This window comes from Myotis nattereri (genome assembly GCF_964212035.1).
Source record: "Myotis nattereri genome assembly, chromosome: 16".
Lineage (NCBI taxonomy): Eukaryota > Metazoa > Chordata > Mammalia > Chiroptera > Vespertilionidae > Myotis > Myotis nattereri.
This window is the reverse complement of record NC_138091.1, coordinates 17,423,810-17,567,988: the sequence shown is the minus strand read 5'-3', so window position 1 is coordinate 17,567,988 and position 144,179 is coordinate 17,423,810. Positions and strand designations below refer to the sequence as shown.

The window sequence follows — 144,179 nt, the reverse complement described above, 5'->3', positions numbered from 1 at the left end:
ATACTTGAACAAGTACCAAAGTGAGTAGTTAAGCCTGGACTCAAGCCCAGGTCATTCTAGCTCCACAGCCCCACTCACAGTACAGTCATGGAGAGCATGAGAGTTAGTGATCATAGCAGCAGGAGACCAGCCTACAAAGGCACTGGCAGGGAGGAAAGCATCAAGAGGAGAGAATGTCCCCAGACTGAGTGCCATTCCCTACAAGGAAGGACCCAAGCATGGACTCCAATAACTACCTTTCTCTAATCTTCTTCATCCAGCTCCTGATCCCACACACCCGCTACACCATGGAGGTTAACACCCGAGCACGGACACAACTCAACTCAGATAGTGGAATATTTAGTCAGGTAAAGAGGAAATGAGGGCATGGGGCTGCCTAATCTTTCATCTCTCTACAACCTCCTGCCATCTTCACAGTCTCACACCACCTGGTATGAATGTCCTGATCCTTAAACCCATGAGCCTGTTCGTTTTATACTTTCAATTTTGTAAACCCCACTGTGAACCCCTTATATACTATGTCAAGATTGTCAGCTCTTCTTTTATCACTCAAGACCTGTCAACTCTCAAATTCCAGGCAGTGAGCACAGGTGGAGGGCCCCATGTGCAGTTGCTCCATCAGGCCTTGGCTCAGCTGACCTACCGCTCCCTCTGTGCTCCTGAAGATCTGGCTGACCGGGGCCTGCTGGGAATCCCAAGTGCTCTCTATGCCCATGATGCTTTACGGCTCTGGGAGATCATTGCCAGGTGGGTAAGAGTGGGAGCTGAGAAATGGATGGCCATTGGGGAGAGGGAGGGTGGGTCTCTGTTTTGAGGTCAGTATGAGGCAAAAGAAACATGTCTGAAAAGTAGAATAAAGGAAGAGCCTAGCTTGGGGAATCTGGGAATGGGGAGATGGGGATCTGGAAGAACTTGGGTTTTATTAGAAAGAATGGTTATTAATCATGTATAGGGAACGCTTAAAACTAATGTCTCACATTTCCTTTCTAAACTAGTGTGTAGAAAAAGGTTGGGGATGTCCCAAAAGGAAAGTCTTGTAAGATGTGCCCCCAGATACAATGAAAGTCAGTTGGACAGAAGCCACAGAAAAGGATTAAATGTCATAGGCTACAGCCTTGTACTCTCAAGGAGCTCAGCTCCTTTCTCCTCTTGGCAGGTACGTGGAAGGGATCATCCACCTCTTCTACCACAGGGATGACGTCGTGAGAGGGGACCCTGAGCTGCAGGCCTGGTGTCGGGAGATCACTGAGGTGGGGCTGTGCCAGGCCCAGGACCGAGGTGAGAACTAGGCCGAGAGAAGGAAGTTGTTCAGACACTCTGCCCAGAGCCCCTTGTCAGCCTTGCAGACACTCTGCCCAGAGCCCCTTGTCAGCCTTGCCCTTCCGGGGACATGATCCCAATCTCTCATCACCCTCTCGCCCTCCACACATGAAGCATATGAATACCATTCCCACCTCCTAAGTACTAAGACAGTCCTACAAACCCAAGGATTGTCCTCCCCAGAGACCCTGATCATCAGCCTTTATGTCCATCTCCCATTCCTGCCACAGATGCCCTGAATCTTCCACAGCAGAGAGCCCAGTGGGTCCAGAACCATGACCAGCGGGGGATCTGCCCAGGCCCTGCTTGTGCTCTCTGAAGCTCTTCCTAAGAATATAAGTGGGGGAAATTTTCCCACCAAAATCCATGATGACCCTCTCTGGATTTCCCTCCCTTCTCCTCTTGCCTGCTACTGTCCACCACACACAGAGGGTCCAGACACATGCAACACTACCACAGTGGAAGGTCATTTCTAGGTGCAAATTAAATATCGGCTTTCTCTGCCCAGTTCATTCCTTCGCTAGGATCTACCTTTAGTTCTCCCATTTCACATTTTAATCTATGATGAAGAAATAGCTTTTATTGTGCTTTGCCTAGTTTCATCATCCTCTCTCTTGCACATATGGGCCAGCCCGGTCTGTTTTAAATTGTCCTTCAGGCCCTGCGCCCACATACTTCACACCAACACCTTGATTCCCATCCTCAGCCTGTGGGACAAGTATGAACATTTACTGGGAAGCTATTATGGCCTGGACATGAAAATACAAGGTTTAATATACCAATGCCAGACCCTTGGAGGATCTGGGCAACACCCCCACCGCCCTGACCCTTTCAGGACCAAATGTTCTCTCATACTTTTCAATTCTGTTCTTCAAGCATCCCATGTCCCAAAAGATGCTTCTTCCTCTCCCTGGCCATCCTCTCCCCATGACATATTTACCTTAAGCGTTTACAAAATACAGTCATTTACACTTTAATCTCTGATTCCTCCATCTCACTCCCTCAACTTTCAATGTCCTTTCTGCCCTATTGTTCCCATGTTATTCTCATTAAAGGCCACACACTACTATTTGTTTCTAAAGTACTGGTTTCTGCCTCTTTCCTTCTATGTGACCTGAGCCATCCACTAGGTCTCTTTCACTTTGACTTTTAGTTTCCTTAAAGGTAAAATGGGCAAAATATTCGGCAACCATTCTCACTTAGTACCTGACAGAATGTTTGAGCCCCAGTGATATAATGTGTGACAGTACTGAAGCCTGCATAGTACATAGTGTTAGATGAGTTTAATCATATGCTCCACCCCACACAAAAATACCTCCGCAATATGAGCAGCATGTGAAATAGGAGAGCCCAGACTCTGCCATGGGGTAGATGACCTTGGTCAGGCATCAAACTCCATGACCCCATCTCATTGCATTCATCATGTTTATTTATTCTGCAGTTTTGATACTTTGACATCTTGGAGTCTTGCTGACCCAGAAGGCACCACTCTTCCCAGGACCAGCTAATTCTCAGATATAGGAAACCACTCCCCTGGAAGTGTGCTTTTCATATGCCGGAAGTCCCAACCACCACCTGTATTGAGCTCTTACACTCTGGGCTCCTATTCCCCTGGCCTAATCACCTTGGGCCAGGTACCAGCCTAGGGACAGCTACCACACTCCAGAGCCCACTGGAATTATTGCAACTAGCCTGTCCTAAACCTGCTTATTCTGCCTTGCTTGTTCCTTCTCATGGAAACCATGACAAAGGCTCCTGCTACCTTTTCCCCTCACCCCTCTGCCTCTTGACCAACCCTGGTCCTCCCAGTGTGGTCCCCTGTGGTGTGGCAGGTATCTGTGAGTATAACACATATCTTTTCCATGGCAGTTATCTCCTGACCTGTTGGTCTCAGCACAGCTGAATAATAATAGAAACTATATTTTAAGACACTTGCCTGTATATTGAGTGGAATGGATAGCTGACTTTCACACCCTTCCTGTATTTTAACTGAAAGAATTACTTCTCTTTCTCTGCACCATTTCCCAGCTATCTATAAGCACTGAACTGCTTTTGGAGAGATAGCAATTGTTGAAATACAACAAACTTAGGGAAAGGTCCATACTCATAGGTGTATAACTTAGTGATGTATTACTACAGTGACACACCTGTATAATTAGCATGAAGATTAAGAATCAGAACTTTTCCAGCTCCCTCAGAAAGCCCCTTGTGTACTCTCTTCCAGTCTATCCACATGAAGATAAATATTATCTTGACTTGTATGTTGGCTAGTTTTACTTGTTTTGACCTTTCACAGATGGAAATACAAGCATGCACACTATGTTTGATATTTACCTACTTCATTGCATGTAGCATGTAGTTTGTTGATCATCATTGTGGGCACCTCCATTTTATGACTATGGCACCATTTATTTTTCCTTTTTGCTACTGATGGATATTAGTATTGTTTCCAGCTTGGGGCGATCAATATTAGTGCTGTTGTGAACAGTTGTGTGTGTGTTTTCCTGTGGACTTGATGGACTTAAATTATGCAAAAATTAGCTTCAGTAGTTATTGACCCTTTTCCCAAAGTGGTTGTACTGGTTTTCACTTCGTTCAGCAGAGTTTCAGTTATAGTTGCTCTATATAGTCTTAAATACATGAAAAAGATATTTCTATCTTTTTTACTTTGGCCGTTTTGGTGCGTACGTAGATCTGTCATATTGTGAGTTTAAGTTGCCTTTTCCTGAAGACTAGTTGCTCTGAATACTTTTTCCTTGGTTTAATAGTCATCCAGAATATCCTCCTTTATGAGGTGCCTGTTAAAATCTTTACCCTTATACCTCTAGGGTTGTAACCTTTATCTTGTGAGTTTTTAAAATTGATATATTTTATAATTGATATATTTTATAATTGATATATATTATTAATTTCAGATGTACAAAATAATGATTCAATATTTGTATGTATTGTGAAATGATCACCACAGTAAGTTTAGTTAATATCCAACACCACACATAGCTACACAATGTTTTCCTTTAATGAGAACTTTTATGATCTACCCTTTTAGGAACTTTCAAATATACAATACAGTATTAGTAACTATAGCCACCATGTTGTACATTACATAATAGCCATGCTGTACATTACATCCCATGACTTATCCTATATAATAAAACCCTAATATGCAAATTGGCCAAATGGCAGAATGATTGGTCATTATGACACATACTGACCACCAGGAGGAAGATGCTCAATGCAGGAGCTGCCCCCTGTGGTCAGTGTGCTCCCACAAGGGGAGCGCCACTCAACCAGAAGCCAGGCTCACCAGTGGGATCATGGCTGGCTAGCACAGTGGCAGTGGCAAGAGCCTCTCCCACCTCTGCAGCAGCGCTAAGGACCTCTCAGGGGATGTCCGACTGCCGGCTTAGGCCCACTCCCTGCGGGCAGTCAAACATCCCCCAAGGGGTCCCGGACTGCAAAAGGGCTCAGGCCAGGCTGAGGGACCTCCTCCCCTTCAGTGCACAAATGTTGTGCACTGGGCCTCTAGTTTATTTTATAACTGGAAGTTTGTAACTTTTGACCACATTCACCCATTTCACCCACTCTTACCTCCACCTCTGGAACTACCAATCTGTTCTCTGTATCTATGATCTCAGGGTCTTTTTCCTTTTTTTTTAATTCCACATATAAGTGGGACCATATAATATTTAACTTTCTCAGTCTACTTATTTCACTTAGCATCATGTCATCCCATGGTCCATCCCTGTTGTCACAAATGGCAAGAATTCCTTCTTTTTTATGGCTGAATAATATTTGAATATATATTTAACTTGTTTATTTATTCATCCATTGATGAACACTTAGGTTGCTTCCATGTCTTTTTTTAAAAAGATTTTTATTTATTTTTAGAGAGTAGCGAGAGGGAGAAACATTGATGTTAGATAGGAACACGTCTATTGAACGGTTGCCTCTTGTACACCCCCTACCGCGTATTGAGCCCACAATCCATAACCTGGGCATGTGCCCTGACAAGGAATTGAACTTGCAACCTTTCGTTGCACAGGATGATGCCCAACCAACTGAGCCACACGGGCCAGTTGCTGCCATGTCTTGGCTATGGTAAATAATGCTGCAATGAACATGGGGTCCAGCTATATTTTCAAGTCAATGCTTCATTTCCTTTGGATAAATACCCAGAAATGGATTTGCTGGATCATATGGTAATTCTATTTTTAATATTTTGAAGAATCTTCGTACTGGTTTCCATAGTGGCTTCACCACTTTCCACTAACAGTACACAAGGCTTCTATTCTCCACAGCCTCACCAATACTTGGTATTCCTTGTCTTTTGATAATAGCCATCCTAACAGATGTGAGGTAGCATCTCATTATATTTCCCTGTTAAAAGTGATGTTGAGCACTTTTTCATGTAACTGTTGGCCACCTGTGTATCTTTGGAAAAATGTTTATTCAGAGCTTCTGTCCACCTTTTAATAGGAATCTGGTTTATTTTGCTACTGAGTTGTATGAGTTCTTTATATATTTTGGCTATTAACCCCTTATTAGATATGTGATTTGCTAATATTTTCTCCCATTCAGCATGCTGCCTTTTTATTTTGTTGGTGGTGTCCTTTGCTGTGCAGAAGATCTTTAGCCTGATGTAGTTCCCTTTGTTTATTTTTGCTTTTGTTGCCTTGGCTTTTGCAAATCCAAAATATTATCACCAAGACTGATGTCAAGGAGTTTACACCTATGTTTTCTTCTAGGAGAATTATGGTTTCAGTACTTTAATCCATTTGTCCTTAATTTGTGTGTGTGGTATAAGATAGCAGTCCAGTTTCACTCTTTTGCATGTGGCTGCCAGTTTTCCCAGCAACATTTATTGAAGAGACTGTCCTTTCCCCATTGTATATTCTTGCCTCCTCTTTTGACTCTTTGTTCAGTTCCATTGATCTATGTGTCTGTTAAATGCCAATACCATGCTGTTTCGACTATTTTTTCTTCGTTATATAATTTGACATCAGAAAGCAGAATAAGGATGCCTTGAACTCTGTTCTTTCTAAGATTTCTGTGGCTATTTGGGGCCCTTACTGATTCCAACCTAATGATTTATTCTATTTCTTTAAAAAATGCAATTGGAGCCCTAACCGGTTTGGCTCAGTGGATAGAGCATCGGCCTGCGGACTCAAGGGTCCCAGGTTCGATTCCAGCAGGGGCATGTGCCTTGGTTGCCAGCACATACCCAGTAGGGAGTGTGCAGGAGGCAGCTGATCAATGTTTCTCTCTCATCGATGTTTCTAACTCTCTATCCCTCTCTCGTCCTCTCTGTAAAAAATCAATAAAATATATAAACAAATAAAAATTAAATAAAAATAAAAAATGCAATTGGAATTACACAGGGATTGCATTGAATATGCAGATTGCCTTGGGTAGTATAGACATTTTAACAATATTAATTCTTCCAATCCATGATAATAGAATATATATCCATTTATTTGTCTTCAATTTCTTTAATCAGTGTCTTATGGTTTGCAATGCACAGGTATTTCACCTTCTTGGTCCAATATAAGCTATTCTTTTGGATGCAGCATTATTTTACATGAATTAATGAATGAATGAATGCTCACTAATTCTAACATTTGGGTATCTCCAGACATTAGCACTTATTTCCTTATCTTTTTCAGGAATTGCATTTTCTAAACTTTGGTATTTCTTCTTCTAGGTTTTCCTGTCTCCTTCCAGTCTCGGGCTCAGCTCTGCCATTTCCTTACCATGTGCATTTTCAGATGCACTGCCCAGCATGCAGCAGTCAACTTCAGTCAGGTATGGACAACGGAAAGCCTGGGTGCCTGAGGGAAAGTGCCTGGTCTAGGGTATGCTCTAAGGAAAGAGTCGGGAGCCAGAGCCCTGCATATCAGAGTGCTTGGTTGACTCCAGATTCTTCCCCCCTCAGCATGACTGGTTGTTCTGGGTCCTTAATGCCCCATGCACAATGCGGATGCCCCCTCCTACCACCAAGGAAGATGTGACAATGGCCACACTGATGGGCTCACTCCCAGATGTCCGGCAGAGCTGTCTTCAGATGCTTTTCGTGAGGCAAGTGGGCCGGCAGCAGCCAGACATGGTGAGAGTGGATTTGGGGAACTCTGGGGCAGTGATAACAGAAAAGAAATTGCAGAGTGTGGGGCTGGGCTCTGGTCCCTGTGTCTTGAAACTAGAAGCTGATCAATCCTTCTTTTCTGCTTCAGGTACCCCTGGGGTATCACACAGAAGAACATTTCTCAGGCCCTGAGCCCAAGGCTATTTTAAGACAATTTCAAGCAGATCTGGACAACCTGGAAAGGGAGATAGTGGCCCGGAATGAGCAGCTAGACCTTCCCTATGAATACCTGAAGCCGAGCTGCATAGAGAGCAGTGTTGCTATCTGAGCCCCAGTAAATGGCCTTTCATAGGCCACAGGCCAATACTAGGGTTAACATTTTCCTTTTGAGTTTTACGTTTTCCTGGATCTGAGTTGCTATGGTTCTATTTTCTTTTCCATCTGAGTGTCCTCCCTGAATATATCACTAGCCTGAGGCACTGCACCATTTCTAAATCATCTACAGTAGTCGGCAAAGTGCGGCTCGCGAGTCACATGCGGCTCTTTGGCCCCTTGAGTGTGGCTCTTCAACAAAATACTGACTTCTGCGCATGGGCCAGGAAGTTTCAATTGCACTGTACGTGCGCGCCCACACGTGGTATTTTGTGGAAGAGCCACACTCAAGGGGCCAAAGAGCCGCATGTGGCTCGCGAGCCGCAGTTTGCCGACCACTGATAACAGAATGATCTTTAACTTAAAAACACATTCCTTATGTAGCTTTCTCCTATCTCTGGAAAATTTGTCCTTTTCTATTTATTATATAATCATTTGGAAATAGATTTATTAATATAGTGTGAGATTAATGTTCAATTCTATTTTCTTTTGTAGAAATCTATTATATCAGCACAGTTTATTTAAGAGCTCATCCTCTCTCACTGATCTATTATGCTAGTATAAATCACATTGCCATATCTGAATGGGAGTATTTTTGAGTTTCTTAGTCTATATATTCATTAATATGTTTGTCTTACACTGTACTACACTAACATAATTACAACTATAAAATTAAAATAACATACTATTTCATAATATATATTCATTAAATTTGTCTTAGAGGTGACAGTTTTTCTTTGACTTCTGATCTTTCATGTAAAATTAAAATCAGCTTGTTATTCTCCAATAAAGTCTACTGTGATCTCGGTGTGTTAATGCACTGCATCTAATGAAGTTTTTAATTTTAAACCAACTTTGCATTCTTGAGATATATCCAATTTGCCATTTTATATATTGTTAAATTCTGTTATATTTTCACAGGCTTGGGAAGAACCAGGCACCTTTTCTAACTATCCAATCAACTTCCCCATCCTTTCTGGGGTTCCACTGGTTTCCCCCTCTAACCAATCCATTTTCTAGATCCTCTGAGGTTCTGTGTCCCTTATCCAATCCAATCACTTTCCCAGTCTAGGTACCTCCCTTTATGGTCTCTATCATAGCTCCTACTAGCATGACTCACAGTAGAAGCACCACCCCGTGCCATCTTGGCTTCTACTGGACATGCACCCATCAAAGGAATTTCTCCTTTATTGTTTACTAGAGGCGCAGTGCACGAAATTTGGGGTCCTAGGCCTGGCTGGCAATCAAGGCTGATCAGGGCATTCTGGCTGCTGGCCAGGGCCTTCCTGCCAGCTGCCAGCTGCCAGCTGCTGGCTGGGGCCTCCTGGAGGTGGGGAGGGACCAGGGGAGGTTGGCCGGCTACGGGAGGTTGGCTGTGGGAGCTCACTGAGCACCAGGGGGCAGCTCCTGTGTTGAGCATCCCTCTCCTGGTGGTCAGTGTGAATTATAGGTACTGGTCAGATGGTTGAACGGTCGGATGGTCACTTAGGCTTTTATATATATAGATTATTGTAGCAATTCTAGTTGTGGCTACATTTCATTGCTAATATAGTTTATTTGTACACTTTTCATTTCTTTTTTTTTTCTTGATCAATCTTGCCAGGAGTTTGGAGTTTGGATATTAGAGTCTGGAGAATGAGAGATGAAATGGAGACTTAGTCTTCTTGAAATAGCTGATATGAACAGTGATAAAAGGCTTAGAGATATTAGTTCCAATGATCCCAAAGCTAATAAGGATGATGATGGTTCTAGGGTTTGGGGGGAAAAGGATGGAGTTTTACCAGTAGAACATAGACTATGAGGGCTTTTAATTGAAGCTTTTGGCTATTGGCAAAGGGGCATGCTTAGTCCAGCTCCTCAGGGCTCCAAGTTAACTGCTACCAAAGGAAACAGGGCAGAAGGGGAAACTTACTGCAAGCTCTACGAGGACATGGAGGCCTGCAGAGGCGCTCTATCAGGAACACTGCCACATTACTTATTACATTAATAAGACAAGACAAAATATATCCTTGTGGCACTTGCCACTTAAAATAGATTTTTAAAATAATACACTTATCACAAGTAAATCTTCTAGATAAAGTTGAAATAAAGTATTCCTTAATATGACAAAGAACATATATAAAAAATCATTGAAATGTTATATTAATCAAAATTATTACACTTAAAATCTGAACAGGCAAGAGATCACCACAGTAATCATCATTATTCCAGATTCTTTGAGAGAGCCCAGTTGCTGGAATGGGAAAGGAAAGATGTAATTGCATTTAGGGAAACAAATAACAAAATGATCATTATTGGAGACGATGTAATTATATTCCTAGGAAGACCAAAGAACTCAATTACAAATTATTAGACCTAATAAGAGAGAGGCTACAAAATAAATACCAGAATAAGATACCAAATGAATACAAAACAAAGGATAGTTTCCTTTATAGTAATAATAGCCAGTTAGAAATTTAAGAAAAGATTCCCTGCCTTTCATCGACACATTATGAAATAAGATAATTATTACAGAGAAATAAGTCATCTATGTAGAAACCGATCACATGTTTTCTGAGCAAGGATCCTCAAGATATTGATGAGGATAAAAACCTCAATATCATGATGGGATGACAATGCTGGGAGACACAGTCCCACAGAGAATAAAAGCATGGGCTCTGAAGTTAGGCTATTTAAGCTCAAATCTAATTATAGGGTGTTTCCATAAAAAAAAGGGGGGCAGGGGGAATATATTTACTCCCCTTATTTCACAGATTAGGTTGCCATCTATGCCTCAGTCTGGGTCCAAAGCACATGCGTGAGAACTTGTCCCTCACCTTGCTAAGTGGTGCCCCAAGAGCTTGAGAGTGTCCTGGAATGCTGCTGGGAGGCCTTCATATGTAGTGAAAGAATGACTGGTATCTGAGATGTCAAAGCACAGGCAGAACATTGAGCTTCATGGGATCTGGAGGGCATGGCCAGCCTGAAAATGGCCATCAGCCCCTCACCCAGGCTGGCCAGGCACCCCAGCAGGACCCCCACCCTGATCCGGGACACCCTACAGGGCAAACCAGCAGGCACCCACCCATGCAGCAGGCCTCTATCCTATATAATAAAAGAGTAATATGCAAATTGACCCTGGGAATGACTGGTCACTATGACACACACTGACCACCAGGGGGCAGATGCTCAATGCAGGAGCTGCCCCCTCGTGGTCAGTGCGCTCCCACAGGGGGAGCTTTGCTCAGCCACAAGCCAGGCTGATGGCTGCCAGCACAGTGGTGGTGGCAGGAGCCTCTCCCGCCTCCTCAGCAGCACTAAGGATGTCTGACTGCAGCTTAGGCCTGCTCCCCGCTGGCAAGTGGACATCCCCCGAGGACTCCTGGGCTTCCAGAAGGATGTCTGACTGCCAGCTTAGGCCCAATCCCCCGGGGAGCTGGCTTAAGCCAGCAGGTGGACATCCTCCAAGGGGTCCCAGACTGCGAGAGGGCACAGGCCAGGCTGAGGGACTCCCCCCCCGACCCGAGTGCACAAATTTTTGTGCACCAGGCCTCTAGTCCATCAATAAATGAATGGAAGATGTGGTGCATATATACAAAGGAATATTTCTCATCCATAAAAAATAAAATAAAAATGAAATCTTGCCATTTGTAACATGATTACAAATTCTAAATGAGTAGAATTTTCCATGGAACATATGAGAATGTTCAGATTTAGTAGATTCTGCCAGTTTCCTTAGGTGATTAAAGTAGTTTATATTCCCTCTACCAGTGTTCTAGAATGCTAGTTGTTCCATATTCAACCGCCCCCACCCCCCAAAAAATTCATTTCACTTATATGTGTAATCTAAAGAACAGAAACAAGCACATAGACACAGAGAACAAACTGACGATCACCAGATGGGATGGAAGTGAGGGGATGAGTGAAAAAGGTGAAAGGGATTAAGAATTACAAATTTTCAATTATAAAAATAGTCATGGGTGTATAAAGTATAGCATAGGAAATAAAGTTAACAATATTGTAATAACTGTATAGGTGTTAGTTGGGTACTAGATTTATCAGAATGATCCCTTATAAGGTCTAATCACTGTTGTACATCTGAAATTAATATAATATTGTATATCAACTGTAATTCATTATTTAACTTTTAAAAAGAGAAAAAAGAAGCAAAGTCCTACAAAAAAAAATGAATCAGACTGTAAACAGATATTTCAGCAATAAAAACTGCTAGAAAACAATGAATGGGTCTTAAAATGTTCCAAGGGAAAAGTGTTCTTGGAATACTCTGTTTGAGTGGCAGATGGATTGTGACAGTGGTGTCCTTTCTGAGCTGCTCACCTCCCGGCCTAAGTGCTGCACTCATTCTTCACAGAACACGTGAGAGAGCTGTATGGTAGATTGCCTTTCGTTAATAGAACATTAACAGCATCTCTGAAGACCCTCGCATGACCCCTTGCAGGCACTTCCCCACGTCTAAGGATATCCACTATATATTAGTTTTGTCCTTTTAATCTTTATATCAATAGTGGTATTAGCCATTTCTTGGTTACTTAAAATATTCAGAGATTATTAAAAATATAATTAAATTTAAAAAATAGTGGTATTGGCAGGTACATTTTTGTATCTAGCTTCTTTCACTCAATGTTGTTTATAAAATCCATCCTTGTTGTTTTATTTTTTTAAATTCTTTATTATTGAGCCGAAACCGGTTTGGCTCAGTGGATAGAGCGTCGGCCTGTGGACTGAAGGGTCCCAGGTTCGATTCCGGTCAAGGGCATGTACCTGGGTTGCGGGCACATCCCCAGTGGGAGGTGTGCAGGAGGCAGCTGATCGATGTTTCTCTCTCATCGATGTTTCTAACTCTCTCTCTCCCTTCTTCTCTGTAAAAAATCAATAAAAAATACATTTAAAAAATAAATAAATAAATTCTTTATTATTGAAAGTTTTACATATCTATCTTTTTTCCCCCTTGACCTCTCCCCAGCCACTCCCATGGACATTTGGGTTGTTTTCTGTATGAGGCTACTACAAATAGAGCTACTATTAACATTCTTGTACATCTTTTGGAGCATTTATGTATGGATTTCTGATGGGAAAAAATGAGTAGCATTTCCCATGGAAGATATGGAAATGTTCAGAGTTAGTAGATTCTGACAGTTTCCTTAGGTGATGAAATAGTTTATATCCCCTCTACCAGTGTTCTGGAATACTAGTTGCTCCATATACTAACCAAAAAAAGTCATTACAGGTATCTTGTTATTTTGTCTTTTAAAATAGGCTTTAACTTTTAGAGCATTGTTAGGCTCATAGCAAGAATAAGTGAAAGATACATAATTTTAAAATATCACCCTAATACCCATATCAACACAGCATCCCTCAGTTTCAAAGATCCCCACTAGACTGGGACATTTTGTTAAAATCAATGATTGTACCTTGACACATCATTATCACTCAAAGTCCACATTATACACTAGGTTTCACTCTTGGTGTAAATTATCTGGATTTTGACAAATGTATAATAACATGTAGCCATCATTAGAGTATCACACAGGGTACTTTCACTGCCCTAAAAATCTTTTGTACCACACATATTTATTCCTCCCTCCATGTTAGCCCCTGGAAAACACTGATCTATTTACCCCTTTAATAGTTCTGTCTTTTCCAGAATGTCATATAGTTGGAATTATAAGATATACAGCTTTTTCTAATTGACTCAGTCCTCTGATCAATCCCAGGCTCCAGCCAGGACCACTTTGGAGTCTGCCACCAGCGCACTGAACTGCTTCTCAAAGTAACCCCTCTTCAATATTGAACTTCACACATGTTTCACATCCTCCCAACTGGATCACAAAGCTTTTGCAAAGGCAATTTTACTGGCAGAAGTGACATGCCATAACAGGGGAGGGAGGAAGGAATGCTCAACAACTAAATCAGTAAATGATTATCCACATGGATGATGAGTAAACTGTATCCTTGCCTCATACCATATATAAGCCTAGATGGATTAAGTACTTAATGTAAGAAACTTTAAAACTCTTGAAGAAAAATATGGATAAATATTTTTACAACTTTATATAAATACATTTTCTTAAATAGAATGCAAGAAGCATTGATTATACAGTAAATATTACATTTCTTTATAAAAGATAGGAATTAACAATACATAGGAACAAACAATAATAAACACTAGCCAAAATCAAATAAAACTACTAGGAGACTTAAGGTTATCTTGAAATCACGTGTGTGTGTGTGTGAGATGGGTGTCTACAGCTGGTGATGGGACAGTAGTCTGAGTTTCATGACAGGAGAGAATGGATGAAACACTTTTAAATTGTGATGCCTATCCCCTGATTGGTGAACAAGTATTTAATATCGTCATTACATCAGAAATCTGAAACAAATGTCAAGATCACCACTGAAATGTTCACAGAGTAATATCAGTACTACACAAGCCTTTCATGGTAGATGATAAAGACAAGTATAGATATACTAGCTTTCTTCCAGTCTAATATTGAATCATTCATCCTTCCCAAATCCTGTTGAAGAGATAACTAAGGAAGTTGTATCCTTAGATAATGTTTCTTTCTATGTTTTTAATGGTGAAACCTTAATGATGAATTCTACATGATGAATTCTGAAGCGGTATCTGAGATTTTCTGCCTTGATATTAATTTCCTGTCTAATCCTTACATTTATGGAGACTAAAACAAATTAGCAAAGAATCCCCTGCTCAACAAACAAACACGTCTGAGAGGCCTATGCATTAGAACATCTGAACATGGGCATATTGGAGTGCATAAATCATACTCAAAGGGGAAAGCTAAAAACGTTTCCCTTAAGTTCAGGAACAAGACAGGATGTCCACTTTCACCACTCTTACTCCACATAGTACTAGTAGTCCTAGCCACAACAATCAGATAAGAAGAAGAAATAAAAGGCTTTCAAATTGGAAAGGAAGAAGTAAAATTAATTATTTGCAGATGACATGCTACTGTATATAGAGAATCCAAAAGATTCCACACACATAATAAAAACAACAACAGCACACACACACACCTACTGGAACAGATAAATTAATTCAGCAAAGTTGCAGAATTCAAAATAAATGTACAAAACTTAGTTGCATTTTATGCCCTAATAGTGAGCCATCAGAAAGGGAAACTAAGAAAACAATCTCATTTATAATTGCCTCCAATAAATACCTAGAAATAAATTTAATAAGGAGGGAAAAGACCCACTCAGAAAATTATAAAACATCAAAGAAGGAAATTGAAGAAGATACAATAAATAGAAGCATATATGATACTCATGGATAGGGAGAATTAACATCATTAAAATGTTTATACTACCAAAGCAATGTATAGATCCAATGCAATTCCTATCAAAATACCCATGATGTATTTCACAGAATTAGAACAAATAATCCAAACATTTATATGGAATTACAAAAGGTCCCGAATAGCCACAGCAAAAACAAAGTTGGATGTATCATGCTACCTAATATGAAACTATTCCACAAGGCTATGGTAATCAAAATAGCATGTTACTGGCATAAAAGCAGACAAATAGATCAATGGAACAAAATAGAGAGCCCAAAAATAAAACAACCCCTATATGGTCAATAAATATTTGACAAAAGAGGCAAGAACAAACAGTGGGTTAAGAATTATATTTAAAAACTAGTGTTGGAAAAATTGGACAGATACATGCAAAAAAATAAAACCAAACCACCTTCTTACACCATACACAACAATAAACTCAAAATGGATAAAAGACTTAAATGTAAGTCATGAAACCACAAAAAAATGCTTGAAGGAAACAGGCAGGAAAATCTCAGACATCTCTCAAAGCAATATTTTTACCAATATATTTCCTAGGGCAGGAAAACAAAGAAGAAAATAAACAAATGGGACTGCCTAAAACTACAAAGCTTCTGAACAGCAAAAGAAACCATTAACAAAATGCAATGGGAGCCCACTGTATGGGAGAACATATTTGCCAATGATACATCTGGAAAGGGTTAATTGATCTGGAAAGTATTATGCTAAGTGAAACAAGCCAGTCAGAGAAAGACAAGTGTCACTTGATTTCACACATATGTGAAATCTAATGAACAAAATAAACTGATGAACAAAATAGATCCAGAGACATAGAAGCATAAAACAGACTTTCGAATCTCAATGGAAAGGAGTGGATGGGTAGGTGGGAAGAAATCAACCAAAGAACTTGTATGCATATATGCATGACCCATAGGCACAGGCAATAGGGTGGTGAAGGCCTGGGTTAAGGGGCAGGGGCATGCTAGAAGAGGTCAATGGGAGGAAAGGGAGGACATATGTAATACTTTCAATAACAGAGATTAAATAAAAAGCAAAATATATAAAGAACTTATACAACTCAACACCAGGAAGACAAACAATCCAATTAACAAATGGGGAAGGGACCTGAACAAATACTTCTCCAAACAGGACATACAGATGGCCAAGAGACATATGAAAAAATGCTCAACATCACTAATGATCAGCGAGATACAAATTAAAACTACAATGAGATATCATCTCACACCTGCCAGAATGGCTGCCATCAATAAATCAACATAAGCAAGTGCTAGTGAGGATGTGGAAAAAAGGGAACCCTAGTGCAATGCTGGTGAAAATTCAGATTGTTGCAACCACTGTAGAAAACAGTATGCAGTTTTCTCAAAAAATTAAAAATGGAACTGCCTTTTGCCCAGTGATCCCACTTCTGGGAATATATCCTAAGAATCGCAAAATACCAATCAGAATGAATATATGCACCTCTATGTTTATAGCGGCATTATTGATCATAGGCAAGATCTAGAAACATTCCAAGTGCTCATCAATAGCTGAGTGTATAAAACACTGTGGTACATTTACAAAATGAAATACTATGTGGCCATAGAAAAAGAAGGAAACCATATCTTTTGTGACAGCATGTATGGATCTGGATGCTAAGTTAAATAAGCAAGTCAGAGATTAACAAATACCATAATGTCTCACTTATATGTGGAATCTAATGAACAAAATAAATAGATGAGCAAAATAGAAACAGAGGAATGGATACATGGAGGAGACCGACAGCTTTGGGGGTGGAGAGAGGGGAATCTGAATGAAAGAAGGTGAAGGGATAAGCCAATGAACATGTATGCATACCTCATAGACGAAGACAACAGTGTGGTGATGGCCAGAGAGAAGAGAGGACAGGGATTGAGTGGAGGTGGGTTTAGGGAGAGTAAATGGGGACATCTGTAATAGTGTCAACAATAAAAATAATATTTAAAAAAAGAAACAATGATGACACAGAGCTACTAAACAAACAAAACTCAGAAGATAGTAGTCTATAGCAGTGGTCAGCAAACTGCGGCTCGCGAGCCACATGCGGCTCTTTGGCCCCTTGAGTGTGGCTCTTCCACAAAATACCATGTGCGGGCACGCACATACAGTGCGATTGAAACTTCGTGGCCCATGCACATAAGTCGGTATTTTGTGGAAGAGCCACATTCAAGGGGCCAAAGAGCCGCATGTGGCTCACAAGCCGCAGTTTGCCGGCCACTGGTCTATAGTGAATCCTGATACATCAATAATCACCCTATATATAAGCGGACTGACATCACCAATAAAAAGGGACAGAGTAGCAGACTGGACAGAAAAATAAATAAATAAAAACCAACCATGTGCTGCCTTCTAGAGACACATCTCAGCTCCAGGAACAAATATAGACTCAAAGTGAATGGGTAGAAAATGATTCTCCAAGCAAATGGTATGCAGAGAAAAGTGAGTGTAGCCATACTTATATCTGATAAGAAAGATTTCAAGATGAAAAGGTAACAAGAGAAAAAGAAGGAAATTTTAAAATGATAAAGAGGACAATACATCAAGAATACAATATATATATATATTCACCTAACCAGGGAGCACCAACATATATAAAGCAACTACTAACAGATCTAAAGGGCAAAACACAATTATAGTAGGGGACCTAAATAGCTACTGATAGCTATAAGTAGATCATTCAAATATAAAATCAATAAGAAAATATTGGCCTTAAATGACACATTAGAACAAATGGACATAATCGATGTTTACAGAGCCTTTTCTACATTCTTCCCTAGTGAACGTGGAACATTCTAAAGCATAAACCATATGTTGGAACACAAAATGAGCCTCAACATATTTACGAAGATTGAAATCATACCAAGCTTATTCTCTGCTACAGTGCTTTTGAAATTAGAAATTAATTGCTAAAAGAAATCAGGGAAAACCACAAATATGTGGAGATTAAACAACATGCTACTAAACACAGACTGGGTCAAAGAAAAAACAAAGAAGAGATCAAAAGATACATAGGGTCAAATGAGAAGACAATACTGTATAATAAAACTTTAAGAATGCAGCAAAAGTGGTAATAAGAGGAACATTCATATCATTACTGAGCTATCTCAATAAATAAGAAAAATCCCAAATAAACAACCTAACATTACATCTTAAAGAGCTAGAAAAAAAAACACCAAGAACAAATGAAGCCCAATGTCAGCAGAAAGAAATAATGAAAATAAAAGCAGAATATATATATTAATTTCAGAAAGGAAGGGAGAAATAGAAACATCAATGATGAGAGAGAATCATTGATTGGCTGCCTCCTGCATGCCCCCCAGTGAGCCCGCAGCCCAATGTGTCCTTGACCAGAATCGAACCAGGGACCCTTCAGTCCACAGGCCGACACTCTATCCACTGGGCCAACCTGGCTAGGGCAAGAGCAGAATTAAATAAACTAGAGAACAAAGAAACAATAGAAGAAATTAATGCAAGAAAGAGCTGGGTCTTTGAGAAGATTGATAAAATTGACAAAACATTGGCTAGACCAGCCGTGGGCAAACTACGGCCCGCGGGCCGAATCCGGCCCGTTTGAAATGAATAAAACTAAAAAAATAAAAGACCGTTCCCTTTTATGTAATGATGTTTACTTTGAATTTATATTAGTTCACACAAACACTCCATCCATGCTTTTGTTCCAGCCCTCCGGTCCAGTTTAAGAACCCATTGTGGCCCTCGAGTCAAAAAGTTTGCCCACCCCTGGGCTAGACTCACTAAGGAATAGAGAAAAAATAACCAAATAAACAAGATCAGAAATGAAAGAAAAGTTATGACACCACAGAAAACAAAGGGTTATATGAGAATACTATGAAAGACTATATGCTACCAAATTCAATAACCTAGAAGAAATGGACAAGTTCTTAGAAATATATAACCTTCCTAAACTAAATCATGATGAACTTGAAAATCTAAATACACAAATCAACAGTAAGAAAATTGAAACAATTTTAAAAACCTCCTCAAAAGTAAATATCCAGGACCAGATTTCTTCACTAGTGAATTCTACCAAACACTCAAAGAAGATTTAATACCTATCCTTCTCAAACTATTCCAAAAAATTGAAGAAAAGACAATACTTCCTAATATATTTCATGAGACCAACATTACTTTGATACCAAAAACTGGCAAAGATAACACACAAAAAAGGAAACTACACACCAATATCTCTGATATTTAAATACAGAATGAAAAATCCTAAACAAAATACTAGCAAAAAAATACAACAATACATAAAGAAGATAAAACATCACAACCAAGTGAGGTTCCTTACTGGAACATATGGATAATTCAATGTGATATATTACATTAATACAATAAAGGATAGGCCTGGCCGGCATGGCTCAGAGGTTGAGCATCGACCCATGAACTAGGAGGGCACGGTTCAATTCCCCATCGGGCCACATGCCTGGGTTGCAGGCTTGATCCCAGTGTAGGACATACAGGAGGCAGACAATCAATGATTCTCTCTCATCATTAATGTTTCTATCACTCTTCCCCTCTCCCTTCCTTTCTGAATCATTAAAAATATATTTAAAATAAAATATAATATAATAATCATATCAATAGGTATAGATATAGCATTTGGCAAGATACAACATCTATTTATGATTAAAACATTCAATAAAATGGGTACAGAAGAAAAGTAACGCAACATAACAGAGGCCATATATGACAGACCCTTAGCTAATGTCATACTCAATGCTAAAAAACTGAAAACTTTCCCTTTAAGATCAGGGACAAGACAAGGATTTCCACTCTCACCAATGACTTGGGCAGTGAAAACTACAAATATTGCTGAAAGAATGTTTCTGAAAAACAAACACTCCTAAATGAAAAGACATGCCATGTTTGCAGATTGAAGGCCAGGCTATTACTAAGATGTCAACGCTACCTACCACAATCAATAGATTCAATTGACATTTTTTGCAGAAATAAAAAATCCATTCTAAAATGTATATGGAATCTCAAGAGACCCCCAAAGAGCCAAACAATTGTGTAAAGAAGAACAAGTTGGAGGGCCCACACTTTGTGATTACAAAAACTACTACAAAATTACAGTAATCTCAACAGTGTGGTATTGAAATGAAGATAAACATATAAACCAATTGGGCACAATACATAGCTCAGAAAGAAACCTTTCCCCATAGTGTCAAATGATTTTCAACAAAGGCACCAAGACCAACCAATGGGGAAAGGACAGTCTTTTCAACAAACATTATAGTGCTGTCTAGGAAAACTGGATACCCACATATAAAGGAATGAAGTTGGATTCTTACCTTATACCATATGCAACATTAAATCAAAAAAGGATCATTATCAAAATGCAAGAGACAAAACTGTAAAATAATTAGAATAAAACATAGGAGAATACTTCATGTCACTGGACTTGGAAATTATTTCTTGGATACGATACCAAAAACACAGGTAACAAAATTTAAAAAAAAAAACATATAAATTGGACTATATCAAAATTTAAAACTTTTGTTCTTCAAGAGACACTAGCAAGAAGGTTAAGAGGAAATCCATAAAATGGGAGAAAATATGCACAGGTCATACACCTCATAAGGTGTTAACATCCAATTTACAAGGAGAACTCCTAAAACGCAACAACAAATCAACTAAAATTTTTAAAACCCCACAACAAAAAAGCAAACAACCTCACTTAAGGAGGAACAAAGGATTTGAGTAGATATTTCTTCTATGAAGATATACAATTAACTTATGAAAAGATACTCAAACTTAATAACCTATAGGAAAATGCAAAACCACAATGAGGTATTATCTTATACCCATTAGAATGGCTGCTATCTATAAAACAGAATAACAAGTGTTGACAAACATGTGGAGAAACTGAAATCCCTGTGCATGCTGCTGGAAACAAAATAGTGCAGCCACTGTGGAAAACAGTGTGGTGGATCTTTAATAATTTTAAAAGAGAATTGCCATATGATCCTGTAATTCCACTTCTGATATATAACCAAAAGGACTGAAAGCAGGGACTCAAATGGTTATTTGCACAGTTATAACCACAGCAGCATTACACACAATAGCCAAAAGGTGAAAGCAATCCAGTGTCCTTCAGTAGCCGAAAGGATAAACACAGTATGACATGCATACAACGGAATATTATTCAGCCTTAAAATGGAAGGGCATTCAGACCCATGGTATAACACAGAAGAACCTTGAGGACATTTTGCCAAGTGAAATCAGGCAATCACAAAGGGACAGATACTGCATGTTTCCATTCATATGAGGTACCTAGAGTTGTCAAACTTATGGAGATGGGAAGTACAATAGTGGTTTCTAGGGTCAGGTGGGATTTGTTTAATAGACACAGAGTTTCAGTTATGAAAGATTAAAAAAAAGTTCTGGAGATGGATGGGTCCACCAATGTCAATATACTTAATACCAATGAATTGTAAACTAAAAAATGGTCAAAATAGTAAATTTCATGTTGTGTATATTTTATCACAAAGAAAAAAGCAAACCTTTCAGTACTTTATTTTAAAAAACTAAGTCAAATAACAAATTAGACTAACCCACAAAACGCAACACATTAAAAAATGATGTGGTAAAAAAAAAATCAAGGAGAAAAGAAAACATGGGAACTATCTCCATAATAAATTAGAAATAATAATTTGCATGTATGACTTGATATAATGACAAAGACTCAGTATCATACTGACTCCTATGTACAACACTCAGATTTTAGATTTATGAATCAGGATTACCTTTGCCAATTTTAAAAGCCCGTCATCTATTGTTATTAATTTTAAAAGCATATGTAACAGAGTAAAAGGGCAGACCTTGTGGAATATATCAGTATCAGAGCAATTTATTTCATGATTGTAGGTTGGGTGGTACAGGGATATATACTGTACGCTCTCATGTAACTCTGCTAGGATTGTCTAGGCAAGGAGAGGAAATGAAACAGGTCAGGATTTGGTGAGGCTGGAGGAGATGTGGTTTGTGGACATGCACGTCCTCTGCTCCCTGAACCCCAAATGAAACAGAGGAGTGGCCAGAGGTCAATGAACTACAACAGGAACCTCTGCTAGCAGCTCAGCTAAACGACAAAATGTCAAAGCCTCACAGGCTTTGACAACCATGACCACTGAGAAAAACCCTCAGGATTTAAGAATCAACAGGCCGTAAAGAAGCTTTAGGAGAAGGTTCAGTAGAAAACGAAGGCCAGAAGCCAGCACCCATAGACTCAAATAGAAATGGGTGGTTATGATATGAATCAGTGGGTGCTCATGACACTTTCTGGGATCATCCACCTGCATTGTGGGTGACTTTGGGAACTTTCTTCATCTCTTTGAACTTGAATGTCCTTATTTTTGAAGATGTGGTACAGCAATAGCTACCTCACTGATTTTTTCCCAAGGATTAAATGAAAGGCATTATATATTTTGTTCCACCAGAAAACAGTTTCCTTCAGAATGTCGGTGGTATTTAAATCACATAATTGAGGGAATCACTCTCTACTTCCTTCCACTTTTAACTGGAAAAAGATGATGGCGAAGAATTGAACCTGTTAACAGTCTCCCAAACTCTCTGCCTTTTCTTTATGCTGCTCAAACAGTAAATTATCAAATGACTTCGATTCTTCTATAAAATAACCTCACTTAAAGATGAACAAAGGTGTAAGATTAAAAATCGTACACCTCTGGATAAGGACAGTGGGGGGGGGGTAAAGACAGAGGGAGGGGTGGGAACTGGGTGGAGGGGAGCTATGGGGGGGGAGAGAAACAACTGTAATAATCTGAACAATAAAGATTTAATTTTAAAAAAGATGAACAAAGGATTTGGCTATTGTGTATAATGCTGCTGTGGTTATAAGTGGGGGAAGATTTTTTGCTTTCCAATAATATTTGAAGTAGAAATGGGGAGAAAGGGAGCATTGTGAGGGTGATCAATAAAGAAATTTTTAAAAAGTGACTAGAATTTTAAAAAAAGAGAGAGTGAGAGACCTAAGCAACCTGTCGTACGCATGCGTGCATGCGTGTGTGTGTGTGTGTGTGTGTGTGTGTCTGTGTGTGTGTGTGTTTGGTGTAGGGGGAGTACTGGGAATAAAGACAGCAGAGGGAAATCCTGTTGTCAGGAGTAGCCATAAAACATTTAACAATATAAATGTCTTAGAGTAAGTATCATTGCCCTGGCTATAGTAAGTGATGAAATAATACTTCACTCTATTATGTCAATTTTTAGAAAAACTTGTGTTGTGTGACTACATGGGCAATAACATTCTGGGAGGGATAGTGTTAAAGTCTTGGTCATCAGGGCAGAGCAGAGACCAGCACCACTAGGCAAGTAATAAGTTAAGTTGAGAAAATAATGAGGGTAAGATAGTAGAGCAAGAGCTAATGAATTGATGAAAGGAGTAAGGAAAAAAACCTCATGGACACGGACAGCAGTATGGTGATTACCAGAGGGAAGGGGGGATAGGGGCCGGTAGAAGAGGGTAAATGTAGGATAACAGTGATGGAAAGAGACTACACATTGGACAGTGAAGCACACAATGCAATGTGCAGATGATGTATTACAGAATTGTACACTTGAAACCTATATAACCTTATTGACCAATGTAACCCCAATAAATTCAATTAAAAAGAGCTGATGAAAATAATTGTAAGTAGAGCTTGGAACTATAAGCAGAGAACCCCAAGTCAGGTAGTCTTTGCCCTCTCTGCGGCCTCAGTGGGTTCCATTCTCATTTGGAATTTAACCTTGCCTGTCCAAGATGGAAAGAGAAACCTGAGAAGGTCTGGTGCTGCGATTCTGGCTCAGCTCTGGGACTGTGATACCTGGGTCCCTGAGAAGTAGAGGACATCTAACATCTACATATTTCCTTGTCATTACATCGAGAGCAGGTTTAACTGTGGCAACCACACCTTGATGAGGAACTTGGGTTTTATTATATATTCATTAGGAAGCTGTTAGAAGGGTTTAAGCAGCTGACATGCCTCATTCTATTGGGACTGGTGATCTGCCATGGCCCTGAGTGCCCCTCGGCCTTCCTGCTGGGTATGTCAGAAATGCAAAGACTCAGTGCTCTTTACTTGGGGCTGTTCATCAAGGTGGTTTCCGCAGTGAGCCACCCTGAGTGATGAGGTCATGTTTCTGTAGACAGAGAATGGACATGGATCTGCACATCACAAGAGTGGTGAGTCCCCCAAACTCATGGTCCTCTCCTATAATGCAGCCCACTACGTGTGCTGTCACTCACCTAGACCCACCTGCATCACACTCGTGGGACTTGGGAGAGTGTAAGGAACTATTATGAATGTGAACTGTGGCTATTGCTTTTGCTCTGAGTAATAATGTCACCTTTGGTACTGAACTTGAAGTTTTGTGTGTTCTGCCACCATCTGTCACACAGCAATTAGACAAACCTGATTAGTTTTTAAGTTGGATAAAATCCCACAACAGTCATTTTTTTCTTCAAAATTAGACCCATCCTATTGGTAAAAATTAAAAAATGATAACTTTCTATGCTAATGGAGAACCAGAGAAAAGAGCATCTGGTACCATGCTACAGCCTTTTGTGGAAGCAATTTGACAATAATATACATTGGTGTATACTTATTAGCAAACTCATTGAATTGTAGACATAAAATATGTACAGATTTTACATGTCAAGTGTACCTCAAAAAAAGTAGTTTTCAAATATCAGAACTTCTATTTACATATATAAAAGCCTAATATGCAAATTGTTCCACTGGGAGACCAGGAGCTCGATTGCTCGCTTGACATGCGCTGATCACCAGGAGGTGGCACAGATCAAAGGAAGGCCCCGTCAGAAGCTGGAAGGCCCTGATCAGCCCTGATTGCCAGCCAGGCCTAGGGACCCTACCCGTGCACGAATTTCGTGCACTGGGCCTCTGGTCTAATATAAAATAGATACATACATATTAGTTGAAATCTCATTTCTGGGAATCTATACTTTAAATATAAGGGTGCATAAGGGTATACATACAAAGGTGTTCATTAAAGCATTTATCATAGTCAATACTGAATACTGGGATCATATCACAGTGTAACCATTTTTAAAAATATATATATTTGTACTGGTTTCAGAGAGGAAGAGAGAGGGAGAGAGAGAGAGCGAAACATCTATGATGAGAGAGAATCATTGATCAGCTGCCTCCTGCATGTCCCACAATGGGGATCGAGCCCACAACCCAGGCATGTGCCCTGACTGGGAATCGAACAGTGACCTCCTGGTTCATAGGTCAATGATTAACCACTGAGCCACACCAGCCAACCTAACAGTGTAATATTAAAGCTAGCAAAGAGAGCAGTTAGGTCTCCATCTATTGATCTGAAGATCTTCTCATCATATATTGTTAACTATGGAAAGTAACCTCCAACAAAATAAAATGTATAGCGTGACCTCATTTTTGTGGAAGAAATGACATAAACCACATGAAACAATCCCATTAACGAAAGATTTGGAGAAGCAGAAACAGTAAATAGTGACATTGGTTGTCTGTCTTAGGATGGGGGTGTGGATAGAAAACAAAAGGGAGAAAAGGAATACATTAGCTGCTCTCTAGCTGAATTGGGCACCACAGGTTTATTACAGGAAATACTCTAACTCATCCCTGGCCTCTAGAGTGTCCTGCAAGAACTTTCTCTGGCCCATATTGGGAATCCCAGTGCCCCTTTGGCACACAGACCTGGTAGGTGAATAGAAAATGAGTACAGTTGCCCAGGGGCACCAGACACTGCAAGAAAGAAAAGGAATGGCACCCAGGACCCCTTCGGAAAATGTAGTACAACCAGGCAGTGGGTGTTGTTGGGGGAATGAGAGCCTAGAAAGAAAACTCTGGTGGAACCTCCCTGCCCCTCTCTATCTCTTTCCCCACCCAGGCTCAGCTCCTCATCTTCCTCTAAGCCCCATTCTCAGCACTTTGCTGAGAGGAGCAGCCGCCTTTCCCCCACCCTCTGGGCTAATCCCAGGTTCTGGTTTGTCTGGGGTGGGGCCCAATCCTGGAGTGGGCTGGCAAACGCAGTGCTGCTTTATTAAGCCGTGGACTTGTCCTGAGGCAGCAGGACGAAGCCTGGCCGCGGAATCTTTGGTACCAGTAACAGAACCTCTGCCACCCAGGCGAGCCCACCTGCTGCCATGGGCCGCTACCGCATCCAAGTGGCCACCGGGGCCTGGCTCTTCTCCGGGTCTTTCAACCGCGTGCAGCTGTGGCTGGTCGGGGAGCGCGGGGAGGCGGAGCTGGAGCTGCAGCTGCGGCCAGCGCGGGGCCAGGTGGGCACGGGAAGTGGGGGCTCAGAACCTGGTGGGGCTGCGCTTGCCTCATAGGGAGAGCAGGACACAGGAAGCTTGGAGCCAGTGAGGGAGCATCCATGCTGGCTGGGACTTCCAGTGAGAAGGGATAACTGCGCCTGGATAGGTGAGAGGGTCAGAACCAGGGCACAGGAGGGACTCAATCCCTTTCTCCCTTCCCCCCACCCCCCACTCAGACTCAACTCCTTTCCCAAGTGACCCCAGGCCAGTGTCATTACGGGATCTGTGTTCACAGGGGAGGGTCCTCTGAGAGCGCAGGCGTGGGCGCAGTGCGAGCTCATTTAGTGCATGGGTGTAGGTGACGATGTTCAGTGTTCAAGACACCACAGGCCGAGTCCTTCATCCTCCCGGTGCGATGGGGCATCAGAGACCCAGAGGCAGCACAGGTGTTGGGAGGAGCAATGCTGTCCCCGGAGGCCTTGTCCCCGGACTCCAGAGGGGACCCCGCATCCCAGTAAACGTCCTCTCCCGGGTCCCCGCTCCTAAGTCTCACCGGGTTCTGTCCCCACAGGCGGAGGAGTTCGAACAGGACGTTCCCCAGGACTTGGGGCCACTGCAGTTTGTGAAGTTGCGCAAACACCACTCCCTGGTGGACGACGCCTGGTTCTGTGACCGCATCACCGTGCAGGGCCCTGAACCATGCCAGGAGGCCGCCTTCCCCTGCTACCGCTGGGTGCAGGGCCAGGGCGAGCTGACCCTGCCCGAGGGCACTGGTGAGGGGCCGCCTCGGGGAAGAGGGAGCAGGTCCTAAGGATGACTGGAGGTGGGGAAGCAGGGGATAGCACTGAGGAAGTGCCTAGAGGGGTTGAAAAAGTACATCCTCAGCAGGTTAAAGATGGACAAGACAGGAATGGAGGGAGACAGTACACATAGAATGAAAAAGGACTGGAAATGGGACTGGACAAGGAAATGAGTGATGTGTAGATCCCACCTCTCAAAAAGGCGAGCACAGAGAATGGGAGGTGCAGCCATGCTGGGAAACAAAACAGCCAAAGTAAAGGGGCAAGGAGATCTCTCCCTGACTGTGAACATGGTAGGGCAGGGACAGGTGAGGCTAGCACATGTGATTCCCAAGAGGAGACAGGGAAGGGGAGCAACAAGCAATATGACATGAAGAGCTGGTTTGGCTGTGAAAACATGGAAGACAACTGTGAGGGCAGGAAGCACAATGATGGGGTGAGGATGAATGAGGACAGCAAACAGAGAATCGGTTACCTTAGGAAATAAGAACAAGCGACAATGGAGGGAAATGACAGGTAAGAATGGACACCTGAACTAAAATGTCTTTGAGGCACAAGTAAGTATAAGTACAGATGAGGGCAGGTTTAAGCCAGGTTACCAACTATAAACTATGTGACGTTGAGGACAGGTGAGATGAAGCCAGGTGAATGTAGCAACATGGATCCATTACTTGGTTTGGCGCACATAGAATACCTTATCCCAGGGGACAGGTGGCAGTGGAAGTAGGTTGAGGGAGGTCAGAGGATGTACTAGTAAGTGTACCTAACTTGAAAAATGTCATTTTTGAAGAACAGATTAAGGTGTGGATAGGGAAGGTCTGAAACAGGGGAAATTAACAAAGGAATGTTTGATAATATAGGATAGATGTTGACATTTCAGCTGATTAAGAATGAAATTCATAGATAATGAAGAAGATAGATAGATAGATAGATGATAGATAGATAGATAGGAATTAAGTGTTACATTAGGGTGTCAAAAATGGTATTTTCCTTTCAGGACAAATATAAGATTGGAGATTGGTGAAATGAAGAAAGGGGAGTGGGTGAAGATGGGTGACTAGTAAATTAAGTAGGGAGACAGAGCCAGAAAAAAATGGCAAAAGAGTATGATACCATGCAACTAAGAAATAGGAGATTGGAAGAAGCAAGGGCATAGCATGAAACTGGAGAAAGCATGGAGGAGAATTGCCTTAATGTCTCCCCAGCCCGCCTGGCAGGAAACAATACCTGGGATGTGTTCCAGAAGCATCGAGAACAGGAACTGGAGGAAAGACAGCAAATCTACTGGTGACCACCCTACTAGAAGCCTCCCAATTGTAACCCCTTCTCTGACAACTTCCTCCATCACTGATTTCTATCCCCTCCATCTACCTTTGTCCCCATCTGCTAGCTGGGCCACCTGGAAAGAAGGGCTACCCCTGACAATAGCTGCAGGCAGTAAGGACGATCTACCTGTAAATATGAGATTCCACGAGAAGAAGAAGCTGGACTATGATTGGACAGTGACTACAGGGTGAGGAAATAGTCAGAGTAAAGTAGGGCTGGTGGATTCAGGAACAGGAAGGATTTGGTAAATTGGTTTCATCCTTAATGTCTGTCCTAGGATTATGGAGATTGCCCTCAAATATGTTTATGCCCTCCTGAGGTCCTGGAACAGCCTAGAAGATTTTGATGAATTATTCTGGGGACAAAAGACTGCCCTGGCTGGTCAGTGGTTTCCCCAGGTCTCCATAACACCTTGATGGCCCTGATACTGAGCTGTCACACTCCATAGTCCCCAAAATTGCTTGCCAAAAAAGAACTTATACATGGGAATCTGACAGATGTCTCAGGTATGAAAATATATGGACTGGGTATGGAGGAGCCATGTTACTAAATCCCTGGGTGAGAGTCTGGGGAAGAGGGAAATTGGGTTGTGGTGAATATCCTCCTCCTAACCTCTACACCAACCCCACAGAGAAGGTTCAAAAGTGCTGGCAGGATGATGAGCTTTTTGGCTACCAGTTCCTCAATGGGGCCAACCCCATGCTATTGAGACGCTCCACCTCTCTGCCCTCCCGACTGGTAATGCCCTCAGGGATGGAGGACCTTCAGGCCCAGTTAGAGAAAGAACTCCAGGTACAGCCTCTAGCCCAGTGGTTCTCAACCTGTGGGTCGCGACCCCTTTGGGGGTCGAACGACCCTTTCACAAGGGTTGCCTAAATACATCCTGCATATCAGATATTTACATTATGATTCATAACAGTAGCAAAATTACAGTTATGAAGTAACAACAAAAATAATTGTATGGTTGGGGGTCACCACAACATGAGGAACTATATTAAAGGGTCGCGGCATTAGGAAGGTTGAGAACCACAGCCCTTTATTGTCTTCTTGTCTGTGTGGGGAATTGAAGTGGTGAAGGGGAGGGGCCAACGGTGAGTCAGGGAAGGGAGGCTGTGATGAGCCACTGTCCTTGGATACAGAGTCCTCTGCTAGAAATCCTATAGGAGATAAAGTACTAGTGTGTAGGGGAAAGCATCAAGGCTTGATACAGCCAATAAAGGAGACCATTAGGAGATATTAGGGAAAGGAACTTGGGCAACTTAACAAGGGAAGAGTTTGGCATACCTGTGGTACAGAATCAACAGGCATACAGTACCTAGTTCTGAAACTACCTCTGACATAGACAAGCCATATGTCTCTAGGGAAGATTCCTTTCATGGGGTCTTAGCCCTCCCTGTAAAATGAGAGAACTTGAACTTGATGCTCTAATGCTTCCTTCACATCTGCCACTGGGACTCTGGTAGTGATGTAAGATAATGGCAAGAAAAGAGAGTGAAAGTCTTTATGTTTCTTCTCATTTGCCTTGGCCCTGTGGAGGTATGCTTTCAACTAACCGTGGGTATGGTCCTCTGTTCCTCAGAACGGTTCCCTGTTTGAGGCTGACTTCATCCTACTGGATGGAATTCCAGCCAATGTGATCCAAGGAGAGAAGCAGTACCTGGCTGCCCCCCTTGTCATGCTGAAGATGGAACCCAGTGGGAAGCTGCTACCCATGGTCATCCAGGTAGGTGATATGGGTTTCCTCCTAAACCTGTGTTTATCCCCAACTTCTGCCAAGGGACAAAGACAGCTGGTTCTTGTCGCCTACCCCTGCCTCAGTCAGTGAGACCTGTCCTCATCTCCCGTCTCTCATTTCAACCTTGCAACCTTCTCAATACCCAAAATTGCCTTTCTAAGACTCATAATGGTCTCTGTTGGTTCTCACCCTAAGGCTACTCAATCTCTTTCTGACCTTTGCATCTGTGAAATAGTCCTTCTTTCTTAGATGTCTTTTACCCCTTGTTTTTATTATGTTTTCATTTTTATTATTCTCCTCAATCAATTGATGAGAACTGTCAGGTATCTCACATGTCCAGCTTCTCCTTCCTATTCTACCATCCTAACTCACACCCTCATCAGGTTTCTCTCAGTCATACTGGACACCTCTTTCCAATTCCTCTGGCTTTGAAACTGGCCAGTAAGGCACACACACTTCCCCACAGCTACTGTAAGGACGAGTGGAAGGGTCCTCATTCCTCCTACTAGATTATAACCCTCTGGGAGATAGCAATCTTAGTCACCAGTTTTCCCCAGAATACTAAGCATGGTGTCTAACCTGTGATAAGGTTAATGAATGCTTAATTTATCTTTATTGCAGATCGAGCCTCCCAATCCCGGCAACCCCACCCCATCACTGTTCCTGCCCTCAGACCCGCCACTTGCCTGGCTCCTGGCAAAGACCTGGGTCCGAAGTTCAGATTTCCATCTACACGAGCTCCACTATCACATTCTGAAGACTCACCTACTGGCTGAAGTCTTCGCTGTGGCCACCATGAGGTGCCTCCCAGGACTGCACCCAGTCTTCAAGGTACATCCTCTACCCTCCATGTCCCATCTCCCCCACATCCCAGAGAAAGGAAACACAAACCAATTCTCGCAGGTTTAAAAAGCCTAAGCCATCTGGTTGGGAACATGTTAACAATGTTTTTTCTAATTGAGCAAGTGTCCATTTTATTATAACAAAAATTCTTTATAGGAATGTGTAACTAGAGAAGAAGAGATGGATGCTTCAGGACCTTAAGCTTTGTGGCTTTGTTTCTAATATTTAAATTTTTATTTTGCAATTATCATAGATTTTCATGCAGTTTTAAAAATAATACAGAGAGATGCCATGCCATCTATTTTACTAAGTCAAATCACTTAGTATATATTCAGCATTTATTGTAAAGCAGCTCTGACATTCTCCAGCATAGTCCATTGAAGAGTAGGAATATAATTTTATTTTTTATTTTATTTTATTTTTTCCTTCTTTGGGGTTTATCTTTATTTCTTTTTTTTTTAATTAAATCTTTATTGTTCAGATTATTACATTTGTTCCTCTTTTTTCCCCCCATAACTCCCCTCCTCCCAGTTCCCGCCCCACCATCCGCCCTCACTCCCCACCCACTGTCCTCATCCATAGGTGCACGATTTTTGTCCAGTCTCTTCCCGCATCTCCCACACCCCTCTCCCCCCCAAGAATAGTCAGTCCATTCCCTTTCTATGTCCCTGATTGTATTATAATCACCAGTTCATTCTGTTCATCGGATTATTTATTCACTTGATTCTTAGATTCACTTGTTGATAGATGCATATTTGTTGTTCATAATTTGTATCTTTACCTTTTTCTTCCTCTTCCTCTTCTTAAAGGATACCTTTCAGCATTTCATATAATCCTGGTTTGGTGGTGATGAACTCCTTTAGCTTTTCCTTATCTGTGAAGCTCTTTATCTGACCTTCAATTCTGAATGATAGCTTTGCTGGATAAAGTAATCTTGGTTGTAGGTTCTTGGTATTCATCACTTTGAATATTTCTTGCCACTCCCTTCTGGCCTGCAAAGTTTCTGTTGAGAAATCAGCTGACAGTCGTATGGGTATTCCCTTGTAGGTAACTGAGTTTCTTTCTATTGCTGTTTTTAAGATTCTCTCTTTATCTTTTGCTCTTGGCATTTTAATTATGATGTGTCTTGGTGTGGTCCTCTTTGGATTCCTTTTGTTTGGGGTTCTCCGCGCTTCTTGGACCTGTAAGTCCATTTCTTTCACCAGGTGAGGGAAGTTTTCTGTCATTATTTCTTCAAATAGGTTTTCAATATCTTGCTCTCTCTCATCTTCTGGCACCCCTATAATTCTGATGTTGGTACGCCTGAAGCTGTCCCAGAGGCTCCTTACACTATCCTCGCATTTTTGGATTCTTTTTTCATTTTGCTTTTCCGGTTGGGTGTTTTTTGCTTCCTCGCATTTCAAATCATTGACTTGATTCTTGCGCTCCTCTGTTCTGCTGTCGGGAGTCTGTATAATATTCTTTATTTCAGTCAGTGTATGCTTAATTTCTAGTTGGTTCCCCAATATAACATCGAGGGTCTCATTAGTTTTCTTGTAGATCTCATTAAGTTTATCGGCGGCTTCTAAACAGTTCTTGAGAGACCTTAAAAGTGTGGTTCTGAACTCTAGATCTTCCATTGACAAATTTGTCCTGTTTCTTTGTCTCCGCATTTTGTTATGCTTCCTTGGTGCACCCCCTAGTGGTCTTTGTTTGTGGTTTTATAGTTAAATCTTGATTGTTGTAGCTAATTCCAGGGAGGGTTTGACCTCCAGGCCAAGTGGCTATGAGAATCAGCTGTGTCTGCAGTGAGAGAACTTCTGTCCTCTAGGGAGGTGCTAATCTGGCGTTTGCCTGAGGCTATCCGGCAAATGCCTGTGTGCAGGGCTTGGGCGGGGTGGGTCGCACAGGATCAACAGGGTGGGCCAGAGAGAGCAGTTATGGCGGCTCTCAGTCCTGTCCCCAGGGGCTCTGCCTCTCTGAGTCCCAGCACCCGCTGCAAAGCTCGGAGAGAAAGCTGCACTCGCTCTGACCGAAGCCAGACAGTCCCGCTTCTCCCGTTTGCGTCTGGGTCCCTAAAGACTCGCCCGGATCTGGAGCTCAGAGTCTGCGACTCCCTCCCGATTGAAAACGCCAACCGAGCCCTCCGCCACCAGCCCGCTCCGCGCGCGCACTCCGCACCTCAGAATTTGATTTCAGCACTGCGCCTCCTCTGAGTGTCCGTATGCGTTTCTCTTTCCTCCTAGTTGTAGGACTTCCACTCAGCCAGCGTTCCAGTGGTTTTGGGTGATGTCCGTTCCGTCTTTTAGTTTCACTTTTGAAGTAGTTGTTCAAAGCAGCAAAGTCCGGCGTTAACCTATGCCGCCATCTTGGTTCTCCCCTAATTTTATTTTTTAAAAAAACACAGTATCTAGGAATAGACTTTGAAATAAAGAGAGAACGCAATAAACACTATATTTTTATGGAGAATGTTCCACTACAACTTGGGAATAATTAAGCAGAAGACCAAATGAATAAAAGAGCAGCCCAATACATTATTTATACTGCCCAATGAGAGGTGCATGACATGGTAGTTAGATCAATAGAAAGGAAAATGCAAAGACTTCGTGATGAGAGGAAATAGTAGTGGCAGCATGCCTGGGTGCAAGATTGGAGAGAAAGCTTAGAGGTCTGAGCTACTGCAATAACTAGGAGCCCACCTGGTAGATAGAGTTGTACTGATCTAGAAATATTGTGATCTTATAAAAGAGTGAGCCTAGGATCTATTGCTAGCCAGAAGACAGCAAATATAGCCTTGTGCTTGCTTAAAACTGTTTTTAAAATCTTGATGACACTTCACATGTAGTAACAGGAGGAAAAATGATACAGGCTTATGAATTGTCAAAAACAATACAATCAAGAAAATCCAGTTTGAGCCCTAACCGGTTTGGCTCAGTGGATAGAGCATCAGCCTGGGGACTGAAGGGTCCCAGGTTTGATTCTGGTCAAGGGCATGTACCTTGGTTGCGGGCACATCCCCAGTAGGGGGCGTGCAGGAGGCAGCTGATTGATGTTTCTCTCTCATCGATGTTTCTAACTCTCTATCCTTCTCCTTCTCTGTAAAAAATCAATAAAATATATTTTTTTAAAAATCCAGTTTGAGGTGAAAGATGAGATATTCAGTTTTAGGTAAATGGAGTTTGAAGTGGTATCAAGATATGTGAGTACATGCTGGGTAGAATATCTGAATTGTGCTTCCTCCAGAGACCCCACCTTTATCCCCAAACTTGTCCATTAGAAGTGATGACCCCTTAGGGTTCTAGAGTAACATAGACATGGTAGACACTCACAGAAATCCTTTATCTTGGATTTGATTGACTTTATGATGCCTTTGCAGCACTACCTTCTGTGTATCTTAGTGGTTGAACCCACTTTTGCTCTTCTAAACCCCCTTTTCACAGCCCCCTCTACACGCGTCTCCTCTCACCATAACAACTTCTTCCCATGGCAGGCCACGCAGGAGGGCGGAGCCTGCCGTTTCATCTATTTACCTGTGCCGGCTCTGCGCGCAGGCTGCGGGGATCTGAACCCGGAATCCTGGCCTCAGTTCTTACCAGATGGGTTCTCAGTGTTCTAATCTCTCAGTGGGGGTAACAGGAGCTCCAGCATGGAGTTAATGAGGAATAACAGAACAGCAGCACGACACAGGCTAAACGCTACGAAAAATAGTAGTTCTTGCTATTGTGATTAGTTATTTGTTTTCTGGTATACTCTTGATGTAAACCTTGGGCTTTCTGTGAAACTCAGCATCTTTTTTAATGTTTCTGAAGTTTCAGACCCATGTGAGTTGCCTTGATATGTTGCTACCAATGATATCAGTTGGGTCCTTTCTTCTCTGTAGCATCACCAACTCACATAAATAATAATAATGTATGAATCGGCTCCTGGATGAAAACAAAATTGTGGAGTCATGGCCTGGCGGATCATGAGGATGATGCACATGAGGATCAGATGGCTTTTTGATAATGGCCAAGGGAAGGCAGGAGAAATTAACAGTGCCTAATTGGTGGTAGGAGGAGGTTTGACAACAGCCCCTTGGCTGATAAAGAAGGTAGATCAATATGGTTCCTTTAATTCTGACTGAAAATACCCTACCCACGCAATTCCTAATCCCAAAATTTTAAAAATGCGAGTAAAATAACTAGAGGTTGGAGGAACAGCTTTGAAAATTAATAGAAAGGCAAGTTTAAACTGTAAGGATGTGTATGATAGAAAAAAAAATTATTTAAAAAAATCAAAAGTTAAAGGACTGATTCTCAAAGAACATCTATACTCAAGGTGGAATAATAAAGGTAATGTTAACAGCTACTATTCAAGGACATCTATGTGCTAGGCAATGTGCTGAACACTCTCATACATTATATACATAAGCATCAGCACAACACCCGTAATGAGACCATACTGTCATCCCCTGTAAAGAGATGGGCGCTTAGAGGGTTTATTATCTTGTCCAAGTATGAAAGTTAGTGGTGACGTGTAAATTAAAATACCAGTCAGTTAGACTCCAAAGCTCAACTCACAGGGCAATGGGAGAACATGAGACCAAGAGATCAGAGAAGAATGAGACCAGCCTGCAAAGGCACCAGCAGGTAGTTAAGCATCACGGGGACAGAAAGTCTCCATGCTGACTGCCACTCCCTGATAAAGAAGGACCCAAGCATGTTATACATAAACCACCCCCTCCAACCTTCTCCATCCAGCTCCTGATCCCACACACACGCTACACAATGGAAATCAACACCCGGGCACGAACTCAACTCATCTCAGATGAAGGTTTATTTGATAAGGTAAGGAGGTAATGGCGTGGACACCTAATCATCCAAATCCGCATGACCTCCTGTCACTTTCAAGCGTCCAGTCCCCCTTGTATGAATGTCCTGACCCTTAAACCCAGGAGACTTGTCCCTTTATGCCAATGTCATTGAATCTCAAAAGTCCACATCTGACCACTTCATATACTATGCTATGTTCTCCAGCTCTGTTTCTCCCCTCAAGGCCTCTCATGTCTATTGGCACAGGCAGGAAGCACAGGTGGAGGGGGGCATGTGCAATTGATCCGCCGGGCCATGACTCAGCTGACCTACCGCTCCCTCTGTCCTCCTGATGATCTGGCTGATCGGGGCCTGCTAGGCATCCCAAGTGCCCTCTATGCCCATGATGCTTTACGACTCTGGGAGATCATTGCTCGGTGGGTGAGACTGGGAGCTGAGTAAAAAGGGGGCATTAGGAATAGTGAAAATGGGACTTGACCTGAGGTCAGCATGGGACAAAAGGAACATGAAATAAGAAGGTCCAGACAGGAGGTTCAGACAGGAGAAGCAGGGGACTCAATCCTGAGAATGATGAGAAAGAATAAGAAGACAATGGGTGGGGTCTGAAAATGGGGAGACTGAAATAGCCAGTGTAAGTAGGCAGAATTGTGTGGGTGGGTAAAACTAAGGAATTTGGTAGAATCAGGGATTTTGTTACAAAGAGTGACTATCAACCATGTATTCAGAATTCTTAAATGAATGATCCACATTTTCTTCCTTTCTAAACTAGTGTGTAGGAAGAACTAGGGAATGTCTCAAAGGCAAGTCTTGCAAGATCTGTCCCCAGACACAGTGAGAGTCAGATGGATAGACGCCACAGAAAAGGAGTAGAAGTCTGAGGCTACAGCCTTCTACTCTCAAGGAGCTCAGCTCCCTTCTCCTCTGGGCAGGTACGTGGAAGGGATCATCCACCTCTTCTACCACGGGGATGACGTCGTGAGAGGGGACCCTGAGCTGCAGGCCTGGTGTCGGGAGATCACTGAGGTGGGGCTGTGCCAGGCCCAGGACCGAAGTAAGATCCCTCCCCAGAGAAGAGAAATCCTTGGACACTCTCCCAAGAACCCCTTCTCAGTCTTGCCCATCTGGGGACAATTATAACCCCTCATCATGCCCATCCCTCCACACATGAAACATCTGAATCTGATTCCCATCTCCTAAGACTCAGGACAATTCTAGAATCCTAAGGATTGTCCTCCGCAGAGACCCTCATGCTTTTTCATAAATGCCCCTCACCTGCCAAGGGGACTAATAAGGCCAGAACTATAGCCAGTAAGGAATCTGCCCAGGCCCTGCCAGGCTCTCTCCTAATAACTGTCTATTTCCTTACTTAAGGATAGAAATGGGGAGATTATCCCCTCAAAAGCACATGACAGCCCATCCTAGCTCCCCCCCCCCCCACCTTTTCCTCCTTCCTTCTACTGTCCAGCACACAGAGAGGATCCAGACATCACGCACACCTGCCACAGTGCAAGGTCATTTCTAGATGTAGTCTCAATAAAAGTCAGTGTCATGATCTTTGGAACTCAAGTTTCTTAGATAAAAGTACTCTCCTCACTGGTGAACTACCTTCAGGTCCCCTACCCCGTTTTTTAAATCTATTACAAAGAAATAACCTTTCTTGAGCACTTCCCAGATTCATAGTCCTCTCTCTAGTACACGTAGGCCAACCGGGGTTGTTTTGAATCATCCTTTAGCTCCTTCCCGTTTCACACTTCACACCAATACCTTGAATCCCTTCCATTCCTTCCATGCAATAACTGTAGCAAATAGCTAAGAACTGGTAATGCACACATCAGTAAACCACACACCTACCACGGAGTGGAGTCTTACCTCAAAATATCTGGGGCTGTACCTTCCCCATTCATGCAATGGCACTTCGTCAGCCCTTCACGACCAAAATTTCTCAGTTCTGTCTCTCAAGCGAAGTGTTTCTTAGTCTCTGGATCTATTTTTCTTCATCAGTTTATGTTGTTCATTATATCCCACATATAAGTGAGATCATGTGATAGTTATCTTTTTCCAACTGGCTTATTTCACTTAGCATAATGCTTTCCAGGTCCATCCACGCTGTTGCAAATGGTAAATGTTCCTTCTTTTTTATTGCAGCAGTAGGGGCCCGGTGCATGAAATTCGTGCACTTGCTGGGGGCGGGTCCCTCAGCCCGGCCTGCACCCCCTCACAGTCCAAGAGCCCTTGAGGGATGTCCAACTGCCCGGAAGCAAAAGAGGCTCCCACCACTACCACTGCACTCACCAGCCATGAGTCCGGCTTCTGGCTGAGCTGTGCTCACACTGACCACCAGGGGGCAGCGCCTGCATTGAGCATCTGTTCCCTGTTGGTCAGTGCACATCACAGCAACCTCGTTGTTCCAATGTTGGGCCCAAACTGGCTCTCCGACATCCCCTGAGGGGTCCCAGGGGTGAAGGGTGAAGACCAGGCCAAGGGACCCCACTGGTGCATTATTCCAGATGAATTTTTGGAGAGTTTGTTCTACGTCTGTGAAATATGCTGTTGGTAATTTAATGGGGATTGCTTGAATCTATAAATTGCTTTGGGTAGTATGGCCATTTTAATGATGTTGATTCTACCAATCCATGAACACGGTATGTTCTGCCATTTGTGTATGTCTTCCTCTCTCTCTTTTCAATGTCCTGTAGTTTTCTGAGTTCAGGTTGTTTACGTCCTTAGTTAAGTTTATTCCTAGGTATCTTAAATTTTTTTGGTGCAATAGTAAATGGGTTTGTTTTTTTAGTTTCTCTTTCTGTGAGTTCATTATTGGTGTATAAAAAAGCCATAGGTTTCTGGATGTTAATTTTGTATCCTCCTGCATTACCGAATTCATTTATTACATCCAGTAATTTTTTGATGGAGTCTTTAGGGTTTTCTATGTACAGTATCATGTCATTTGCAAATAACAAAAGTTTTACTTCTTCTTTTCCAATTTGGATGTCTTTTATTTCTTCTTCTTGTCTAGTTGCTATGGCTAGCATTTCCAGTACTATGCTGAACAGGAGTGGTGAAAGTGGGTGTCCCTGTCTTGTTCCTGTTCTTAGGGAAAATGGTTTTAGTTTTTTCCCATTGAGTATGATGTTGGCTGTAGGTTTGTCATATAAGGCTTTTATTATGTTGAGGTATGATCTCTCTATTCCCACTTTGCTGAGGGTTTTTATCAAGAAAGGGTTTTGGACTTTAAGCAATAAAAAAAAAAGGGTTTTGGATTTTGTTAAATGCTTTTTCTGCATTGATTGATATGATTATGTGATTTTGGTCTCTCAATTTGTTTGATTTGTGGATATTGTACCATCCTGGCATCCCCAGAATAAATCCCACTTGGTCATGGTGTGTGATCTTTCTAATGTAATGCTGGATCCAATTTGCTAGAATTTTGTCGAGGATTTTAGCATCTATGTTAATCAGGAATATTGGCCTGTAGTTCTTTTTCTTTATGGTGTTTTTATTTGGTTTTGGAATTAGGGTAATTCTGGCTTTATAGAAAGAGCTTGGAAGTGTGCCTTCCTCTTGAATTTTTTTGAATAGTCTGAGAAGGATAGGCTTTAGTTCTTTGAATGTTTGGTAAAACTCCCCTGTAAAGCTGTCCAGACCAGGGCTTTTGTTTGCTGGATGATTTTTGATTACTGCTTCAATTTCATTGGTAGTTATCAGCCTACTCAGGTTTTTTTATTCTTCCTGATTGAGTGTTGGAAGCTTGTATTTTTCTAAGAATATGTCCATTTTGTCTAGGCTGTCCAGTTTGTTGGAGTAGAGTTGTTCATAATAAATTTTTACAATTCTTTGTATTTTTGTGGGGTCTGTTGTTACTTCACCTCTTTCATTTCTGATTTTGTTTATTTGAGCCCTCTCTCTTTGTTTCTTGGTGAGCCTGGCTAGAGGTTCATCAATCTTGTTTATCCTTTCAAAGAACCAGCTCTTGGTTGCATTGATCTTTTGTACTGTTGTTTTTGTTTGTGGTATTTTTTGTCTCTATGTCGTTTATTCCTGCTCTGATCTTTATTATTTTCTTCCTTCTCCTCACTCTGGGATTTTCTTATTGCTCTCTTTCTAATTCTTTAAGTTGCAAGGTTAGATATTTATTACCATTTTTTCTTGTTTTTTTTGAGGTAGGCCTGTAAAGCTAATAACTTCCCTTTCAGCACTGCTTTCGCTGTGTCCCATAGATTTTGGATTGTTGTATTTTCATTGTTGTTTGTTATCAGAATGCTTTTCATTTTTTTTTTTATCTCTTTGGTTACCCAGTCATTGTTTAATAGCATGCTATTTAGCCTCCAAGTGTTTGATTTTTTTTCATTGTTTTTATTGTAGTTGATTTCTAATTTTATGCCATTGTGATCTGAGAAGATGCTTGATATGATTTCTATCTTCTTGAATTTGAAGAGACTTTGCCTGTGTCCCAATATGTGTTCTATCTTTGAAAATGTCCTCTGTGTGCTTGAGAAGAACGTATATTCTGTAGCTTTAGGGTGAAATGTTCTGAAGATGTCAATTAATTCCTTCTGATCTAGTGAGTCATTTAGGATTGATGTTTCTTTGCTGATTTTTTGTTTAGAGAATTTATCCAGTGGTGTCAATTCGGTATTAAAGTTCCCTACTATGACTGTATTGCTGTCAATCCCTCTCTTGATATGTTCCAGGAGTTTTTTATGTATTGGGGTGTTCCTGTATTGGGTGCATATATGTTTACCAGAGTTATACCTCTTGCTGAATTGCTCCCTTTAGTATTATGAAGTGGCCTTCCTTATCTCTTGTTATGGCCTTCACTTTGAGGTCTATTTTGTCATATATAAGTATTGCTACCCCAGTTTTGTTTTTTGCTTTGTGTTTTCATTTCCGTTCGCCTGAGAAATATTTTCCATTCCTTCACTGTCAGTCTTTGTGAGTCTTTGGTTCTGATGTGGGTCTCTTGTAGACAGTAGATATATGGGTCATGTTTTCTAATCCATTCAGCTACCCCGTGTCTTTTGATTGGAGCATTTAATCCATTTACATTTAAGGTTATTATTGATAGGTGCTTGTTTGTCACTATTTTTATTTTTTATACCTGTGTTGCTTCTTCCCTTCCTATTTCTTCTTTTTACAGCAATTCCTTTAGCATTTCTTTCTTAAGTAAAAGATAAAAAATTAAAAAGTGAAGTAGTGAAGTGTCGTTTGCTTCAGCTGAGTTTTAACGTCCCATGGGGGCTGGATTAAGACCCCTCTCTACTGTTCTGTCTGGCACTTCTCATTTTCCTGTTAGGTAGTCAGGACCATGTTGAAGTTCCCACTGAACTACTGCTCCTCTGTGTCTGTCTCCAGAGGCTTGGATTTAGGCGTACGGAACCTATCTGCCCGCTTTGTCTCCCTACTTTCAGTCGTATTTACACAAGCATCTATTTCTCAAAAGGGCTCTAGGCGGTAGTATTGCTGTATTAGCTTCCAGGGCCGCTAGGAGGTGCTAGCTCTTCTGGAGAAAAATGGCTGTTTAGGGTTGGAGGGACCAGGCTGTCCCAGAGCTGGATTCCTGGTCGCCCCTCCCTGCTTTGCTCCCCAGCCTCCACCAAACCTCGTCCACCTGCACCGCAGCCTCGGTGGGTGTTTATCAAAAGATCCTATGTACTGAGTTTAGCGAGTAAAAGCAAGGAAAATATAAAGACAGAGCAACTGTGCCGCTGCGCAATTCTCTCCCCGACACTGCGCAGCCAGTGCAGAGCTTCAGGCTGCCTTTCTGGGTGCAGCCTTCCTCGGCTGTGGAGTTAGACCTAGAGTCCCCCGCTGCCGCAGCTCTGTGGACCCCCTTCCACAGCCAAGTGTTATGCGTGTCCCATGGAACGTGGAGTTGGCGCAGCACAGTTTCCTTCTGACCCTCTGTCCAGCGGTTCTCAACCTGTGGGTCGCGACCCCTTTGGGTGTCGAACGACCCTTTCACAGGGGTCGCCTAAGACCATCGGAAAACACATATATAATGACATATTGTTTTTGTGATTAATCACTATGCTTTAATTATGCTCAATTTGTACCAATGAAACTGGGGGTCACCACAACATGAGGAACTGTATTAAAGGGTCGCGGCATCAGGAAGGTTGAGAACCACTGCTCTAGTCCCTGTGTTTGTGCATTTTTCTCTCCAGCCCAGATACCTGATCCTACCGTTCCGCAGGTGTCTCTGTCATTTCAGGCCGCGGATTGTCTCACCAGCTGTGTTTAATTGGCCAATTCCAGGGGGATGCTATTCGATTTAGTTGTTTCTTCTAACTCAGCGGTTCTCAACCTTGGCTGCACATTCGAATCACCTGGGAATCTTTTTAAAATCCTGATTTCTGGGCCTCATCCTCCAGAAATTCTGTTTCTTTGTTATGGGGCGGGGCCACAGCATTAGTAACAAAGAAAGAATTTCCGGAGGATGAGGCCCAGAAATCAGGATGTTAAAAAGATTCCCAGGTGATTCTAATGTGCAGCCAAGGTTGAGAACCACTGTTCTATCTGATCTGTGAGAAGGCACAGGACATGTCTATTCAGCTGCCATTTTGTCTCCCCCGGACAAACTTTTTAGGAGCCCATGGCCAGGAGGCTGGAGTCTCGGTGTTCATGGGTTCACAGCCAAGGCAGCAGGTCCCTGGCTGGTGTGGCTGTAGGGTCCCAGGTGGTGTCTGCGGGCTCCCCGGGTGGAGGTGAGACTGGGCTCCCCATCACAGCAGCTCTGCTTTTCAAGATGGCAAGGCCTCTGAGGCAGAGCCAGCTGCTCTGGGAGAGATTGCAGCGGTGGGAGAGGCTGCCCAGCTAGGGGAGTCTGGTCCGCCAACCCCCAAAAGTCCTGAGGAATATAATTGTCACACACACACACACACACACACACACACACTACATGCCCATGCACTCCCCTTTCCCTCCCTCCCTCACTCACACTCTCTCCCTCACTGCCGTCCTGTCAGCCGCCGTTTGGATCTCTAATCATATTATTCTATTTTGTGATTATGATAGACTTTATTTTTTCTTTCTCCCATTGATGGGTATTGGGTTTGTTTCCATTTTGAGGCCATTAATGTCATTGCTGCTGTGAACAATGTTGTGTGTACAATTCTGTTGGGTGTGTATCTAGAAGTGAAATTGATGGTCATAGGATATGTGTATGTTCAGTTTTAATGGTTTCTGACAGTTTTCCCAAGTGCTATATATATTTACTCTCCCTCCACAGAATATGAGTTATAGTCAATACCTTCTCAAATATTTTGAAAAAATACTTTGGTCACATTGTGGATATGTTGTATTTTCACATTATGAGTTTAAGTTGTATTCTCCCAGTGACTGGTAGAATCGAGGAACTTGTCCTGGGTTTAGTAGCCAATGGATATCCTCCTTTGTGTGGAGTCTGTTCCTCTTTTGTGCCATTTTATTTTGGGTTGTCTACCTCTCCCCTGTTGCTTTTAACCACTTTTGAACACTGGCTATTAGACCAGTGATGGCGAACCTTTTGAGCTCGGCGTGTCAGCATTTTGAAAAACCCTAACTTAACTCTGGTGCCGTGTCACATATAGAAATTTTTTGACATTAGCAACCATAGTAAAACAAAGATTTATACTTTTTATATTTATTTTATATATTTAAATGCCATTTAACAAAGAAAAATCAACCAAAAAAATGAGTTCGTGTGTCAACTCTGACACGCATGTCATAGGTTCACCATCACTGTATTAGACCAACCAGCCTCTCAGCCCTGCCCACTCCCCACCTTATAAACATAGCTACAATGGACTGAGGGGGTTTATATGGACCATCTCCATGGACCATCCCTTTATAAGGTAACAATTATTATCTCTATTCTCAGAGTAAACTAAATGGCAGCTCAGAGAAGCTAAGCAGTTAGTCAGCAGCAAAGCAAGGACTGGTCTCTTGACTAAATTATTAACTACCCCCCTTTACATCTCATATCTCCCTTTCCTGCCTTACTTGTATACTTGTCACTACCTAACAAACTGTGTGTAAATTTTTCTTAGTTATTCTGTTTATTATCATTCTTCACTACCACAGTCTGTTTTGCCCACCAGCATATTCCCAGTGCCTGTATAGTGTCTGGTACATAGCAGTTCATGACTTTTTGAATAAATGAACACTAACTAGTCTAATATATGGACATGCCAAGATAACAGCATTTACTTCCTTATCTCCTTTGGAACTGCACTTTCTAAGCTTTTTCTTTTCTCTAGGTTTCCCTGTCTCCTTCCAGTCTCTGGCTCAGCTCTGTCATTTCCTTACCATGTGCATCTTCACATGCTCTGCCCAGCATGCAGCAGTCAACACGGGCCAGGTATGCACAACTGAAAATCTGGGTCTCTGAGAGAAAGCTTCTGGTCTAGGGGACACTTGAAGGAGAGAGCTGGGGTCTAAAGTCCTGAATCAGAGTTTCTGAGTGACTCCAGATTCTTCCTCCCCCAGTTCGACTGGTTTGCCTGGGTCCCTAATGCCCCGTGCTCAATGCGGATGCCCCCACCCACCACCAAGGAAGATGTCACAATGGACACAGTGATGGGCTCACTGCCTAGTGTCTGGCAGACCAGTCTTCAGATGTTTCTCCCATGGCTCCTAAGCCGGCCACCAGCAGACATGGTGAGAGGGGACCTCTGGAGCTCTGAGGGGACTGATGGCTGACAAGGAGACTTTAGGGTGAGGGACTGGAGTTTGGGTCCCTTTTCTTGGTACAAGAAGATAATTCATCCTTTCTTTCTGCTCCAGGTACCACTGGGGCATCACCAAGAAGAGTATTTCTCAGGCCCTGAGCCCAAGGCTGTTTTAAGGCAGTTTCAGGCTGATCTGGACAACCTGGAAAGGGAAATCGTGGCCCGGAATGAGCAGCTAGACCTTCCCTATGAATACCTGAAGCCCAGCCTCATAGAGAGCAGTGTTGCTATCTGAGCGCAAATTGTTCATCATTCAAATACTTAAGGCCCCCACCATGCTTAACATTTTCCCCTGATTTTTATTGTTTTCATGGGTCTGAATTGCTATGGCTCTATTTTCTCCTTTTGATTTCCCTACCTTAATGTCTCACTAGTATGAGGCATTGTCCTAACTTCTAGTTTCCCTAATAATCTTTACCTTGAAACTGACTCCCTCAGAAATCAACTATCTCACATAACATTTTCTTTCCCCTGAAAATTTTGTCGTCTCCATTTGTCATAAAGTCCTTAAGTATCGACATTACATTATCACTGACATAAGTGATTTAAAAATTTGTTTTATAGATAGAACTAATATTTAAATATAGTTGGATAAAAGTCAATTCCATTTCTTTTTTTCTGCTCTGGATAATCAGTTATCACAGCACTTTTCACTGAAAAGCCCATTCTCCCCATGATTCTATAATGCTGACATAAATCAAGTTTGCATCTATGAATGAGTCTAGTTCTCAGCTGTCCAGTAATTATACCACATTCACATAAGTACTACAGCTTTATACTTAATGTAGCCTACCATTTGATGATCTTTTCATCTAATTTGTTCTTTAGAGGTCTTTGGCTTTCCTTGGGCTTCTAGCCTTTCATAAAAATATTAAGACCAGCTTTTCTAGTTCCAAAAATAAAACCTCTTATGATTTTTATCAGAATTGCTTTGCATCTACATAATTTTTAAAATCTTAAGCCAATTTTTCATTTTTGAAAAATATACACTGAGTTATCTATAAGCATTGTGAATTGAATTTGCTTATTTTGTTTATATACTTCACATTACATAGTTCATAAATAAGACTGGGCTATAGTTTTCTCTTGAGCTATCCTTGTCATTTTTTTGTTAAGAAGGCTGTCATTTCCCCAAAGAGTAAGTAGGATAGAATTCCTCATTTGGTGTCATTTAGGGAAATCTATATATATAAAATCCAAGTTACTGGAACAACAGAACAACTGGAACGACCAGTTGCTATGATGCGCACTGCAGTGGCCAAAAGGCCCAATCAGGGCCCCAATCAACACCCCCACCCTACCGTGGCCCCTCCCCTGGCCAGCCCAGCCCCCAATTGGCCACCCCACCCCGATCGGGGGCAGGGCTGGTGGCCAACCTCCAGCATCCCCACCACCCCACTGGCCCAGCCCCGATTGGCCCCCATTGGGGTGGGCGGCCAAACCCCACCTGTGCACAAATTTGTGCACCAGGACACTAGTTTTATAATAAGATTTGAATTACCTTTTCCTAGAATGTTTTATAGAATTTCACCTGTTGCTATTATCTAGGTCTGGTGGCTTTTTTCATGTGAAGATTTAAAAATACATATTAACATTTTTTAATAGTTACAGGGTTATTCAAGTTTTCTATTTCCTCTTCAGTTATATTTAGCTCTACCTTTTCCCTGGTTTTTTTTACATTTGATTAAATTTATTGTCATTTCATTTTTTCAATATTCTTTTATTAATTATCTGCAGCAACTGTCACTATGGTTCCTTTTCATTGCGACTATTGCTGTTTTTAACTTCCTTTTTTCTTGATCAATCTTGCCATCAATTATACTGATATTCTGAAAGAACCAATATTTGGCTTTTTTTGTTTCTCTCAACTGTGTCTGTTTTCGAATGTGTTATTTTATGGTTTTATAGTCACAATTTCTTCCCCCTATACTTGTTCAGATTTTTCTTCTGTTATTTTTCTAATTTTATAAGTTAGATGCTTAATCTTTTAAAAGTGTGACTTCATTGTTAGAGAAAGACTGTGGTAACTGGAAGGAGAACTGGAGTAGAGGGACATTTAAGATTAGGAAAATTAACAGTGTGCTTTAGTGCTGATGAAAAAGATCCAAGAGAAACAGAAAGATTGGTAATGCATAGGAAGAGTTAGCAAGATGTCTTTGAGAGATAAGGGGACCTAATTTATAAATGGAAGGTTGGCCTATTTTATGATAGGGATATTTCATCTATAGAAAAGAGAGAGAGGGCAGAATATATCAACACTCTTTTTACTCATCAGGAATGATGATAATAGTATTAGGAATACAGTTCATGATCTAGAAATAAGATCTTCAAGGAGTGAAGGGAATTGACTTAAGAATAAGTAGATAATTACCACATGGTAAAATAGTAGTTGGTAGAAATTGATGAAAAGATTGAGAACTGGTTATGTTTAAGAAGGAGAAAGAGGAAATGATCAAGAAGTGTCAGTGATGAACAAGGACTGTAGTATTTTGTTATAAAAACAAAGCATACAATTCTATAACTAGATGTTAAAAATTCATTTGTTGCCCTAGCCGGTTTGGCTCAGTGGATAGAGTGTTGGCCTGCGGACTGAAGGGTCCCAGGTTCAATTCCGGTCAAGGGCACATGCCTGGGTTATGGGCTCGATCCCCAGAGGGGGCGTGCAGAAGGCAACTGATCAATGATTCTCTCTCATCATTGATGTTTCTATATATCTCTCTCTCCCTCTCCCTTCCTCTCTGAAATCAATAAAAATATTTTTAAAAATTCATTTGTTAAAATTATGCATTCATCCCATATAAAGCATCTAAGTAAAATAGAAATATAGAAAAACTTCCTGTCTCAGTCCATTGGGGTTACTATAACAAAATATCACAGCATGTAGGGCTTATAAACCACCAAATTTATTTCTCACAATTCAGGAGGCTGGAAGTCTAAGATCCAGGTGCTGGCATACTCAGGTCAGGGCGCTCTTCCAGCTTACAGACTCAAAAAAAGTTGTATCTTCACATGGCAAAGGGACAAGGAAGCTCTCTAAGGCCTTATTATAGAGGCACTAGTACCATTCACGAAGACTCTACCCTCAGAACCTAAGACTCTCCCAAAGGCCCTGACTCATAATTTCATCACATTGGACATTAAGTTTTCAACATATGAATTGAGAGGGAAAAGGTGAACATTAACATTTAGCCTATAACAACAATTAATCTGCCAGGGGATACAATGTTAAAAATGTCAAGACTGGAGAAAGAGAATTGATGGGAATCATGGAAAGGGATGGACAGGAACTCCTAGAGATTAGAGTTCAGAAAATTGGACTCCTTGTAACAAGTGACATAAACAGGGATACAGAGTGTGGAAATATTTTTTTATTTTTTAAATATATATTTTATTGATTTTTTTACAGAGAGGAAGGGAGAGGGATAGAAAGCTAGAAACATCGATGAGAAAGAAACATCGATCATCTGCCTCCCGCACACTCCCTACTGGGGATGTGCCCGCAACCAAGGTACATGCCCTTGACCGGAATCGAACCTGGGACCCTTCAGCCCGCAGGCCAACGCTCTATCCGCTGAGCCAAACCGGTCAGGGCAGAGTGTGGAAATATTAATCTCAATGCTCCAAAGGTAGATTAAAATGATGAGGTTTTAGGATGTGAGGAAGAAAGATGAAGTCTCATTTCTCAGGCACTCACTTGAAGCCTGAGACCCAGGCAAAGAGACAGTCTTACTCCAGAGCCTTGCACTTCTCTAAATCAACTGCTGCCCAAAGAAACTGGGCAGAAGAGCAAACTTACTACAAGCACAATGGAGCCATGGGGGCCGGCAGAGGGGCAATATCAAGCCCTCTGCCAAAATGATTTATTGCCTTAATCAGAAAAAATAAAAATACAATTCTATAACTAGATGCTAAAATTTATTTTGTCATAACTATGCAAAACATACCATATAAAGCATCTAAGAAAATAGAAATATAGGAAAACTTCCTTAATATGACAAGATACGTAAGAAATGAATTGAAAATATTATATTAACCAAAATCATTTCACTTAAAATCAGTACAAGGACAGAAAACACTATTCTCACCTTTATTATTTCATATTTTTGGGGAGAATCCAATTAGGACAATAAGAAAGGAAAAGAAGTACAGTTCACGTAGAACCATGGTCGGCAAACTGCGGCTCGCGAGCCACATGTGGCTCTTTGGCCCCTTGAGTGTGGCTTTTCCTAAGCCTTAGGAGCACCCTAATTAAGTTAATAACAGTGTACCTACCTATATAGTTTAAGTTTAAAAAATTTGGCTCTCAAAAGAAATTTCAATCATTGTATTGTTGATATTTGGCTCTGTTGACTAATGAGTTTGCTGACCACTGCCATAGTGAAAAGCATGGGCCGTAGAGTCACACCATTTGGGCTCAAATCCAAGTAGAGTGTATTTCCAGCAATAAAAGATGGAGGTGTATTCACTCCCCTTACTTTTCAGATCAGGCTGCAAAATGGCAGGATACAAAATCAACACACAAAATTCAGTTGTATTTCTGTACATTAGTAATGAATAATATAAAAAGGAAATTAACAATCCCATTTAGAATAGCATCTTCCTAAAGTTTCAGAACAGTGTGAGTTGCCTTGGTATGTTGGCATCAATGATATCAGTTTGGTCCTTCCCTCTCTGCAGCATCACCAACTCACAAAAATAACAATATTGCATGAATCCTCCATCTCAGGGTGAAAACAAAATTGTTTGAGACAAAAGGAAATGCACATGAGGATCAAATGGTTTTTTATAATGACCAAGGGAAAGAAGATAAATTAAAAATGCCTAATTGGTGGTGGGAAGAGGTTTGACAACAGCCCCTTGGCTGATAAAGAACATAGATCAATATGGTTCCTTTAATTCTGAAAGTACCCTACCCACCCCACCCCTAACGCCAAAATTTTAAAAATGCAAGAGTAAAACAACTAGAGATTGAAGGAACAGATTTGAAAATTAGTAGAAAGGCAAGTTTAAACTGTAAGGGTACGAATGATTTAAAAAATCATTTTTAAAAATCCAAAGCTAAAGGGCTGATGTCCAAAGGACATCTATACTCAAGGTGGAAAGAATAAAGGTAATGATAACAGCTACTGTTCAAGGACATCTGTGTGTTAGGCAATGTACTGAACACTCTCATATATTATACACATAAGCAATACCACAGCACCTGTGATGAGACCCAATTGTCATCGCCTGTAAAGAGATGAAGAGATGGACGCTTAGAGGGTTTATTATCTTGGTCAAGTATCAAAGTAAGTGGTGATGTGTAGATTAAAATCCCGGTCAGTCAGACTTCAAAGCTCAACTCACAGCAATGGGAGAACATGAGACTAAGAAAACAGAAAGGCAAAAGCAGACCAGCCCGCAAAGGCACTAGCAGGTAGGAAAGTGTCAAGATGAAAGAAAGTCACCATGCTGAGTGCAACTCTTTAAATAAAAAGGACCCAAGTATTTCCTCCATAAACCACCCCCTCCAACCTTCTCCATCCAGCTCCTGCTCCCACACACCCGCTACACCATGGACATCAACACCAGGGCACGGAACCAACTCATCTCAGATGGAGGTGTGTTTGATAAGGTAAGGAGGTGGAGTGTGGCAACACCTAATCATCCTGTTCTGCATGACCTCCTGTCACTTTCAAGATTCCAGGGTCCCCTTTGTAAACGTCCTGACCCTTAAACCCAGGAGTTTTGTCCCTTTATCCCAATGTCTTTGAATCTGAAAAGGCCACATCTGACCACTTTATATAGTATGCCATGTTCTCCAGCTCTGTTTGTCCCCATAAGACCTCTCATATCTATTGGCACAGGTAGTGAGCACAGGTGGAGGCGGCCATGTGCAGTTGACCCGTCGGGCCATGGCTCAGCTGACCTACCATTCTCTCTGTCCTCCTGACGATTTGGCTGATCGGGGCCTGTTGGGAATCCCAAGTGCCTTCTATGCCCATGATGCTTTACGGCTCTGGGAGATCATTGCTCAGTGGGTGAGAGTGGGAGGTGACCAAGAAAAGGGGCATTGGGGACAGTGAAAATAGAGCTTTTGCCTGAGGTCAGCATGGGACAAAAGGAGCATGAGACAATAAGGTCCAGACAGGAGAAGCAGAGGACTCAATCCTGAGAGTGATGAGGAAGAATGAGGAGAAAGTGGGTGGGGTCTGCAAATGGGGAGACTGAAAGAGAGTAAGCAGGCAGAATTGTGTGGGTGGGTAAAACCAAGAGGTCTGGTGCAATTGGGGATTTTGTTACAAAGAGTGACTATCAACCATGTGTATGGAATTTTTAAAACTAATGGTCCACATATTCTTCCTTTCTAAACTAGTGTGTAGAAAGAACTAGCAGATGTCCCAAAGGCAAGACTTGTAAGATCTGTCCCCAGACACAGTGAGAGTCAGATGGACAGAGGCCACAGAAAGGAGTAGAGGTCAGAGGCTACTGCCTTCTACTCTCAGGAAGCTCAGCTCCCTTCTCCTCTGGGCAGGTACGTGGAAGGGATCGTCCACCTCTTCTACCACGGGGATGACGTCGTGAGAGGGGACCCTGAGCTGCCGGCCTGGTGTCGGGAGATCACTGAGGTGGGGCTGTGTCAGGCCCAGGACCGAGGTAAGATCCCTCCCCAGAGAAGGAAGCTCCTCAGACACTCTGCCCAGAGCCCCTTCTCAGCCTTGCCCTTCTGGGGACATGACCCCAACCCCTCATCATGCCCATCCCTCCACACATGAAACATCTGAATCCCATTCCCATCTCCTAACTCTCAGGACAATTCTAGAAACCCAAGGATTGTCCTCCTCAGAGACCCTCACATGCCAATGGGAATTAGAAGGCCAGAATCACAGCCAGTAAGAAATCTGCCCAGGCCCTGCCAAGATCTCTCCTAATCTTTGTCTATTTTCTTACTTAAAGATAGAAATGGGAAGATTATTCCCACCAAAGACCATGACAGCCCATCCTAGCTTTCCCTCCCTTTTCCTCCTTCCTTCTATTGACCAGCATACAGAGAGGATCCAGACATCACACACACCTGCCATAGTGCCAGGTCATTTCTAGATGTAGTCTCAATACTGTATATATTTTGACTTAAACCCTAACTCAGTGTCATGATCCTTGGGACTCAGGTTCCTTAGGCAAAAGTGCCCTCCTGACCGGTAAACTCCCTTCAGGTCCCCTACCCCATTTTTTACCCATAATGAAGAAATAGCCTTTCTTGAGCTCTTCCCAGATTAATATTCTTCTCTCTAGTACACATAAGCAGCTGGGACTGTTTTGAATCATCCTTTAGCTCCTTGCCCCTTCACACTTCACACCAATACCTTGAATCCCATCTACCACCTCCATGCAATAACTGTAGCCAATAGCTTAGAGCTATTAGCTATAACCAGGCCCTGAGGATGCAAACATCAGTAAACCACATGCCTACCATAGAGTGGAGTCTGACCTCAAAGTATCTAGGGCTGTACCTTTCCCATTCACCAACGGCACCTCAACAGCCCTTCAAGACCAAAATCTCTGTAGTATGTCCCAGTTCTGGCCATCAGGCTCCGCATGCTCCAAAAGGCCCTCTCATTATCTTTCATGCTTCTCCCCATGAAATATACACATCAGAGCACTTGTAAAACGTATTTGACTTAGGGATTTAACCACTTGTACTCACATTGTTCTCCCTCATCGTTCATGGTTCTCTTTGTACAATCATTCTCTCATCACCCTCATTAAAGGCAGTGTGTTAAGATTTTCTCTTCCCAGAACTATTTGTTGAGAAAGCCATTTAATCTCTTTGACTTTTAATATCCTTTCTCTGAAGTGAATATAACTCTTGCCCCAAATGAAATACTGAATGTAAAAAGTATACACATGTGTAAAGCAATCAATGTAAAATGATTGTGATCATATGTCCCACTCGAAAAACTTACTCCCCCAATTTGATCATCAAGTGCAATAAGGTGAGGAGATCCTTAAACTCCCTGAGCAGCATCTCAACTGTAAATTTAATGGAATAGGACAGTGGATTTGGTGCTGTTCCAGCTCCAACATGAGTTAATGACTTCTCTTTTTTTCTTCATTATACCCCAGACACCTGAAACTACTTTCTGGGAAAGGGAGAGAAACTTTGGTATTCTTTTGTTTTTGTTGCTAATCCTCACTGGAGGATATTTTTCCATGGACTTTTAGAGAAAGTGGAAGGGAGGGGGAGAGAGTCAGAAAGAGAAATATCCCTTTGAGAAAGACACACCAATTGGTTGACTACTGCATGTACCCCGACCTGGGCAGGGATCAAGCCTGCAATAGAGGTACATGCCCTTGAACGGATTGAACCCAGGACTATTTGGTCCATGGACCCATGCTCTGTCCACTGAACCAAACCAGCTAGCACAACCTTTTGACTTTTGGGAAGAGTAGGAATTTTATTAAAATAAAACAAATGTGGAGAAAAATTAACATTATAAATCATTGGCCTCCAACTTGAACTTTTAGTAAGGTGACATACCTGTATAATTAGCACAAAGAACAAAAAACATTACCCGTTGCCCAGAAAGCCCCTTGTATGCTATTCTAGTCCTTGCCCATCCAAAATTAACCACTTCATACTGTGTAGGTTACTTTTACCTGTTTGAACTTTGCACAGATGAAAATACAAACCTGCACTCACTAAGGTCTCAAAATATGTTTGAAATTTACCCATGCTTCTGTGAATGGAGCATGTAGTTCATTGTTCTCATTGTATATTATTCTATTTTGTGAATATGATGGGTTTTATTTATTCCTTTCTGCCATTGATGGGCATGTGGGTTGTTTCCATTTTGAGGCGATTAAGGTCATTGCTGCTGTGAACATTGTTGTGTGTACAATTCTGTTGGGTGTGTATCTAGAAGTGAAACTGATGGTCATAGGATATGTGTATGTTCAGTTTTAGTGGTTTCTGACAGTTTTCCAAAGTGCTTGTAAACATTTACTCTTCCTCCACAGAGTATGAGATATAGTCAGTATCTTCTCAAATATTTGAAAAAAATACTTTGGTCACATTGTGGATATGTTGTGCTTTCACATTATGAGTTTAAGTTGTGTTCTCCCTGTGACTGGTAGAACCGAGGAACTTGTCCTGGGCTTAGTAGCCACAGGGATATCCTCCTTTGTGTGGAGCCTGTTATTCCTTTTTGCCATTTTATTTTGGGTTGTCTACCTGTCTCCTGTTGCTTTTAACCACTTTTTGAACACTGGATATTTGACCAACCAGCCTCTCAGCCCTGCCCACTCTCCACCTTGTAAACATACATACAGTGGGCTGAGGGGTTTATATGGACCACCACCATGGACTATCTCTTTGTAAGGTAACTATTATCTCTACTCTCAAAGTAAACTAAACAGCAGCCCAGAGAAGCCAAGCAGTCAGTCCAAGGCATGCAGTTAGTCAGCAGCAAAGCAAGGACAGGATCCTTGACTAAATTATTAACTACCCCACCTTTTATATCTCATATCTCCTTTTCCTGCCTTACTTATAAACTTGTCACTAACTCACAAACTCTGTGTAATTTTACTTAGTTATGCTGTTTATTACCATTCTTCACTACACAGATTCTCTTTTGCCCATACAGATGCCCAATGCCTACATAGTGTCTGGTACATGCTAGTTCATTAATTCTTTTTATTATTGCTTAAAGTATTACAAAGAGTATTACATATGTCTCCTTTTCCCCCCGCCTCCCCCCCCCCCCCGCCCTTGACAATCCCCTGGCCTCCCCTACCCCCCAGTGTCTTGTGTCCATTGGTTATGCTTATATGCATGCATACAAGTCCTTCGGTTGATCTCTTACCCCCTCCCTGCCCCCCCCCACCCTCATTAACAAGTTCTAATTTGTGGATATGTCAAGATATCAGCATTTATTTCCTTATCTCCTTTGGAACTGCAGTGTCTAAGCTTTGTTCTTTTCTCTAGGTTTCCCTGTGTCCTTCCAGTCTCGGGCTCAGCTCTGTCATTTCCTTACCATGTGCATCTTCACATGCTCTGCCCAGCATGCAGCAGTCAACACGGGCCAGGTATGGACAACTGAAAGCCTGGTCTGTGAGAGAAAGCTTCTGGGCTAGGGGACACTTGAGGGAGAGAGCTGGGGTCTAGGGTCCTGAATCAGAGTTTCTGAGTGACTCCAGATTCTTCCTCCCCCAGTTTGACTGGTTTGCTTGGGTCCCTAATGCCCCAGGCTCAATGCGGATGCCCCCACCCACCACCAAGGAAGATGTCACAATGGACACAGTGATGGGCTCACTGCCTAATGTCTGGCAAAGCTGTCTTCAAATGTCCGTCACATGGCTCCTTGCCCGGCCCCAGCAAGACTTGGTGAGAGGGGACCTCTGAAACTCTGCGGGGACTGATGGCTGACAAGGAGACATTAGGGTGAGGGACTGGAGTTTGGGTTCCTTTTTCTTAGAACTAGAAAATGATTGATCCTTTCTTTCTGCTCCAGGTACCACTGGGGCATCACCAAGAAGAGTATTTCTCAGGCCCTGAGCCCAAGGCTGTTTTAAGGCAGTTTCAGGCTGATCTGGACAACCTGGAAAAGGAAATCGTGGCCCGGAATGAGCAGCTAGACCTTCCCTATGAATACCTGAAGCCCAGCCTCATAGAGAGCAGTATCACTATCTGAGCCCAAATTGTTCATCCTTCAAATACTTTAGACCTCCACCATGCTTAACATTTCCCCCTGATGTTTATTTTTTCTATGCATCTGCGTTGCTATGGGTCTATTTCCTCCTCTTGAGTTCCCTACCTAAATATCTCACCTGCATGAGGCAATGTTCTTACTTCCAGGTCCCTAATAGGATGATCTTTACCTTGAAACCAACTCCCTCAGAAATCAAATATCTACTCATATAACATTTTTTTCCCCTGGAAAGTTTGCCTTCTCCATTTGTCATAAAATCATTATATAATGAAATTACATTATCATTGACATAAGTGATTTAAAATTTTGTTTTTATGGTGTAACTAATATTTTTAATACAGTGGGAGTTTGAAGTTAATTCCTTTTCCTTTCTGCTCTGGATAGTCAGTTATCACAGCACTGTTCGTTGAAAAGCCTATCGTCCCCAATAATCTATAATGCTGACTAAATCAAGTTTGTATCTATGAATGAGTCTAATTCTCTGCTGTCCGGTAATTAATTATACCACATTCACATAACTACTACAGCTTTATACTTAATGTACCCTGCCATTTTATAACATATTCATCCAATTTGTTCTTTAGAGGTGCTTTGACTTTGCTTGGGCTTCTAGCCTTCCATAAAAATATGAGGATCAGTTTCTCTTGTCCCCAAAATAAAACCTCTTATGATTTTTATTGGAATTGCTTTGTATCTATATAATTTTCAAAATCTTAAGCCAATTTTAAATTTTTGAAAAATATACACTGAGTTATCGATAATATTGTGAATTGAATTTGCTTATTTTGTTCACATATTTCATATCTATGTTCATGAATAGGATTTGGGTATAACTATCTCTTGACCTGTCCTTGTCATTTTTTTGTTTAAAAGGCTGTCATTTCCCCAAAGATTAAGTAGGGTAATGGTCCTCATTCAGTGTTATTTGGGGAAAATTTCACCTAAGGTTGGAATTACCTTTTCCTGGAGTGTTTTATAGAATTTCACCTGTTGACATTATCAGTGGTCTAGTGGCTTTTTTCATGGGAAGATTTACACATACATACTAAGCCCTAGCTGGTTTGGCTCAGTGGATAGAGCATCTGTCTACGGACTGAAGGACTCCGGGTTCAATTCCGGTCAAGGGCACATCTGCAAGTTGTAAGCTCCATCCCCAGTAGGAGGCCTTCAGGAAGCAGCTGATCAACGATTCTCTCATCCTTGATGTTTCTATCTCTCTCTACCTCTCCATTCCTCTCTGAAATCAGTGGAAATATATATATAAATAATGAAAATTGGGAGAACACAGTGATAATGGAGTAATTAATGGAGAGATATCTGCCAAGATCCATCTCAGCACCTTTCAAAACAGCACAGCCTCACTCTGGTTGGTTTGGCTAAGTGGGAAGATCATTGGCCTGTGGACTGAAGCCTTGAAGGTTTGATTCTCAGTCAAGAGCACATACCTTGGTTGCACATTTGATCCCCCCAGAGGAAACCAACTGATGTGTCGCTCTCATGTTGAAGTTTCCCTCTTCTCTTCTCTTCTCTTCTCTTCTCTTCTCTTCTCTTCTCTTCTCTTCTCTTCTCTTCTCTTCTCTTCTCTTCTCTTCTCTCTCTCTCTCTCTCTCTCTCTCTCTCTCTCTCTCTCTCTCCCCTCTCCCTTCTCCCCGACAATGGCAAAAATATCCTCAGAGGAGGATTTTAAAAAGAACTACACATGCAAAAAGAAAAGGCATAGCCTCTGTAGAGCCAAGTATTGCATAGTCCAGATCATGTTCTCCAATATTGTCCACAGAAAATCCTACAGAAGCAGATTGATGTTAGAAAATTTCCTGGGGGCCAAGAGACTGAATGAAGAAGGAGGCTGAAAACTCCAGTATTACATCAAGAGTTTATTAAGGGAACTTACATATGAGGCACATCTTAAGTGGCAGCAAGACAACATGGGTCTCCTCTATGCCTGGGCCTTTGCTAAAGAATTTGGAAGATGCTAAAGAATTACATAGAACAGGGCAAGATGGACAGGGGCCTGGAGTGTGACTCATCTGGGATGAGTGAAAATGCCTCATCATGCTTGTCCAGGGCAGGGGGCCAGGGCAGTGGCCTGTTCCAGGAAGCAGCACACCTGAGGGGCACAGGGAGGAGTAGACCAGTCTCTGGGATGTACTGCAGGAAGCAATCCCTGTTCTGGCTGGAATTAGCTCGAGGGTCCTGCAGCGGCCACCTCATGGAACAGTCTCTCCTCCACAGCAGAGATGCTGCTGCTTTTCCACTTTTTATGTTGAGAGAACGCTGATTAAAGCTGGGACTGTGAAACGAGGAAGGGCTTAGAATAGAAGCGGCAGGAGAGCCTAGGCGGGCTGCTTTGTCCTCTAGAAAGATTATGGGGAAGAAATGGGAGTAGGAGGGCTGCTTTAAGTCACAGGGAAGTCAGAGAAAAGGGGCCTTGGGCAGGGTGTGGGGGTTAACCTGAGATGAGCTGCTGCTGCCCAGGGCTCCCCTGGTTGCAAGTCTTGTGGGGACCCTTAGAACTCAGGAGAAAAAGCACACCTGAGAGAGAAGGGGAAGCAAGGCGTGGGTGTGGACATGCTCCCCAGAGGAAGCGCGCCCAGAAATGCTTAACATAAATTACTTTCTCAGTGTGGGAGGTAAAGACAAGCAGGTCTAACTCTGACTTGGTACTTTCTTCTGTGTTCATGAAAGATAACATGAGATGTGCAATACGGAGCCCAGGCTGCTGAGGCTCAGTGGGTTGGTATGTCAAACCAGGCACCAGAAGATCATGGGTTTGATTCCTGGTCATGGGAATGCCTAGGTTAGAGGTTTGATCCCAGGTCTGGGTGCATACAGGAGGCAACTGATCGATGTCTCTCTCTCTCTCTCTCTCTTTCTCTCTCTCTCTCTCTCTCTCTCTCTCTCTCTCTCTCTCTCTCTCTATCTCTATCTCCTTTCCTCCCGCTCTTAAATTAATAAAAATTTTAATGCAATACTGAGTGATTATATGAAGACCTCAACAACTGATCCACTCCCCTTTTTATGCTTACGGCATGAGCTTTTTAAAGTCATTAAATGATAAATATGAACTATATCAAACACAAAAAAGTATAATCACTTTATATAAATCTCACAAGAGAAATCTCTCATTACTGTCTTATATCTTCTTATAGTATACTGAATGACTCTTATTTTTTCAATTTAAAAGATTTGAGGAGCCGAACAAATACTGCATGGTATCACTTATACATGTGGAATCTTAAAAAAAAATTTTTTTTAAGTCGAACTCCTAGAAACAGAGAATGGAATGGTAGTTGTCAGGGACTGGGAGTTGGAGCAAATGGGGAAAGATTGATAAAAGGGCATATATTTTCAGTTATAAAGTAAATAAGGTCTGAGGATGCAATAACATGTTTACTATAGTTGATAATACTGCATTGCATAATTAAAATTTGCTAAGAAAGTAGAACTTAAGTGTTTGCATCAAAAAAATAAAAGGTAACTATGGGAGGTGATGGGTGTATTAACTCAATTATGGGAATTTGATATATTTGTAAACATATATCATCAAATCATCATGGTATACACTTTAAATATATTATAATTTTATTTGTCAATTATACCACGATAAAGCAGAAAAAAATTGGAGGCCAAAGTACTTTTATGGAGTTGGCCACTTCCCTATATACCCTATTGTGCACAACATGTTCACCATTCTCTTTCATTGGCTTACTAAATATGGCATACTAGCAATTTTTTCTTCATGCCCAAACAAACCATGTCCATTGTAGAAAATGTAGGTAACCTGGATTAACATAAAAGAAGAAAAAATAATATAAAAATTATCCAAAATTCTACCACCTAGAGATGTTACCTTTATGTACATTTCCTTTCTGTGTAACCAGGGAGGAGGCCTACAGTGGTTATTCCTCCTTCGAAAGGAATTTACCCTTGTATAGCCCCTGTGGCTACTGCTGTCTTACTTTATGCCATGCAACCCCATTCCACAAGTCACTGAGATTAGACCTAGGACGATGAGCACCCTACTTGTACTAGTCAGGGTTTGGTTGGAAAAACAGACATCACCCTGGGTTTTACAAGCCAAATAAAGGGAATTGATTACACCGGAAATGGAAAAGCTTAGAAGCCAAATACAGAATGGTGAAGCCACTGAGAGGTTAGCAACCACGCTCATCAAAAGACACTGAAAAGAAAAACCCAGACTAGGAGAAAGTATTTATAAAGCATGTAGCATCTAATTAAAAATTTGTATTCAGCCCTGACCGATTTGGCTCAGTGGATAGAGCGTCGGCCTGTGGACCGAGGGGTCCTGGGTTTGATTCTGGCCAAAAGCATGTACCTTGGTTGCAGGCACATCCCCAGTCAGGGGTGTGCAGGAGACAGCTGATCGATGTTTCTCTCTCATCGATGTTTCTAACTCTCTATCCGTCTCCCTTCTTCTCTGTAAAAAAAATCAATAAAATATATTTTTTTAAAATAAAATAAATAAAATAAAAATTTGTATTCAGAATGTAAAAAGAACTTTTACAAGTCCATAATAAGAAGATAAACAGCCCAATAAAACAAAATAGACCAAATGTTTTAAGAGACACATTACCAAAGAAAATATATGAATGGCAAATAAGCACCTGAAAAGATGTTCAACATCATCAGTCACCAGAGATACACAAATTAAAATTAGGATGTCTAAAACATAAAAGACTGTCAATACCAAATGTTGGTGAGGAAGGAGAGCAACTGGAACATTGAGGATCAGAAAGTAAAATGGAACAACAACTTTGGAAAACAGTTTGACAGTTTCTTATAAAGTTAAAGGTTTAATTACCATATGACTCAGCAATTTCCCCTCTAAGTGTTTATCCAAGAGAAATAAAAATATCTTTCCACACAAAAACTTGATGATAGTCCAGCTGGCATGGCTACGGTTGAGCATGGACCTATGAACCAGGAGGTCACAGTTCCTTTCCTGGTCTAGACACGTGCCCAGGTTGCAGGCTCGATCCCAGGACGGGGAGTGCAAGAGGCAGCCAATCAATTACTCTCTTTCATCATTAATGTTTCTATCTCTCTCTCCCCCTCTCCCTTCCTCTCTGAAATCAATTTAAAAAAAGTATTTGAAAATATATTTTAGAATTAAAGAAAAATGTGATGATATATGTTCATAGAAATAGTGAATTATGTTCAAAGCAGCATTTTTCATAAAGCCAAAAACTGGAAACAATCAACTGTTTATCAATAGGTAAGCAAATAAACAAATTGTGGTATTTCTAGACAATGAAATATTACTAGGCTAAAAAAAGGAGTGCACTGAAGATGAGATAAATACACTTATCCCTATACTTTCCACTAAATACAGTTAAAATTCATGAACATTACACATAAAGCAAATATAAGAAGACTCTAAAGGGTAGAGATAAGAAGACAGACCAGCTAGGAACCTTGGGACCTCAGAAATGACATGACAGTGAGTTCCCTGTGTTTTCTTTTTTGCCCCATATATCTGGGTCTGGATGCTGGAGAAGCTACCAACCTAAAAACACCAATGGGTACAAACAAATAAAAATCCAGAAATCACTCTGGCCAAAGGAAGAGGAAAGGGGCCAACTAGCAAGACAAAAAAATTTTAGATATATAATTGCTCTAACCCAGCCAAAATCACAGAAAGAACCACAGCCCTATCATCCCCTCCCCATCAGCAAATGCTGAATGGGATTCTAGACTTCCACTCTTGCCTGGCTGTAACAAGGCACCTCTCCCATTCCCCTCCTGGTGGGAGAGCAGGGGGATATCAAGAAGATTGGGTGTTTATTTTCCTTTTGTTAAGTTGTATGAGTTCCCTATAAATGTTGGAGATTAAACCCTTATCGGTGATAACATTGGCAAATATGTTCTCCCATGCAGTGGGCTTTCTTGTGGTTTTGTTGATGGTTTCTTTTGCTGTGCAAAACCTTTTTATTTTGATGTAGTCCCATTTGTTTATTTTTTCTTTAGTATCCATTGCCCTAGGAGCTGTATCAGTGAAGAAATTGCTTTGGCATGTGTCTGAGATTTTGCTGCCTGTGATTCCTCTAGTATTTTTATGGTTTCCCGTCATATATTTAAGTCCTTTATCCATTTTGAGTTTATTTCTGTGTATGGTGTAAGTTGGTGGTCTAGTTTCATTTTTTTGCATGTATCTGCCCAATTTTCCCAACACCATTTATTGAAGAGACTGTCTTGACTCCATTATATGTTCATGCCTCCTTTGTCAAATATTAATTGAGCATAGTGGTTTGGGTCAATTTCTGGGTTCTCTATTCTATTCCATTGATCTATATGTCTGTTCTTGTGCCAGTACCAGGCTGTTTTGAGAACAGTGGCTTTGACAACCCACTCAAAAAATGGGCAATGAATCTAAATAGATACTTTTTGAAAGAAGACAGAAGGAAGGCCAAGAGACATGAAAACATACTCAAAGTCACTAATCATCCGAGAGATGCAAATCAAAACAACAATGAGGTACCACCTCACACCTGTCAGACTGGCTATCATCAACAAATCAACAAATGACAAGTGCTGGAGAGGATGTGGAGAAAAAGGAAGCCTCGTGCACTGCTGGTGAGAATGCAGACTGGTGCAGCCACTGTGGAGAATAGTATGGAGTTTCCTCAAAAAACTAAAAATGGAACTCCCATTTGATCCCGTGATCCCACTTCTAGGAATATATCCCAAGAAACTAGAAACACCAATCAGAAAGGATATATGCACCCCTATGTTCATAGCAGCACAATTCACCATAGCTAAGATCTGGAAACAGCCTAAGTGCCCATAAGCAGATGAGTGGATTAAAAAACTGTGGTACATCTGCACGATGGAATACTACGCTGCGGTAAAAAAGAAGGAATTCTTACCATTTGCAACAGCATGGATGGAACTGGAGAGCATTTTGCTAAGTGAAATACGCCAGGCAGTGAAAGAAAACTACATGATCTCACACATTTATGAATAATAAAGAACATTATAACCGAATGAACAAAAAAATAGATACAGAGGCAGGGAAGCGTGGAACAGACTGTCAAATTACAGCAGGAAGGCTAGGAAATGTTGGGGGGGAGGGGGTAAGAAGTCAACTGAAGGACTTATATGCATGCATATAAGCATAACAAATGGACACAAGACACTGGGAAGGGGGGTGGGGTGAGGGCATGTGCTGGGGGGTAGGGGAGGCTGGGAGAAGGTCAATGGGGGAAAAAGGAGACATATGTACTACTATTTGTAATACTTTAAACAATTAAATAAATAAATAAATAAATAAATAAATAAATAAATAAATACAAACAAATAAAAGGCTAATATGTAAATTGTCTGCTCAGGAGTTTGACCAGGAGAGCAGGAGTTTGATTGCTCGCTATGATGTGCACTGACCACCAGGGGGCAGCACAGACCATGGCAGTTGACCAGTGGTGGTGGCAGTGGGGTGCTAAGGGAGCGAAGGAAGGAGGAGGTGGGGAGGCCAGGCCTAGGGACCCTACCCTGCACAAATTTCATGCACCAGGTCTCTAGTCAGTAGATAATTACCACAAGGTGAAATAGTACTTAGTAGAAATTGATGAAGAGAGTCAGAGCTGCTTATGTTTAAAGAGGAGGGAAAGGGAATTACCTAGAATTGTCAGTGAGGAGCAAGGACACCTGTCTTAGTCCATTCAGGTTACTATAACAAAATATCACAGACTGTATGGCTTATAAACCACTGAATTTATTTCTCCCGGTTCTGGAGGCTGGAAGTCTAAGATCAGGATGCTGGCATAGTCAGGTGGGGGCCCTCTGCCAGGTTGCAGACTTATTGTATCCTCACATGGCAAAGGGACAGGTAAGCTCTCAAGAGAATATAATAATATTACTAGAAAGAGACAATCAAAGATATCAGAACTAATAAGAGATAGGATACAAAATAAATACTTAAAACTAAATACTTAATAAACATTTTAAAGCATAATTTTGCTTTTAGTTAGCAATAATCAGTCACAATTGCAATAAAACATGATTCCATGTTGTTAGTAACACATTATGAAATAAGAGTAAATTTAATAAGACAGAAAAAAGTCATCTATAGAGAAACATATAACATTTTTTGAAAGATATTAAAAAAAGACCTTAATGAGTGGAGAAATCTTCATTTCTGGATGAGAAGAATTAATATGGGGATTCACTATCCCATAGACATGAAAAGCATGGGCCCTAGACTCATGCCATTTGGGCTCAAATCCAAATATACTGTATTTCCAGCAATAAAACACGGGGGTGTATTCATTCCCCTTACTTTCAACCAGGCTGCAAAATGGCAAGATACAAAATCAACACATGAAAGTCAGTTGTGTTTTTGTACATTAGCAAGGAATAATATACAAAGGAAATTAATAACTCCATTTAGAATAGCATCAAAAATATAAAAAATAGTTTGTAGGGATAAATTTAACCAAGGGGAAAAAGACTTGTATAATTAAAACTACAAAACATCAATGAACAAAATTAAAGATACCCTGTATTCATGAATTGGAAGGTTGACTATTTTAAAGATGACTACTGCCCAAAGCAATATACAGATTCAGTGCAATTCTATCAAAATCCCAATGACTTTTTTTGTGGAAATAGAAAACCCATCCTCAAATTCATATGGAATTTCAAGGGACCCTGAAATGTCAAAGAGGCAAAACATCTTCAAAAACTAAGGTAGAGGGCTCACACTTGCCCATTTCAAAATTTCCTATAAAACTATAGTGATTAAAAGAGTGTGTTACTGGCATGAGGATAACATATACCAATGGAATAGAATAGGAAGCTCAGAAATAAATCCTCACGTATATAGTCAATTGATTTTTTTAAAGATTCAAACCCAAAAGAACGCTTATTCATCTTTTCACTGTATTTTTGTTGTCAACACTATTATAGATGTTCCCATCCCTCACCCTTTGATTTTTTAACAAGGGTTCCAGGACTATTCAATGGGTAAAGGACAGTTCTTTTCACAAATGAAGGTGACAAGGAAACTGGATATCCACATGCAAAAGAATAAGATGGACCCTTACATTACACCACCTAAAAAATTACTCTACTCTCCAGGGAGCCTTTGGTGAGTTCCAGGACCTGGTAGATACCCAGCGCTGCGTCCTGGGGAATCCCCTATCTCCTTTCCTTCCCGGTCGGGTTGGAGGGGGTTTTACAATCCATGGTCACTTCCTTCCTGAGACTCCGGTCAATGTCGATGGCACTGAAAAAGGTGACTGACCTGGGGCAGGTCGTGGAGACCCAGCTTGTAGGCAAACATGCACCTGGTCAGCAGGCCAGCCGGCCTGTAGCCTGTGGAGCTCATCAGGTGAGCGGGCGCCCACATTCAGGCTTCCGGCTGCACTTTCCCAGTAGCAGGCCCTGCCAGAAAGGACCGCCTGTCAGAGAAGGTGCAGCTGATTTCAAAGCGTTCAGAACTAAGAGTCCAAGGTCAGTGCAGGCTGTTGGACAAGGGGGTAGTGTTGCTTGTCGGATAAACAGAAAGCAGGAGCCCCAAAGTGCCCATGAACTCTGGCATTTCGTTTCTTCTCTCCTTTTCTTCTTGGCTGGTTCTTTGTTCTGCTCCCCGCGCTCTGACGCAGCGTCCTAGGAGAAGTAATGCTCAGGTGACCGCCCTGCTCAGAGGCCCACAAATAAACACAGATCCTTCGTCTTCTCAAAAAAAAAAAAAAAAATTAACTCCACTTATCAACAAAACAGAAAATAAGCGATGACAAGGGTGTGGAGAAACTGAACTCCCTGGCACTGATGTAGGTGCAGCCACCGTGTGGTGGATCCTCAAAAAATTAAAAATTGAATTAGCATATGATCCAGTAATCCCACTGCTGGTACGTAGCCAAAAGGATTCAAAGCAGGGACTCATTTGCTATTTATACACTTATAATCACAGCAGCATTACTGACAACAGCCAAAAGGTGAAAGCAAACCAGTGTCCATCACTAGCTGAATGGATAAGCAAAATGTGACATATACTTAGAACAGAATATTATTCGGCCTTAAAAAGGAAGCAAATTCAGACACATGGCATAACATGGCTTAACTTGAGGACATCTGGCTAAGAAAAATCAGCCAGTCACAGAGGATACTGCATGTGTCCATTTATATGAGGTACTAACAGTTGTCAAACTTATGGAGATAGAAAGTACAATAGTGGTTGCTGGGTCTGGTGGGAGGAGGAAATGGAGAGTTTTTGTTCAATGGGTACAGAGTTTCAGTTATGGAAGATGAACAAAGCTCTTAGATGGATGGGTCCACCAATGTCAGTATACTTAATGCCACTAACCTGTAAACTAAAAAACGGTTAAAATGGTAAATTTCATGTTATGTTTATTTTACCACAAAAGAAAAACCAAAAATTTAAGTACTTTATAAAACAAAAACAAAAAATTTGGGGTGCAGGGGTCCTAAGTACAATTTATTTTCGTATGTATTGGATATTTGCTAAGCTTCCATTTACAAGCTTAGCCTGATGTCTGGTGCATCTTTATCTTTTATTTTTCTTTAATTCTTTATTGTTGAACATATTACATATGTCTCCTTTTTTCCCCAGCACACTCCTTCTCCACAAAACAGGCCCTTACCCCCCTACTATCTGTGTCCATTGGTTATGCTTATATGCATGCATACAGGTCCTTTGGTTGATCTCTTACCATACCCCTCCCATGCTCCTCTGCATAAAACAAAAAAAATTTAAGTCAAATAATAACTTAGACTGACCCACCACAATGCAACACATTAAATGATGAAGTGGTAAAAAAAAAATCAGTGAAAAAATAAAACAGGGAAAGTATATTTGTATTAACTCAGAAATAAAATTCTGCACATATGATTTGGTTAAATTACAATGAGTCAGTATCATATTGACTCCTACATACAACACTCAGATTTTAGAATTTTGAATCAGGTTTATCTTTGCCCATTATAAAAGACCTACCATCTTTTGGTATTTATTTTAAAAACATAAGTAAAAGATTAAAAGCGCAGGCCTTGTGGAATATATCATCATCAGAGCAATTTATTTCATGATTGTAGGTTGGGTGTTACAGGGTTATATACTGTATATACTCATGTAACTCTGCTAGGATTGGCTAATCAAGGATAGGAAATGAAACAGGTCAGGATTTGGTGAGGCTGAAGGAGATGTGGTTTGCGGACATGCACTTCCTCTGCTCCCTGAACCCCAGGGGCTCCAAATGAAACAGAAGAATGGGCAGAGGTCAATGAACTGCAACAGGAACCTCTGCCAACAATGCAGCTAAAAGACAAAAAAAAACAAGGTATCACAGGTTTTGACAACCATGACCACTGAGAAAAAAATTGGGATTTAAAAATCAAGAGGCCATAAAGAAGATTTAGGAGAAGGTTCAGTACAAAACTAAAGAATAGCCAACACCCATAGGCTCGAATAGAGAATGGGTGGTTATGCTATGAGTCAGTGGGTGCTCATGACACCTTCTGGGATCATCCACCAGCATTTTGAGCGCCTTTGTGGACATCACTTCATCTCTTTGAACTTGAATGTCTTCATTTATTAAAGATGGTACAGCAATAGCTACCTCACTTACGTTCTTTCAGGATTAAATTAAAGGTATTTTTTTACATCTTCATTGTTGAGAGTAGCACATATGTCCCCTTTTTTGCCCCAGTGACCCCCTCCAGCCCGCCCTGCCCCCACCCCAGGCCTTCACCACCCTATTGTCTGTGTCCACGGGTTATGCAAGGTCTTTGGTTGATTACCTCCCACCCACCCACCTTCCTCCACCACCCAACAAAAAAGTGAACTTAGCCACTTTTTCTTTGCGAGTGTTGGTGGCACTTATATCATATAATTGGGAGAATCACTCTCTACTTCCTTCTACTTACAACTCCTGGGAAAGAGAAAATGGCAAAGAATTGAACTTGATAATGGTCTCCCAAAGTCTCTACCTTTACATTATGCTGCTCAAACAATAAATGATCAAATTATTTGAATTCTTCTGTAAAATAAAATGGAAAGAATTTGTGATTTCGAATAATATTTGAAAGAGAAATGAGGAGAAGGAGAGCATTGTGAGAGGGACTAGAAATAAAAAAAAAAAAAAAAGATAAGGGAGAGTGAGAGACCTGAGCAACATGGAGTGTGTGTGTGTGTGCGTGTGTGTGTGTGTGTGCGTGTGTTTGGTTGGTGTAGGGGAAGTACCGGGAATAAAGACAGCAGAGGGAAATCCTGTTGTCAGGAATAGCCATAAAACATTTAACAATATAAGTGCCTTACAGTACTAGTAAGTGTCATTGTCCTGGCTGCATTAGGTGTTGCAATAATCCTTCACTCCATTATGCCAACCTGTAGGAGATGTGCTGTGTGACTACATAAGCAACAACATTCTGGGAGGGATAGTTTCTAAGTTTGGGTCATCAGGGCAGAGCAGAGACCAGCACCAGTAGGCAAGTAATGAGTAAGGTTGAGAAAATAATAAGGCAAATATATTAGACAAGAGCTAATGAATCAGTGAAGAGTGTAAGATAAAAAGCTCATGGACACAGACAACTGTGTGGTGATTACCAGAGGGAATGCAGGGGGTGGTGTGGGGTCTAGTGAGGGGATGGGTGGGCAGGTGGAAGAGTGTAAACTGGGGATAAATGATGACAGAAGGAGACTAAACTTTGGATGGTGAATGCACAATGCAATGTGCAGATGATGTATTACAGAACTGTACACTTGAAACCTATATAATTTTACTAGAGGCCCTGTGCACAAATTAGTGCATGGGTGGGGTCCAGCCATCTTGCCCCAATGAGGGGTAATGGGGAGGGTGCCAATCAGGGCTGGTATCGGCTGAGGGGAAGGGCTGTGGGTGGTTGGCCGGCCGCAGGAGGTTGAGGGCAGCCAATCAGGGCCCCAATCTGCCAGTTGGCCACTGCAGTGTGCATCATAGCAACAGGCCATTCCGGTCATTCCGTCCACTTGGCTTTTATATACATACTAGAGGCCCGGTGCACAAAAATTTGTGCACTGGCGGGGGGAGGGGGCGGTGTCCCTCAGCCCCACTTGTGCCCTCTCACAGTCTGGGACCCCTCGGGAGATAACGACCTGCTGGCTTAGGCCTGCTCCCGGGTGGCAGAGGGCAGGCCCAATCCCTAGGTGCCTGCCCCACAGCCCCTGGTCGGGCTCAGAGCAGGGCTGATTGGGGAGTTGGGGCACCTCCCCCTGTCATGCACAGAGCAGGGCGGATCAGGGGGTTGTGGTGCCACCCCTGTCACAGAGCAGGGCCAATCAGGGGGTTGGGGCGCTGCCCCCTGTCATGCACAGAGCAGGGCCCATCAGGGGGGTTGGGGCTCCGTACCCTGTCACCCACAGAGCAGGGCCGATCAGAGGGTTGGGGCACTCCCCCCATCACACTCAGGGCAGGGCCGATGGGGAGGTTGCGCTCCACCCCGTCACACAAAGAGCAGGGCCCATGGGGGGGTTAGAGCACCGCACCCTGTCACACACAGAGCTGGGCCGATCAGGGGTTTGGGGAGCTCCCCCCTATCAGGCACAGAGCAGGGCCGATCAGGAGGTTGGGGCACCTTCCACTGTCACGAACAGAGCAGGGCGGATAGGGAGGTTGTGGTCCCGTGCCCTGTCACACACAGAGCCGCAGGGCGATCAGGGGGTTTGGGCACTGCCCACTGTCACGCTGCTCCAGGGGCCAGGAGGCCTCGCTGCTCCACTGATCCCGGTGCTGGGAGGCATATTACCCTTTTACTATATAGGATAGAGGCCTGGTGCACAGGTGGGGGCCGGCTGGTTTGCCCTGAAGGGTGTCCTGGATCAGGGTGGGGGTCCCGTTTGGGTCCCTGGCCAGCCTGGATGAGGGGATGATGGCTGTTTGCAGCTGGTCACACCCCCTTCAGGGTGGGGGTCCCCACAGGGGTGCCTGGCAAATCTGGATGAGGGGCTGAGGGCCGTTTTCAGGCTGGCGGGTGACTGAAGCTCCCAACCTCTCCTTTTTTTCTTTTTTTTTTTTTATTCTGGGATTTATTTACCTTCTATAGCTGTCACTGGAGCTGAGAGCCGGCTTTAGCTCTGAGGCTCGACTCCAGCTCTGAGGCCTCAGCTACTGAAAGCAGGTATCTGGGCTTTGTTTGGGTTCTATAATCAAAACACTGTTGCAACTCCAGCTCGGCCAGCTGGCTGAAAGCATGGGGATTGTTTAGCTTCTATATTTGCAACATAGTTTCTTAGACTGCAGCTCAGAGGCTGGCAGCGGCAGGCGGGGAACATTGGCTTCCTCCATCACTGGAGCAAGCAAGCCTCCTGTTCCCTTCAGCTGCCTGGCTGCCAGCTGCCATCTTGGTTGGCAGTTAATTTGCATATCGCCCTGATTAGCCTATGGGAAGCGTGTCGGAGGTACCGTTAATTACCATGTTTGTCTATTATTGGATAGGATATATATGGATATAGATAGATAGATAGATAGATAGACCAATGTAACCCAAATAAATTCAGTATAAATGAGCTAATGAAAATAATTAAAAATAGAGCTTGGAACTATAAGCAGAGACTTCTTCCCCCAGTGCAGCCTAGGTGGGCTCCATTCTCATTTGCAACTTAACCTTGCCTGTCCAAAATGGAAAGAGAAATCAGATGTCCTTGAGCTACAGTTCTGGCTCAGCTGGCAGACCATGAATTCTGGCCTTGATCTCTCACACTTCTTGCTGAATTCTAGCCCCTTTTCACTATAACATCATTGTGACCTCCTTATATTCGTTTTGCCTGAAATTCATTTATTATTTACAGTTGTAGACATTTTTGTGTGATTTTTATCGCAACACTATGTTCAAATATTCTACTGACACAAAAGATTTGTAGTTGAAAGCAACAATCCCCAGAAAATTCCAAAATACAAAATCAATGTTACTTACGGTTCATATGTTGCAATTGTTTCTGAAGTCACTTATATTTCATCTGTATGTCTCATTTTCCTCTCTTTTTTCATTTCCATTTTTATGCTGATGAAACAAGATTGTTTGTCTCCCCAAATGTATATTGCTGGTTATTTTCTGATGGTTTAACATGTTTCTTTATCCCCTATACTTCCTATATGTTGGTAGTTATATCTATAGATTCTATGAGAAACACTAATAGTTTTATGTCTCAATGTGCCTTCATAGTTGGTGCAAAATATTTCTACCAGAGGCATATAACCATTGGTAATGTCTCTTTTTGTGCATTTAGCCACAAAACCATTTCTTAGATGTATTATTTCATTAGGAGTTGCAAACTGTTGGTATTCTAACTCCATCATTCCTATGTCATTTATTAGCTTGAATATAACTAAGAAATGAAACATTGCATAAAGGTGTCTAGATTAGAAGTTAGCAAGAATGTGGACTTGGAATTCACTTAAGAGTCAGATTATTGCTGAGTCTGAAAGTATAAGGTTTAAAGGATATACCAAAGATCAGGCATAGAGATCTGGGGGAGTGAAGTAGCTGTAGTTCCATGTTGAGTCCTTTTTCTGGTGAAGTCATGTTAGATGTTCAGTGGTCACTGTTTTCATGCAAAGTGGAGACCCACAGGGCAAAGAGCCTGGGATAATAGGCTTGCTGCTATAGTACTGGATTCACAGAAAGTTATAGGGCATGCTCTATCAAAACTCATGGGTTCACCATCTTAATGTGTACAGAACTTTCTTCTGGCCACATTTATGTACTTCCTTTTTTCTGTGTATTTCCTCTTCATTAAACTAAGAGTAGGTTTAACTGTGGCAACCACACCTTGGTGAGGAACTTATGTTTTATTTTCTACTCATTATGAAGCTTTTAGAAGGGATTAAGCAGATAAAACATGCCATTGTATTGGGATTGGTGATCTGCCATGGACCCTGAATGCCCCTATGTCTTTCTACTGGGTATGTAAGAAATGCAAAGCCCTGACATCTCATTACTTCAGAAATGTATCAAGGTTGTTTCCACAGTGAGCAACCCTGAGTGATGAGGTCATGTTCCTGTAGACAGAGAATGGACATGGAACTGCTTACCACAAAAGTGGCGAGTTCCCCAAACTCATGGTCCTCTCAAAAATGCAGCCCACTGTGTGTGCTGTCACTCACCTAGACCCACCTGAATCACACTCATGGGACTTGGGAGGGCATAAGGAACTGATGTGAATATGAACTGTGGCTATTGCTTTTGCTTTGGCTAATAATATCCCCTTTGTTACCAAACTAGAAGTTTTGTGTCTTCTGGTACCATTCCTCAAATAGCAAGTAGTCAAACTTTATTGTTTTTAAGTTAGGTAAAATCTTAGGCCCTTCACTGTTCTTGAAAATTACACCCATCCTATTGGAAATTTTTAAAAAATTGTAACTTTCTATGGTAGTTGAGATGCAGAGAAAAGGGCCCTCTGTACATGCTGCAGCCTTTTGGGAACCAATTTGACAATAATATACATTAGTGTACACTTATTGGTAAATCCATTGAATTTTATACATCAAATATGTGCAGACTTTGCACATCCACCATACCTCAAAATAGTGGTTTTAAAAGGATATACAGAAACCAAGATGGCAGCATAGGTAAACACCGGAGATTGCTACCTCACACAACCACTTCAAAAATACTACTAAAAGACGGAACAGACATCATCCAGAACCACAGGAAGGCTGGATGAGTGGAAATTCTACAACTAGAAGGAAAGAGAAAAGCATACCAAGATTCAGAGGAGGTGCGGTGCGGAAGTAAAATACAAAGGTGTGGAGGTGCATGCAGAGAGGGCTAGCGGCTGAGGACGGGATTATCTTTTTCAATTGGGAGGGAGTCTCAAGCTCTGAGCTCCAGTTCTGGGTGAGTCTCTGGGGACCCAGACTCATACAGGAGAAATGGGACTGTCTGGCATTTGTCGGAACTTGAGGGCAGCTTTCTCATGGAGGAGGCATTCGCAGCGATTGCCGGGGCCTCTGAGGGCAGGACTGTGAGCAGCCATACTGCTCACTTCGCCCACCCAGTTGATCCCCTGGGACCCCGCCCCGCCCAAGCCATGCACGGAGGCTTTTTCATATGAAAGGCCCGGTCCTTTGTAATCTGAAAATTACTTAACAAACTGCAGCTGGCCCAAGGCCCCAGGGCAACTTGCATTGCTTTACAGCTGGCTTCTGCTGGGTAGCCTCAGGAAGAGGCTAGATTAGCACCTCCTTAGATCCAAGAGCAAGTGTACCCAGTGGTCAGAGTGGGACCATCCAATTACAACTCCTCAGATCCATAAAGGACACACTCAGGGGGCAGACTCGGTGAGCACCAAAGCCCCACTGAAGCAAGTCTTGCTCCATAAGGGTGTCTTCAGCACAGAAGTTCTCCCACCATAGACACAGCTGATTCTCACAGCCAATTGGCCTGGAGGTCAATCCCTCCCAGTGTTACCTACAACAGTCAAGGCTAAACTACAATAAGACTGTGCACAAAGCCCACAAGGGGGTGCACCAAGAGTGTCTACCTCAGGTAACTGGGGAGGCTGAGCCACTGGGCCCTATAGGACACTTAGCACAGAAAGCCACTCTATCGACACAGCGAAGCATAAAAAATGCCGAGACAAAGAAACAGGACACAAATGACAGAAATGGAGGAGAGCAAACTACTGGATATAGAGTTCAAAACCACACTTTTAAGGTTTTTCAAGAATTTTCTAGAAACCGCCGATAAACTTAATGAGACCCTCAAGAAATCTAGTGAGGCCCTCGATGTTGTGATAAAGGACCAACTAGAAATTAAGCATACACTGACTGAAATAAAGAATATTATACAAACTCCCAACAGCAGACCAGAGGACCGCAAGAATCAAGTCAAAGATTTGAAATACGAAGAAGCAAAAAACACCCAACCAGAAAAGCAAAATGAAAAAATAATCCAAAAATACGAAGATAGTGTAAGGAGCCTCTGGGATAGCTTCAAGCGTACCAACATCCGAATTACAGGGGTGCCAGAAGAAGAGAGAGAGCAAGATATTGAAAACCTATTTGAAGAAATAATGACAGAAAACTTCCCCGACCTGGTAAAAGACATAGACTTACAAGTCCAGGAAGTGCAGAGAACCCCAAACAAAAGGAATCCAAAGAGGACCACACCAAAACACATCATAAGTAAAATGCCAAGAGCAAAAGACAAAGAGAGAATCTTAAAAGCAGCAAGAGAAAGTCAATTACCTACAAGGGTGTACCCATACGACTGTCGGCTGATTTCTCAACAGAAACTTTGCAGGCCAGAAGGGAGTGGCAAGAAATATTCAAAGTGATGAATACCAAGAACCTACAACCAAGATTATTTTGTCCAGCAAAGCTATCATTCAGAATTGAAGGTCAGATAAAGAGCTTCACAGATAAGGAAAAGCTAAAGGAGTTCATCACCACTAAACCAGTATTATATGAAATGCTGAAAGGTATCTTTTAAGAAAAGGAAGAAGGAAAAGGTAAAGATACAAATTATTAACAACAAATACACATCCATCAACAAGTGAATCTAAAAATCAAGTGAATAAGTAATCTGATGATCAGAATAAACTGGTGATTATAATAGAATCAGGGGCATAGAAAGGGAGTGGACTGACTATTCTTGTGGGGGAAAGGGGTGTGGGGGATGTGGGAAGAGACTGGACAAAAATCGTGCACCTATGAATGAAGACAGTGGTGGAAGGGTGAGGGCAGAGGGTGGGAGGGGAACTGGGTGGAGGGGAGCTATGGGGAGAAAAAAGAGGAACAACTGTAATCTGAACAATAAAGATTTAATTTTTAAAAAAGTATATACAACATCTAATATAAAATATATACATGCATTTTAGTGTGAAATCTCATTTCTGGGAATCTATCCTATAAATATAAGAGTATACATACAAAGGTGTTCTTTAAAGCACTCACGATAGTTAATACTGAATGCCCATCAAGAGAGTAATTCTTCAAGCTATCAAAGAGAGCAGTTAAATCTCCATTTATGAATCTGAAAATATTATCATCATGTGGGTTTTTTAATGAGAAGAAGAAAAAGAGAGAGAGGAGAGAGAGAGAGAGAGAGAGAGAGAGAGAGAGAGAGAGAGAGAGACATCAATTGGTTGTGTTCTATACACCTGGACCGGGGATCAAACTGATAACCTGGGTATGTGCCCTGACTGGGAATCAAACCCTAAACCTTTCAGTGTCTGTACAATGCTCCAACCAACTGTTCCACACCAGCCTGGGCCATATATTGTTAACTGTGGAAAATAAAATGTAGAGTATGACTCATTTTTGTGGAAGAAATAACTCAAACCATATGAAGCAATCCTATTAACCGAAAGGAGTGGGCAAGCAGAAACAGTAGATATTGACATTGGTTGTCTTGAAATGGGGATGTGGATAGAAAACAAAAGGGAGAGGTGCATGGACACCAAAAGTCCTATTACAGGAAATACTTTAACTATCCCTGACCACTGGAATGTCTCACAAGAAGGGCCTTCTGCGCTGCCAGTGTGGCTCAGTGGTTGAGCATGGACCTGTGAACCAAGAGGTCACCTTTATTTAATATATTTTATTGATTTTTTACAGAGAGGACAGGAGAGGGATAGAGAGTTAGAAACATCGATGAGAGAGAAACATCAATCAGCTGCCTCCTGCACACATTCTACTGGGGATGTGCCCGCAACCAAGGTACATACCCTTAACCGGAATCGAACCTGGGCCTTTCAGTCCGCAGGCTAATGCTGAGCCAAACCGGTTAAGGCAGGAGGTCACCTTTTGATTACCATCAGGGTACATGCCAGGTCTATAGGCTCAATCCTCAGTAGGGGTATACAGGAGACAGCTGATGGATGATTCTCTCTCATCACTGATGTTTCTATCTCTCTCTCCCTCTCCCTTCCTCTCTCTGAAACCAACAGAAAATATATTTACCCCTAGCCAATTTGGCTCAGTGGATAGAGGGTCAGCCCTCACACTGAAGGGTCCCTGGTTCGATTCCCATCAAGGGCACCTATCCCCATTGCAGGCTCTAGCCAGGTCCCAGTCTGGGTGCCTGTGGGAGGCAATCAATCAATGTGTTTCTCTCACATAGATGTTTCTGTGTATGTCTCTCCCCCTCCCTTCCACTCTCTCTAGAAATCAATGGAAAAATATCCTCAAGTGAGGATTAACAAAAATAAATAAATTTTAAAAATAAAAAACATTTTTTTAAAAAAATTTTAAAGGCCGAAACCAGTTTGGCTCAGTGGATAGAGCGTCGGCCTGCGGACTGAAGGGTCCCGGGTTCAATTCCGGTCAAGGGCATGTACCTGGGTTGCGGGCGCATCCCCAGTGGGAGATGTGCAGGAGGCAGCTGATCGATGTTTCTCTCTCATCGATGTTTCTAGCTCTCTGTCTCTCTCCCTTCCTCTCTGTAAAAAATCAATAAAATATATTTTTAAAAAAAATGTTAAAGAAGAAGAAGGGCCTTCTATGGCCCACAATGATCATCCCTGTGCTCCTTTAGCAAGCAGCCCTCATAGGTGAAGGGAAAGTGGGTACAATGGCCCAAGGACATCAAGCACTGCCAGCAAGAAGAGGGCCCCTTCAGAAACTGCTGTTTAGTAGTAAAACTGCTCCCGGGTGTAGAGAGAGAAGGGTGGATGAGGGCCTAGAAAAAAAACTTGGGTGTATGCGCCCTTCCCCTCTCCATCTCTTGCCCTCACCCAGGCTCAGCTCCTCATCTTCCTCTAAGCCCCATTCTCAGCACTTTGATGAGAGGCTCAGCCGCCTTTCCCCCACCCTCTGGGCTAATCCCAGGTTCTGGTTTGTCTGGGGTGGGGCCCAATCCTGGAGTGGGCTGGCACACACAGTGCTGCTTTATTAAGCCCCGGACTTGTCCTGAGGCAGCAGGACGAAGCCTGGCCACCGAATCTTTGTCTGGTACCAGTAACAGAACCTCTGCCACCCACCTGCTGCCCTGGGCCGCTACCGCATCCAAGTGGCCACCGGGGCCTGGATCTTCTCCGGGTCGCACAACCGCGTGCAGCTGTGGCTGGTCGGGGAGCGCGGGGAGGCGGAGCTGGAGCTGCAGCTGCGGCCAGCGCGGGGCCAGGTGGGCGGGAAAGCAGGGACTCAGACCCCCTGGCTGGGCTCCCTGCATGAGGGCGGGCCGGATGGGCATCCGTGCTGGAACTTCTAGTGAGAAGGGACGCCAGCATCTGGGTGGGTGAGAGGTTCAGAGCCAGAGCCCGGCTGGGCTCAACCCCTCTCTCCCTGTCCGCGACTGTGGTCCCCGCAGCCACCACTACTTCCCTAATTGATGCCAGGCCAGTATCACTCTGGGATCAATGGTCAAAGGGAAGGTCCTCCGAGAGCGCGGGCGCGGTGAGAGCTCGGTTTATGGATAGGGTAGGTGATGATGCTCAGTACTCAATAAAAAAAAACACTCAGGGCCTCCTCCAGGTCTACCGGGTTCTGTCCCCACAGGTGGAGGAGTTCGAACAGGACGTTCCCCAGGACTTGGGGCCACTGCAGTTCGTGAAGTTGCGCAAACACCGCCCCCTGGTGGACGACGCCTGGTTCTGCGACCGCATCACCGTGCAGGGCCCAGGAGCCAAAGAGGAGGCCGCCTTCCCCTGCTACCGCTGGGTGCAGGGCGAGGGCGAGCTGACCCTGCCCGAGGGCACCGGTGAGGGGCCGCCTCGGGGAAGTGGGAGCAGGGCCAAGGGGTTAGTGGGGGAGAGGGCAGAATTGCACTGAGGCTTGAAAAAGTGCGTGCTCAGGAGGTTAAGGGTGGGCCAGAGAGAGATGAGGAAAGTTATACACAGAATGAAAAAGGCTGGAAGTGGGCCTGGACAGGGAAGTGAGTGATGTGTACATCCCACCTCCCAAGGATGTGAGCAGAGGGAATGGGAGGTGCAGCCACGCTGGGAAACAGCAGAGACAAAGTGAAGTGGGAAGGAATCTCCGTGTGACTGGGAACCAGTTAGGGCAGGGACAGGTAAGGCTAGCACATGGGACCCCTGAGAGGAGCCAGGGAAGGGGAGCAATAAATGATATGACATGGATAGCTGATTTGTGAAGAGTTGTGTTCCATGTTTTCATGAAAGAAAACTGTGAGGGCAGGGAGCACACTGACAGGGTGAGGGTGAATGAGGACAGCAAAGAGAGAATCTGTTACCTTAGGAAATAAGTATGAGAGACAATTGAGGGAAATGACAGGTAAGACTGGAAGCCTGAACTAAAATGTCTTTGAGGCACAAGTAAGTATAAGTACCGATGAGGGCAGGTTTAAGCCAGGTTACCAACTATAAACTATGTGATGGTGAGGACAGGTGAGATGAAGCCAGGTAAAGTAGCAATGTGGATCCATTAATTGGTTTGGTGCACATAGAATAGCTTATCCAAGAGAACAGGAGACAGTGGAAGTAGGTTGAGGTCAGAGGAGGTAAGGGTACCTAACTTGAAATATGTCATTTTGGAGAACAGCTTAATGTGTGGACAGGAAAGAACCAGGCCAGGGGAAATTAACAAAGGAATATGGAGTAATGTAGGATAAGTATGGACATTTCAGCTGATTAAGAATGAAATTTACCAGGGGATAAAATGGACACATATGTAATACACTTTGTAATATTTTAAGCAATAAAAAAAAAGAATGAAATTTATAGATACTGTGATGAATAACAGGAGTAGATAGAAAAATTTTAGTTAAGGTATACAATAGGGCAGTGATGGCGAACCTATGACACGTGTGTCAGAGGTGACATGCAAACTCATTTTTTTTTTGGTTGATTTTTCTTTTTTAAATGGCATTTAAATATATAAAATAAATATCAAAAATATAAATCTTTGTTTTACTATGGTTGCAAATATCAAAAAATTTCTATATGTGACACGGCACCAGAGTTAAGTTAGGGTTTTCCAAAATGCTGACACGCCGAGCTCAAAAGGTTCACCATCACTGCAATAGGGTGTGAAAAATTGGATTTTCCTCTCAGGAAAAATAGGAGATTGAAGATTGGTGAAATTTTAAAAAAAGGAAATGGGGAAAGGTGAATGACTAGGGAACTAAGCAGAGGAGTCAGGGCCAGAGAAAAAATCAGAAGAGTACGATGCCATACAGTTAAGAAATAGGAGATTGTGACCCCACTTCCAGGAATATATCCTAAGAAGCCCTAAACACCCATCAGAAAGAATATATGCACCCCTATGTTCACTGCAGCATTATTTACAATGCCTAAGATCTGGAATCAGCTCAAGTGCCCATCATTAGATGAGTGGATAAAAAAGCTGTGGTGTTTTTACACAGTGGAATAATATGCAGCTGCAAACAATAAGGATTTCTTACCCTTTACAACAGCATGGATTGACCTGGAGAATATTATGCTGAATGAAATAAGCCAATCAGAGAAAGACAAATATCACATGATCTCACTTATAAGTGGAATCTAATGAACACAATAAAGTGATGAACAAAAAAGATCCAGAGGCATGGAGGCATGGAACAGACTGACATACTCAGAGGTGGGGGTGGAGGTTGAGATAGGAAGAGCTTAACCAAAGGAGATATATATATATATATATATATATATATATATATATATATATATATGCATAACCAATGGATACAGCCAATAGTGTGGTGAAGACCTCAAGTGGGGCAGGGGCTGGAAGGAGTAGAGAAAGGAGGTGATAATTGAAAGACATCTATAATACTGTAAACAATTTAAAAATAAAAAGAAACAGGATAATGGACAAAGCCAAGGCATAGCATGAGATTGCAAAAAGCATTTGAGGAGAATTGCTGTAATGTCTCCCCAGCCCGCCTGGCAGGAAACAATACCTTGGATGTGTTCCAGAAGCATCGAGAAAAGGAACTGGAGGAAAGACAGCAAATCTACTGGTGATCACCCTATTAGAAGCCTCCCAATTATACCCCCATTCCCTGACAACTTCCTCCTTCAATGACTTCTACCCCCTCCATTAACCTTTGTCCCCATATCCTAGCTGGGCCACCTGGAAGGAAGGGTTACCCAAGACAATTGCTGCAGGCAGTATAGATGATCTGCCTCCAAATATGAGATTCCATGAGCAGAAGAGGCTGGATTTTGATTGGACAGTGATTGCAGGGTGAGGAAATGGTCAGAGTGGAGTGGGGCTGGTGGATCCAGGAACAGGTAGGATTTGGTAAATTGGTGGTTTCATCTTTGATATCTGCTCTAGGCTTATGGAGATGGCCCTCAAATATGTTTACACCCTCCCAAGCCCCTGGAAACGCCTGGAAGATTTTGATCAGATCTTCTGGGGACAAAAGACTGCCCTGGCTGGTCAGTTGTTTGCCCAGGTCCCCATAACCCATGATAACTCTATTAATGAGGTATGTGTCACATTGCATAGTCTCTGGAACTTCCTGCCAAAAAAGGAATTTGAGGGCTGGGGATCTCACAAAGGCCTCATGAATGAAAATATATGGGCTGGGTATGGAGGAGTCATGTGACTTAATCCCTGTAGTAGAGTCTGAAGGAGAGGAACATCAGGTTGTGGTGAATATCCTCCTCCTAACCTCCACTCTAATCCCACAGAGAAGGTTCACCAGCGCTGGCAGGATGATGAGCTTTTTGGCTACCAGTTCCTCAATGGCATCAACCCCATGCTGTTGAGACGCTCCACCTCTCTGCCCTCCAGGCTGGTGCTGCCCTCGGGGATGGAGGAGCTTCAGGACCAATTAGAGAAAGAACTCCAGGTACACCCTCCAGCCCTTGATTGTCTTCTTGTCTGTGAGAGGAGTAGAGGTGGTGAAGGGGAGGGACCAAAGTTGAGTCTGGAAAGGGAGGCTGTGGTGACCCACTGTCCGTGGGTGTAGAGTCCTCTGCTGGAAACAATTAGAGCTGATGATGTGGGGAAAAGCATCGAAGCTGGATTCTGCCAATAAAGCTGACCATTAGGAGATGGTGGGGAAAGGAGCTTGGGCAGCCCGACAAGGGGAGAGCTTGGCATACCTGTGCTACAGAATCAACTAGTATACTTAGTCCTAAAACTATCTCTGACACAGACAAGCTGCATGTCTCTAGGGTAGACTTTTTTCATGGGGTCTTAGTCCTCCCTGTAAAATAAGAGAACTTGAACTTGATGCTCAGTGCTTCCGTCAGTTCAGCCACTGGGACTCAGGTACTGACATGGGCTAATGGCAAGAAGAGAGAGTGACTGTCTTTACATTCTTCCCCTTTGCCTTGGTCCTGTGGAGGAATGCTTTCAACTCTAACCCTGGATACAATCCTCTTTCCTTAGAAAGGTTCCCTGTTTGAGGCTGACTTCATCCTACTGGATGGAATTCCAGCCAATGTGATCCAAGGAGAGAAGCAATACGTGGCTGCCCCCCTTGTCATGCTGAAGATGGAACCCAGTGGGAAGCTGCTACCCATGGTCATCCAGGTGAGGTGTTCTGAGAAACCTCCTCCCAACACTGCTCTATGTTCATCCCCAACCTCTGCCAAAGGACACAGACAGCAGGCTCTGGTCACCCACCCCTGCCTCATTCAGTGACACCTATCCTTATATCCAGTATCTCCTTTCTACCTTACAGCCTACTCACTACTCACCTGGAATTGCCTTTCTGAGAGTCAGAATGCTGTTAGCTCTCACCATAAGGCTACTTAATCCTTTTAGACCTATGTTTCTGTGGAATATTTCTTCTTAGACATATTTTCTCCCTTGGTTTTCATGTGTTTTCACTCTTACTGTTCTCATCAGTCAATTCATAAGAACTGTCATTTATCTCACATGTCCAACTTCTCCTTTCGATTCTACCATCCTAACTCACACCCTCATCAAGTTTCTCTCAGTCATACTGGACACCTCTTTCCAATTCCTCCTGCTTTGAACCTGACCATCATGGCACTGACACTTCCCAAAGCACTTGAGAGGATGGGTGGAAGAGCCTTCATCCTCCTACTATAGTATAATCCCTGGGAGACAATAATCTTAGTCACCAGTGTTTCCCCCAGAATAATAAGCATAATTTCTAACAGGATGAAGCCAGTGAATGCTTAGCTCCTCTTTGTTTCAGATCCAGCCTCCCAGCGCCAGCTGCCCCACCCCACCACTGTTCCTGCCCTCAGATCCTCCACTTGCCTGGCTCCTGGCAAAGTCCTGGGTCCGAAGTTCAGATTTCCATGTTCATGAGCTCCAGTATCACTTGCTGAACGTTCATATGCTGGGTGAGGTCATCGCTGTGGCCACCATGAGGTGCCTCCCAGGACTGCACCCTGTCTTCAAGGTACATCCTCTACCCTCCATGTCCCACCTCCCCCACATCCCAGAGAAAGGAAACAACGCAACAATTCTCTAGGATTTAAAAAGCATAAGCCACCTGTTTGGGAAAAAGTTAACAAAGCTTCTTCTAATTGAATGAGTGTCCATGTTATTCTAATAAAAAATATTTGTAATTTGTAATGACAAGAGGCAATTATTGTGTCAGGATCTTGCAACTTGTGGCTGTGTTTCTAGTGTTTAAATTATTTTATTTTGATATAATCATAGGTCTTCATGCAGTTTGAAGATATAATACAGAGAGGTGCCATCTATTTTATTAAGTCATGTTACTTAGCAAATATTCAGCACTGACTGTAAGGCAGCTCTGATATTCTCCAGCAGAGTCTGCTGTAGAGCAGGAATATAATTTGATAAACAAAAAGTATTGCTCTGCTTCATAGGACTAACATTTAACTGGCAAGACAAATGATACACATAAAAAATGACCAAGCAGTTGGGGAGAGGTCAATGTGAGGGAAAGGAGACTTATGTAATACTTTAAGCAATAAAGAATTTAAATTTAAAAAATAAGAAGAAGAATCAGAGAACAAAATCTGGATATAAAGTTGAAGTCAAGACAGAAATCAATAAACACCACAGCTTAGGATTCATTAAGTAGAGATCAAAGGGATAAAAGACCAGCCCAAGAGGTTATTTAACCTGCCCAATGAGAGGTGCATGACATGGTAATTAGATCAATGGAAAGGAAAATGCAAAGACTTTGTGATGAGAGGAAATAGTCTTTGCAGCATGCCTGGGTGCAAGATTGGAGAAAAAGCTTAGAGGTCTGAGCTGCTGCGACAAGTAGGAGCTCACCCAGTCAATACAGTTGTACTGATCCAGAAATACTGTAATTTTATACAGTAATGAGGCTAGAATCTATTGCTAACCAGAAGGCAGGAAAAATAGCCTTTGGGTAGCCTAAAAAACATTTTTGAAATCTTGATGACACTAGCAGCAGGAGCAAAAACGGTACAAGCTTATGAAGCAGAACAATTGTCAGAAACAATACATTCAGCAGAAGCCCATTTTGAAGTCAAAGATGATATGTTCAGTTTTAGGTACATGGAGTTTGAAGTGATGGCAAGATATGTAAGTGCATGCTGGGTAGAACGTCTGAAAGGTGTTTCTTCCGGGAGTCCCAACCTTCATCTCCAAACCTGTCCATTGGTAGCAGTGATTCCTTTGGGTCCTGGGGTAGCATAGACAAAATAGACTTAACAGAGTTCCTTGATGTTGCAGTTAATTGACTTTATGATGCTTTTTCATCACCATCTTCTGTACATCTTGGTGATTGAACCAACTTTTACATTTCAAAATCTCCCTTTCACAGCCCCTCTACATCTGTCTCCCCTCGCCATAACATCTTCATCCCACAGCAAACAACTGAGTTGCTATCAGTCCACCCAGAGGGCTAGGCCTGCCCCCCTCATAAAGGTTACCTGTGCAGGCTCTGCATTCAGACTGCTGGTGTTTGGATCCTGAATCCTGGACTCAGTTCCTACCAGATGTGCGCTCAGGGCCCTCATCTCTAAATGGGGATAATAGGAGCTTCATCATGGAGTTGATTAACAGCGTTACATAAACTAATGCGACAACAAGTAGTAGTTCTTGCTATTATGATTGGTTCTTTGTCTTCTGGTTGCTTCCCTCCTCATGTAGACTTTGGGTTTCCTATGACATCAGCATCTTTAATGGTCTTTCTGGGGTTTCAGACCAATGTGAGTTGCTTTGTTATGTTGGTACCAATTATTTCAGTTGGGTTTTTCCCTCTCTGCAGTACCACCAACTCTCATAAATACCAATATTGCACGAATCCCCCATCTCAGGATAAAGACAAAATTGTTTAAAACAAAAGGAAATGCACATAAGGATCACAGGGCCTTTTTGAAGGGCAAAGGGAAAGCAGGAGAGAGCGGCCCTAACTAACAGTGCCTAATTGGGAATGGGAGGTGATTTGATAACAGCCCCTTTGCTCTTAAAGAGGGTAGATCAATAAGGTTCCTTTAATTCTGACTGAAAGTACCCTCCCACCCCAATCCCTGAAATTTCAAAAATGCAAGAGTAAAATAACTAAAGCTTGGAGAAGCAACTTTGAAAATTAGTAGAAAGGCAAGTTTAAACTGTAAGGATGTGTATGCTAGAAAAATTATTTTAAAAAATCAAAAGTTAAAGGACTGATTCTCAAAGGACACCTACACTCAAGATGAGAATAATAATAATGATAACATCTGCCATTAAAGGACATCTGTGTGATAGGCAATGTGTTATACACATAAGCATCACCACAGCACCTGTGATGAGACCCGATTGTCATCGCCTGTAAAGAGATAAAGAGATGGATGCTTAGAGGGTTTATTATCTTGGTCAAGTACCAAAGTAAGTGGTGACGTGTAGATTAAAATCCCGGTCAGTCAGACTCCAAAGCTCAACTCACAGCAATGGGAGAACATGAGACTAAGAGATCAGAGAGGCAGGAGACTATCCGGCAAAGGCACCAGCAGGTAGGAAAGCATCAAGAGGGAGAGAAAGCCACCATGCCGAGTGCCACTCACTAACAAAGAAGGATCCAAGCGTGTTGTACATAAACCACCCCCTCCAACCTTCTCCATCCAGCTCCTGCTCCCACACACCCGCTACACCATGGACATCAACACGAGGGCACGGAACCAACTCATCTCAGACGGAGGTTTATTTGATAAGGTAAGGAGGTGGATTGTGGGACCACCTACTCACCCAAGTCTGCATGAACTCCTGTCACTTTCAACATTCCAGGCCCCCCTGTGTGAATGTCCTGACCCTTAAACCCAGGAGCCTTGTCCCTTTATACCAATGTCATTGAATCTGAAAAGGCCACATCTGACCACTTTATATAGTATGCCATTTTCTCCAGCTCTGTTTGTCCCCTCAAGTCCTCTCATTTCTATTGTTACAGGCATGGAGCACAGGTGGAGGGGGTCTTGTGCAGGTGTTCCGTCGGGCCATGACTCAGCTGACCTACCGCTCCCTCTGTCCTCCTGACGATCTGGCTGACCGGGGCCTGCTGGGAATCCCAAGTGCCCTCTATGCCCATGATGCTTTACGGCTCTGGGAGATCATTGCTCGGTGGGTGAGAGTGGGAGAAATAAAAGGACATTGGGAATAGTGAGAATGGGGCTTTAACTTAAGGTCAGCATGAGGCCAAAGGAATATGAAATAAGAAAGTCCAGACAGGAGAGGCAAAGGACTCAATCAAGAATAGATGAGGAACAGAGAGTAGGATCTGAGGATGGGAAGGCTGAAATAGACAGTGTAAGTAGGCAGACTTATGTGGGTGAGTGAAACTAAGGGATCTGGTGGAATCAGGGATTTTGTTATGAAGAGTGACTATAAGCCATGCGTTTGCAATGCTATTTTCTATATATTTATTTGTATTGATTTCAGAGAGGGAGAGGGAAAGGGAGAAAGATATAGAATCATCAATGATGAGAGAGAATCATTGATTGGTTGCCTCCTGCTAGCCCCTCCTGGGGATCTAGCCAGCAACCCAGGCACATGCCCCAACTGGGAATTGAACTGTGACCTCCTGGTTCATAGGTCCACACTCAACCCCTGAGGCACTTTGGCCAGGCAGAATTCTTAAAACTAACGTCCCACATTTCCTTTCTAAACTATTGTGTAGAAAGAGCTCCGGGATGTCCCAAAAGGCAAATCTTGTCAGATCTGTTCCCCGGTGCAGTGAGAATCAGCTGGACAGAGACCACAGAAAAGGAGTAGCAGCCAGAGGGTAGGGTCTTCTACTCTCAAGGAGCTCAGCTCCCTTCTCTGGGCAGGTACGTGGAAGGGATCATCCACCTCTTCTACCACGGGGATGACGTCGTGAGAGGGGACCCTGAGCTGCAGGCCTGGTGTCGGGAGATCACTGAGGTGGGGCTGTGCCAGGCCCAGGACCGAGGTAAGATCCCTCCCTAGAGAAGGGGGCTCCTTAGACCCTCTGACCAGAGGCCCTTTTCAGCCTTGCCCTTCTGGGGACATGACCCCAACCCCTCATCAGCCTCTGTCCCTCCAAACATGGAGCATCTTACTCCTATTCCCAGTTCCTAACTCTCAGGGCAATTCTAGAAACCCAAGGGTTGTCCTCCTCAGAGATCCTATGCCTCTTCTTAGATGCCCCTAACCTGCCATTGGGACTAATAAGGCCAGAACCATAATCAATAACAAATCTTCCGAGGCCCTACCAGTTTCTCTTCTAATTATTGTCTGTTTTCTTTATTAAGGATAGAAATGGGGAGCCCATGAAAGCCCACCCTAGGTTTCCCTCCCTTTTTCTCCTTCTTAATACTTTCCAGCACTCACAGAGAATCCAGACATCCTACATGCCTGCCAAGTTCAGGGCCATTTCTAGATGTAGTCTCAGTACTATATATATTTGACTTAAAACTAAACTCAGTGTCATGATCCTTGGGACTGAAGTTTCTTGGGAAAAAGTATTCTCCTCACCAGTGAACTAACCACCTGTACGTCCCCTCCCCCCATTTTATATCCATAATGAAGAAATATCCTTTCTTGAGTTCTTCCTAGACGCATATTCCTCTCTCTAGTACACTAGGCCAGAAGGGACTGTTTTGAATCATCCTTTAGCTCCTTCCCCCTTCAGTCTTCACACCAATACCTTAAATCCCTTCCACTCCCTCCGTGCGATAACTGTAGCCAACAGCTAAAATCTATTACTTATAACCAGGCCCTGGGGATGCACACATCATAAACCACACAACTACCAGGGAGTGGAGTCCTACCTCAAAGTATCTGGGGCTGTCTCTTCCCCATTCGTCCAGGAACATCTCCAAAGCCCTTCGTGACCAAAATCTCTGTAGGATGTCTCAGTTCTGGCCATCAGGCTCCACCTGATCCAAAACACCCTTCTCATTCTCTCTTTCGGGCTTCTCCCCATGAAATATCCACATCAGAGCACTTGTAATACTTATTTGAATATGAGCTTTAACCTCTTGCACCCACACTGTGTCTCCGGCAACTTCATGGTTCTCTTTGTACCATCATTCTCTCATCACCCTCATTAAAGGCAGTGGGTTAAGATTTTTCTCTTGAAAACACACCGAGGGAGTGGAAGGGGATTCAAGGTATTGGTGTGAAGACTGAAGGGGGAAGGAGCTAAAGGATGATTCAAAACAGTCCCTTCTCTTGAAAATGCTTGGGAAACCTATTTAATCTCATGACTTTTAATATCCTTTCACTGAAATGAATGTATTTCTTGTCCCAAATGAAATAAAGAATGTGATAAAGTTGGAACATGTGTAAATCAATATAAAATGATTGTGATCCTATGCCCCACTCCAAAAAATTACCTCCCCAATCTGGTCAGCAAGTGTAATATGTGAGCAGGTCCTTAAACACCCTGAGCAGCATCTCAACTGTAAATTGAGTGGAATTGGACAGTGGATTTGATGGAGTTCCAGTTCCAACATGAGTCTATGACTTCTCTTTTTTTCTGCATTATAGCCCAGATACCTGAAACTACTTTCCAGAAATAGGAGAGCAACCTCAGTATGCTTAACCACTTTAGGGGAGGTTGGAAATTTTATTAAAATAAAATAAACCTAGAGAAAAGTTAATGTTATAAATCATTGGCCTACAACTTGAACTTTTAGTAAGGTGACATACCTGTATAATTAGCACAAAGTACAAAAAACATTACTAGCTCCCCAGAAAGTCTCTTGTATGCTATTCCAGTCCTTTCCCATCCAAAGGTAACCACTTCATACTGCACAGGTTCGTTTTACCTGTTTGAACTTTACACAAAAACATGCACTCACTAATGTCTCCAAATTGTTTGAAATTTACCCATGCTGCTATGAATGGAGCATGTAGTTCATTGTTCTTATTGTATATTATTCTATTTTGTGAATACGACGGGCTTTATTTTTTCCTTTTTCCCATTGATGAGCATTTGGGTTGTTTCCATTTTGAGGCTATTAATATCATTAATAATCACAACAAGCTGTGAACATTGTTGTGTGTACAGTTCTGTTGGGTGTGTATCTAGAAGTGAAATCAAAAGATCATAGGATATGTGTATGTTCAGTTTTAGTGGTTTCTGACAGTTTTCCAAAGTGCTTGTATACATTTACTCGCCCTCCACAGAGTATGAGATATAGTCAGTATCTTCTCAAATATTTGAAAAATACTTTGGTCATATTGTGAATATGTTGTATTTTTCACATTTGAGTTTAAGTTGTATTCTCCCTGTGACTGGTAAAACCAAGGAACTTGTCCTGGGCTTAGTAGCCACATGGATATCCTCCTTTGTGTAGAACCTGTTATTCCTTTTTGCCATTTTATTTTGGGTTGTCTACCTCTCTCCTATTGCTTTTAACCACTTTTTGAACACTGGATATTAGACCAACCAGCCTCTCAGCCCTGCCCACTCTCCACCTTGTAAACATACCTACAATGCACTGAGGGGCTTTGCATGAACCGTCCCTTTATAAGGTAACTATTATCTCTATTTTCATATAAAATAAATAGCAGCTCAGAGAAGCTAAGCAGTCAGTCCAAGGTAATGCAGTTAGTCAGCAGCAAAGCAAGGACTGGTCTCTTGACTAAATTATTAACTACCCCCTTTACAGCTCATATCTCCTTTCCCTGACTTAGTTATATTCTTATCACTACCTCACATACTGTGTGTAATTATACTTCGTTATTCTGTTCATTATCATTCTTCACTACTACAGTCTGATTTGCCCACCAGCATATTCCCAGTGCCTGTATAGTGTCTGGTACATAGCAGTTCATGACTTTTTGAATGAATGAATGAATGAACACTCACTAATTCTAATATATGGACATGCCAAGCAATCAGCATTTACTTCCTTATCTCCTTTGGAACTGCACTTTCTAAGCTTTGTTCTTTTCTCTAGGTTTCCCTGTGTCCTTCCAGTCTCGGGCTCAGCTTTGTCATTTCCTTACCATGTGCATCTTCACATGCTCTGCCCAGCATGCAGCAGTCAACAACGGCCAGGTCTGGACAGCTGAAAGCCTGGGTCTCTGAGAGAAAGCTTCTGGGCTAGGGGACACTTCAGGGAGAGAGCTGGGGTCTAAAGTCCTGAATCAGAGTTTCTGAGTGACTCCAGATTCTTCCTCCCCCAGTTCGACTGGTATGCCTGGGTCCCTAATGCCCCAGGCTCAATGCGGATGCCCCCACCCACCACCAAGGAAGATGTCACAATGGACACAGTGATGGGCTCACTACCTAATGTCTCGCAGACCAGTCTTCAAATGATTGCCACATCGCTTATTAGCCGACGCCCGCCAGACATGGTGAGAGGGGACCTCTGGCACTCTGAGGGGACTGATGGCTGACAAGGAGACATTAGGGTGAGGGACTGGAGTTTGGGTCTCTGTTTCTTAGGAGTAGAAGATGACTGATCCTTTCTTTCTGCTCCAGGTACCACTGGGGCATCACCAAGAAGAGTATTTCTCAGGCCCTGAGCCCAAGGCTGTTTTAAGGCAGTTTCAGGCTGATCTGGACAACCTGGAAAAGGAAATTGTGGCCCGGAATGAGCAGCTAGACCTTCCCTATGAATACCTGAAGCCCAGCCTCATAGAGAGCAGTGTTGCTATCTGAGCCCAAATTGTTCACCCTTCAAATACTTGAGGCCACCACCATGGTTAACATTTCCCCCACTCTTTTCATGGGTCTGAGTTGCTATGGTTCTATTTTCTCCTGTTGGGGTCCCTACCTAAATATCTCACCTGCATGAAGCATTGTCCTTCCTTCCAGTTCCCTAATAGAATGATCTTTAACTTGAAACCAACCTTAGAGAAATCAACTATCTACTCATGTAATGTTTTCTTTCCTCTGGAAATTTTGCCTTCTCCATTTGTCAATAAATCATTATATAATGGCATTACATTATTATTGATATAAGTGATTTAAAGATATTTCTAATGGTATACTCAATTTTTAATACAGTGGGAGATAGAAGTTAATTCCATTCCTTTTTTTCTGATCTGAATAATCAGTTATCACAGCACTGTTCATTGAAAAGCTCATCCTTCCTAAAAATCTATAATGCTGACATAAAGTTGCCATCTATGAATGAATTAGTTCCTAGCTGTCCAGTATTTATACCACACTAACATAATTGCCACAGCTTTATACTTAATGTATCCTGCCTTTTACTGACATATTCATCCAATTTGTTCTTTAGAGGTACTTTAGCTTTCCTTTGGCTTCTGGCTTTCTTTATAGAAGTCTGGTGGGTGATATTTGTGCATGGGTGCAGTCCCTAGGCCTGGCCAGTGATCAAAGCATGAGCATCTGGCTTGGAAGGGCAGGTCCCAGCTGAAGTCTGGGTCCAGAGCAGCACCTGGGCCCTCGGGCCCCCACGTGCCCCCATCTACCTGAGTCATGGCACCTGAGTCCCCACAGGGAGATGCGGCGAGCACAGCCGGATGCCATAGGCCAGTGCACCTGGGCCTCTGGGCCGCCCAGCGGCACCGCACTGAAGCTGGGAGGGCAGCACATTCTCTCCCGGCTGGCCTCACAGGCTGAACCCACGGGGATCCCAACCATCCTCTGCAGTCCCAGCAGCTGTGACCCTGCCATGTTCCGCATCACCCCCTGGTGGTCAGCGCATGTCATAGTAAGCGGTCGAACTCCTGGTCAAACTCCCAGTCGAACAATTTGCAAGAGGCCTCGTGCACAAATGGGGTCCCGGCTATCCGACTTCCCCAAAGGGTTCCCAGATTGTGAGAGAGCACAGGCCAGTCCGAGAGACCCCACCAGTGCACGATTGGGGCCAGGGAGGGACCGAGGGAGGGCTCCAGGGTGTGTCCAGCCCATCTCACCCAGTCCCAATTGGTTAACCCCAGCAGCAAGCTAACCTACCAGTTGGAACATTTGTCCCCTGTTGGTCAGTGCACATCATAATGATTGGCGATTGGTTGAATGGTCAAACAGTCAGAGGGACAATTAGCATAATATATATATATATATATATATATATATATATATATACATACACACACACACACACACACACACACACACACACACACACACACTAGTGGCCCGGTGCATGAAATTTGTGCACATTAAAAGGGAATTAGAGCCCTAACTGGTTTTGCTCAGTGGATAGAGCGTCAGCCTGCAGACTGAAGGGTCCCAGGCTCAATTCTGGTTAAGGGCATATATCTTGGTTGCGGGCACATCCCCAGTGTGGGGTGTGCAGGAGGCAGCTGATCAATGTTTCTCTCTCATCAATGTTTCTCTCTATCCCTCTCCCTCTCTAAAAAAAAAAAAAAAAATCAATAAAATATATTTTTTTTAAAAAGGGAACTAGAGGAACATAATTTGGACTCACTATCTAATATCAATAATATGTGAGTGTGAGGCAGTCCACGTTTCTGAAATTCAATGACATGAATTTTAGCTATTACTTTGCCAAATAAATGGAATTTACAGATATCATTTAAAAGAGCATTCAGCTTAATATTAAAAACTCTGGCTACCAAGTCAGGTCTGTTTTCAACGTTTTGCCAGCGTTGTAAATTGTTTGTAATATCTGCCCATTTGGGGTTGCATGTCATGGTTATGAATAAATCGGGCTTGCCATATTTCGTTACAATTGCCATAGCATCCTGATATCACTGCTGCATATTTCTGGGACTACCCTCAAAAGATGATGGAAGTATTATCTTTTTACCAATCGGCACATTGTCATTTTCAGATCTAGATTTGAGATAATCCATCAAACCACTATATTTTTCAACTCTCAATTTAGATTGGTTTGCTTTGATGAAATTTATCCAATTGGCCTCCATTTTTTAATACAAATCCACGATAAACTGTTGAGTTAGTGTTTCCTGCATTTAAAATAGGATTGAATGTGTCCTGCACAGAGAGATGAAATCCATAATACTGCATTTGTTTGACTCATGTCCTTACATTTTTTCTAGTATTATTGTCGATTATACTGTTGTCTCTGAGTCTTAATGCAATATCTGTTCCCCAGCCTTTTACACCATGTGGAAAAACAATAGGATATGTCATTGCATCTAATGTAGGAAACAGGATATTGATTTGTTTCATTTTAGTGGCATTTGGATTATTGGGATCTGGTTTACAATGAATGAGCAAGTCCCTTTCAAAAGGAGGTTCTCCATCTTTGTTTCTGAATATGACAGCAACCTCGGTTACACAGGGAGAATTATATTTACCTGGGTCACTGTTACGATCTTATTTAATTGCCACTGTTACTTCTGTGGGAGCAATACTTTTTGCTGCTCCTTCAGATTGGGCTTCATTTTCTACCTCATGTAGCATCTTGTATGATTTTGTTAATTCATTTATTTCATGCATGAGGTTGTTGATATTGATCATGAGACTTTCTGAGCAGCCCTGGTTTTCTGGCATTACCAATCTTTTACTTGTAGCTTCAGCTGTATCCAAAATATAGAGTTGATCAAACTTCTGAGAAACACCATCTGAAGGATGTAAAGTTCCAGTATAGTGATAAACTTGTCTGTGTATTCTAAAACAGTATGGCCCATATCCTGATGGTGATGCAATATTTGCACCCATGGAAGCAAAAGCAAAAGAACTATTTATGGAACGAATATTTTCCACGAAATTTTTACTGTCAGAATCTTCATTTGTCATTAATCTTTTTAAATATGCCTGGTAATCTGGAAAATGTATATCATTTGGACAGACTTTCCCTTTGCTACAACATCAAGTAAATTTCCCATCGGATGGTTTTTCATCAGAGAAATTTAGTGATAGGCAAAATTCACATCTAACAATCATTCCACCACAACTATGTTAGAGAATTGCATCCTCATGTACTCCATTTTTACTGAGAAGGCAGTTCCTACCAGTATTGGTAGTACTTGTTGATGACTGTTCTCTAGACATAGTCTGTCGTCGCCACCGCCTCCTTTCAACTTCAAAGGCACATTGGTCTTTAGACATTTTCTGTCAATGATGCTGGTGTTTTTCGGCATCAGAGCAACGTTTTTCCAGTAGCTGGTGGTCAGATACATCCTGTCACAGGCGCCGCCTTCTTTCAAGATCAGACGCACATTGCTCTTCAGACATTTTCTGTCGATAACACCGGCATCTTTCGGCTGCAGAGCTACGTTGTATCAACAGTTGTTCTTTAGACATAGTCCCACCTCTCTACTGTCATGGTCTGAGATGCAGGTGAATGAGAGTCCTGGCTGTCAGGCCACTGACAGCTGTCTGACCAATGGCTGATTCCAGCTGATTCTGTGGGGGTGGAACTTCCTCCTCTTTGCTGTCAGTTTCCACAGCTGTGATGAAGAAACTGGGGTAACAGGGGGAGCCACGCCCTCCAAGCCGCCCTCTCTCTTGCTCTGCTCTATGTCCAGTGGTCTCCTGCTCTGCCAAGTCCTCCAAACCTCCCATTCTCCCACTCTGCTCTCCACCAGCAAAGGTCCTGAGAGCCAGTGGGCATGGCTAGGCACTGCCAGCCTCACCTCTCAGGGCCGACGAAGGTCCCAGGAGCCCATGGCCCCAGTCACCTCCTGGGGCACTTGACACCTGTGTATGCAAATTAACCCACCATCTTTGTCAGGTTAATTTGTATACTCACTCTTGATTGGCTGGTGAGCATGGTCAATTTACATGTTTCTCTTTTATTATATGGGATAGATTAGGATCTGTTTTCTAAGTTCCACAAATAAAACCACTTATAATTTTTATTGGAGTTCCTTTCCAGCTACATAACTTTTTAAATCTTAAGCCAATTTTGCATTTCTGAAACATATACCCTGAGTTATCTTAAGCATTGTGAATTGAATTTGCTTATTTTGTTTACATATTTCACATCTGTGTTCATGAATAAGACTGACCTATAATTATCTCGAGCTATCTTTGTCACATTTTTGTTAAGAAGGCTGTCATTTCTCCAAAGAATAAGCAGGGTAGTCTTCCTCATTATGTGTTATTTGGGGGGAGATTTTATCTAAGATTTGAATTACCTTTTCCTGGAGTGTTTTATAGAATTTCACCTGTTGATATTATATAGGTCTGGTGGTTTTTTTCATGGGGAGATTTAAAAATACATATTAACATTCTTTAATATTTATAGGGCTATTCAAGTTTTCTATTTCTTCTTTAGTCAGATTTAGCTTTACCTTTTCTAGGATTTTTTTTTTTTTTACATTTCATCATATTGTCATTTAGTTTTTTCAATATTATTTTCTTAGTTATCTGCAGCAAATGCTATTATTGTTCCTTTTCATTGCTAATATGGCTGTTTGTAACCCTTTTTTTTTTTTTTTTTTTTTTTTTTGGTCAATCTTACCAGCAGTTTATCAGTCATACTGATATTCTGAAAGAACCAATTTTTGGCTTTTTGTTCCACTCAATTGTGTCTTTGTTTTCTAATGTGTTTTATATTTTATGTTTTTATATTCACAATTTCTTCTCCATACTCTTGTTGGGATTTTTCTTTTATTCTTTTTCTAATTTCATAAGTTGGATATTTAATCTATCAAAAGTGTGACCTCGTTTTAAGAGAAAGAGTGTGAATACAGGGACTTTTAAGATGGAGAAAATTAACAAGCATTCTTTAGTCCTGGTGAGAAAGATCCAAGAGAGAAAGAAAAATTGGTAATGCGTAAGAAGAGTTAACATGATGTCTTTGGGTAGGTGAGAGATAATGGCACCTAATCCACAAGTGAAAGGTTGGCCTGTTTTTATGATAGGGATATTTCACCTATAGAAAAGGGAGATATGGTAGAATATATCTACACTTTTTTTTTTACTCACCAGGAATTATGATAATAGTATTGGGAATAGAGATCATGATCTAGAAATGAAATCTTCTAGGAATGAGGGTAACTGATTTGAGAATAAGTAGATAATTACCACAAAAAAGAAATACTAGTTGGTAGAAATTGATGAAGAGATTCAGAACTGGTTATGTTTAAGAAGGAGAGAGGAAATGACCTAGAAGTGTCAGTGAGGAACAAGAACATTTGCCTTAGTCCATTTGGGTTAGTAGAGCAAAATATCACAGACTGTATGGCTTATAAACCACCAAATTAATTTCTCATGGTTCTGGAGGCTGGAAGTCCAAGATCAGGATGCTGGCATAGTCAGGTCAGGGCAATCTTCCAGGTTGCAGATTTGTATCCTCACATGGCAAAGGGACAGGGAACCTCTCTAAGGCCTTTTAAGAAAGGCACTAATCCCTCATGATCTAAGCATCTCCCAAAGGCCCCAGCTCCTAATTCCATCACATTGGACATTAGGATTTCAATATATGAATTGAGAGGGTAAAGGTGGACATTAACATTTAGCCTATAGCAACATTTAATCTGCCAGGGGATACACGTTAAAATTTCAATACTGCAGAAAAAGAATTAATGAAATCATGAAAAGGGACAAATTCTTGGAGATTAGAGTCTAGAAAATTGGACTCCTTGTAATCTAATCTAATAAAAGACAAACATGCAAATTGACCATACCTTCGCTGCACCTTAAGCCATGCCCGCCAGCCAATCAGAGAGACTATATGCAAATTAACCCAGCCAAGATGGTGGCCAGCAGCAACGGAGCTGGAGCGAGCAGGAGGCTTGGTTGCTCCAGTGATGGAGGAAGCCAAGCTTCCTGCCTGCTGCGGCCCGCTCTGAGCTCCACTAAAGGCAACAAAGTTTCAATTATAGAAGGTAAATAAATCCCAGAATTAAAAAATAAAAGAAAAAAAGGAGAGGCTGGGAGCTTCCATCACCGGGGTGGGGGTTGGCCCACCTGAAAACGGCCTTCAGCCCCTCACCCAGACTGGCAAGGCACCCCAGCGGGAACCCCCCACCCTAAAGGGCATGTGGCCAGCCTGAAAACAGCCATCAGTCTCACCCAGGCTGGCCACACACCCATGGGGTGAGGGTCCCCACTGGGGGGACATGACCAGCCTACAAACAGCCATCAGCCCCTCACCCAGGCTGGCCAGGCACCCCAGCGGGAACCCCCCACCCTAAAGGGCGTGTGGCCAGCCTGAAAACAGCCATCAGCCCCTCACCCAGGCTGGCCAGGCACCCCAGCGGGACCCCCACCCTGATCTGGGACACCCTTCAGGGCAAACCAGCCGGCCCCACCCATGCACCAGGCCCCTATCCTATATAATAAAAGGGTAATATGCAAACTGACCCTAACAGCAGAAAGACTGGGAATGACTGGTCACGATGACAAACACTGACCACCAGGGGGCAGACACTCAATGCAGGAGCTGCCCTCTGGTGGTCCATGCACTCCCACAGGGGGAGCTCTGCTCAGCCACAAGCCAGGCTGACAGCTGCCAGTACAGCAGTGGTGGGAGCCTCTCCCGCCTCCTCAGCAGCACTAAGGATGTCAGACTGCAGCTTAGGCCTGCTCCCCGCTGGCAAGTGGACATTCCCCGAGGGCTCCCGGGCTGCCAGAGGGATGTCTGATTGCCAGCTTAGGCCCAATCCCCGTGGAGCGGGCCTAAGCCAGCAGGTGGTCAACCCCGAGGGGTCCCAGACTGCGAGAGGGCACAGGCCAGGCTGAGGGACCTCTTCTCCACCCCCCCCCCCCCCTTCCCCAAGTGCACAAATTCTTGTGCACCAGGCCTCTAGTAAGTGATATAAACAGGGATACAGAGTGTGGAAATATTAGTCTCAATAATCCAAAGGAAGATTAAGATGATGAGGTTTGGAGGGTGTGAGGAAGAAAAATGAAGTCTCATTTCTGGGGCTCTCACCTGAAGCCTCCTGACCCAGGCAAAGGGACAGTCTACTCCAGAGCCTTGCATTTCTCTAAATGTACCGCTGCCCAAAGAAACTGAGCAGAGAGGCAAATTTACTACAAGCACAATGGAGTCATGGAGGCCTACAGAGGGGCAATATCAAGCACTCTGACAAAATGATTTATTGCCTTAATCAGAAAACACACACATACAAGTCTATAACTAGATGCTAAAAATTCTTTTGTTGTAACTATGCATTCATCCCTATAAAGCATCTAAGTAAAATAGAAATACTCTATAGGAAAACTTCCTTCATATGACAAAATATATAACAAATGAATTGAAAATCTTGTATTGCCCTAGCCAGTTTGGCTCAGTGGATAGAGTGTAGACCTGCAGACTGAAAGGTCCTGGGCTCAATGATTCTCATCATTGATGTTTCTGTATCTTTCTCTCCCTCTCCCTTCCTCTCTGAAATCAATAAAAAATGTGTTATACACACACACAAAAAAAATTGAAAAAAAAAAGAAAATCTTGTATCAACCAAAATCATTTCACTTAACATCAGTACTAGGACAGAGATCACTATTATCACCTCCATTATTCCACATTCTTTGGGAGAATCCAATTAGGACAATAAGAAAGGAAAAGAAGTACAGTTCACCTAGAACAGGGGTCCTCAAACTTTTTAAACAGGGGGCCAGTTCACTGTCCCTCAGACCGTTGGAGGGCCGGACTATAGTTTAAAAAAAAACTATGAACAAATTCCTATGCACACTGCACATATCTTATTTTGAAGTAAAAAAAATAAAATGGGAAAAAATACAATATTTGTATTTGCATGTGGCCCGCAGGCCATAGTTTGAGGACCCCTGACCTAGAACAACAGGGGGTTAGGGGCACCAACCCCATCACAGTTGTCTCCCCCAAAACTTAACTACCAAAAGCCTACTGTTGACCAGAAGTCCATAACATAAACAATCTATTAACACACATTTGTACAGTATATGTATTATATACTATATTGTTACAATAAAGTAATAAGAGAAAGTTATGTTTAAGAATAGTCTAAAGAAGAGGAAATACATTTCAGCACTGCATTCATTTATTATAAAGAAATTCACACATATGTGAACCCCCAAGCATTTCAAACCCATATTTATTTCCCTAAGTTTAGGGAAATAACAAAAGAATCATCATTTGAGAATATAATAATGTTACTAGAAAGTTCAAGAGACAATCATAGATATCAGAACTAATAAAAGATAGGATACAAAATAAATACGCAAAACTAAATACTAAATAAACATATTAAAGCATAATTTTGCTTTTAGTTAGCAATAATCAGTTAAAATTGAAATAAAAAATGATTCCATGTAGTTAATAACACATTATGAAATAAGAGTAAATTTAATAAGACAGAAACAAGTCATCTATAGAGAAACATATAACACTTTTTGAAAGATATTAAAAAAGAAATTAATGAGTGGAGAAACCTTCATTTCTGGATGAGAAGAATTAATATGGGGATTCACTATCCCATAGACATGAAAAGCATGGGCCCTAGAATCATGCCATTTGGGCTCAAATCCAAATATAGTGTATTTCCAGCAATAAAACACGGGGGTGTATTCATTCCCCTTACTTTCAACCAGGCTGCAAAATGGCAGGATACAAAATCAATACACAAAAGTCAGTTGTATATTTTTACATTAACAAGGAATAATATACGAAGGAAATTAATAACTCCATTTAGAATAGCATCAAAAATATAAAAAATAGTTTGTAGGGATAGATTTAACCAAGGGGCAAAAGACTTGTATAATTAAAACTACCAAACATCAATGAACAAAATTAAAGAAGACGTAAATAAATGGAAAGATACCCTGTATTCATGAATTGGAAGGCTGACTATTTTAAAGATGACTACTACCCAAAGCAATGTACAGATTCAATGCAATTCTATCAAAATCCCAATGACTTTTTTTTGTGGAAATAGAAAACCCATCCTCAAATTCATATGGAATTTCAAGGGACCCTGATCAGGCAAACATCTTCAAAAACAAAGGTAGAGGACTCACACTTTCCCATTTCAAAATTTCCTATAAAACTATAGTGATTAAAAGAGTGTGTTACTGGCATGAGGATAACATATACCAATGGAATAGAATAGGAAGCTCAGAAATAAATCCTCACGTATATAGTCAATTGATTTTTTTGAAGATTCAAACCCAAAAGAACGCTTATTCATCTTTTCACTGTATTTTTGTTGTCAACACTATTATAGATGTTCCCATCCCTCACCCTTTGATTTTTTAACAAGGGTTCCAGGACTATTCAATGGGTAAAGGACAGTTCTTTCCACAAATGAAGATGACGAGGAAATTGGATATCCACATGCAAAAGAATAAAGATGGACCCTTACATTACACCACCTAAAAAATTACTCTACTCTCCAGGGAGCCTTTGGTGAGTTCCAGGACCTGGTAGATACCCAGCGCTGCGCCCTGGGGAATCCCCTATCTCCTTTCCATCCCGGTCGGGTTGGAGGGGGTTTTACAATCCATGGTCACTTCCTTCCTGAGACGCCATCTATGTTGATGGCACTGAAAAAGGCGACTGACTGGGGCAGGTCGTGGAGACCCAGCTTGTAGGCAAACATGCACCTGGTCAGCAGGCCAGCCGGCCTGTAGCCTGTGGAGCTCATCGGGTGCGCCGCGCCCACACTCAGAACCAAGAGGCCAAGGTCAGTGCAGGCTGTTGGACAAGGGGGTAGTGTTCCTTGTCGGGTAAACAGAAAGCAGGAGCCCCAAAGTGCCCATTAACTCAGGCATTTCGTTTCTTCTCTCCTTTTCTTCTTGGCTGGTTCTTTGTTCTGCTCCCCGCGCTCTGACGCAGCGTCCGAGAAGTAACGCTTTGGGTGACCGCCCTGCTCAGAGGCCCGGAAATAAACACAGATCCTTCGTCTTCTCAAAAAAAGAAAAAAATTAACTCTACTTATCAACAAAAGAGAAAATAAGTGATGACAAGGGTGTGGAGAAACTGAACTCCCCGGCACTGATGCAGGTGCAGTCACAGTGGGAAACAGTGCAGTGGATCCTCAAAAAATTAAAAATTGAATTAGCATATGATCCAGAAATTTCACTTCTGGTATGTAGCCAAAAGGATTCAAAGCAGGGACTCATTTGTTATTTGTACACTTATAATCACAGCAGCATTACTGGCAATAGCCAAAAGGTGAAAGCAATCCAACAAATAAGCCTTTGCATATATAGTCAAATGATTCTCAGTGTCCATCAGTAGTTGAATGGATAAACAATATGTGATATATACATACAACAGAATATTATTCAGCCTTAAAAAGGAAGCAAATTCAGACACATGGCATAACATGGCTTAACTTGAGGACATCTGGCTAAGAAAAATCAGCCAGTCACAGAGGTTACTGCATGTGTCCATTTATATGAGGTACTAACAGTTGTCAAACTTATGGAGATAGAAAGTACAATAGTGGTTGGTGGGTCTGGTGGGAGGAGGAAATGGAGAGTTTTTGTTCAATGGGTACAGAGTTTCAGTTATGGAAGATGAAAACGCTCTTAGATGGATGGGTCCACCAATGTCAATATACTAAATGCCACTAACTTGTAAACTAAAAAACGGTTAAAATGGTAAATTTCATGTTATGTTTATTTTACCACAAAAGAAAAACCAAAAATTTAAGTACTTTATAAAACAAAAAATTTAGGGGGAGTCCTAAGTACAATTTATTTTCGTATGTATTGGATATTTACTAAGTTTCCACTTACAAGCTTAGCCTGATGTCTGGTGCATCTTTATATTTTATTTTTCTTTAATTCTTTATTGTTGATCATATTACATATGTCTCCTTTTTCCCCAGCACACTCCCTCTCCACAAAACAGGCCCTCACCCCCCTACTGTATGTGTCCATTGGTTATGCTTATATGCATACATACAGGTTCTTCGGTTGATCTCTTACCATCCCTCTCCCACCCTCCTCTGCATAAAACAAAAAACAGTTAAGTCAAATAATAACTTAGACTGACCCACAACAATGCAACACATTAAATGATGAAGTGGTAAAAAAAAAAAAAAAACTCAATGAAAAAATAAAACAGGGAAAGTATATTTGTATTAACTCAGAAATAAAATTCTTCACATATGATTTGGTGTAATTACAATGAGTCAGTATCATACTGACTCCTACATACAATACTCAGAGTTTAGAATTTTGAATCAGGTTTATCTTTGCCCATTATAAAAGACCTACCATCTTTTGGTATTTACTTTAAAAACATAAGTAAAAGAATAAAAGCGCAGGCCTTGTGGAATATATCAGCATCAGAGCAATTTATTTCATGATTGTAGGTTGGGTGTTAAATGGTTATATACTGTATATACTCATATTACTCTTCTAGGATTGGTTAGTCGAGGGCAGGAAATAAAACAGGTCAGGATTTGGTGAGGCTGAAGGAGATGTGGTTTGCGGACATGCACTTCCTCTGCTCCCTGAACCCCAGGGGCTCCAAATGAAACAGAAGAATGGGCAGAGGTCAATGAACTGCAACAGGAACCTCTGCCAACAATGCAGATAAAAGACAAAAAAAAACAAGGTATCACAGGTTTTGACAACCATGACCACTGAGAAAAAAATTGGGATTTAAAAATCAAGAGGCCATAAAGAAGATTTAGAAGGTTCAGTACAAAACTAAAGAATAGCCAACACCCATAGGCTCGAATAGAGAATGGGTGGTTATGATATGAATCAGTGGGTGCTCATGACACCTTCTGGGATCATCCACCAGCATTTTGAGCACCTTTGTGGACATCACTTCATCTCTTTGAACTTGAATGTCTTCATTTATTAAAAATGGTACAGCAACAGCTACCTCACTACTTTTTTTCAGGGATTAAATTAAAGGTATTTTTTAAAATCTTCATTGTTGAGAGTAGCACATATGTCCCCTTTTTTGCCCCAGTGACCCCCTCCAGCCCGCCCTGCCCCCACCCCAGGCCTTCACCACCCTATTGTCTGTGTCCACGGGTTATGCAAGGTCTTTGGTTGATTACCTCCCACCCACCCACCTTCCTCCACCACCCAACAAAAAAGTGAACTTAGCCACTTTTTCTTTGCGAGTATTGATGGCACTTAGATCATATAATTGGGAGAATCACTCTCTACTTCCTTCTACTTACAACTCCTGGGAAAAAGAAAATGGCAAAGAATTGAACTTGATAATGGTCTCCCAAAGTCTCTACCTTTACATTATGCTACTCAAACAATAAATGATCAAATTATTTGAATTCTTCTGTAAAATAAAATGGAAAGATTTTGTGCTTTCTAATAATATTTGAAATAGAAATGGGGAGAAGGAGAGCATTGTGAGAGGGACTAGAAAAAAAAAAAAAGATAAGGGAGAGTGAGAGACCTGAGTAACATGGAGTGTGTGTTTGTGTGTGTGTGTGTGTGTGTGTGTGTGTGTGTCTGGTTGGTGTAGGGCAGTGGTCCGCAAACTGCCGCTCACCAGCCACATGCGGCTCTTTGGCCCCTTGAGTGTGGCTCTTCCACAAAATACTGATTTCTGCGCATGGGCAACGAAGTTTCAATCGCACTGTACGTGTGCGCCCGCATGTGGTATTTTGTGGAAGAGCCACACTCAAGGGGCCAAAGAGCCACATGTGGCTCGCGAGCCACAGTTTGCCGACCACTGACCTAGACCCACCTGAATCACACTCATGGTACTTAGGAGGGCATAAGGAACTAATGTGAATATGGGCTGTGGCTATTGCTTTTGCTCTGGCTAATAATATCCCCTTTGTTATCAAACTAGAAGTTTTGTGTCTTCTGGTACCATTCCTCCAATAGCAAGTAGTCAACCTTACTGGTTTTTAAGTTGGGTAAAATCTTAGGCCCTTCACTGTTCTTGAAAATGACACCCATCCCATTGGAAATTTTTTAAAAATTATAACTTTTTATGGTAGTTGAGATGCAGAGAAAAGGGCCCTCTGTATCATGCTGTAGCCTTTTGGGAAGCAATTTGACAATAATATACTTAAGTGTACACTTATGGGTAAATTCATTGAATTTTACACATCAAATATGTGTAGACTTTGCCTGTCCAGCATACCTCAAAATAGTGGTTTAAAAAGGATATACAACATCTAATACAAAATATATACATACATTTTAGTGTGAAATCTCATTTCTGGGAATCTATCCTATAAATGTAAGAGTATACATCAAAGGTATTCATCAAAGCACTCATGATAGTTAATACTGAATGCCCATCAAGAGAGTAATTCTTCAAGCTATCAAAGAGAGCAGTTAAATCACCATTTATGAATCTGAAAATATTACCATCATGTGGGTTTTTTTAATGAGAGGAAGGGAGAGAGAGAGAGAGAGAGAGAGAGAGAGAGAGAGAGAGAGACATCAATCAGTTGCCTTCTGTACACACCCCAACCAGGGATCAAACTGATAACCTGGGTATGTGCCCTGACTGGGAATCAAACCTTAAACCTTTCAGTGTACTGTACAATGCTCCAACCAACTATTCCACACCAGCCTGGGCCATATATTGTTCACTATGGAAAATAAAATGTAAAGTGTGACTCATTTTTGTGGAAGAAATAACTCAAACCATATGAAGCAATCCTATTAACAGAAAGGAGTGGGCAAGCAGAAACAGTAGATATTGATATTGGTTGTCTGTCTTGGAATGAGGATGTGGATAGAATACAAAAGCGAGAAGAGGGATACATTACGTACTCTAGGTACATGGACCGAAGGGTCCCAGGTTCGATTCTGGTCAAGGGCATGTACCTTGGTTGCGGGCACATCCCCAGTAGGAGGTGTGCAGGAGGCAGCTGATCAATGTTTCTCTCCCATCGATGTTTCTAACTCTCTATCCCTCTCCCTTCCTCTCTGTAAAAAATCAATTAAAAAAATGGGCAAAGAACTTGAATAGACACTTTTCCAAAGAGGACATACATACAGATGGCCAATAGACATGAAAAAATGCCTAACATCACTAATCATCAGAGAGATACATTTAAAATACACAATGAGAAATCACCTCACACCTGCCAGAATGGCTACCATCAATAAATAAATTTTAAAAAACAGTGCTGGAGAAGATGTGGAGAAAAGGGAACCCCAGTGCACTGCTGGTGGGAATGCAGACTGGTGCCTCCATTGGAGAAAACAGTATGGAGTTTCCTCAAAAAATGAAAAATAGAACTGCCTTTTGACCCAGTGATTCACTTTTGGGAATATATCCGAAGAATACCAAAACACCAATCAGAAAGAATATATGCACCCCTGTGTCCATAGCAGCATTGTTTACAAAAACCAAGATCTGCAAATAGTGTAAGTGCCCATTAGTAGTTGAGTGGATAAAAAAGCTGTGGTACATTTATATAATGGAAATACTATGAGGCTGTAAAAAGAAAGGAACTCTTTTGCAACAGCATGGATGAATCTGGAGAGAATTATACTAAACAAAATAAGCCAGTCAGAGAAAGACAAATACCATGTGATCTCACTTACATGTAGAATCTAATGAACAAAATAAACTAATGAACAAAACACAACCAGAGACATTTATACATGGCACAGACTGACAGATGTCAGAGGCAAGGTGGCGGGGCAGACACGATGAGAGAAGGTGAAGGGAATAGCCAAAGTACACATATGCATGGCCCATGGGCACAGACAGCAATGTGGTGAGGGCCAGAGGGAGGGGAGGGCAGGGTCCAGGTGGAAAGTGGCACATGGGGAGATGGAATGGGGAACATCTGAAATAATGTCAACAATAAAAATAAAACATAATTTTGAAAAAGTGGTACAACAATAGCTACCTCACTGACTTTTTGCAAGGATTACGTGAAAGGCATTTTATATTTTTGTTCCCCCAGAAAACTGAACATAGCCACTTTTTCTCGGAGAGTGTTGGTGGCACTTAAATCAAACAATTGGGAGAATCAATATCTATTTCTTTCTACTTACAACTGCTGGGAAAGAGGTGATGGCAAAGAATTGACCCTATTAATGGTCTTCCAAACTCTCTGCCTTTACTTTATGCTGCTCAAACAATAAATGGTCAAATTATTTGAATTCTTCTATAAAATAAAATGGGAGAATGTTTGCTTTCCAATGATAATTAAAATAGAAATGGGGGAAAGGGAAGCATTGTGCGAGTGACTGGAAATAAATAAAGAGGAGAGAGTGAGAGATCTGAGCCACATGGTGTGTGTGTGTGTGTGTGTGTGTGTGTGTGTGTGTGTGTGTGTGACGGGAAGTACTGGGAATAAAGACAGTACAGGGAAATTCCATTGTCAGGAATAGCCATAAAACATTTAACAATATAAATGTCTTACAGTAATATTATATTATGTGATGAAATAATCCTTCACTCCATTATGCCAACGTTTAGAAAACTTGTGTTGTGTGACTGCATGAGCAACAACATTCTGGGAGGAATAGCTTTTAAGTCTGGGTCATCAGGGCAGAACAGAGACCAGCACCAGTAGGCAAGTAATGAGTTAAGTTGAGAATATAATGAGGGAAAGATATTAGAACAAGAGTTAATGAATTGGTGAAAGGAGTAAGGAAAAAAGCCTCAGGGACACGGACAGCAGTATGGCGATTACCAGAGGGAGAGGGGGGTGGGGGCAGGTGGAGGAGCGTAAACAGGGATAAATGGTGACAGAAGACTAGATTTGGATTTTGAGTGCACAATGCAATGTGCAGATGATGTACTAGTATTACAGATTTGCACACTTGAAACCTATATAATTTGATTGACCAATGTAAACCCATAAATTCAATTTTCAAAAAAAAGAGAGCTGGTGAAAATAAATGTAAACAGAGCTTGGAACTGTAAGCAGAGAAACCTCCCCCCAAGTCAAGTAGCGCTGCAGGCTAGGTGGGCTCCATTCTCATTTGGAATTTAACGTTGCCTGTCCAAGAACTGAGAAGGTCAGTGCTGGCATTGTGGCTCACCTCTAGGGCTGTGACACCTGGGTCCCTGAGAAGTAAAGTACATCTAGGGTTAGGAAGAGGAGTGGGTGAACATAGAAACTGTGAGATGGGAACCTCCTCAATATCCTTACATGGAATTTTCTATGCTTGCCTTCCATTAGAAAGGAAGAGTCTCCCTGTCCATCAACAGGAATTCTTGCATATATGGTTTGAATTTCATCCTCCCACACCCATCATGTTGTCCCTCCTTCAGCTATGCCTTCTGTACCCTGCATCTTAAATGTTCTCTCTCTACTAGTTCTTTGCCAACTAAATATCCTCAAGTCTATTCCATCCCAAAGAGAATTGCTGCCTTGACCTCACACTTCTTGCTGTATTCTCGCCCCTCTTTTCTCTATAAGACCAACATGACCTCCTTATATTCATCTTCCCTAACATTCATTCATTATTTTTTAATTGTAGGAATTTTGCTGTGATTTTATCAATCACAACACCATGTTCAAACATTCTACTGAAACAAAAAATTTGTAGTGAAAAGCAACAGTGCCCTGCCAACTCTCAATCCCACAATCAATGTTATTTATGGCTCATGTGTTACACTTGTTTCTGAAGTCACTCGTATTTCATCTGTATGTCTCATTTCCTCTCTCTTTTCATTTCTTGCCATGTTTATGGTGATAAAACAAGGTTGTTTGCCTCCTCAAACAGATTTTTCCTAGTTATTTCCTGGTGGTTTAACATGTTCCTTTAACATGTTCCCCACTGTAGTGGGGCCTTGACTTACGAGTGTCCCGACTAACGAGTTTTTCGAGATACGAGCTGTCTATCGGCTGATTTTTTGCTTTGAGTTGCGAGCTAAAATTCGGGTTACGAGCCAGCTTCAGATACCCCACTGCTAGCTGGCGCAGCGAACGTCACACTGAACGCCACAACATCAGCCCAGCATCACGTGTCTCACTCGTTCACAATTGATTTGACATACAAGTAATCTGAGTTATGAGCTCCATCACGGAACGAATTAAACTCGTAAGTCAAGGCCCCACTGTACTTCCTACACATTAGTGATTATATCCATAGATTCTATGAGAATCACTAACTATTTTATGTTTCAAGATGCCTTCATAGTTGGTGCTAAATATTTCTGCCATGGGTACATAATTATTGCCAATGTGTCTTCCTGTGAATTTAGCCACTGTAGGTAACCATTGTTAGATGTATTATTAGGTTTTGCAAACTCTTGGTATTCTAACTCCATCATTCCTGCACCATTTCTAAGCCTGAATATACCTAAGAAGTGAAATATTGCCTAAAGATGTCTGGATTAGAAGTTGGCAAGAATGTGGAATTGGAATTGGTTTAAGGGTCAGTCTATTGCTGCACCGGCAAGTATGTCATTTAAGTGATATTCCGAAGATCAGGCATTGGGGTCCGAGGGCGTGAGGGAGCTGTGGTTTCATGTCGAATGCTTTTCTGGTGGAGGTGTGTTAGATGTTCGGTGGTCACTGTATTCATGCAGCGTGAAGACCCACCAGGTCAGAGAGCCTGGAATAATAGGCTTGCCGCTATAGTATCAGATTCATAAAAATGTATAGGCCATACTCTATCAAAACATGGGGTTTACCTTCTTAATATGTATAGAACTTTCTATGGGTGACATTTCTATACTTCCCATATTTCCTTATCATTACCCGGACAGCAGGTTTAACTGTGGAAACCACACCTTGGTGAGGAATATAGGTTTTATTTTTTATTCATTAGGAGGCTCTTAGAAGGGGTTAAGCAGCTGGCCCACATCACTCTAGTGGGATTGGTCATGGGCCTTGCGTGCAACCTTGTCTTCCTGCTGGGTCTGTCAGAAATGCAAAGCCCTGCCTGCCTTCTGCAGTGAACAACCATGAGCAATGACGTCATGTTCCCGTAGACAGAGAATGAACATGACCTGCTCACCACACGAGTGGTGAGTCCCCAACGCGGTGGTCCTCTCCTATAATGCAGCCCTGTGTGTGCTGTCACTCACCTAGACCCTCCTGCATCATATTCATGGGACTTGGTTGGGCATGAGGAACTGACATGAACGTGAACTGTGGCTATCATTTTTGTTCCATGTAATAATGCCCCCTTTTTTACTAAACTGGAAATTTTGTGTCTTCTGCCATCATCCTTCAAACAGCAAATCTAACTAGGTTTTAAGTTGGATAAAAACACAGACCCTTCAGTGTTCTTGAAAATTACACCCATCCTATAGGCAAAAATTCAGAAGTGATAACTTTTTATGCTGGTGGAGATGCAGAGAAAAGGGCCCTCTGGTACCATGCTACAGCCTTTTGGGGAAACCAAGCTGACAATAATATACATTGGTATATACCAGTGGTCGGCAAACCGCGGCTCACGAGCCACATGCGGCTCTTTGGCCCCTTGAGTGTGGCTCTTACACAAAATACCACCTGCGGGCATGTACATACAGTGCGATTGAAACTTCGCGGACCATGGGCAGAAGTTGGTTTTTGGCCTGGGAGAGTCTATTTTGAAGAAGTGGCGTTAGAAGAAGTGGGGGATGTCGGTTGGTTGGGCGACAGGAGATGCTGCGCAGGCGGGCCAGGGGATACGCAGCGCGGGGGAGGCCCGCGCGATTCATGCACGAGGTGAGTGAGCCAGTCAGTCAGCAGTCTCATTGTGCAGTGGTTAGTGCTAGTCGCGTCCGCAAATCGCGCGTGGGTGACAAAAGTACCTACTCAAAGCATAAAGTTACCTGTATTTTTCCAATGAGCTGCAAATGCTACAGGTATTTTTGTCATCAATTTAAGAATTGTAATTCTTTTGTGTTGGTGGCTTTATTATTATAAAATAAAACATTTTTTAGGTGCCCTGTTTGAGATGGCTACAAAGAAGAAGCAAAGAAAAACGGAAGACGAAAACCATGAATTCAAAGTTGAATTTAAAGTTGAATGTACCTACCTATACAGTTTAAGTTTAAAATATTTGGCTCTCAAAAGAAATTTCAATCATTGTACTGCTGATATTTGGCTCTGTTGACTAATGAGTTTGCCGACCACTGGTATATACTTATTGGCAAACTCATTGAATTGTAGATGAATTGTAGACATCAAATACGTACAGATTTTACATGTCAAGAGTACTTCAAAGGTGGTTTTCTCACCCTGGCTGGTGTAGTTCAGTTGATTACGGTCCCATGTACTGAAAGTTCACTGGTTCAATTCCCAATCAGGGCACATAGCCAGGTTGCAAGTTCAATCCCCGGTCATGGTGCACATGGGAGGTAGTAGAACAATGTTTCTCTCTCTTTCGCTCTCTCTCTAAAAAAAAACAATAAAGACCTATTTTTTAAGAGGTTAGCTTTCAAGAAAACAAAACATCTCATATAAAAAATATACATTTTAGTCTGAAATCTCATTTATGTGAATCTATACTATAAATATATGGGTATACAAATGAAGGTATTCATTTAAACACTCATCATAGTTAATACTGAATGCCCATCAAGGCAATAATCCTTTAAGCTAGCAAAGAGAACAGTTAAATCTCCATCTATTGATCTGGAGATATTCTCATGTATTTTTTTTTTTTTTTGAGAGAGAGAGGAAGGGGGGGAGACAGAGAGAGGAAAGGGGGGGGAGAGAGAGAGAGAGAGAGAGAGAGAGAGAGAGAGAGAGATCAATCGGTTACCTTCTGTACACACCTCAACCAGGGATCAAACTTGTAACCTGGGTATGTGCCCTGACTGGGAATCAAACCCAAAACCTTTCCATGTACTGGACGATTCTCCAACCAACTGAGCCACACTAGCCAGGTCCATGTATTGTTAACTGTGGAAAATAAAATGTGGAGTGTGACCTCATTTTTGTCGAATAAATGACCCAAACTATGTGAAGCAATCCTATCAACAGAAAGGAGTGGGCAAGCAGAAACAGTAGATATTGACATTGGTTGTCTGTCTTGGCATGGGGATGTGGATAGAAAACGAAAGCGAGTAGAGGGATACATTACGTACTCTAGGTGCATGGACACCAAAAGTCTAATTACAGAAAATACTCTAACTATCCCTGATTTCTGGAGTGTCCCTCAAGAAGTTCCTTCAGCCCGGCCGGTGTGGCTCAGAGGTTGAGCATGGGCCTGTGAACCAGGAGGTCACCTTTCAATTCCCATCAGGTCACATGACTGGGTTACAGGCTCAATTCCCAGTAGGGGGTGTACAGGAGACAGCTGATGGATGATTCTCTCTCATCATTGATGATCCTATCTCTTCCTCTCTCTAAAATAAATTTTTAAAAAAACATATTTAGCCATAGCCAGTTTGGTTCAGTGGATAGAGCATCAGCCCTCCGACTGAACGGTCCCGGTTTCAATTCCCGTCAAGGGCACGTCCCTCGGTTGCAGGCTCGATGCAGGCCCCAGTTGGGGGGCCAGTGGGAGGCAACCAACCCATGTGCTTCGCTCGCATAGATGTTTCTCTCTCTGTGTGTCTCCTCCTCCCTTCTTCTCTCCCTATAAATCAATGGAAAAATATCCTCAGGTGAGGATTAATAAAAATAAATAATAAAACCATATTTTTAAAATACTTTTTTTAAATATATTTTATTGATTTTTTACAGAGAGGAAGGGAGAGAGATAGAGAGTTAGAAACATCGATGAGAGAGAAACATCGATCAGCTGCCTCCTGCACACTCCTCACTGGAGATGTGCCCGCAACCAAGGTACATGCCCTTGCCCGGAATCGAACCTGGGACCTTTCAGTCCGCAGGTCGATGCTCTATCCACTGAGCCAAACCGGTTACGGCTTAAAATACTTTTTAAAAGAAGCAGCAGGGCCTTCTATGGCCCCCAATGACAATCCCAGTGCTCCTTTAGCAAGTAGGTGAAGAGAAAGTGGGTGCAATCGCCCAAGGACATCAGGCACTGCCAGCAAGAAAAGGGATTGGAACCCAGGCACCTTCAGAAAACACTATTCAATAGTAAAACTGCCGCCGAGTGTACATAGGGGAGAATGCACCCAGACTCAGCCGCTCTCCTTCCTCCAAGCCCACTTCTCAGCACTTTGCTGAGAGGAGCAGCCGCCTTGCCCCCACCCTCTGGGCTAATCCCAGGTTCTGGTTTGTCTGGGGTGGGGCCCAATCCTGGAGTGGGCTGGCACACACAGTGCTGCTTTATTAAGCCCCGGACTTGTCCTGAGGCAGCAGGACGAAGCCTGGCCGCGGAATCTTTGGTACCAGTAACAGAACCTCTGCCACCCAGGCGAGCCCACCTGCTGCCATGGGCCGCTACCGCATCCAAGTGGCCACCGGGGCCTGGCTCTTCTCCGGGTCTTTCAACCGCGTGCAGCTGTGGCTGGTCGGGGAGCGCGGGGAGGCGGAGCTGGAGCTGAAGCTGCGGCCAGCGCGGGGCCAGGTGGGCGGGGGCCAGGTGGGCGGGGGCCAGGTGGGCGGGGGCCAGGTGGGCGGGGGCCAGGTGGGCGGGGGCCAGGTGGGCGGGGGCCAGGTGGGCGGGGGCCAGGTGGGCGGGGCCAGATGGGCGGGGCCAGATGGGCGGGGCCAGATGGGCGGGGCCAGGTGGGCGGGGCCAGGTGGGCGGGGCCAGGTGGGCGGGGGCAGCGGGACTCAGCCCTCAACTGGGTTGGGCTCGCGGGCGGGAGGTGGGACCTGAGAAGCTGAGAGCCAGTGACAGCACAACCGCGCCAGCCGGGACTTCCAATGAGAAGGGACGCCTGCACTGAGCGGGTGAAAAATCCAGGGTCAGGGCCGGCGCTGAGCTGCCTCCCCCAGTGGTCCACGCAGCCGCCACTCTTCCCAATTTACCGGAGGCCAGTGTCTCTGTGGGGTCAGTGGTCAAAGAGAAGGTCCCAGGAGAGCGCGAAGGCTGCGAGAGCTCAGTTAATGGACAGGTGTAGGTGATGATGCTCAGTCCTCAATTCAAAACACTCAGGGCCTCGTCCCGCGTTCCAGGTCTTCCTGGTGAGATGGGCGTCTGAGACCCACCGCGCGGGTGTTGGGAGGAGGCAATGCTGTCTTTGGCGGTTTTGTCACCGGACTCCACAAAGGACCCTGCACCCCAGTAAACGTCCTCTCCCGGGTCCCCGCTCCTAAGCCTCACCGGGTTCTGTCCCCACAGGCGGAGGAGTTCGAACAGGACGTTCCCCAGGACTTGGGGCCACTGCAGTTCGTGAAGTTGTGCAAACATCACTCCCTGGTGGACGACGCCTGGTTCTGCAACCGCATCACCGTGCAGGGCCCAGGAGCCTTAGAGGAGGCCGCCTTCCCCTGCTACCGCTGGGTGCAGGGCCAGGGCCTGCTGATCCTGCCTGAGGGCACCGGTGAGGGGCTGCCTCGGGGAAGTGGGTGCAGGGCTTAGGGAGTAGTGGGGAGGGGGGACATAGGGGATATCACTGAGGAAGGTCCTGAGGGTTTAAAAAGCGCATGCTCAGCAGGTTAAAGGTGGACAAGACAAGGGGAATGTTATACAGAGAATGAAAGAGCTGGAATTGGGACTGGACAAGGAAATAATGGATGTGTAGATCCCACCTCCCCAAAAAGGTGAGCACAGGGAATGGGAGGTGCAGCCATGCTGGAAACATCAGAGACAAAGTAAAGGGGAAAGGAGATCTCCATGTGACTGGGGACATGGTAGGGCAGGGACAGGTAAGGCTAGCACATGTGACCCCTGAGAGGAGGCATGTAAGAGAAGCAACAAATAATATGACATGAAGAGTGGGTTTGGGGGTAAAAATATGAAAAACAACTCTGAGGGCAGGGAGCACACTGACAGGGGGAGGATGAATGAGGACAGCAAAGAGAGAATCTGTTACCTTTGGAAATAAGTACAAGAGACAATTGAGGGAAATGACAGGTAAGACTGGAAACCTGAACTAAAATGTCTTTGAGGCACAAGTAAGTATAAGTACCGATGAGGGCAGGTTTAAGCCAGGTTACCAACTATAAACTATGTGAAGTTGAGGATAGGTGAGATGAAGCCAGGTAAATGTAGCAACATGGATCCATTACTTGGTTTGGCGCACATAGAATACCTTATCCCAGGGGAACAGGTGACAGTGGAAGGAGGTTGAGGTCAGAGGATGTAAGTGTACCTCACTTGAAATATGTCATTTTGGAGAACAGCTTAAGGTGTGGACAGGGAAGAACCAGGACAGGGGAAATTAACAAAAAAATATGGGATCATGTAGGACAGGTGTGGACAGTGTGGACATTTCAGCTGATTAAGAATGAAGTTTATAGCTACTGTAATGAAGAACAGTGATAGAAAATTTTGAGTTAAGGGTTACAATAAGGCATCAAAAAATTGGATTTTCCTTTCAGGATAAACATGAGATTGGAGATTGGTGAAATCAAGAAAACAGAGAGGGTAAAGATGAATGACTAGGGAATTAAGCAGGGAGAGAGAGCCAGAGAAAAAGGCAGAGTATGATGCCATACGGTTAAGGAACAGGAGATTGTGATCCCACTTCTAGGAATATATCCTAAGAAGTCCTTAACACCAATCATAAAGAATATATGCACTCCTACGTTCATTGCAGCATTATTTACAACTAAAGGCCCGGTGCACAAAATTCGTGCATGGGGCGGGGGGAAGGTGGGTGTCCCTCAGCCCAACCTGCACCCTCTCCAATCTGGGACCCCTCAAGGGATGTCCGACTGCCCGTTTAAATGGGCATCCCTCTCACAATCCAGGACTGCTGGCTCCCAACCACTTGCCTGCCTGCCTGCCTGATTGCCCCTAATCACTTCTGCCTGCCAGTCTGATCACCCCCTAACCCAGCTGTGGGCAAACTACGGCCCGCAGGCCACATCGGCCCGTTTGAAATGAATAAAACTAAAAAAAAAAAAAAAGACCGTACCCTTTTATGTAATGATGTTTACTTTGAATTTATATTAGTTCACACAAACACTCCATCCATGCTTTTGTTCCGGCCCTCCGGTCCAGTTTAAGAACCCATTGTGACCCTCGAGTCAAAAAGTTTGCCCACCCCTGCCCTAACCACTCCCCTGCCAGCCTGATTGATGCCTGACTGCTCCCCTGCAGGTCTGATTGCCCCTAACTGCCCTCCCTTGCTGGCCTGGTTGCCCCTAACTGTCCTCCCCTGCAGACCTAGTAACCCCCAACTGTCCTCCCCTGCTGGCATGGTCATCCCTAACTGCCCTCCCTTGCCAGCCTAGTCACCCCTAACTGCCCTCCCCTGCCGGCCTGGTCGCCCCCAACTGCCCTCTGCTGCAGGCCTGGTCGCCCACAACTGCCCTCCCATGCTGGCCTGGTCACCCCTAACTTCCCTCCCTAACCAGCCTGGTTGCCCCTAACTGCCCTCCCCTGCTGGTTTGATTGCCCCCAACTGCCCTCCCCTGCAGGCCTGATTGCCCCTAACTGCCCTCCCTTTTTGGCCTGGTCCCTCCCAACTTCCCTCCCCTGCTGGCCTGGTCACCCCTAACTGCCCTCCCCTGTTGGCCTGGTTCCCCCCCAACTGCCCTCCCCTGTTGGCCTGGTTGCCCCCAACTGCCCTCCCCTGCTGGCCATCTTGTGGCAGCCATCTTTGACCACATGGGGGTGGCTATCTTGTGTGTTGGAGTGATGGTCAATTTGCATATTACCTCTTTATTAGATAGGATGCCTAAGATCTGGAAAAAGCTCAAATTCCCATCATTAGATGACTGGATAAAAAAATCTGTGGTATATTTACACAATGGAATAATATGCAACTGTAAACAAGAAGGCTTTCTTACCCTTTGCAACAGCATGGATAGACCTGCTGTTGCAAAGGCTAATAATGGGAGAATATTATGCCGCGTAAAATAAGCCAATCAGAGAAAGACAAATATCACATGATCTCACTTATAAGTGGAATCTAATGAACACAATAAACTGATGAACAATAAAGATCCAGAGGCATGGAGGCATGGAACAGACTGGCATACTCAGAGGTGGGGGTGGAGGTTGAGATAGGAAGAGCTTAACCAAAGAACTTATAAATATATATGCATGCATAACCAATGGGTACAGCCAATAGTGTGGTGAAGACCTCAAGTGGGGCAGGGGCTGGAAGGAGTAGAGAAAGGAGGTAATAATTGAAAGACATCTATAATACTGTATACAATTTAAAAATAAAAAGAAACAGGATAATGGACGAAGCCAAGGCATAGCATGAGATTGCAAAAAGCATTTGAGGAGAATTGCTGTAATGTCTCCCCAGCCCGCCTGGCAGGAAACAACACCTTGGATGTGTTCCAGAAGCATCGAGAAAAGGAACTGGAGGAAAGACAGCAAATCTACTGGTGATCACCCTATTAGAAGCCTCCCAATTATACCCCCATTCCCTGACAACTTCCTCCTTCAATGACTTCTACCCGCTCCATTAACCTTTGTCCCCATATCCTAGCTGGGCCACCTGGAAGGAAGGGTTACCCATGACAATTGCTGCAGGCAGTATAGATGATCTGCCTCCAAATATGAGATTCCATGAGCAGAAGAGGCTTCACTATGGATGGACAGTGATTGCAGGGTGAGGAAATGGTCAGAGTGGAGTGGGGCTGGTGGATCCAGGAACCGGTAGGATTTGGTAAATTGGTGGTTTCATCTTTGATATCTGCTCTAGGCTTATGGAGATGGTCCTTAAATATGTTTACACCCTCCCAAGCCCCTGGAAACGCCTGGAAGATTTTGATCAGATCTTCTGGGGACAAAAGACTGCCCTGGCTGGTCAGTTGTTTGCCCAGGTCCCCATAACCCCTGATAACTCTATTAATGAGGTATGTGTCACATTGCATAGTCTCCAAAACTTCCTGCCAAAAAAGGAATTTGAGGGCTGGGGATCTCACAAAGGCCTCATGAATGAAAATATATGGGCTGGGTATGGAGGAGTCATGTGACTTAATCCCTGTAGTAGAGTCTGAAGGAGAGGAACATCAGGTTGTGGTGAATATCCTCCTCCTAACCTCCACTCTAATCCCACAGAGAAGGTTCACCAGCGCTGGCAGGATGATGAGCTTTTTGGCTACCAGTTCCTCAATGGCACCAACCCCAGGCTGTTGAGACGCTCCACCTCTCTGCCCTCCAGGCTGGTGCTGCCCTCAGGGATGGAGGAGCTTCAGGCCCAATTGGAGAAAGAACTCCAGGTACAGCCTCCAGCCCTTGATTGTCTTCTTGTCTGTGAGAGGAGTAGAGGTGGTGAAGGGGAGGGACCGAAGTTGAGTCTGGAAAGGGAGGCTGTGGTGACCCACTGTCCGTGGGTGTAGGGTCCTCTGCTGGAAACAATTAGAGCTGATGATGTGGGGAAAAGCATCGAAGCTGGATTCTGCCAATAAAGCTGACCATTAGGAGATGGTGGGGAAAGGAGCTTGGGCAGCCTGACAAGGGGAGAGCTTGGCATACCTGTGCTACAGAATCAACTGGCATACTTAGTCCTAAAAATACCTCTGACACAGACAAGCTTCAGGTCTCTAGGGAAGACTCCTTTCATGGGGTCTTAGTCCTCCCTGTAAAATAAGAGAACTTGAACTTGATGTTCTGGTGCTTCCGTCAGTTCAGCCACTGGGACTCAGGTACTGACATGGGCTAATGGCAAGAAAAGAGAGTGACTGTCTTTACATTCTTCCCCTTTGCCTTGGCCATGGGGAAGAATGCTTTCAACTCTAACCATGGGTACATTACACTTTCCTTAGAAAGGTTCCCTGTTTGAGGCTGACTTCATCCTACTGGATGGAATTCCAGCCAATGTGATCCAAGGAGAGCAGCAATACGTGGCTGCCCCCCTTGTCATGCTGAAGATGGAACCCAGTGGGAAGCTGCTACCCATGGTCATCCAGGTGAGGTGTTCTGAGAAACCTCCTCCCAACACTGCTCTGTGTTCATCCCCAACCTCTGCCAAAGGACACAGACAGCAGGCTCTGGTCACCCACCCCTGCCTCATTCAGTGACACCTATCCTTATATCCAGTATCTCCTTTCTACCTTACAGCCTACTCACTACTCACCTGGAATTGCCTTTCTGAGAGTCAGAATGCTGTTAGCTCTCCCCATAAGGTTACTTAATCTCTTTTTGACCTATGTTTCTGTGGAATATTCCTTCTTTCTTAGACCTATTTTCTCCCTTGGTTTTCATGTGTTTTCACTCTTACTGTTCTCATCAGTCAGTTCATAAGAACTGTCATTTATCTCACATGTCCAGCTTTTCCTTCCTGTTCTACCATCCTAACTCACACCCTCATCAAGTTTCTCTCAGTCATACTGGACACCTCTTTCCAATTCCTCCTGCTTTGAACCTGACCATCATGGCACTGACACGTCCCCGCAGCACTGAAGAGGGTGAGTGGAAGGGCCTTCATTCCTCCTACTATATTATAATCCCTGGGAGACAATAATCTTAGTCACCAGTGTTTCCCCCAGAATAATAAGCATAATTTCTAACAGGATGAAGCCAGTGAATGCTTAGCTCCTCTTTGTTTCAGATCCAGCCTCCCAGCCCCAGCTGCCCCACCCCACCACTGTTCCTGCCCTCAGATCCTCCACTTGCCTGGCTCCTGGCTAAGTCCTGGGTCCGAAGCTCAGATTTCCATGTTCATGAGCTCCAGTATCACCTGCTGCACACTCATCTGCTGGCTGAGGTTATTGCTGTGGCCACCATGAGGTGCCTCCCAGGACTGCACCCTGTCTTCAAGGTACATCCTCCACCTTCCATGTCCCATCTCCCTCACATTTTATTTTTTTTTTTTTATTTTTTTTTAAAAATATAGTTTATTGATTTTTTACAGAGAGGAAGGGAGAGAGATAGAGAGCTAGAAACATCGATGAGAGAGACATCGATCAGCCGCCTCCTGCACATCTCCCACTGGGGATGTGCCCGCAACCCAGGTACATGCCCTTGACCGGAATCGAACCTGGGACCCCTCAGTCCGCAAGCCGACGCTCTATCCACTGAGCCAAACCGGTTTTGGCATCCCTCACATTTTAGAGGAAGGAAACAACACAACAATTCTCTAGGATTTAAAAAGCATAAGCCACCTGTTTGGAATGAAGTTAACAAAGCTTCTTCTAATTGAATGAGTGCCCCTGTTATTCTAATTTAAAAATATTTGTAATTTGTAAATTGACAAGAGGAAATTATTGTGTCAGGACCCTTGTGGCTTTATTTCTAAAGTTTTAATTATTTTGAGATAATCATAGATTCTTATACAGTTTGAAGAAATAATACAGAGAGATGCTATCTATTTTATTAAGTCATGTTACTTAGCAAATATTCAGCACTGATTGTAAGGCACCTGGTATTCTCCAGCAGAGTCTGCTGTAGAGCAGGAATATAATTTGATAAACAAAAGTATTGCTCTGCTTTTCAAAGAGCGAGCATTTAACTGTCAAGACAAATGGTACACATGAAAATAACCAAGCAGCTGGGGAGAGGTCCATGTGGGGAAGGGGAGAGGAGACTTATGTAATACTTTAAACAATAAAGCATGTAAATTTAAAAAGTAATCATAATAACCAGAGAACAAAATCTGGATAGAAAGTTGAAATCCAGACAGAGAACAATAAACATTATATTTTTTTATGGAGAATGTTCCACCATAGCTTAGGATTCATTAAGTAATAGGTCAAAGAAATAAAAGAGCTGCCTAAGGGGTATTTAACCTGCCCAGGGAAAGGTACATGACATGGTAGTTAGATCAATGGAAAGGAAAATGCAAAGACCTTGTGATGAGAGAAAATAGTTGCACCATGCCTGGGTGCAAGATTGGAGAGAAAGCTTAGAGGACTGAGCTACTGCAACAACATGGAGCCCACCCATTCGATACAGTTACACTGATCCAGAAATATTCTAATTTTGTACAGTAGTGAGCCTAGAATCTATTGCCAACCAGAAGGCAACAAAAATAGCCTTTGCTAGCCTAAAAAACATTTTTGAAATCTTGATGACACTAGCAGCAGGAGCAAAAATGGTACAAGCTTATGAACCAGAACAATTGTCAGAAACAATACAGTCAGCAGAAGCCCATTTTGAAGTCAAAGTTGGTATGTTCAGTTTTAGGCACATGGAGTTTGAAGTGGTAGCAAGATATGTGAGTGCATGCTGGGTAGAATGTCTGAGTGGTGTTTCTTCCAGGAGTCCAAACCTTCATCTCCAAACCTGTCCATTGGTAGCAGTGACCCCTTTGGGTCCTGGGGTAGCACAGACAAAATAGACTTAACAGATTTCCGTGATGTTGGAGTTAATTGACTTTACGATGCTTTTGCATCACCATTTTCTGTATATCTCAGTGATTGAACCAACTTCTACATTTCAAAATCCCACTCCATAGCCGCCTCTACACCTGTCTCTCCTCACCATAACATCTTCATCCCACAGCAAACAACTGTGTTGTTATCAGGCCACCCAGGAGGGCTAGGCCAGCCCCCCTCATAAAGGTTACCTGTGCAGGCTCTGCATTCAGACTGCTGGTGTTTGGATCCTGAATCCTGGACTCAGTTCCTACCAGATGTGCGCTCAGGGCCCTCATCTCTAAATGGGGATAATAGGAGCTTCATCATGGAGTTGATTAACAGCGTTACATAAACTAATGCGACAACAAGTAGTAGTTCTTGCTATTATGATTGGTTCTTTGTCTTCTGGTTGCTTCCCTCCTCATGTAGACTTTGGGTTTCCTATGACGCTGCTCAGCATCTTTAATGGTCTTTCTGGGGTTTCAGACCAATGTGAGTTGCTTTGTTATGTTGGTACCAATTATTTCAGTTGAGCCCTTCCCTCTCTGCAGTACCACCAACTCTCATAAATACCAATATTGCACGAATCCCCCATCTCAGGATGAAGACAAAATTGTTTAAAACAAAAGGAAATGCAATGAGGATCACATGGCCTTTTTGAAGGGGAAAGGGAAAGCAGGAGAGAGAGGCCCTAACTAACAGTGCCTAATTGGAGGTGGGAGGAGATTTGACAACAGCCCCTTTGCTGTTAAAGAGGGTAGATCAATAGGTTCCTTTCATTCTGACTGAAAATACCGTACCCACTCCAATCCCTGATATTTTAAAAATGCAAGAGTAAAATAACTAAAGGTTGGAGGAGCAGCTTTGAAAATTAGTAGAAAGGCAAGTTTAAACTGTAAGGATGTGTATGCTAGAAAAATTATTTTAAAAAATCAAAAGTTAAAGGACTGATTCTCAAAGGACACCTACACTCAAGGTGGGAATAATAATAATGATAACATCTGCCATTCAAGAACATCTGTGTGTTAGACAATGTATTGAACACTCATATGTCATACACATAAGCATCACCACAGCACCTGTGATGAGACCCAATTGGCATCGCCTGTAAAGAAATAAAGAGATGGACACTTAGAGGGTTTATTATCTTGGTCAAGTACCAAAGTACGTGGTGACATGTAGATTAAAATCCCGGTCAGTCAGACTCCAAAGCTCAACTCACAGCAATGGGAGAACATGAGACTAAGAGATCAGAGAGGCAGGAGACTATCCGGCAAAGGCACCAGCAGGTAGGAAAGCATCAAGAGGGAGAGAAAGCCACCATGCTGAGTGCCACTCACTAACAAAGAAGGATCCAAGCATGTTGTACATAAACCACCCCCTCCAACCTTCTCCATCCAGCTCCTGCTCCCACACACCCGCTACACCATGGACATCAACACGAGGGCACGGAACCAACTCATCTCAGACGGAGGTTTATTTGATAAGGTAAGGAGGTGGATTGTGGGACCACCTACTCACCCAAGTCTGCATGAACTCCTATCACTTTCAACATTCCAGGCCCCCCTGTGTGAATGTCCTGACCCTTAAACCCAGGAGCCTTGTCCCTTTATGCCAATGTCACTGAATCTGAAAAGGCCACATCTGACCACTTTATATAGTATGCCATGTTCTCCAGCTCTGTTTGTCCCCTCAAGTCCTCTCATTTCTATTGTCACAGGGATGGAGCACAGGAGGAGGGGGCCATGTGCAGGTGATGCGTCGGGCCATGACTCAGCTGACCTACCGCTCCCTCTGTCCTCCTGACGATCTGGCTGACCGGGGCCTGCTGGGAATCCCAAGTGCCCTCTATGCCCATGATGCTTTACGGCTCTGGGAGATCATTGCTCGGTGGGTGAGAATGGGAGAAATAAAAGGTATTGGGAACAGTTAGAATGGGGCTTTATCCTGAGGTCAGCATGAGGCCAAAGGAATATGAAATAAGAAAGTCCAGACAGGAGAGGCAAAGGACTCAATGGAGAAGAGATGAGGAACAGAGAGTAGGATCTGAGGATGGGAAGGCTGAAATAGTGTAAATAAGCAGAGTTGTGTGGGCGAGTGAAACTAAGGGATCTGGTGGGATCAGGGATTTTGTTATGAAGAGTGACTATGCTATTTTTAATATATTTATTTGTATTGATTTCAGAGAGGGAGAGGGAGAAAGATATAGAATCATCAATGATGAGAGAGAATCATTGATTGGTTGCCTCCTGCTAGCCCCTCCTGGGGATCTAGCCAGCAACCCAAGCACATGCCCCAACTGGGAATTGAACTGTGACCTCCTGGTTCATAGGTCCACACTCAACCCCTGAGGCACTTTGGCCAGGCAGAATTCTTAAAACTAACGTCCCACATTTCCTTCTTTTCTAACTAGTGTGTAGAAAGAGCTCCGGGATGTCCCAAAAGGAAAGTTTTATCAGATCTATCCCCAGATACAATGAGAATCAGCTAGATAGAGACCACAGAAAAGGAGTAGCAGCCAGAGGCTACTGCCTTCTACTCTCAAGGAGCTCAGCTCCCTTCTCTGGGCAGGTACGTGGAGGGGATCGTCCACCTCTTCTACCACGGGGATGACGTCGTGAGAGGGGACCCTGAGCTGCAGGCCTGGTGTCGGGAGATCACTGAGGTGGGGCTGTGCCAGGCCCAGGACCGAGGTAAGATCCCTCCCCAGAGAAGGAAGCTCCTCAGACACTCTGACCAGAGGCCCTTTTCAGCCTTGCCCTTCTGGGGACATGACCCCAACCCCTCATCAGCCTCTGTCCCTCCACACATGGAGCATCTTATTCCCATTCCCACTTCCTAAGTCTCAGGACAATTCTAGAAACCCAAGGATTGTCCTCCTCCTGGACTAATAAGGCCAGAACCATAGTCAGTAAGGGATCTGCCCAGGCCCTGCCAGGCTCTCTTCTAATTGTTGTCTGTTTTCTTTATTAAGGATAGAAATTGGAGCCCAGGAAAGCCCACCCTAGGTTTCCCTCCCTTTTCCTCCTTCTTGCTACTGTTCATTACTCACACAGGATCCAGACATCCTACATGCCTGCCAAGTTCAGGGCCATTTCTAGATGTAGTCTCAGTACTGTATACATTAGACTTAAACCCAAACTCAGTGTCATGATCCTTGGGACTGAAGTTTCTTAGGAAAAAGTATTCTCCTCACCGGTGAACTAACCACCTGTAGGTCCCCTCCCCCCATTTTATATCCATAATGAAGAAATACCCTTTCTTGAGTTCTTCCTAGACGCATATTCCTCTCTCTAGTATACGTAGGCCAGAAGGGACTGTTTTGAATCATCCTTTAGCTCATTCACCCTTCAGTCTTCACACCAATACCTTAAATCCCTTCCACTCCCTCCGTGCGATAACGGTAGCCAACAGCTAAAATCTATTACTTATAACCAGGCCCTGGGGATGCACACATCATAAACCACACAACTACCAGGGAGCGGAGTCCTACCTCAAAGTATCTGGGGCTGTACCTTCCCCATTCGTCCAGGAACACCTCCAAAGCCCTTCGTGACCAAAGTCTCTGTAGGATGTCTCAGTTCTGGCCATCAGGCTCCACCTGATCCAAAACACCCTTCTCATTCTCTTTCGGGCTTCTCCCCATGAAATATCCACATCGGAGCACTTGTAACACTTATTTGAATATGAGCTTTAACCTCTTGCACCCACACTGTGTCTCCGGCAACTTCATGGTTCTCTTTGTACCATCATTCTCTCATCACCCTCATTAAAGGCAGTGTGTTAAGATTTTCTCTTCCCAGACTTATGCTTGAGAAAGCTATTTAATCTCATGACTTTCAATATCCTTGCGCTGAAATGAATGTATTTCTTGTCCCAAATGAAATAATGAATGTGACAAAGTTGAAACATGTGTAAATCAATATAAAATGATTGTGATCCGCCGAAACCGGTTTGGCTCAGTGGATAGAGCGTCGGCCTGCGAACTGAAGGGTCTCGGGTTCGATTCCGGTCAAGGGCATGTACCTGGGTTGTGGGCACTTCCCCAGTGGGGGATGTGCAGGAGGCAGCTGATCGATGTTTCTCTCTCATCGATGTTTCTAGCTCTCTATCTCTCTCCCTTCCTCTCTGTAAAAAATCAATAAAATATATTTTAAAAAAATGATTGTGATCCTATGCCCCACTCCAAAAAATTACCTCCCCAATCTGGTCAGCAAGTGTAATATGTGAGCAGGTCCTTAAACACCCTGAGCAGCATCTCAACTGTAAATTGAGTGGAATTGGACAGTGGATTTGATAGAGTTCCAGTTCCAACATGAGTCTATGACTTCTCTTATTTTCTGCATTATAGCCCAGATACCTGAAATTACTTTCCAGAAATAGGAGAGCAACCTCAGTATTCTTAACCACTTTGGGAGATGCTGGAAAGTTTATTAAAATAAAATAAACCTAGAGAAAAGTTAATGTTATAAATCATTGGCCTACAACTTGAACTTTTAGTAAGGTGACATACCTGTATAATTAGCACAAAGTACAAAAAACATTACTAGCTCCCCAGAAAGTCTCTTGTATGCTATTCCAGTCCTTTCCCATCCAAAGGTAACCACTTCATACTGCACAGGTTAGTTTTACCTGTTTGAACTTTACACAAAAACATGCACTCACTAATATCTGCAGATTGTTTGAAATTTACCCATGCTGCTATGAAATGTAGCATGTAGTTCATTGTTCTCATTGTATATTATTCTATTTTGTGAATATGACGGGCTTTATTTTTTTCTTTCTCCCATTGATGGGCATTTGGGTTGTTTCCATTTTGAGACGATTAATGTCATTGCTGCTGTGAACAATGTTGTGTGTACAATTCTGTTGGGTGTGTATCTAGAAGTGAAATTGATGATCATAGGATATGTGTATGTTCAGTCTTAGTGGTTTCTGACAGTTTTCCAAAGTGCTTGTATACATTTACTCGCCCTCCACGGAGTATGAGATATAGTCAGTATCTTCTCAAATATTTGAAAAATACTTTGGTCATATTGTGAATATGTTGTATTTTCACATTAGAGTTCAAGTTGTATTCTCCCTGTGACTGGTAGAACCGAGGAACTTGTCCTAGGCTTAGTAGCCACATGGATATCCTCCTTTGTGTAGAAACTGTTATTCCTTTTTGCCATTTTATTTTGGGTTGTCTACCTCTCTCCTGTTACTTTTAACCACTTTTCGAACACTGGATATTAGACCAACCATCCTCTTGGCCCTGCCCACTCTCCACCTTGTAAACATACCTACAATGGACTGAGGGGGTTTATATGGACCACCACCATGGACTATCTCTTTGTAAGGTAACTATTATCTTTATTTTCATTAAAAAAAAAAAAGTAGCAGCTCAGAGAAGCTAAGAAGTCAGTCCAAGGTAATGCAGTTAGTCAGCAGCAAAGCAAGGACTGGTCTCTTGACTAAATTATTAATGACACCTCTTTACATCTCATATCTCCTTTTCCTGCCTTACTTATATACTTTTCACTATCTAACAAACTGTGTGTAATTTTACTTAGTTATTCTGTTTATTATCATTCTTCACTACTACAGTCTGATTTGTCCACCAGCATATTCCCAGTGCCTGTATAGTGTCTGGTACATAGCAGTTCATGACTTTTTGAATAAATGAATGAATGAACACTCACTAATTCTAATATATGGACATGCCAAGATATCAGCCTTTATTTCCTTATCTCCTTTGGAACTGCACTTTCTAAGCTTTGTTCTTTCCTCTAGGTTTCCCTGTGTCCTTCCAGTCTCGGGCTCAGCTCTGCCATTTCCTTACCATGTGCATCTTCACATGCTCTGCCCAGCATGCTGCAGTCAACAACGGCCAGGTCTGGACAACTGAAAGCCTGGGTCTCTGAGAGAAAGCTTCTGGGCTAGGGGACACTTCAGGGAGAGAGCTGGGGTCTAAAGTCCTGAATCAGAGTTTCTGAGTGACTCCAGATTCTTCCTCTTCCAGTTTGACTGGTATGCCTGGGTCCCTAATGCCCCAGGCTCAATGCGGATGCCCCCACCCACCACCAAGGAAGATGTCACAATGGACACAGTGATGGGCTCACTGCCTAGTGTCTGGCAGACCAGTCTTCAAATGTTTGCCACGTCGCTCATTAGCCAGCCCCCGCCAGACATGGTGAGAGGGGACCTCTGGCACTCTGAGGGGACTGATGGCTGACAAGGAGACATTAGGGTGAGGGACTGGAGTTTGGGTCTCTGTTTCTTAGGAGTAGAAGATGATTGATCCTTTCTTTCTGCTCCAGGTACCACTGGGGCATCACCAAGAAGAGTATTTCTCAGGCCCTGAGCCCAAGGCTGTTTTAAGGCAGTTTCAGACTGACCTGGACAACCTGGAAAAGGAAATCGTGGCCCGGAATGAGCACCTAGACCTTCCCTATGAATACCTGAAGCCCAGCCTCATAGAGAGCAGTATTGCTATCTGAACCCAAACTGTTCACCCTCCAGATACTTGAGGCCACCACCATGGTTAAAATTTCCCCCACTCTTTTCATGGGTCTGAGTTGCTATGGTTCTGTTTTCTCCTGTTGGGTTCCCTACCTAAATATCTCACCTGCATGAAGCATTGTCCTTCCTTCCAGTTCCCTAATAGAATTATCTCTAACTTGAAACCAACCTTAGAGAAATCAACTATCTACTCATGTAATGTTTTCTTTCCTCTGGAAATTTTGCCTTCTCCATTTGTCAATAAATCATTATATAATGACATTATGTTATCATTGATATGTGATTTAAAGATGTTTTTAATGGTGTACATAATTTTTAATGCAGTGGGAGATAGAAGTTAATTCCATTCCTTTTTTTCTGATCTGAATAATCAGTTATCACAGCACGGTTCATTGAAAAGCCCATCCTCTCGCCTAACCGGTTTGGCTCAGTGGATAGAGCATCAGCCTGCGGACTCAAGAGTCCCAGGTTCGGTTCCGGTCAAGGGCATGTACCTTGGTTGCGGGCACATCCCCAGTAGGGGGCGTGCAAGAGGCAGCTGATCTATGTTTCTCTCTCATTGATGTTTCTAACTCTCTATCCCTCTCCCCTCCTCTCTGTAAAAAAATCAATAAAATATATTAAAAAAAAAAAAAGCCCATCCTCTCTAAAAATCTATAATGCTGACATAAAGTTGCCATCTATGAATGAATTAGTTCTTAGCTGTCCAGTATTTATACCACACTAACATAATTGCCATGGCTTTATACTTAATGTATAATGCCTTTTACTGACATATTCATCCAATTTGTTCTTTAGAGGTACTTCAGCTTTCCTTGGGCTTCTGGCTTTCTATATAAATTAGAGGCCTGGTGCACAAAATTCATGCACGGGCGCGGTCCCTAGGCCTTGCCGGCAATCGAAGGATGAGTGTCTGGCATGGAAGGGCAGGTCCCAGCTGCTACCCATGGTCATCCAGGTGAGGTGTTCTGAGAAACCTCCTCCCAACACTGCTCTGTGTCCATCCCCAACCTCTGCCAAAGGACACAGACAGCAGGCTCTGGTCACCCACCCCTGCCTCATTCAGTGACACCTGTCCTTATATCCAGTATCTCCTTTCTACCTTACAGCCTACTTACTACTCACCTGGAATTGCCTTTCTGAGAGTCAGAATGCTGTTAGCTCTCACCATAAGGTTACTTAATCTCTTTTTGACCTGTTTCTGTGGAATATTCCTTCTTTCTTAGACCTATTTTCTCCCTTGGTTTTCATGTGTTTTCACTTTTACTGTTCTCATCAGTCAGTTCATACGAACTGTCATTTATCTCACATAAATGTAAGCTTTTCTTTCCTATTCTACCATCCTAACTCACACCCTCATCAAGCTTCTGTCATACTAGACCAGTGATGGCGACCCTATGACATGCGTGTCAGAGGTGACATGCGAACTTTTGGTTGATTTTTGTTAAATGGCATTTAAATATATAAAATATCAAAAATATCCTTGTTTTACTATGGTTGCAAATATCAAAAAATTTCTGCATGTGACACGGCACCAGAGTTGTTAGGGTTTTTCAAAATGCTGACACGCCAAGCTCAAAAGGTTCACCATCACTGTACTAGACACTTCTAATTCCTCCTGCTTTGAACCTGACCATCATGGCACTGACACGTCCCCACAGCACTGAAGAGGGTGAGTGGAGGGGCCTTCATTCCTCCTACTATATTATAATCCCTGGGAGACAATAATCTTAGTCACCAGTGTTTCCCCCAGAATAATAAGCATAGTTTCTAACAGGATGAAGCCAGTGAATGCTTAACTCCTGTTTCAGATCCAGCCTCCCAGCCCCAGCTGCCCCACCCCACCACTGTTCCTGCCCTCAGATCCTCCACTTGCCTGGCTCCTGGCTAAGTCCTGGGTCCGAAGTTCAGGATTTCCATGTTCATGAGCTCCAGTATCACCTGCTGCACACTCATCTGCTGGCTGAGGTTATTGCTGTGGCCACCATGAGGTGCCTCCCAGGACTGCACCCTGTCTTCAAGGTACATACTCCACCCTCCATGTCCCACCTCCCTCACATCCCAGAGGAAGGAAACAACGCAACAATTCTCTAGGAATTAAAAAGCATAAGCCGCCGAAACCGGTTTGGCTCAGTGGATAGAGCATCAGCCTGCGGACTGAAAGGTCCCAGGTTCGATTCCGGTCAAGGGCATGTACCTGGGTTGCGGGCACATCCCCAGTAGGAGATGTGCAGGAGGCAGCTGATCGATGTTTCTCTCTCATCGATGTTTCTAACTCTCTATCTCTCTCTCTTCCTCTCTGTAAAAAATCAATAAAATATATTTTTTTAAAAAAAAAGCATAAGACACCTGTTTGGGAAGAAGTTAACAAAGCTTCTTCTAATTGAATGAGTGTCCATGTTATTGTAATAAAAAAAATCTTTATAGCAATTTGTAAACAGACAAGGGGAAATTGTGTCAGGACCTTGCAACTTGTGGCTGGCTGTATTTCTAATTTTTAAATTATTTTATTTTGAGATCATCATAGGCTCTCATGCAGTTTGAAGAAATAATAGAGAGGAGCTATCTATTTTACTAAGTCAAGTTACTTAGCAAATATTCAGCACTGACTATAAGGCAGCTGGTATTCTCCAGCAGAGTCTGCTGTAGAGCAGGAATATAATTTGATAAAAGTATTGCTCTGCTTGCAAAGAGCGAGCATTTTACTTGCAAGACAAATGGTAGAAATGAAAAATAAGCAGAGAACAGAATCTGGATAGAGTTAGAAATCAAAAGAGAAAGCAATAAACACTATATTTTTGATGGAGAATGTTCCACCACAACTTAGAATTCTTTAAGTAGAAGGTCAAAGGGACAAAAGACCAGCCCAAAGGTTATTTAACCTGCTTAATGAGAGGTGCATGACATGGTAGTTAGATCAATGGAAAGGAAAACGCAGACTTTGTGATGAGAGGAAACAGTTGCAGCATGTCTGGGTGCAAGACTGGAGAGAAAGCTCAGAGGTCTGAGCTGCTGCAACAACTAGGCCACCCAGTAGTACAGTTGTAGTGATCCAGAAATATTGTAATTTTATACAGCAGTGAGCCTAGAATCTACTGCTAACCAGAAGGCAGCAAAAATAGCCTTTGCTAACCTAAAAAACATTTCTGAAATCGTGATGACACTAGCAGCAGGAGCAAAAATGGTACAAGCTTATGAACCAGAACAATTGTCAGAAACAATACATTCAGCAGAAGCTCATTTTGAAGTCAAAGATGTTATGTTCAATTTTAGGTACATGGAGTTTGTAGTGGTAGCAAGATATGTGAGTACATGCTATGTAGACCAAGCATGTCAAATTCAAAGGCTAACACGGGCCAAATAAACAACGTTTAAGTTTATGTGGGCTGCAAAAAAAAACAAAAAACAAGAAAAACAAAAGCTTCAATTTTCATAGAAATGTAGATTTATTTCAAATAGTATAGTATAAAAAAAAAAAAGCAATGATATAATTAATGTTTTCTTCCTGACACTTGGCATCTCTTCTCTGCTACTATCTTTCCTACTTCGGGGGAAATCTTGTTCGCAGTGATTATTTTCAAAACTGACCCAAGGTGAACATCACTAATTCTGGATCTGACAGGAGACTTATTTCCTTTCATAACTGTAAATAACTGCTCACACAGATAAGTACTTCCAAACATGGAAATAATTTCATATGCAAATTTTCGAGTATTTTCAAACCTGGCAGGTAAATATTTGTAAAATTCAGGCACGCCAACTTCACTGAATTTTGCCTTCAAATCTGAATTGCACTGGATCTCAATTACCTCCATTTGCATTTGATTAGGTACTAAGTCTATATTTATTGAAAAAATCGAAGAAAACAAAGAAAACTTGTCCTCCAAAAATTTAAAATCTGCAAACCTTGTTTCAAATTCAGTTCTAAGGCTTAAAATTTTTTCTGCGTATTTTTGATACGACGCAGTTTCACCTAAACTTGACTTGTTCATGTTGCATGTTGGAAAGTGCGTTAAATCTTCATTTTTCAACTGCTTTTCCCAAAGAACTAGCTTACATTTAAATGCTTTGACTTGGTCACACATGTTTGTAATAATCTGATCTCTTCCTTGCAATTTTAAGTTTAAATCATATAAATGTTTTGTTATATCAACCATGAAGGATAAATCCTGCAACCATATTGTGTCAAAAAATAGGCTTGTGTCTTGATTTTTAGACATTAAGAACTGACATATTTCTTCTTTCAAGTCCCAGAATTGTTTAAGAACCTTGGAGCAGGATAGCCAACGTACCTCAGTATAGGACAAACTAGAATATTCGCTGTCTAATTCACTTAAGAAAGCAGAGAACTGTGGCTGATTTAAACTTCGAGATCTTATGAAATTGATAATTTTTTTGATAGATGTCAACACACTTTCCATGTTTATTACCTTTGCGCATAATACTTCTTGATGTATAATGCAATGTGTATGATGAATCATGGATCCGTCATAAATTTCACTTTGTTTTTTTTGCAGTAATTCCACGAAACCATTGTTTCTGGTCATCAAAGGAGCTCCATCTGTAGCTACAGAAGTTAATTTTGAGAGAGGTAGATTGTATTTTTGCAGAAGTTTAAAAACACAATTAAATATATCTTGTCCTGTACTAGTGTTATGCATCGGTACTAGTTCCAACAATTCCTCAAAAATGTTGAAATCCGTGTCGCAAGCACGAAGAAACACAGCTAACTGAGCTACGCCTCCAATGTCCGTACTCTCGTCACAGGCAATGGAGAAAGCTTCGAAACTAGATGATTTTGCTTTGATCTGAATACTTAAATTGTCAGCCAAATCAGTAACTCTTTCCGCAACTGTATTTCGAGACAAAGAGATTCTCTGAAAAGACTTCACATTTCCAGGACAAATAATTTCTGCAGCTTTAATGAGACATTCCTTGATGAAACCACCTTCAGTAAAAGGTTTCGAGTGTTTAGCTATCAACTCCGACAAGACGTAGCTTGCATGCACCGCCGCTTCACTTTCTTGAGATACTTTAGTCACCATGAACTGCTGTTTATTCAGCCCCAATTTGAGCTCTTTCAACTTTTCTTGTCTCATTAATCCCTCGTAATTATCATACTTTGACTTATGTTGTTCATAGTGACGATTAATGTTGTATAACTTTGGTACGCTAATAGCATTATTACATATCAAGCAGATTATTTTATTTTTTACTTCACAGCAAAAATACTCCAATTCCCACTTTTCTTGGAAATTTCGATGTTCATCAGCAATTTTTCGTTTATTTTTACTACCACTTGATTTCGATAGAGACGTGCTGAATACAAAGGGCTGAAATAAATGAGTAATCATTAACATAAAATAATAGAACATTTTAATAAAAATTAATATTTCCTCTTGAACGTTAACTTACCAGACACTGAATAAACTGCACCAATTAATAAGCGTAACGCAAATAAACCTATTTTTCTTGTTCTCCGAAAGCAAAATATTTCCTGTTGCGCACACCAAACAAGTCAGTACAAGACTAATGACATGGCAATCGGCTGCTAAAATATTCGCTGCTAGTATTAGTGGAGAGAAATGGTGCGCCTGTGCATAAGGTGTGTAAGGGAAATGAATGCAACACAATTCTAGTAATCAGTCATTAGCAAACATTTTAGTTCGTTATTAATAATTATAACAGGATATTGTAAAAATTAAGTTACGAACTTTGTATTAAAACGTTTCTTACATACCGTTGTATTGGCTGGGCCACAAAAATATTCCTTGTGGGCCACATGCGGCCCATGGGCCGCAAGTTTGACATGCTTGCGGTACCTAGTCAAACACATCAGGGAAATAGTTATGAAAATTCTCAATGCACTGAAGCACTTTAAAGGTTCATAGTTCCAACAGTATCCTTTAACTTGGCTCATTTAACCCAAAATGACAACCACTGACCATTTACCCTTAATTTAAACCTATTACTCAATTCCACAGGACGATTTTAGAAAAACATTTTCTTAAAACCCCCCATACAACCTCATCAAGCTTCTGAATCCATACTTACTCTTCATCATCATCATCCTCATCATCATCGTCCTCATCATCTTCATCAGCAGCAAGTTTTAATTTTTTCTTTAAAGAGAAAAACAACAAAAAACCTCATGAGCAAGTGCCCAAACTAAAAACCAGAATAAGTTACCTGTAGTAAATTACATCTATACCTGCGGAACCTTGCTACCACCTCCAGGGGCAGAACGCTTTCCAGACATGAGTTTCACATCCTCCTCCTCGTCATCTTCTGACTGCATCTTCCTCCACAGCTAAAATAAATTTCTTTATTAGCTACTACTAAAACTCAACCCAGAAGCAAGAACTCAGAAAAAAAGGGCATTAATTTACAGTAATGAGTATTTAAAAACAGACTCGGGAGAACCAAGATGGCGGCATAGGTTAACGCCGGAGTTTGCTGCTTTGAACAACTACTTCAAAAGTGAAACCAAAAAACGGAAGGGACATCACCCAGAACCACAGGAACGCTGGCTGAGTGGAGGTCCTACAACTAGGAGGAAAGAGAAACGCATACGGACACTCAGAGGAGGCGCAGTGCTGAAGTCAAATTCTGAGGTGCGGAGTGCGCGGAGAGGGCTGGCGGCGGAGGGCGCGGTTGGCGTTTTCAATCGGGAGGGAGTCGCAGACTCTGAGCTCCAGATACAGGCGAGTCTTTAGGGACCCAGACTCAAACGGGAGAAGCGGGACTGTCTGGCTTCGGTCAGAGCGAGTGCAGCTTTCTCTCCGAGCTTTGCAGCGGGTGCTGGGACTCAGAGAGGCAGAGCCCCTGGGGACAGGACTGAGAGCCGCCATAACTGCTCTCTCCAGCCCACCCTGTTGATCCTCTGCAACCCGCCCCGCCCAAGCCCTGCACAGAGGCATTTGCCGGATAGCCTCAGGCAAAGGCTAGATTAGCACCTCCCTAGAGGACAGAAGTTCTCTCACTGCAGACACAGCTGATTCTCATAGCCACTTGGCCTGGAGGTCAAACCCTCCCTGGTTATTACCTACAACAATCAAGGTTTAACTAAAGACCACTAGGGGGTGCACCAAGGAAGCATAACAAAATGAGGAGACAAAGAAACAGGACAAAATTGTCAATGGAAGATAGAGAGTTCAGAACAACACTTTTAAGGTCTCTCAAGAACTGTTTAGAAGCCGCCGATAAACTTAATGAGATCTACAAGAAAACTAATGAGATCCTCGATCTTATATTGGGGAACCAACTAGAAATTAAGCATACACGGACTGAAATAAAGAATATTATACAGACTCCCGACAGCAGACCAGAGGAGCGCAAGAATCAAGTCAATGATTTGAAATGCGAGGAAGCAAAAAACACCCAACCGGAAAAGCAAAATGAAAAAAGAATCCAAAAATGCGAGGATAGTGTAAGGAGCCTCTGGGACAGCTTCAAGCGTACCAACATCAGAATTATAGGGGTGCCAGAAGATGAGCGAGAGCAAGATATTGAAAACCTATTTGAAGAAATAATGACAGAAAACTTCCCCTACCTGGTGAAAGAAATAGACTTAGAGGTCCAAGAAGCGTGGAGAACCCCAAACAAAAGGAATCCAAAGAGGACCACACCAAGACACATCATAATTAAAATGCCAAGAGCAAAAGATAAAGAGAGAATCTTAAAAACAGCAAGAGAAAGAAACTCAGTTACCTACAAGGGAATACCCATACGACTGTCAGCTGATTTCTCAACAGAAACTTTGCAGGCCAGAAGGGAGTGGCAAGAAATATTCAAAGTGACGAATACCAAGAACCTACAACCAAGATTACTTTGTCCAGCAAGGCTATCATTCAGAATTGAAGGTCAGATAAAGAGCTTCACAGATAAGGAAAAGCTAAAGGAGTTCATCACCACCAAACCAGGATTATATGAAATGCTGAAAGGTATCCTTTAAGAAGAGGAAGAGGAAGAAAAAGGTAAAGATACAAATTATGAACAACAAATATGCATCTATCAACAAGTGAATCTAAGAATCAAGTGAATAAATAATCTGATGAACAGAATGAACTGTTGATTATAATAGAATCAGGGACATAGAAAGGGAATGGACTGACTATTCTTGGGGGGGAAAGGGGTGTGGGAGATGCGGGAAGAGACTGGACAAAAATCGTGCACCTATGGATGAGGACAGTGGGTGGGGAGTGAGGACGGAGGGTGGGGCGGGAACTAGGAGGAGAGGAGTTATGGGGGGGGGGGGAAAGGAACAAATGTAATAATCTGAACAATAAAGATTTAATTAAAAAAAAAACACAGACTCTACTGCTTAAAAAAGGCAAAAAGCAAACAAAATTTTTTACAAAAAGGAACTGTGGGGCCTAACACTCATTACTAGGTTTTATATGCAAAATAACAGGTGTTTCCAGTTATAAATAGTAATATATGTAACTACTAGATTCCCATTTGAACCTACTATAAAGATAGTCCTGCTGGGACAAAGTAGCTGCATAAAATAAAAATAACATACCTACTAAGTGCTGTCCACTTTGCATCCTTTGCACCGGCCCCTAACCTGACCTGTGAACAGAAAAACAGCACTTCAACTTAAGTTTCTGTATTATACAATCCCCCCAAAAGTTCTTATATTTAAAAAAAAAAGTTACTTATAAACTTTTCACTATTACCACTGATGGAAAACTAATTTGTGCACAATGTTGTCTTCAAGTTTTATGGGACTTTGACAATCAATTTCTCATATTCAATAAATTTGAACAAATGCATAAGGGTGCCCTCAAAAACTGCATACACACTTTAACAGCCGATAGCTCAATTTTGAAAATAAAATGCACTTTAATAAACACCACCTTTATAATTATCCAAAGTGTGTGCCTACATTTTGGGGAGACACCCTGTAGTTGTACATGTCATCACCTATCCACAGTATGATTACCTAACATTTATTGACCACCTACAAGTTAAGCAGCAAGCTATGGGCTAGTCTCTGCAGGGGACAAAGATTTACCACTACCCTAAAGGACTTTATAAGGCAAATGAAGTATATAAACATGAAAAGTTGAACAGTAGTGTAATTGGACTTTTATATGATTACCAAAGGAGTGACAAAAATGCCAAGTTTTGTATCACAGGTATACAGAAAATCAGTATATACAATACTCAGTTATAAAAATACTATCATAAAAATTAAATATTAAGCCACATGAATAGGAACTAAGGCTGAAATCGAGAAAGGTTTCGTAGTTTATTTTGAAAAGTTTAAATACCGTTTGTAAAGATAATTGGTGCTCATTTTCATCATTATCCACCTTAAAGTGATAATCTTTGTCGGCCTTTAGTTCACAACCTGTAAGTGAAGAAAAAAAGCAACTATAACATGGAGAAAAAAATAATACTGAAACTTCATATGGGTAACCAAAAAGGAAACAATTAACTTGTGATTTTTCACTATCTTACCAGAAGGCCTCTCTTCCTAGGTTTCTTGAACAAATGCCTACAATCAAATAACATCCATACAGGCTTTAACCATCCCTAGGATATGTCTATACTTGCCTTAAACATAATTTCTGACATAATTTAATGTACACCATTTCTGTTACTTAAAAATATGTTGACATATCCTAGGGAATATTTCCAATGAAAAGGGTCAACAAAAAATATCTTGATATAAATTGATCAGAAACCCAGCTATTCAAAATGGCTAGAAATAAAAGCACTATTTGTACAGTGCATATTAGCTATTCCACTAATAAGCAAATTGTTTTAAGTACCATCAGAATAAAATTTTAATTAATGTAAATGATTCCATTTAATTGCAGCACTCTAATACCGTAGTTACTAGTACATAGATGTTTAAATATTATTGCTCAATTAACAAAACTCAGCATGGCATATGAAACAAAATAAACTTGGGGCAGAATTTGCAGTTACTTGAAGCCTGACACACACAAAAGGGCTTCAACAAGTTTACTGAAAACCAATTCTGCTCTTTCCTTAGTACGATATGTACTGTGTCCTGGGAAGAGGAGGAATCCCAAAACCTTGATATATAATATAGTAACAGTACCGAGTCTTATTGACCCAAATTGAACCTGAGCACATTTCTCATCTTTAAAAAAAAAAAAAAAAAAAAAAAAGCTCTTTGCTCGATTCTGCACATAAAAAAAAAGTCATTTATATGCGCCAGCTCTGGAGTCAGGACTCGTGGTTTAGATCTTATCTACTTACCTGCAAGAGCAACCTTCCTTAAGTCGCTTTAGTTCTGAGCATCTCTAACGCCACCTGCCTAGCGGGCAATTCCCCCCTCTCGTGGTGAAGCCTGGTGAGGACCTGCCTGAACAAAGACCTCCACCACCCCGGTGCTACCAACCACTTCACCCGGCATTTCCCACCTGACAGCCCCAATGAAGCCCCAGGATCCCGGGCTCAGGGGTGACAAGACACCAGTGAGCCCCGGAGATAGCGCCCACACCCCTTCCTTCCCCCGACCACCTGCAAACCACAGGCTCCCAGCGCCTGCGCCTCCCCTGCACCCCGCCGAGGCACCGGGGCTCGGGGCTCGGGCTCTAGAATGCCTGAGGCCTGGAGAGCAAGGCCAGGCTCTGTGCACCCTCTCCTCCTGGAAGAAGGCCTCCGCCTCACACCACGAGCCGCACAGCCTCCACACCACTGGGGCCCCGCACCCAACACACTGGCCGCACTCACACAGCCCTTGGGAAAGGTAATGCCTGGAGCTCGATGGTTTACCCAAGGCAACACTGCTCACCCTCCTGCTGGTGCTCCATCCCTTAGTGCTCACCCTCCTGCTGGTGCTCCATCCCTTAGTGCTCACCCTCCCGGTGCTCCATCCCTTAGTGCTCACCCTCCCGGTGCTCCATCCCTTAGTGCTCACCCTCCTCCTGGTGCTCCATCCCTTAATGCTCACCCTCCTGCTGGTGCTCCATCCCTTAGTGCTCACCCTCCTGGTGGTGCTCCATCCCTTAGTGCTCACCCTCCTGGTGGTGCTCCATCCCTCAATGCTCACCCTCCTCCTGGTGCTCCATCCCTTAGTGCTCACCCTCCTGGTGCTCCATCCCTTAGTGCTCACCCTCCTCCTGGTGCTCCATCCCTTAGTGCTCACCCTCCTGGTGCTCCATCCCTGAGTGCTCACCCTCCTGGTGGTGCTCCATCCCTTAGTGCTCACCCTCCTCCTGGTGCTCCATCCCTTAGTGCTCACCCTCCTCCCGATGCTCCATCCCTTAGTGCTCACCCTCCTCCTGGTGCTCCATCCCTTAGTGCTCACCCTCCTCCTGGTGCTCCATCCCTTAGTGCTCACCCTCCTCCTGGTGCTCCATCCCTTAGTGCTCACCCTCCTGCTGGTGCTCCATCCCTTAGTGCTCACCCTCCTGCTGGTGCTCCATCCCTTAGTGCTCACCCTCCTGCTGGTGCTCCATCCCTTAGTGCTCACCCTCCTGCTGGTGCTCCATCCCTTAGTGCTCACCCTCCTGCTGGTGCTCCATCCCTTAGTGCTCAACCTCCTCCTGGTGCTCCATCCCTTAATGCTCACCCTCCTGCTGGTGCTCCATCCCTTAGTGCTCACCCTCCTGCTGATGCTCCATCCCTTAGTGCTCACCCTCCTGCTGATGCTCCATCCCTTAGTGCTCACCCTCCTCCTGGTGCTCCATCCCTTAGTGCTCACCCTCCTCCCGGTGCTCCATCCCTTAGTGCTCACCCTCCTGGTGCTCCATCCCTTAATGCTCACCCTCCTGCTGGTGCTCCATCCCTTAGTGCTCACCCTCCTCCTGGTGCTCCATCCCTTAATGCTCACCCTCCTTGTGCTCCATCCCTTAGTGCTCACCCTCCTTGTGCTCCATCCCTTAGTGCTCACCCTCCTGCTGGTGCTCCATCCCTTAGTGCTCACCCTCCTTGTGCTCCATCCCTTAGTGCTCACCCTCCTTGTGCTCCATCCCTTAGTGCTCACCCTCCTTGTGCTCCATCCCTTAGTGCTCACCCTCCTCCTGGTGCTCCACCCCTTAGTGCTCACCCTCCTGGTGCTCCATCCCTGAGTGCTCACCCTCCTCCTGGTGCTCCATCCCTTAGTGCTCACCCTCCTCCTGGTGCTCCATCCCTCAGTGCTCACCCTCCTCCTGGTGCTCCATCCCTTAGTGCTCACCCTCCTGGTGCTCCATCCCTTAGTGCTCACCCTCCTGCTGGTGCTCCATCCCTCAGTGCTCACCCTCCTGCTGGTGCTCCATCCCTTAGTGCTCACCCTCCTGGTGCTCCATCCCTTAGTGCTCACCCTCCTGGTGCTCCATCCCTTAGTGCTCACCCTCCTCCTGGTGCTCCATCCCTTAGTGCTCACCCTCCTGGTGCTCCATCCCTTAGTGCTCACCCTCCTCCTGGTGCTCCACCCCTTAGTGCTCACCCTCCTCCCGGTGCTCCATCCCTTAGTGCTCACCCTCCTGGTGCTCCATCCCTTAGTGCTCACCCTCCTGGTGCTCCATCCCTTAGTGCTCACCCTCCTCCTGGTGCTCCATCCCTTAGTGCTCACCCTCCTCCCGGTGCTCCACCCCTTAGTGCTCACCCTCCTGCTGGTGCTCCATCCCTTAGTGCTCACCCTCCTGGTGCTCCATCCCTTAGTGCTCACCCTCCTGCTGGTGCTCCATCCCTTAGTGCTCACCCTCCCGGTGCTCCATCCCTTAGTGCTCACCCTCCTCCTGGTGCTCCATCCCTTAGTGCTCACCCTCCTCCCGGTGCTCCATCCCTTAGTGCTCACCCTCCTCCTGGTGCTCCATCCCTTAGTGCTCACCCTCCCGGTGCTCCATCCCTTAGTGCTCACCCTCCTCCTGGTGCTCCATCCCTTAGTGCTCACCCTCCTCCTGGTGCTCCATCCCTTAGTGCTCACCCTCCTCCTGGTGCTCCATCCCTTAGTGCTCACCCTCCTGGTGCTCCATCCCTTAGTGCTCACCCTCCTGCTGGTGCTCCATCCCTTAGTGCTCACCCTCCTCCTGGTGCTCCATCCCTTAGTGCTCACTCTCCTCCTGGTGCTCCATCCCTTAGTGCTCACCCTCCTCCTGGTGCTCCATCCCTTAGTGCTCACCCTCCTCCTGGTGCTCCATCCCTGAGTGCTCACCCTCCTGCTGGTGCTCCATCCCTTAGTGCTCACCCTCCTGGTGCTCCATCCCTTAGTGCTCACCCTCCTGGTGCTCCATCCCTTAGTGCTCACCTTCCTCCTGGTGCTCCATCCCTTAGTGCTCACCCTCCTCCTGGTGCTCCATCCCTTAGTGCTCACCCTCCTCCCGGTGCTCCATCCCTTAGTGCTCACCCTCCTGGTGCTCCATCCCTTAGTGCTCACCCTCCTGCTGGTGCTCCATCCCTTAGTGCTCACCCTCCTGCTGGTGCTCCATCCCTTAGTGCTCACCCTCCTCCTGGTGCTCCATCCCTTAGTGCTCACCCTCCTCCCGGTGCTCCATCCCTTAGTGCTCACCCTCCTCCCGGTGCTCCACCCCTGAGTGCTCACCCTCCTCCTGGTGCTCCATCCCTTAGTGCTCACCCTCCTGGTGCTCCATCCCTTAGTGCTCACCCTCCTGCTGGTGCTCCATCCCTCAGTGCTCACCCTCCTGCTGGTGCTCCATCCCTTAGTGCTCACCCTCCTGCTGGTGCTCCACCCCTGAGTGCTCACCCTCCTGCTGGTGCTCCATCCCTTAGTGCTCACCCTCCTGGTGCTCCACCCCTTAGTGCTCACCCTCCTCCCGGTGCTCCATCCCTAAGTGCTCACCCTCCTGGTGCTCCATCCCTTAGTGCTCACCCTCCTGGTGCTCCATCCCTTAGTGCTCACCCTCCTGGTGCTCCATCCCTTAGTGCTCACCCTCCTCCTGGTGCTCCACCCCTTAGTGCTCACCCTCCTGCTGGTGCTCCATCCCTTAGTGCTCACCCTCCTGCTGGTGCTCCATCCCTTAGTGCTCACCCTCCTGGTGCTCCACCCCTTAGTGCTCACCCTCCTCCCGGTGCTCCATCCCTAAGTGCTCACCCTCCTGGTGCTCCATCCCTTAGTGCTCACCCTCCTGGTGCTCCATCCCTTAGTGCTCACCCTCCTGGTGCTCCATCCCTTAGTGCTCACCCTCCTCCTGGTGCTCCACCCCTGAGTGCTCACCCTCCTGCTGGTGCTCCATCCCTTAGTGCTCACCCTCCTGGTGCTCCACCCCTTAGTGCTCACCCTCCTCCCGGTGCTCCATCCCTAAGTGCTCACCCTCCTGGTGCTCCATCCCTTAGTGCTCACCCTCCTGGTGCTCCATCCCTGAGTGCTCACCCTCCTGGTGCTCCACCCCTTAGTGCTCACCCTCCTGGTGCTCCATCCCTTAGTGCTCACCCTCCTGGTGCTCCACCCCTTAGTGCTCACCCTCCTGGTGCTCCATCCCTTAGTGCTCACCCTCCTGGTGCTCCATCCCTGAGTGCTCACCCTCCTGGTGCTCCATCCCTTAGTGCTCACCCTCCTGGTGCTCCATCCCTTAGTGCTCACCCTCCTGGTGCTCCACCCCTTAGTGCTCACCCTCCTGGTGGTGCTCCATCCCTTAGTGCTCACCCTCCTGCTGGTGCTCCATCCCTTAGTGCTCACCCTCCTCCTGGTGCTCCATCCCTTAGTGCTCACCCTCCTCCTGGTGCTCCATCCCTTAGTGCTCACCCCTCCTGCTGGTGCTCCATCCCTTAGTGCTCACCCTCCTCCTGGTGCTCCACCCCTTAGTGCTCACCCTCCTGCTGGTGCTCCATCCCTTAGTGCTCACCCTCCTGGTGCTCCATCCCTTAGTGCTCACCCTCCTCCTGGTGCTCCATCCCTGAGTGCTCACCCTCCTGGTGCTCCACCCCTGAGTGCTCACCCTCCTCCTGGTGCTCCATCCCTTAGTGCTCACCCTCCTCCTGGTGCTCCATCCCTTAGTGCTCACCCTCCTGGTGCTCCATCCCTCAGTGCTCACCCTCCTGGTGCTCCATCCCTTAGTGCTCACCCTCCTGGTGCTCCATCCCTTAGTGCTCACCCTCCCGGTGCTCCATCCCTTAGTGCTCACCCTCCTGCTGGTGCTCCATCCCTTAGTGCTCACCCTCCTCCCGGTGCTCCATCCCTTAGTGCTCACCCTCCTCCCGGTGCTCCATCCCTTAGTGCTCACCCTCCTCCTGGTGCTCCATCCCTTAGTGCTCACCCTCCTGCTGGTGCTCCATCCCTTAGTGCTCACCCTCCTCCTGGTGCTCCATCCCTGAGTGCTCACCCTCCTGCTGGTGCTCCATCCCTTAGTGCTCACCCTCCTCCCGGTGCTCCATCCCTTAGTGCTCACCCTCCTCCTGGTGCTCCATCCCTGAGTGCTCACCCTCCTGCTGGTGCTCCATCCCTTAGTGCTCACCCTCCTCCCGGTGCTCCATCCCTTAGTGCTCACCCTCCTCCCGGTGCTCCATCCCTTAGTGCTCACCCTCCTCCTGGTGCTCCATCCCTTAGTGCTCACCCTCCCGGTGCTCCATCCCTTAGTGCTCACCCTCCTCCTGGTGCTCCATCCCTTAGTGCTCACCCTCCTCCTGGTGCTCCATCCCTTAGTGCTCACCCTCCTCCTGGTGCTCCATCCCTTAGTGCTCACCCTCCTGGTGCTCCATCCCTTAGTGCTCACCCTCCTGCTGGTGCTCCATCCCTTAGTGCTCACCCTCCTTGTGCTCCATCCCTTAGTGCTCACCCTCCTGCTGGTGCTCCATCCCTTAGTGCTCACCCTCCTCCTGGTGCTCCATCCCTTAGTGCTCACTCTCCTCCTGGTGCTCCATCCCTTAGTGCTCACCCTCCTGCTGGTGCTCCATCCCTTAGTGCTCACCCTCCTTGTGCTCCATCCCTTAGTGCTCACCCTCCTGCTGGTGCTCCATCCCTTAGTGCTCACCCTCCTGGTGCTCCATCCCTTAGTGCTCACCCTCCTCCTGGTGCTCCATCCCTTAGTGCTCACCCTCCTGGTGCTCCATCCCTTAGTGCTCACCCTCCTCCTGGTGCTCCATCCCTTAGTGCTCACCCTCCTCCTGGTGCTCCATCCCTTAGTGCTCACCCTCCTCCTGGTGCTCCATCCCTTAGTGCTCACCCTCCTGGTGCTCCATCCCTTAGTGCTCACCCTCCTGCTGGTGCTCCATCCCTTAGTGCTCACCCTCCTCCTGGTGCTCCATCCCTTAGTGCTCACCCTCCTCCTGGTGCTCCATCCCTGAGTGCTCACCCTCCTGCTGGTGCTCCATCCCTTAGTGCTCACCCTCCTGCTGGTGCTCCATCCCTTAGTGCTCACCCTCCTGGTGCTCCATCCCTTAGTGCTCACCCTCCTGCTGGTGCTCCATCCCTTAGTGCTCACCCTCCTCCTGGTGCTCCATCCCTTAGTGCTCACCCTCCTCCCGGTGCTCCATCCCTTAGTGCTCACCCTCCTGGTGCTCCATCCCTTAGTGCTCACCCTCCTGCTGGTGCTCCATCCCTTAGTGCTCACCCTCCTCCTGGTGCTCCATCCCTTAGTGCTCACCCTCCTCCCGGTGCTCCATCCCTTAGTGCTCACCCTCCTCCCGGTGCTCCATCCCTTAGTGCTCACCCTCCTCCCGGTGCTCCATCCCTTAGTGCTCACCCTCCTCCCGGTGCTCCACCCCTGAGTGCTCACCCTCCTCCTGGTGCTCCATCCCTTAGTGCTCACCCTCCTGGTGCTCCATCCCTTAGTGCTCACCCTCCTGCTGGTGCTCCATCCCTTAGTGCTCACCCTCCTGGTGCTCCATCCCTTAGTGCTCACCCTCCTGCTGGTGCTCCATCCCTTAGTGCTCACCCTCCTGCTGGTGCTCCATCCCTTAGTGCTCACCCTCCTCCCGGTGCTCCATCCCTTAGTGCTCACCCTCCTGCTGGTGCTCCATCCCTGAGTGCTCACCCTCCTGCTGGTGCTCCATCCTAGTGCTCACCCTCCTCCTGGTGCTCCATCCCTTAGTGCTCACCCTCCTGCTGGTGCTCCATCCCTTAGTGCTCACCCTCCTGCTGGTGCTCCATCCCTGAGTGCTCACCCTCCTGCTGGTGCTCCATCCCTGAGTGCTCACCCTCCTGCTGGTGCTCCATCCCTTAGTGCTCACCCTCCTGGTGCTCCATCCCTTAGTGCTCACCCTCCCGGTGCTCCATCCCTTAGTGCTCACCCTCCTGGTGGTGCTCGATCCCTTAATGCTCACCCCTCGCGGTGCTCCATCCCTTGGGCTGCAGGGCCCTGCCATCTCGCCTCCCACCCACTCAGGCCTCCAGCCGGCCTCGCTTCCTTCCACAGCCCGGCCTCTGCTGCATCCCTTCCCCGCCCCCTCCAGCGCCCCCCACCTCAAAGCCACTAGGCCCTGCTCGGCCTCCCTCCAACCCCCCAGTAGTTACCGGAAAGGCAGTCCTAGGGCCTCAGAGGGCTCATGTCCATGTCCATACAATCTTCCAGGGGGCGGTAGCACGCACTCAGGTGAGAGAGAAGGCGGGCGGAGAGAAACGGCCTCTGTGATGCACGATGGAACCGCACCCGGGAAAGGACGCGATTCCTCGGCGTCCACATAAAGCACCAGGAGATCTCGCGAGAGTTCCCACAGTCTCGTCGCCGCGCGCGTGCTCAGGAGCCCCTCTCCCCGCACAGTCGCCCTCCCGCGTGAGCGCTCTTCAACCCGACTCCTTCCTTCCTCGCCCCCCGCCTCCTCCAGGTACTCGTCGGGCTCCCACGAGCACGCGCACTCACTGCGAAGCGGGCCCCACCCCTCCGCCGCCGCGGCCGGTGCGCACGCGTGCTTCCCCCGGGAGCGCGCGCCCCCTCCCCTTCCAAGCTCTGCGCGCGGGCCTGGCGCCCAAAGTCTGCGCGGCCCACCCTGCAGTATGGCGACGGCAGCCCTCAGCGTGTATGTGGGTGTGGGAGGATGAGGAGAGAGAAACCAAAGAACTTTTACACTTATGTGCATAGGACGTGGGCAGTGGGGTGGTGAAGATCGGGAGGGGGCGGGGGGGGGGCGTGGATAGAGGCTTGGGGGGAGGGGGAATGGGAGAGCTCTGTAATGCTATCAACAATTAAAATATATTAAATAAATAAATAAAACAGAAAGAAGCTCATAGATGCAGAGAACATTTTGATGGTTGCCAGATGGGAGGATGGGAGGATGCGTGATAATGGGGAAAGGATTAAGATGTGCAAACTGCCAGTTATAAAAACAGTCACAGGGATGTAAGGTACAGTATGGCTAATACAGTCAATAATATGGGTGATAACTATATATGGTGTCAGATGGGTACTAGGCTTAGCAGGGTGATTACCCTATAAGTTATATTAATCCCTAGAGTGCTGGGGAGCGAGATCGCGCGCTCCTGTCTTTCGCCAAAAGTGCTGGGAGCGTTATCGTGCTCCTCCTGCAGTATCACTCACTATTAGATGCTAGTAGTTCACTCTTTATTGACAGATGGCACCTAAGTGCAGATTTCCTAAACTGCTGTAAAATCAGCAAAAATGCCTTGGCAATTTTAGCATAGTTCCTAGGATATTGGTTGGCACTCAAAGGGTTAATATCTGATCAATATGTTGTACACCTGAAACTAATATGATATCACATGTCAACTGTAATTGAAAAATAAGTTATTTTTTAAAAGGACTGAATTCATTCAAAAAGTGAATGAATTCCCTTCCTCTCTAAAATCAATTTTTTAAAGTGTTTCTTGAGCACCTATTATACTCCAGGTACTGAGGTAATAAGTGATATAAACAGAGATTTTACCCTTAAGGTGTTTCTAGTCTAGAGTGGAGATAAATATGTAAAAAACAAATGCAACGGTATCTATAATAATAAAAGTGTAATATGCTAATTAGACTGGATGTCCTTCCAAATGATGATCTTCCAGACAAAGCCCAGGTCCCGGGTGCCAGAGGGAAGCCAGTGCCGGCAGCTGGGGGAAGGAAGGCCTACTCTTGCACAAATTTTGTGCATCAGGCCGCTAGTGTTAATGGAAAGAATTCTGTACAGGGGGTTGTGGTGCCAAAGCAAGGAGGGGTGGGTTTACCTTGGGGAAACAGAAAAGGCTTCTCAGTAACTTGCAGTAACTTGAACTGAGTCTTGAAATTTGAGTAGGCAAAGGGAGTAGAGGAGGATTGGGAGAGGGGAGGCATCCTGGGCAAATAGGCAGCAAGAGTTTCAGAGAGCTGGTA

The 144,179-nt window shown here is 43.5% G+C and overlaps 4 protein-coding genes across 5 annotated transcripts in view; all 4 read left to right on the top strand.

Annotated features, from left to right (window-relative positions):
- Positions 1-7,730, top strand: part of LOC308532873 (polyunsaturated fatty acid lipoxygenase ALOX12-like) — a gene marked incomplete at both ends in the record, with an annotated part of 15,353 nt that extends 7,623 nt beyond the window's left edge. The window contains 6 exons of the mRNA XM_081110537.1: positions 261-347; positions 578-747; positions 1,157-1,278; positions 7,025-7,125; positions 7,256-7,426; positions 7,551-7,730. Of these exons, the coding sequence (XP_080966663.1) occupies positions 261-347; positions 578-747; positions 1,157-1,278; positions 7,025-7,125; positions 7,256-7,426; positions 7,551-7,730 (831 nt within the window). The remainder of the gene's footprint in view (positions 1-260; positions 348-577; positions 748-1,156; positions 1,279-7,024; positions 7,126-7,255; positions 7,427-7,550) is intronic.
- Positions 7,731-26,278: 18,548 nt separating this feature from the next.
- LOC308532931 (polyunsaturated fatty acid lipoxygenase ALOX12-like) lies at positions 26,279-55,261 on the top strand (the record flags this gene model as incomplete). 2 transcript variants are annotated; one of them, XM_081110616.1, is made up of 14 exons in its annotated part: positions 26,279-26,413; positions 26,964-27,165; positions 28,398-28,479; positions 28,583-28,705; positions 28,796-28,899; positions 29,150-29,310; positions 30,098-30,241; positions 30,875-31,084; positions 35,815-35,901; positions 50,438-50,607; positions 51,106-51,227; positions 54,556-54,656; positions 54,784-54,954; positions 55,082-55,261. In XM_081110616.1, the coding sequence occupies 14 exons, from the start codon at positions 26,279-26,281 to the stop codon at positions 55,259-55,261; spliced, it is 1,992 nt and encodes a 663-aa protein (XP_080966742.1). The 2 variants fall into 2 exon arrangements, with proteins under 2 accessions (XP_080966742.1, XP_080966743.1); XM_081110617.1 differs by lacking the exons at positions 50,438-50,607; positions 51,106-51,227; positions 54,556-54,656; positions 54,784-54,954; positions 55,082-55,261 and adding exons at positions 36,133-36,302; positions 36,816-36,937; positions 44,121-44,221; positions 44,350-44,520; positions 44,647-44,826.
- Positions 55,262-76,722: 21,461 nt separating this feature from the next.
- On the top strand, positions 76,723-89,182 carry LOC308532920 (polyunsaturated fatty acid lipoxygenase ALOX12-like; the record flags this gene model as incomplete). The annotated part of the gene is made up of 13 exons (XM_081110609.1): positions 76,723-76,936; positions 79,072-79,153; positions 79,258-79,380; positions 79,474-79,577; positions 79,833-79,993; positions 80,539-80,682; positions 81,317-81,526; positions 84,178-84,264; positions 84,497-84,666; positions 85,374-85,495; positions 88,476-88,576; positions 88,705-88,875; positions 89,003-89,182. Exons 3-13 carry the CDS (start codon positions 79,328-79,330, stop codon positions 89,180-89,182), a joined length of 1,503 nt encoding a protein of 500 aa, XP_080966735.1. The 5' UTR covers positions 76,723-76,936; positions 79,072-79,153; positions 79,258-79,327.
- A 21,381-nt stretch (positions 89,183-110,563) lies between these two features.
- Positions 110,564-124,985, top strand: LOC308532919 (polyunsaturated fatty acid lipoxygenase ALOX12-like; the record flags this gene model as incomplete). Its single annotated transcript, XM_081110608.1, has 14 exons — positions 110,564-110,698; positions 111,419-111,620; positions 114,504-114,585; positions 114,690-114,812; positions 114,906-115,009; positions 115,265-115,425; positions 115,972-116,115; positions 116,757-116,966; positions 119,905-119,991; positions 120,224-120,393; positions 121,075-121,196; positions 124,279-124,379; positions 124,508-124,678; positions 124,806-124,985. 14 exons carry the CDS (start codon positions 110,564-110,566, stop codon positions 124,983-124,985), a joined length of 1,992 nt encoding a protein of 663 aa, XP_080966734.1.
- Between the last annotated feature and the right edge of the window lie 19,194 nt (positions 124,986-144,179).